This window comes from Thermobia domestica, chromosome 2, assembly GCF_964235325.1.
Source record: "Thermobia domestica chromosome 2, izTheDome1.hap1.1, whole genome shotgun sequence".
NCBI classification, from domain to species: Eukaryota; Metazoa; Arthropoda; class Insecta; order Zygentoma; family Lepismatidae; genus Thermobia; species Thermobia domestica.
In genome coordinates, this window is record NC_137455.1 from 144,212,266 (window position 1) to 144,356,444 (window position 144,179).

The 144,179-nt window shown below is 36.4% G+C and overlaps 1 protein-coding gene across 1 annotated transcript; it reads right to left on the bottom strand.

The window, feature by feature from the left end:
• Positions 1 to 21,223: 21,223 nt before the first annotated feature.
• On the bottom strand, positions 21,224 to 60,263 carry LOC145675930 (HAUS augmin-like complex subunit 1). The gene is made up of 6 exons (XM_081746739.1): positions 60,121 to 60,263; positions 49,345 to 49,519; positions 43,385 to 43,485; positions 39,060 to 39,226; positions 33,838 to 33,961; positions 21,224 to 21,513 (listed from the first exon to the last, which is right to left on the bottom strand). The coding sequence occupies exons 1-6, from the start codon at positions 60,136 to 60,138 to the stop codon at positions 21,289 to 21,291; spliced, it is 810 nt and encodes a 269-aa protein (XP_081602865.1). The 5' UTR covers positions 60,139 to 60,263; the 3' UTR covers positions 21,224 to 21,288.
• Positions 60,264 to 144,179: the final 83,916 nt, after the last annotated feature.

Here is a 144,179-nt window from a genome sequence, read left to right on the forward strand (position 1 = left end):
ATTTAACACCGTTTACAAATTACTAAACTGGAGCACCCTCCATAAACTATTAAGCCCTTTTTTATGCTTCATTCATCATTGGCGGCATGCACAAAACATTTAAATTGCTTTTAAAATTTGAAAATTTTTGTATGAGCTTAAAATACTGACTTTACTGACTTATTTAAACTGACTTGACTTAAGGATCTTAACCGCCTAGATGGCGCATACATTCAGCTGCATGATAAGTAGTCAGCACACCAACTCCTAACCAATGATCATCTGAGAATTTTACTTGGATGTCATAAATTATGCGGGACATAAATTTTCGATGTTCACATTAGATGCATTACTGGAATTAAAGAGACATCAGTTAGAGACTCAAAAATAATGTTACTGGGACTTGGTGCGCAAGTACGTTTGCTTCTTTTCTGCTACAAGTTTCTTATTGAAGAAAGCGTAAGAAAATTTATATTGTTCAATATACAAATATTTATCAACTTAATGGAAATGCCTGAATAAAGTACAACATGTGAGATTAATATGACGTTGGGCCATCTTTTTCTCTTGGAAGAGATCGGATGCGACGTGAAATGGAGTTACAGAAGTTGTGAATGGTAGTAAGTAAATATTATACCATTCCGTTCGCAGTGCATCACTCAGTTACATCCATCATCATCAGAGGATGGACGCGGAAACAGGCCGGATTTACGTCTCCAAAACAGACTATATTCAATTATGTTCATCCCGATTTTCCTCAAACCATGCCGCAACAGCTCCAGCTGTGTGAATGGGCGCGTTATAATCCTGGAATATCGCGTCTTTGCCCGGAAACATCTGAACCATAGGATGCATACGGTCCCTCAAAATAACCTAATTATGATAACCTATTTTATGCGCTTGTGCAGATCTTGTTTCTAGAAACCCGTAGATTGTTCCAGAAACTATGACTGGACCTCAGAAATCGTCTTGGAAATGCTTTCCTTCAAAAATGACTTCATGGTTGAGAAGAGGTGTAAGGTCAGGAGTATACGGGCGATGAGGAATGATTTCAGACCCGCAAGATGGTGCTTCTGTCTGGACATCATCAAGTTGTGAGCTGGCGCGTTGTTTTGAAGGATACAGACACCTTTGATTAACGTTCAACGCCTCTTAGTTCTGATGGGAGCCGTAATTTCTGCAGTAATGAAGCATAGTATGTCCCTGTAATTGTGACAACTTTCGCCAGGAAATCCATAATCACTACTCCATGTTGGTTGCAGAAAACTTTCAGCATGACTCCACCCGCTGAGGATTGGGCAGGAATCTTCTTTGGAGTTGACAAGTAAGTATGCTTCAATTGTCTTAGTCTCTGGATCATACGAGCTCCTTCGTGACTAAGCGGTTAGCGTACCCGTCTTTGGTGTGGGAGACCCGGGTTCGATTCCCGGCGGGAGCTCACGTCATTTGGATTCCACGTTAATCAGTAGGTCCCGTTTCACATAGCCTCGCCGTTGAAAGGGACGTTAAACTCAAAATCACGTCGACTCAACTCTCTGGATCATACTGATGAACCCATGGTTCATACTAAGTTATTAGGCTGTCAAAAAATTGCTGATTTTTGTGGTACAGGGTCAAAAGTTCTGGGAGCAAGCGAATTGTTTCTGCTTTTGGAAAGTTGTCAGTAGCTAAGGAACCCATTAGGTAAACACCTTATGTATGTGCAAATGCTCATGGATTAATTTTCCCAAAGACCCCACACTTATCTTAACATCTTCAGCTAATTGGCGAATGGCTATGGGGCATCGTCCAAGATGGCAGCTTCCATTTGCGGAATCAATGGCACTGTTATAGCCCTGGAAAATGGGGGACCGTTTCTAAGGAAGTGCAACTACATTTAAACTGACGATGCAAGTGTGCTTCGCAACGTCATATGATGAGGCTGCTTCTCCATAAGTCTCTTTTATGTTTCCTTTGATGTGCGTTTTCTCAAGTACAAAAACTTGATCATCGTTCGGGATTCAATTGAATCCATCTTTGCACTTTCTTTCACTTTAGTCTGTAACACAGAAAATGTTAGAAGTTAAAAGATGAAATTTTCCTCAAAACCTATAGAGATATGTATCAATACACGTAAAATTTCAGTATTATACATTAACTAGAACTAGATCATGGGAAATCTTTAATGAACCTTCCTCGTGTGATATCAGCTTTTGCTTTTCCCTGACAAGTTGCTGATATGGTAGATATTTTAAAACTATTTACAGTTTGCATGAACTTGTGTTTTACGATTGTCTTTATAATACAGGATAGAAGTATGGCAACGAATAAGTTACATTATTATCTTTGGAGAAACGGCACTTCAGAGACGCAATAATGAAATCCATCTACAACACGAGACTTTTATTATACTTCCAATAGCAGCAGCTGAGGTTTCGGCAACAACATATAGTTGGTGAAAGCAGTTGCTGGTTTCTAAGCGTTGATTTTCAAATTTTTCTAATATAACTTTAATGCGTTCTCGTACCTTAGAAAAATCACGACCGGTGTGTTCAAGGAGTGTGACTATTCTTTTGGCTAAAAAGTGACGCACAAGAAAAGCGTCGACTCGCACCAGTTTTCTTGTGCGTAAGTTTTTAGCTAAGAGAGTCACAGTTCTTGAACACACCTCATATTCACCTGTTTTGACCCCAGCGGGCTTCATGCTCTTCCTTAAGCTCAAATCTGCCCTCAAGAAGGAGCGTTTTGAGGATGCTGCATCGATTCAAGCCAATGCGCCGGCGGTGCCGAACAGCATGCCATTGGACGATTTTCCTAGGGCGTTCCAGAGCCTATACGACTGCTCCCGCAAATGTGTGTGGCGGGAAAAAGAATTGTATGTAAAAACGTAGTAATATTTTTTTCTGGCATCTTTAAGTATATTACTTCAAGGTAATCCCGTAACGTGAAGGAACTGTGTAGTTTCAACTGAATTTCGAATCTGTTGAACATAGTTTGTCATTTATAAGCAAATTTTGTTGTATTATTTTGTTCACACCATTTTCTGTTCCTGCCATTATGGTGCATCCATCATAACTCTGTCCACTTAATTTGTGTGTGTGTGTCAAGATCACATTTTGGCCAAAAAGGTTACAGCTTTAATTACAAGTGCTTTGTATTAAATACGTAGTGATACAAAACCAAGGAATTCTCGAATTTTGATTTGATTTAGAGTTGAGTCTACATATCTAATTCCTATGGACAGCTACTGTACACTAGAAATGGTGTTACTTTTGCTTTGTTTGACTCACTAACTAAAGCACTTTTTTAATACCTTTTTGCAAATTGAAATAAACTATTTTAAACTTAACCTGAACTGTATTTTGCATTTCCGGATTATCTTTCAAAATGTTCTTACAATACTAAGTCTCCAAGGGTCCTTCGTGATTATATGGTTAACGCCCCTTTAACGTGGGAGACCTGGTTCGATTCTTGGTGGGAGCTCATGTTTCAGATCCCACGTTAAGCTGTAAGTCCACGTCTTACATAGCCTCAGTGTTGAAAGGAACGCTAATTCCAAATCAAACAACAAAGTATCCAGCCTCAACACGAGATTCTAACAGATCACTGAGATTTGTCACCTTGAAGAGGTAGATTCAGTGGCGGCTCGTGGAATTTAAAAGTGGTGGGGCACATCCAAAATACCTACATACTAGGGCGTCATATATATATATATATATATATATATATATATATATATATATATATATATATATAGCATTAATAATGTAATAATTTTCGTACACGCTTTTACTGAAACGTCTATTGTACGTTCTATTCTTATCTTTGAACACTTGGTTTATGGATAGATCTGGTCTTTGTGGGCCTAATTCTTTTGCTAAAAGACGATTTTGATAATCTAGGTTTTTAGTTCGTAAGTATCTTACCTGATTCATCTCACATGAATTATGACACTACACAAAATAAGCACACTACACCGACACTGACACTGACTAGGCCGGAATAAGCGCTAATAAGACCATAGTTAAAAAAAAAAAAAGCCCGCCCACCAGTGTCCGCGCTGTCTATTTCATTGGTAAGGGGGTAGCAGTTTCATTCGGTCGGGTGCAAGCCATCGCGAACACATTTCAATGAAGTTTAAAGGGTTGCCATGTTATGAACAATTGTTAAGATGGGGGGGGGGGATAAAAGAAAAAACTACTGCAACAGTAAACGACTACTAAATTTCTAACAGAAAACAGTGACAATTCTCTTGAATCCTGCCATCGTTGAAGATCAGTAGCGTGATATTCAGGGACGCATTTAACATTTTTGCCGCCTTCGAGCCATTATAAAAATGCCGCCCCGTCAATAACAATAAATTAAATACCAGTATAGAAATTCTGAGACAGTTGCTGATTATGAAACCAAGTTGATGAGATCAGCCAAGTTCAAGAATAATACAACATTGAAACATTCAAATTTCTTGCGTTGGCGGCTCGGTTGATATGTTTGAAAATTGTAGGTAATTCTGGAAGTTTATCAACAATCAAGGGCGCCCATCAGGGGGCAAGGTGAGGCGCTCGCCCCTAGAGGAAATTGTACTTCGGAATATCGAAAACCCAATAGAATTTTTACATTAGTTACAGCAAAATTTGAGCCCATATTTGAAATGTCGCGTATACTTGCCCCCCCCTGGAAACCACAAAATGGGCGCCCTTGTCAACAATGGAAATGTTTTAAAATTACGATAAAAGAATAAGGTGTCAGCAATACCAGTGGGGAAATAATTGATGTATATAAATAACTGGATTGTTAGTTATTTACTTCTTGCCAAGCAGATTCTTCTTCTTCTTTTTTTTTTTTTTTTGATATTTACAAATGCAATAATTCCGTGTCATATCGCCATAACTATGCATAATAAATAAATACCTGAAATTTCCAAAGTTGGTATTTAAAAAAATAGTCTCAGAAAACTCGCCGTCCCAGGCCATGACCCATGTTCGCCCATGTGTAAAAACGCCCCTGATTGATATTTTGTGTAACGAATTATTTGTTTTCAACAATTTGTTTCAACCACTATATGTCCATTACTTCAATTATGTGTGGTTTCTTTATTATTTTTCTGGGAAACATTTTAGACGTAAAGTGTAGTTCCTATTTGAAAATACGATTGCAGATGCCGATTGGTAACTTATGCGCGTAAATTTTAGGTCAATGTATTGTAAATTAACTGCACCATGGTGGCAACCCTTAATATGTTATTCGCTATACCCTGAAAGGCCAAGCATAAACCTTTTCCATCCCCAAATTCTGAAAATGGCTTGACCCTCCTTCCCCCTCCTTCCGTTCCTCTCTGTACAGAGTTGAGTTTCCTTGTCGCGACCATCTTACCGCTGTATGTTCCATAAGACAGAGCACAGCGCCTCATGCGACAGGTCTCAACATTACTGTGCCCATTTTCAATGGACATAGCCATAACATCCCCTGCCACCTCTGATGATAGGGCTACGGTCAAAGCATAGAGATTGCAAGTCCGCAGCCAAAAAACAACCGTCGCTGTGTTGCCAAGTTTCGTCTATCCTACGAGAGCGCATAACCACAGCCTCCTTCACTCGCAAACACGGCTGTGGCGGAACAAATACAAACATTACAAAAGAAAAAAAGCTGTTAATGTATTAGTACTGATTTAATAATTACAGTTCTATTTAGATCATGAATGGCAGGGCACGTGACCGGGTGCCCCTTAAACAGATCCGCCGCTGGGTAGATTATGAGTTACACACAAGATGAAAGATATTATAAGAATTGTTTCTTCCCTGTTACTTTGAGTCCGGAATCCATCTGCTCTGCCATAAACTTCTTGTTTTATTTGTCCATCGTACCTAGAAAGCATTTGGCCTTTTCAACTGACAACACCATCAAATTTCGTGTAGTTCCGTACTGATTCGTTGCAGTATTTATACTTAGTAAAAGGCCTAACCATAAAACCCTGAACACTGGGGTGAACATTAGGTTTCATTAAAGTACATGTGCACACATCAGTCCATTTAAGAATAGAAGAATATAACAACTACAATTTTTAGTCCCTTAATCTCTGATGTTGAAAGGACGAGTGTTTCCTGCAGGTAAGTCACTTTTATAATCAAAGCAAAATATAGCATGCAAATTTTTTTAAGTTTTCATCCACATATTATTTTCGTAGGTAACTTCCAATATCTTTTTCGTAGCTTGCAACGTTACATGCTTTAGAACTTGTGATTAAACACGTTATGCATCAACTACCGTATCCTTTTTCATCTTTATGAGCCTATGTATTTTTAGAAGCTTAAGTTCTCTCCCCATTTTCAAACAGTAAACAGTAGTTACAAACAGCTTTCAACAAGGAATAATTTTGATCGAAAACCTTCTTGTTTCTTCAAGTGCTTCAAAGAAAAAGAAAAAAAAAATAGTAGTAGGCGAAGGACAAGAGGTGCAGAGTCTTCATTTGCTATTGCCAACAATGGTTTCGGCAAATTCTTAAGACATACATTATCCCAACATACCAACTGCGCCAAGGGCTGGTTTCATATTAGACTAATGCTAAGCGTAACACCACAATAATACGTACTTGTTACTTATACAAATTTGCTTCAAAATCACATTAGCAAAATTAAAGAATTTAAGAGATGCTAGGCATAATACTGTACAAACAAAAAATGCATACAGTAACATAGAAAAACCTATAGTTCAAATACATAACACTAGTCTACATATGTTTTGTCGCAGACACAATTAGCATGATTCTATAGTACATATAATTTTCATATGAGGAATCCAGTTTTCCGAACAAAATTTTGCTACCGTGGATAATGGTATAGATATAAGAACGTTATCAATTTTTTTTTTTTTAACTATTGATTTGAAGCATATACTGTTTATTAGGGTTTATAGGTGGCATACAGATATATATTGAGTTCATGTTTCATTTTTGAAGGGAAAGTACAATATTTACAGTACTTGACCTGAACACTCACTCCACTGCTCTACTGTCTGATCTTCACAGACGTCTGAAATGATCGCCAGGATATCTATATATTAATAGCGGTGTCTGTGAACAAAAAACTTCAGATCCAAATTGAAAGTGACTATGTTTGTGACTCTTAATCTTTCAACCACCCGACCGATCTCGATCAAATTTTTGATATAGATGCAGTTCTGGCCTGGGAGTGTTTTTAGCTATTCACTTTGACGGTAGAATTTAGGGGATGGGGAGTTATAAAAAATAAATAAAACTTAACAACTCTTGAACCAAACGACCAATCTCGATCAAATTTTCAACATAGATGACGTTCGTGCCTGGGATAGATTTTACCATTTCACTTGACGAAATAACGTAGAGGATGGGAAGATATACAAAAATCAATAAATATAAAAATAAAAGTGACTGTGTTCGTGAGTTAATAACTATTGAACCACTCGACCGATCTCGATCAAACTTTCAGGATAGATACGGTTCGAACCTGGGATGTTTTCATCATTTTACTTTAACGGCACAATGTAGTGAAGGGGGAACATATATATAAAAATAATAATAATAATTAATGAATAAAAATAAAGGCGACTGTCTTTGTGAATTCATCACGCTTAAACCATCGAACCGATCTTAATCAAATTATCAACATAGATAAGGTTCAGACCTGGGGTGGTTTCTATCATACCCCTTTGACGCGTAGAAATTTGGGCAGGAGGAGAGGAAGGGAGAGAGATATAAAAATAAAACTTAATAACTCTTGAGCCACCCAACCAATCTCGATCAAATTTTCAACATAGATGACGTTCGAGTCTTGATTTAAAAAAAAAAAATATTTTCACTTCGACGGTAGAATCTAGGGGAGGGGGAAGAGGAGATTAATATATAAAAATAAATGGAACTTCACTCTTGAACCACCCAACGATCTCGATCAAATTTTCAATATACATGACATTCAGGCCTGGGATAATTTTTATCATGCCATGCCCCGCAACATGGGGAAGGGAGAGGGATATATACAAATCACCGAAGATGACCAATATCAAAGAGCGCTTTAGTAATAGTAAAAATGGAACATATTACTATTTTTCTTTAATTTAACCCAGCGAAATCGGGGTGCGTCTTAGATTCGAGGTCGTCTTAAATTCGAGTAATTATCGAGAAATTCTTAATTAAAGATATTATTAACATGTTATTAAAACTACTTTGCTAGCCATAAATATTTTAATAAAGAATATATATATATATATATATATATATATATATATATATATATATATATATATATATATATATATATATATATATATATATGTATATATATATATAGCATGCTGAAAACCTAAAGACCAACGTCAATAATTTTCTATAGCTTTCTTTCTTAATAACGGGAAACTTGTTCATTTCATCACGATAAATCGCGTTTGGTACTAAGATGTCTGTTTCTGCCTATATATATTTTTCACACTTTATTGGAGACAAAATTGTTCTTTTTCCAAGAAAAGAGGATGAGAGAAGAAGCTATACAATAGCATAAATTGAAAACAATAGCTATTACTAATAGTACACTAATACTGAATAAATACATCAGAGGAAACAAAAAGTTATTTCGTTATTATATTGTTTCGGTTCTTATTAACATAAAAACTATACACTTTCTATAATATTTTGTAAAACAAAAAAATAATAAAATGGATGGGATTCGATCTGGTGTCAAAACAGTGTAAGAACTAACAGTCCGCCACTTTACCACTTTGACCACAGAGACTACGTTTTGTTGCGTCTTTTTCTTAACAAGTAAATGCTCATGGCTATAGAGCATGTCACTTCCAAACTTAAGAAAACAGTTTTCCTGTTTGGTTCTATATTCCCGTACATCATCTTGGTTACAGAAGCTAATTTATATTTGGCAGACAATTTAAACCAATAAATGCAATATTTTACTTCACTTTCCAGTTCCTTGATTCAGCTCTCCCCCTACCAATCGTGTTATTCCCTCTGCAATCGTGCTCTGCTACTGCAAAATCCCTCAAAAACAGTATTGCCAGCAGGGTGGATTGATTTAAATCAGTCTGATTTAAATCACGATTTTAATCAAGATTTAAATCACTTGATTTTTTAAATAAAAATCGTTGATTTAAATCAAATTCCGAAATGAATTAATTTAAAGTGAAAGTAAGTAAAACCCCGTTTCTCTTCTGTTATTTCGATTATGGAAGATAATAATCATAATACAATAAGACTCAAATGTATGTAAGCACAGTATGAAAACGAGTATCATGTAGAGAACGATCAGGGAAAATCCCGTTTGAACGGATTACGGGTGAACCCTGCTTTCTTCTCTTTGTAACACAGGGTTTTAAAATTTCTATTCCAACGGGGAAATCACCATGGACATTTAAGATGAAAACTCTTTTGTGTCCACGTCTATTTGTTTGTTTCCAGATAATAGGGGCATATTTAGAGGGGTCCGATCCCCTCTCCGAAAAATAATTAGATTTTAAGATTTTGGGCGAAATTTATGTATTAAATACATAGAAGTTCCTCTGGATCGTAATACGACAAATTTTGGATGCGTTAAAGTATCGAATAATACTTTTGATAAAGTGGATACTTGACCCCATTGCAGAACATGCTGCGATCTGCGATGTGATCGCAGAAAATTTGCCGCGCCTGTGCAGGAAAAATTGTCAGAGGAAATAAAATAGCCAACAGAAAAGTATAAAAACATGCCTGCTATGTATAGATGTCTTAAATGCACGGATAACTCGCATTTGAACTATTTTTCACGTCACATAAAGCATATTTTTAACAATCACAAGTGTTTCTTCTGCTGGAACTGATCATCTTGATTTTTTTTATTTTGGAATTCCTACAGAAAATTTTTTACTTAGAAAAGCTCATCGCATAAAGACAAAGAAAGTTCTGCCATCGGCTAATACATGGGATCAGAAAACGATATTCACGAAGAAATTAAATATCGACTAAAAGCAGGGAATTCGTATTATTATTCAGTTCAAAATCTTTTATCGTCGCGAATTCTGTCAAGGAATTTGAAGCTTTAAAATATATAAAACTATAATTGAAGGGTAAGGGGAAAAAACAAGGAATGTCCATGTGTGTGCTTTATTGAGTGCTTTGTCTTATCTGTTGGTGACTCTTGGTACTATTTGACAGTATAGGTCATGCATGCCTAAATGTCGAAATGTCCATGTAAAACGGAGCAAAATATTTGACTGCCCTATTCTTTATTACGCGGTTTACAATATAAAAACGCCGTTTTCTCGAAAATCCAGTTTTGTGACATTCCTCCTTTTTTTCCCTTACCCTTCAATTATGCCTGTTGTGCTGTATGGTTGTGAAACATGGTCGCTTACGCTGAGGGAAGAACGCAGACTGAAAGTATTTGAGAATAAAATCCTGAAACGAATATTCGGAACCAAAAGGAACGGAAATGAGGAATGGCGAAAACTTCATGATGAGGAGCTGCATAATTTATACCGTTCACCAAACATTGTTAGGGTCATCAAATCCTGGAGGCTTAGGTGGGCAGGACATGTTACGAGAATGGAAGAAAGTAGGAACGATTTCAAAGTTTTAACTGGAAGTCCAATCGGAAAACGACCATTAGGAAGATCTAGGCGCAGATGGAAGGATAATATTAAGATGGATCTCGCAGAAATAAGAATACAAAATAGAAACTGGATTCAGTTGACTAAGGATAGATGTCAGGAGAGCTTTTGCGAACATGGCATTGAACCTCCGTGTTCCATAGGTCATAAAGTGAGTTAATTAATTTTAGGCGAAATTTATGTACTTTGTATGTATTTCGTGCCGCTAGCTAGTTCCAATTGTTTAAAAATATGCCCCTGCCAAACATCAGCAACTTTCGTGAAAAGTGTCATGTTGATATACATTGCTGTACTTTTTCCTTAATGCTTAAGAAACATTGTTTGGGATTGAAATAGCTTAACGATTGGGAATTAATTCAAAATTAAAACTCAATACTTTCACTTAAATGGCATAATTAACATTTAATACTAATCTCTAATGTTTTTTCTTCAGTTCGCGACTTCTATTATACGAAGAAAAAGATTTGATTTAAATAAAAAAAAAATCGATTTAAATCAAAATAAAAAAAACGAAAATGATTTTTTTGAAAAAAATCATGATTTTTTCCACCCTGATTGCCAGTATACACAAAACCGAGCATAATTTTGTTTCTTGCTTATATTATTTTTTATCTTTTTTGGAAATATCTTCTTAGATGGATTGCTTTCTATTATCTCCAGTAATTACAAAAAATTGTGGGTTACAATATACGCTTTTTCTTTTTTTTTGCGCATGAGGGTACAGCTATGTACTGTATAATACTGTATGAGTTTTCCCATTTATTACGTTTTCTTTCCGCCTTTGACTAAAGTTGAGTGATTAGTAAGCAGAGGCGTCATATGAGGCTCAATTCGCCCACCCCTGCGTTTGACATTTGCGTATATTTTAATCCAAAGATGATAATATACCAATCAAAAATGTGAAATGACGCTGCTGTTAGTAAATCTGCATGATGGAAAGCATTCATTGTATAAAAATGTTACCGAAAATATTTAAAAATAATAAAATTATAAGCAAAAAACAAAATTAAGCTCGACTGAGTCTATCTTGGCAATCGTACTGTCGAGGGATTTTTGTAATAGTAAAGGAAACTCAAATTTCCACTAAAGGAGCTGGGTAAGGGAGTAAACTGTTGAGTCAGTTGGTCTAAACCTAGTATCTAGATTGTATGCTAAATGTATATTAACATTTATAATCAAGATTTTAGTACGCAAATATAGAAACAAACAGCAAAAATCCTTCTCTTGAGGCTGGTAGCGACGCGCTACGGCTAGAAAAGTTCCATGTACGGTATAAAGTAGAAAATCTTTTCAGCCGAGTCTACGTGGATAAGTAGAGTGAAAGACTACAAACTCACAAAGGATTTTGACGCCGGATCGAATCCCAACTCCTTTCTTTGCATTTATTTTACAGAAGTAGAATACTTTTAAAACTTTCATATTCATAAGAGCTGAATCAACATAATAGGAAAGTAACTTTTGTAAATTTTCTTTTAGTCTACGTATCTACTCAGAAGCAGAGTACTATCAGCAACAGTTCTTGTATACTTGCTCCTCTCACCTTTCTCCTTCGATCACAGCAGACATCCACTTCGAACTTAGGCAAACAGAGAAAGAAAGGCTCAGACACGTTGCAGTCTCACTACCATGAATGAAATAGAAAAGGTTGTTATCAAAACAACCATAACAAATTATCATAGATGAACTTTTCAGCATGTTAAGGAATATGGCTCATACGCAGAGTCGTTTTGAAGTATGATTAGCGTCATACTAAAGACCTGACTACTGCAGGAAACATATGTTAGTCGAATTCTTTAGTATGGCACTAATCACACATTAGAACGACTCTGAATAAGGCCATTTATATTTTTTCTTGTAATTGCATACTAAACAAGGAATGCGATTATACCCGTAAGTTTGGCTACTGAGTGAAGGATGATTTTTTAAAATAAATAAATTCTATCGGTCATATTCAGAGTCGTTCTGACGCAAGACTAGCGCCATACTACAGTTCGACTTACATGTTTCATGCAGTAGTCAGGCCCTTAGTATGACACTAATCACACGCGAAAATGACTGAATACCGCCCTATAAGTTTAGGGGCGTAAAACACTACGAACACTTAAAAAAAATAGCATGAACCAAAACCTACAATTGTAAAGAGACAGGAGAGTACATACTTATATTAAAAGACTACAGCGAAAGGGTATAAGCAATCTTTCCTTTCTTTTCTAGCACCAGAACATATTAACAATATTTCGTTACATTTCTTGAGTTACGAATTATCAACTTATATGTCGGTGTGTATTCTTCCTTTAAACACATTTTTAAAATTTACGCTTATTCACAATATTTCTAACCAAATCGAAACGAAAAATCCCACGTGCCTCTTTGTGGCCAGGCGCATAGTCCTGGATTCGATTTGCGGTAGGAGTTAATGTATGCTGATTCAGCGTTAAGGTTTAGATATCATATCATATAAAAGAGAAGTGTTAAATGAACAAAACCAAATTAGTAGAGCAACCCAAAAGCATAAAAAGCATAATAGCATTTTAGACATATGGTTGGTACCTTGAACATGGTTGTGGTTGTTTAAGGGTCCAGAAGAAACTAATTTTAAAAGCATAATAAAGCATAATTTTAGAAAATAAAGCATAATTTAAAATATCTTGGAAAATTCTGTTTAACTGCAAGTTTAACATACTGTATTAATATTTTAAAGACCAATATTTACAAAGCAAAATCACTGAGAACATAACAATGCAACAATGAAAAGTTAATTTTTATTTCTGTGAATATTTTGGTGTAATCTTTTGATGTGGTGGAAAAAAGGAAAAGAGGAATAAAACTTTCCGCCAACAATGCATAGTGCACAAGAACTCAACACTATGTTGTTATGTGCACCTCTTGAACTTGAGTACTTTCTGTACTTTTTGGTGGCATCTTTTACTATCCCTCTCTGTATATATGCACCTCTAAGGCGCACACAAGTGATAAACACTGACTCGAGTAAAGCATATCTCTTTATACAGTGCAGTAAGTAGAAACTTCATTAAATATGAAATAAACTGGTTGCATAAAATATTAATAAATAGATCAAGATATTTAGAATATTTAATGTATAGTAAATATTATATACATTATACACAATTAATATAAAACAATGATTGAAATTGACAATAAAGCATAATGTGGGTTGCTCTACAAATTAGTCAAATAAACAGAAACAGTGTTTCGAAAATAAATAATCAAAATCTTGTTGGTACGACTGAAATATCCAACTGACATGCGTCACTTTCGAAGGTGGAAATACTGAAAGCTACAATACCACGTTAGTCAGTAGTCTCAAGCTAAAGCTACACATTTTGTCGTCCTAACCAACGATCTGGTTTCATAACAAAAGAAGTCTAGAGTCTGCGATGTGAAGAAGTAGTGAACTACACGTTGCACCGTCCGGTCATCAGAGAATTTCTTTCCTGACAAGTGATCGAAATACCGAAAGCTGTTGTAATCGATGGGAGAGATATCAGGAGAATACAGTGGGTGAAGAAGGATTTCACATTGCAGATCATGGACAGTCTATCCTGTCCTTTGAGGGCGTGCATTGAAATGCATAAAACAAGCGTGCATTGAAGTTAATCTTAGAAAACTATATCTGTCGACCACCATTGATGGTTACTTCCGGACAGGTTAGCAGTGCATTTAATCGAATTAAACATTGTAATGATCTGTAATGAAGTTTCACTTCAAATAAGGAAGACAGTATACTACCACAATTTTAACAGTAACAACATTTTCTGCAGTTGGAATGATGGTTTTGGAACCATTCTGAACCTTAATCTCGATCCAAAAAGTCCTGGCTTTTCACGATTGTCATAGCAAGTCCATTTTTATCAGAAGTGACGATACAGACAGGATATCTTTCCGGTTATTCCGTACACATAGAGAATTTCACACCTTCACACGCGGTAGTTCGTGTTAGCTGGTGTCAACTAATCTGGCAACCACGAATCCTACTTTTTCATCTTACCTGCTGCATAGATCAAATGACTGTCATAGTGTATACCCATCTTGTCTTCAATGGCTCGAATTTTTATTTTCGAAGGGAAGCAAGAGAGTATGCGGAGAGGCTTGAGCGCACTCATTGTGTGTCTCAGTCACAATATTGGGGAGGCCTTTGACTAGCACATAATCGACAACCAACCATCACACTGTTGGTCGGTGGCCGTGGATCAAAGTTTTCAATGTTGTATCACAAGCACAAAATTTTACATACAGACGACGTATGGTGCGTTCATTCATTACTCCTGACCCAAATCAACTTTTGAGGCTTCTTACGGCTAGATATGTAGAATGTTCCAGGTTGAACTCCTACAGGAAAAGTCCCTCGCAATTATGTGGTCTCTATGGTGTACTTTTGCATGGCCCTAATACAGTGTTTCGCAACTAGTGTGCCCCATCAAGGTGAAAGGTGTGACGAGAAGTTTAACCATTGTCGCAACAAGAATATTTTGTTTGGGGTGGGAAGCATAGTACTTCTGAAGATTGCAAGAACTTTTAAGAAGACCATGTTATATAATATTTGTATTACCTTTTGAGCCCCCTTTCCCGTCCTCACTACTCTCTCTTCAAATACTTTAGTTTTCTCTCATTTCTTCTTTACTTTTGTGGTCTTTCACATGGATTTCCTTCAAGATTAGTCTCGTTCATTGATTATTTTCAAAATCACAAGTTTTGTGTGTTTTAACTCGACACTTACGTATTATTATAGATTAATAAAAATTTATTACATCAGAAAGCTGTTATAAATTATACTGTATATTTGCTATGATCTGTTGCTGGTAGATAACTATCTACAAATCAATTCTAATTATGAAAACTCATAATTTTCTCTTAATTACAGACAATTTACTCGTGCAATTCTGCCGAAAGCGAACATATTCGTAAACGGAACTACTATTCCTCACTTTACTCTTATATTTTATAGAAACACAAATTTACGTGCAATACCATATTATAATTTAATATTGTGACGTGTTAAAAAGTAGTCATGGGTTACTATTTATTCATTTTAAAAGTAAATTTAAAATTTTATAATAAGTCACTGTTTTTACTGGTACTTCTGCTAACAAGAAACACAAACACATTTTTTATATACAACACTCTTTTAACAATTAAAAAACAGCGGTATGTAAACATGACTGAGGTGAAGGAATATAACTGTCTTCCCTTAACTCAAAAATAGAGTTGAGTTCAGCTTGTGTTTAACGTCCCTTTCAGCAGCGTGGCTATATAAGACGGGACCTACTGATTAACGTGGAATCCGAACCACTGAGCTCCCACCGGGAATGGAACGCCGGTCTCCCACGACAAAGGCGCGTACGCTATCCGCTTAACCACGAAGGAGCTCAACTCAAAAATAGAAACCTGCAAATAAGCAGAAGAGAAGGTTATCAACAGTATGGGAAGAGAGGGCTCGTAGACGGTTTCGAGGGACAGCAATAACAATCAAATTAAATTTGTACTAAAATTTGTAAAAACTATACCACGTTATCAAACATCTTTAAGATTGGTGGTAAGTACATATTTATATTCGTTACGTTACAACGCACTAAAAAATAAAATCCATTTCTGTTATATAAAGTCAAAATTTAAAACAATTCAATTAAAGATTGCAAGTGTCTGGGTCTACAATCCACACAATATAAAAAGTGAGACAGGAAAATGTCAGAAGGCGCATCGAATATGTGCCACAGGCCTCGAAATTCAGGAAACAATACACAATAGTTCAACTTTTGTTAATGCCTGCTTACAGAGAGATTGTGGAAATAATCCAAGGTTCAGAACCTGCTAGTACAACTTCAAAATGTCCTCTCTCTGCTGGCACAATCAGTCACGAGATAATTTTCAACTATATAGTTGACAAACAGCTTTTTAACGTTGACAGAAATTAGAACGTCAAAGATGGAAAGACTCAGCACCATTGGAACAAGTGAGACTTGCAATGTTAACGATTCCTTCACGAATCACCTGATGTGTGCAGTTAAGCAGGCACAGGGTTTGTACTTATTTGGTGAGCACGGCATCACTGACTTTACCAGGTTTTCCAGGCCATAATTTACAAATTTTCATTATCTATATACGTATAACGTAAAAAAGCAACTATATTTTTCCCGACAAGGAGGTTCCTCATCTACTATGACATATATGTATGTGTGTAGGTAGAGAAAATAGCTCCGTAAGGCAAAAAGAGAAATGAGTTCTAAAAAATAAAAATCAAACTTAAAATCTCCTAACATTTCCAAAATTCTAGATCAGTGGGAACTCTAAGGTATAAGTATCACATTGAAAATCTCTCTTTGTTTTACGTCCCACGTTATGCCAGTTAGGCTAAAGGAGACGGTGATGATGAGAGATGAATGAAATGGTGGAATGAAGAAAGTGAGAGGAAACGGGAGAACCCGGAAAACCCACGAGCACGGTGTTTGTCCACCACAAAGACTACGCGGTGCGAGCTGGGATCGAACCAGAGACCCCAAGCACCGGAGGTGAACGCTCTAAAGTATAACATTGAGGGTATGCGTACTATAGTCGTAGTAATTAAATCCAAACCGGTTTAAACGTAACAGATATGGTGTATTTTCTACAAATTACTAGTAACTACACACGTTAATTTCTGTATAATAATAATAATAATAATAATAATAATAATAATAATAATAATAATAATAATAATAATAATAATAATAATAATAGGTTGTTTACAATACGCATTTAACACACTAACTACCAAAGGGGTCATTTTGACCCCTCACCGTTATTCATCATTCTTTAATTTGAACATTAATTAAAATATGCAAAACATATTGCACCACTTTTCTTCTCTCTAACCAGTATGATTATATCCTAAATACCATATTTCAATTATCTTTGGTTATCTTTAAAAATGGTGATTTACCTAGAACTACCACGGGGGTCATTTTGACACATACTAGTTTATTTCGAAAATGAAAATGTAATCTTCGAGTTTTACGTCCTACGTTTATGCCGACGAGGCTAAACGAGACGGTGATGATGAGAAATGAATGGAATGGTGCAATGATCAAAGTGTGAGGAAACGGGTGAACCTCAAGAAAACCCACGCAGGCGGTGTTTGTCCACCACAAAGTCCACTTCCTATTTATTTTACCCTGAATGAAAAATGCCTTTTTTGATTCTTGTATACACTTTTTATCAAGGTGTATTATTGGTGCCCCCGAAACAATTGTGAACAACCGTTGATTTGCAGTGGTTGTTTAGAAGAACCTGTTTCCCTGTTTGTGAATGATGGAGTCTCCAGGTAGTAAACGACATGCAGCAGCAGAGTTTCTAGGACAGGATATTGAAGAAAGTGCTTCTGGTGATGAGGACAGTAACAGCTGTATTGAAAAGGAACATCCTACAGACCTTGAAAAATAAGGTTTTTCCAGTAGTTATGACAAAGAAGTCAAATATACTCATTCTGATTCTAGTAATAATGATTCAAGTGAAGAATCTGAACAAGGGTGTTCTACTGAAATTACCGGTAGGCCTAGTGAACTCCGGATCAGACTGTGTAGACGAGGGTGGATGTAAACAACAAGACATGCGGAAGATTACAAAAACATAATATTTTTCGTATCAAACTAGAACCCACATCACTCGTTACGCGTAAAATGGATGATGCTTGTGCAAGTGCATTCAGACTGATTGTAACCAATACTCTACTGCGAAATATAAAGAAGTGTACAGAAATTGAAGCCCGTTGGGTTTTCGATGATCCTAAATGGTCAATTTCTCTCGATGAGTTTGATGCAATTATTGTCTTTTTGTATTTCCGTTGAGCAATGAGGATGAAGAGCGTTAAGTGTAAAGTGTCTCTGGTCTGGAAATCTGGAGCTGCAGCTTCTTTCGGAATGTCATACCCAGAAACAGGTTTGAAGAAATAATGATTTATAAGATTTATCTCAAATCTAAGAGGAGCGAAAGACGTAAATCTAGTAGGTTTTGCTTATTTTCTTATATTTGGTATCAGTTGATTGAAAATTCCCGAGTATACTACAATCCTCATACTTATTGCACTATTGGTGAGCGGTTCTTTCCAATGAAATCTCGCAGTCCATTTATTCAGTTCATGGGTAGTAAGCCGGATAAATATGGCGACACATTTTGGATGCTTGTTGAAATGAAGAACAAATATATAGTAAATAGTTTTCCATATCTAGGAAAAAATTAATAGAGACCAACGAACATCCCTCTTACTGAATACGTAGTTTTACATTTTTTGAAACTCGGGATTGCATGTAACTTGAGATAACATTTTTACGTCTCCACATTTTGCAAGGGAACTAAACATTAACGAAACAATTTGCTTGGTACTATACGAAGCAACAGAAAAAAGTTCCAGCTTCCGTATGTTTCCATAATAAAGATTTGTATACCATAGACTACTCAAAACTGTGGACGATATCACACTCACCACATATCAATGCAAGAAAAGCAAAAGAGTACTAATATTGAGCACCTTTCACACTAACGTACATGTAATGAGTGGTCAGGAAAATAAGAAAACAAAGTTTTTTTTTTTTTTTTTTTTACAATCAGCAGAAAATTGGTGCAGACATTGTAGGCCAGATGGATAGTAAATATTCCGTGAAGGCTGTTAGAAGAAAATGACCGGTATAGCTCTGCTCTTTTATAACTTACTTGGTTTGGCCGCCGTAAACTCTCATATCTTATACAAGTGTATTATAAATAGGCATATTAGTAAACAGAAAATTGGAGAAGTTCTGTCTTTTCAAGTTGGCAAAGGAACATTCTCAGAAAGAGAGACAGAAGCGTGTTTCGAAAGATTTGCTGGCAGCATCAACAACTTCTACCGGAAAAGGAAGTGCCAAATCGGGACAAGTAGCGGAATCAGCGGATTGAAATTTATACCTACATGCTTCAATATAATATTAATATCAAAATTATGATTTACTCTTGAAACTTGTACTCGTTTATATGCTTACATCTTATATTTTTAAATATATGCGTAACCTATTGGTATAATAAATGTTTCTGAGTTTATCTTTAAGATTTCAAGTGTACATTAATTCACATATTGTCCAACATTTTCGGCGTGAAAGACCATGCTTTGATTCCTGGTTAAAACTAGAGTGGATTCTAAAGCATATTAATTTTTATATCAAGTCACATCAAGTCTTGGTTGACAAAGGAACGTTAAATTTCAACTTAAAAAACCTCTAAAACACAAGGGGTCAAAATGACCCCTTTGGTAGTTCTTGTATAATTAATTTCCTGGTAGTTCTAGTGTTAAAAATTTTGTCGTATAATACGTTTTTTACGGGAGCAACGTTTTAAGAGATGAATAATTTATACTGTGCCGGGAGTAGAAAAAGACTGTGGAACATCTAGTTAACAAAACCGTGCCGATAGATACATAGAATAAAGGAATTTCTTATTATGTTTTTCAATTCTTATAAATATGAAACTTTTAAAAGTATTCCGCTACTCTAAAACAGGGTGTCTACTAAAATTCCAAAATGAAATTTCGTAACTTTTACGTGACCTTTTCTTTACCGAATCATAAAATTTCCTAACATTTTCAATAGCGAATTCGGGTGCGAATTAGGCCGAATTTTCATCCATGCGATAGAAACGTACTTTGCTAGAGATTTGGTAGCGTCTAAAGCCGACCACAGACATTTTTGGTGGTGAATTTTGACGTTTTATAGAACAAAATTTTCCAATCTGTACTTACATTTGCAGTTAAATAAAAATCGTGACCCAAACGCTAAATTTTGTGACTTTTCGTGACAGTTTTCTGATTTCGTGACTTTTTCGTGACTTTCGTGACCAATAGACACCTTGTAAAATAAATGCAAAAATAAATAAATAAATAAATAAAGTATAAAAAAAGAAAACGGAATGGGATTCGATCCGATGTCGAAAGGTTTAGCGAGTTTGTAGTTATTCACTCTACTCTCTTATCCAGGAAGAATCGGTTGAAAGGGCTTCCTACTTTATGCCATACATTGAGATTTTCTAGCCGTGGCGCGTCGCTTTGAGCCTCAAGAGAAGGTTTTTGTTTTCTGTTTCTTTCCATATTTGCGTATGAAATCTTGACCAGAGAAGCCAATATATATACTTAGCAGACAATCTGGACACTAGGCTTAAACCAATAGATTTAACAGTTTACTCCTTTCCGTTCTTTACCCAGCTCCTTTGGTGGGAATTTGTGAATTTCCCTTTACTACTATTAAAGTCTATGGAAAGCATGATCGTCAGGATAGACTTAATCGAGCTTAATTTTGTTTTTATCTTATAATTTTATTAGTTTTTAATATTTTTTGGGAAACAATTCATACAAGAAATGCTTTCTATCATTTCCACTTAATAATTACCCAATTTAATTAAAGGCCGAAGGAAATATATAAGGCATGCGAAAAATCGTGGAACTACAGTATACGCACAAGATTTAATGAGCATAGATGTATATTTGTGATTCTTAATACTTTGCATCCCAATATATTTGTGATTCTTAATACTTATAACCAAAGTTTCAAGTCAATTTTTGCATCCCAAGTGTACTATCCTTGTTTAGGACTAGGATATCTAATATATTTTCATATTGGAGTAAGAATTATGATAAAGTATAGTTTATTTTTCAGTAAAAACATATATGTACAAGCCATAACAAATGTCTTATCATTGGTGAAATACACTAACATACTCTTCTTGAAGTGCTCTCAGTTCCTCTCTTAGCTCATTTACTTGTTGCTGCGCCAAATCCATATCTGGAGGAAGACCCATGTACTTTTCAAGTCTTTTCTTTAACATAATAACTTCACCATTTGATAAGGCTAATTTCTCATGAAGGTCGACTACCATCTGATGATTAATACGGCTATCTATGTTAGAATCCAAAGAATTCTGTAAGAAAATAAATAATGCTCAGATACAAACGAAGGCCAGCAAACATAAATATGACATAATAAATGACTACTTATTAAAAAGTAATTGGTATATATATATATATATATATATATATATATATATATATATATATATATATATATATATATTGACATAGCTCGGGAAGCTCCCTGTGAAATCAGTACTTCGTGGCCTGCCAAATGTTGCGATCATTGCAGCCACTGCCAGTTCTATGTTATTGCCTAACTCCTTGCGAAATGTGTGAACTAATTAACCTAAATGTTGGAGGCAACTGAATCCAGTTTCTACTTTGTGTTCTTTTAGTCTGCCTTCTTTCAAAACTACCATGCTTTCCACCCATACACCACAACAGTCATAATTATAGTTTTATATATTTTAACCTCAAATTCTTCGACAGAATTAGCAAAGAAAGAAAAAAAAGTTTGGACTGAATAGTGACTCGAATTCCCTGTTTTCAATCGACATGTCATTTCTTCGTGAATATGATTTTAGTCTGTTAATGTTGATTCTAGATATCTGAAACTGTCTACCTTGTCAAAGTATTACTTGGCATTTTAACGTAGCCATAATATGCAGCATTACGATCACGGCATGTTTTCTTTGCATTTACTTCTAAACCCATGTCCTGCATGCATTTAATAAAACCACTGCATTTCTTTGTATTGTCCTCATATCATTTCCTATCAGACTGACATCAAGAGTGTAAGCCATAACCTAGTGAGTGCCATTCAGCTCTAGGCCCTGGTTGCTTTCTTTAATTTTCTTTTTGCGTATTCCAGAACAAAACTGAATAATAATGGTTACAACACATGTACTTGTTTCAGGCCATTTTCGACGTAAAAGCTCATGGACAAGTATTTTCCTACTCGGACTTTACTTTGGGTTTCATTTAAATGTATCTTCATTCATATAACTTTTTGGTAACATATTTGGTAATAATGTTGTACAATGCTTCCCTCCTAATTGAGTCGTAGGTCATTGAAGTACCGGAGCCTTTTCGAGTATCAATTATTCTGTTGGACAGTCAGGCTGAAGTTGAATATAGGACAAGTTTTACATTTGGATTTTATTTTATTTTTCGGTAAGTTTGTGGTTGTTTTAAGTCAGTTCTCGTAATAAAGAATTAGGAAAAGAGAGATTTCATACACAATATCAGGTAAGGAAAGCATATTCGGTTTTAGGTGGGAAGGAGTAACTAAGCTTCACGTTCTTCTGTAAGGAATAGAACAAATTCGAAATAAAGGATTCTAAAGGTGGATAAAGTGGGGAAATACTTGCTGTTAGAGAGTGATAACTAGAGCCAGGATTTCCATGCACAAAAATTTCAAAAATATGCATTAAAAATGTAACATATGGACTAAAATATACGCTCAGAAAATAACATTTCAATTTCTTACAAAAATATCTGACCTTAACCCGTAGATACACTTCTGAAAAAATCACCATTTTTACACTTCCAGGGTCATTTTGACCCACATATATTTAACCAGGAAACAGACTGGAAGCATCTATTTTTTACGTTTGTTTTTTTGTAGTAGTGCTTTGAAGTGTAGTAGTTTTGCGATTGATTAGTGTTTTTGCATGCCACTAATCAGTCGCAATGGTCAGGTTGGTTTAAGGTAGCTCGCACACAATCAGGGGTTTAAAGTTTGAGTTTCAGTCGTACAAAGTGGTTCGAATTGCACGTGAAGCTAGATGTCTTATAAATTATTACATGAAATTGTACAAAGTTAATCGAGTAAATATTGCATGAAATATAATGCAAACAACGTTTAGTTTACCTTTCTGAGAAAAATTACAATGTTTTTATATATTATACTAGTCAGAATTTTATTGCTTTGAATTTAAACATAATTTTTTATGACAATTGTACTGGCTAATGCGGTCCAAATCTCAACTAGAAATATGTACTAAATCTGTTCCTTCTTTCAATACTCTTGTACTATGTTCCTTGTACTTACTTCAAAATGTTCCTTGTACTTTCTTTGATACAACGTTACACATAGTCTTCGCATAAGGAAATGGTATGTGATGAGCAAATATGCTTGTGACAACGATAGCAACATGTTGAAGTTTTTCTGTCCTTAGAATATGGGCAAACGGAACATATATTTCTCTTTGGCTCTCCAACAGTCGTTCGTTGTTGTTTTTGACACATGTTGATTCCACACCTTATCGAAGCATTTGCTACAGTTCTTCCCAAATTCGGAATACAAGCTCGCCTTTCCATAAGAGGTTTCATCATTTCCTCTGCAAGTTCCTTCAGAATGAGTCTGCGACGATCCCTGAGATTCGGTTTGAAATCTTGACATGTAGATGTGTACAAAATGTAAGCATTTACAGTGCCTACATCCAACATGTTGAAAAATAATGCCAATGACCAACGTTTTGTTTGCCTTTTGGCTGTGTACGTTCTAACTAGCTCGTCCAGTAAGTCAACACCACCTTCTGTATCATTATAAAATGTAATTATTTCAGGTTTTCTCTTATTGCTTTTCTGATCAATACTAGCGTCGTGATGCATTGAAGAAAGAAGAACACTTTTATTCTTCTTTGGAACAAAGTTCACCATTGTCACTTCAGCGAGAAACACAAATGTAGACGAATGTTTAGCACGAGACTTGTCAGCAATCATAGTGGGAGGAACTTCCCTTCTGTGTTTACGTATCGTTCCAACTAGTGTAATATTTTTATCCAACAATTGTTTAGCGAGAGGTAAGCTTGTAAAATAATTATCGGTGGTTATATTTCGACCAGGATGCCATTCAAAATAGCACTTAATTCCATGACAATATTTGCGGACAGATTAGTGTTTGTAGCCCCCCGGTGCCTTACCAGTTTACACTATGCCCTTGTACGCATAACCAGATTTCGAGTCACAAATCCAAAATACTTTTATCCCATATTTCTTTGGTTTTTCCGGCATATATTGAATAAAACCGCACCTACCTTTGTAAGGTACTAACTGTTCATCGATGGTAAGAAATGAGCTCGTCACCATAACTTTTGTACAGTTCTGTACAAATATATTCCATACATAACTATTAGGTGCAAGGCGATCAATCTTACTTCTCACAGCCCTTGTACGTTTGTCAGCAAATCGAATCATACGGAGAATGTTCAGGTACGGCTTATACCCATAGTGGCTGTAAAACTGGGATTTGATTGAGAATCTAAAAATAGTTCTCTCACAGGTATGTCCCAACTCTTTTGAACACCAGTAAGTAATAGTACACCTAAGAAAACGGTCAGTTCGATGGTATCTACTACTTTCCAGGCAATGCGCTTTCTTTGTGCAACCCGTTTACCTTCCAAATTAGCACAAAGCGAATTTCTTCCAGAAGGTTAAGGCTAAGAAATAGTGAAGTGCACTTTTCGGTGTAGTCACAGTAACATGGTTATCAGGACCGGGATTGTTTCTTACAACATTATAGGGACGAGTCTTTGAACATTTAGGGGGACACTTGCTCCAAACAGTACCGTCCTTAGAAATATAGGGCCTTATGCAGAGTCATTCTGACGCATGATTAGTTTCATACTAAAGCGTTCAACTAACATATGTTCCCTGCAGTAGTCAGGCCTTTAGTATGACGCTAATCGTATGTCAAAACGACTCTGCATAAGGCGGATAATGTCTATCCGGTTGAGATGTTTTACGGTTTACAAGGCGAGTGGCAAGCGGAATGTCTTCTTCGCTATCACTTCCATTATGATATTCATCACTCGAGTCTGGCGTGAAAGATTCCGAAAGAGACATTGTCATAGTTTCAAGTTCAGATTCGTCATCTTCACTTTCTTCTACAAGCAGCTCATCCAATATTTCTTCTTCTGTCAAAGCACTCATTATGGATTTATGTATGAAATTCGACCAATGAACCACAAGAAACTGTACATCTGAAACAAATATGGAAGCTCAGTGTAACAAACGTTATTATTTTCTTCTTCTTCTTCTTTCTTCTTAGTTTCTTTTGCTTTTATAAACATTTAATTGCTCATTTTCACTTCACTGCAACAATGATAAACAATTTTCATTTATCAATGACATTTTTGTTTCCCATAGTAAGGAGAAAGATTTCAAAAAGTGTAAGGGTCAATCTGACCCACAAAGTGTAAAAAAGGGGTGTTTGTTAAATATCACGTAACAGAGAAACATTTCTACACAAAAATATTATTTCATACCAGCAATTATAAGCACAAATAATGATATGAGAACTCATAAAAGGACAACTGTAGAAAAGGTGTATAAGGCACTGAGAAAATTAATTGAAATACTCGCAGGGTCAATTTGACCCTGGAAGTGTATCTAAGGGTTAATGACCTCTATTGAAATCGTAAGTGAATTTAAATAGGATTGTGAGGAACAAACTCAACGTCTTTTTTTTTTTCAAAAGAAAAAAAAATACATCTGCGTATACAAAGTGATTCAGTTCACTTTAATATAACTTACTTCCTTGTGATATATTCTAAAATATGCTAGTATGCAGCAATAAAATTCGGAAATATGCAGTATCCTGCAAAGTTTACGAAATATGGATGCACATCGACATTCACTCAAAACATGCACTTATATGCGCTATCATATGCGTCTGAAACGAATACTTACAAGTCCGTCGGAATGAAAAAAAAATACTTTCCATACGTTTCTGAATGTTACTATAAACATGCATTTTACTAGAAACATGCATTTTGCATATAAATTTGCTGTCGGCTGTAGTGATAGCGAGAGAATCTGAGGTAACTGAAAGGCGATGTGATGGAGTGGGATTTCTTGAAGTGGATATATTAGGTGATGGAAGGTTTGATAAGTGCGTTAGCCTCGACATGTCCGTTCTCAAGTTTGATGTTCATAGGTCGGAAAGTGACGGTATGGTTATGAAAGAACCAGGTGAATTTGACTGATTCATTGTTTTTAGGAATCAGAGGAATAGTTTCATTACTGGTTGGCCGTGGGTTTATATTATTAAAATGTGTAAGAATTGACCCCAAAAGAAATGGAGAACATGTTAGTCCCATGAATAGGTTGGTGCATGATGGGACATGCAAATGCTCATGGTAATGCCTTAACTTGAAGATAGTGGTTATTTTCAGATATTAAAAGGTTGATTGGTAGAAGAATGTGAGCTGGCTAGATTAAGAGTTGTACGCTAGGCTTTTAGGTTCAAGATGTGTACTTAGGAATTCTTCAAGTGTTCTAAGGCCATAGGCGAGTGGAGTATTAATGTATAATGAAGTGACATCTATGGAGAGTGCGATGAAGGTAAAGGTTCGGTAATGGAGCGAATAACGGATATGAAATCTTTAACGTACGGTGAGAAAACCAGAACGTCGGTAATAATCAAGGAAAACGGATTGATTGATTGAAGGGTTTGGGTGGGCGCGCCGACATCGAGGTCTTTTGCACCCTTCTGTGACAGTAAAAAATGGAAGTACCCCAGAACAAAGGCATAGTATCGCAAAAATAATAAATTAAAAGCGAAGTCTGTAGCACGTAAAAGGTGTCAGGTCATTTACGAATTAAAATGCCATAGCGTTTAAGAAATGTGCAAACTCGATACACAAACACAAGGACTGGTTAGTACACAATGACATGTTAATCCTCTTTGCCGGGGCAGCTCGGCAATAGGTGAACACACGTGGGGCAGCCCAGAATAAGTAATGAATATGACAGTGCAGTAAAGAAGATAAAAGCAAGGAAATGCTATGATAAGCATAAAACCATCATGAAAACACAGAGAAACAGTACATAAAATCAGAAATAAATTAATTAAAAGAAACGTGAGAAATGCACTCACAAATCAGTCAGGACGTACGAAGCTGCAAGTAGGTGAAAACTTTTTGGATAATCTGGACATCGTCTCCAAGCAATGTAGACATATCAGCTGGTAAGCCAAGGCGGGCTCGCTCAGGAGCAAGAAAATGAAATGAAAGTTTTACGTCCCATGGTTATGCCGGTTAGGCTAAAGGAGACGGTGATGAGAGATGAGTAAAATGAAGAAAGTGGGAGGAAACGGGAGAACCCCGAGAAAACCCACGAGCACGAAGTTTGTCCACCACAGCTCAGGAGCAAGAGGAAGACATTCCACAAGAAGGTGGCGGATGGTCAGTAATGCACTAGAATGGGTGTAGGAAGGCGGGTTCTGCCTATGTAACAGGTAGCCATGGGTCAGATGGCTGTGCCCAATATGCAAGCGTGCCAATCGTCGTTCTTCCAGTCTTGAAGGATGAGAACTCGTGGTCCAATCACCAAGTCGCGGCTTGACAGCGTGCAATTTATTCTGAAAGTGCTCATCCCAGTTTGTCTGCCAGCGCTGAAGAAGACAGTCGATTATAGGACGAATATCGGATCTGGGGAGCGGTGACTGATAGTCAAGTCCTATAAGGGCAGCTTCTTTGACAACACGGTCAGCACGCTCGTTCCCTGGAATACCAGCATGGCCAGGCCCCAACAAAATTGGGCGTCGCAACCTGCAAGACGTAAGGAATGGCAGGAGAGTAGAATTTGCTGAACTATAGGGTACACAGTTGACACATCAGTGAGATTACATAAAGCATTGCTGGAGTCAGAGCACAGGAGAACATGTCGAAGATGGCGTCGATGAATATAATGCAGAGTCTCCAAAAGAGAACTAATTCAGCAGTTAAGACAGTGGAAGTAGGATGGAGCTTGAAGCCAGCGCTATGATCATCCGTGACGAAGGCACAGCCAACAGCATCTTCATGCTTCGAACCATCTGTGTAGAAGACAGCGTAGGTGCGATACGCATCCAGAAAAGAGAAGAACTCCTGACAAAATTCTTGATTTTTGGTAACAGACTTCTTAAATTGCATTAGATGAAAGCTGACAACTGGTGGTAGAACAGTCCACGGAAGAATGGGCAGGAAGCCCAATGGACAGATGGCAGGGGCATCCAGTCCAAGAGTAGCCACAAGGTCTATAGTACGAATGCTAAAAGGCCGAGTAGCAGTAGGTCGTGCTTGATATCTGTCATAGCGAGCACCAGCCTCAAGGGCGAAGGCCGAAGTATGGTCAGGTAGGGAACGGATATGAATGTAATAGCGCAGGAGCAGGCAGTCCCGACGGTGTGAAAGAGATGGTTCAGGAGCCTCGACATAGAGACTAGGAATAGGACTGTTCGGAAAGCTCCAAGCGCCAAACGAAGGCCAAGATGATGAACAGAATCCAGATGACGTAGGATGGAAGGTGTAGCAGAACCATATGCAACACAGCCATAATCCGATTGGGAGCGGATGAGGCTACGATATAGAAGCAGCATCACCACACGGTCAGAACCCCACGAAAGATGAGACAACAAACGTAGTAAGTTCATGCAGCGGAGACAGCGGTACTTCAGGTCTCGAACATGAACAGCCCAGGTAAACCTTCTGTTAAATTCCAAGCCCAGAAAACGAACATGATCTACATAGGACAGTCGAGAGCACCCAAGGAACAGCTCAGGATCATAGGCACATTGACGAAGGCGACAAAAATGTACACAGCGTGTTTTGATGAGAGAAAAGTTGAAACCAGTAGTAGAAGACCATCGGCGAAGGCGGTTGAGCGCTAACTGCAACTGTCGAGTAATTGTACGGAAATCACGTGAGTGACAGTAGATAATAAAATCATCCACATACAGCAGTCCATGAACAGAAGGGGAGAGCTGCGACATCACACTGTTCACTGCTACAGCAAACAATGCGACGCTTAACACACCGCCCTGCGGAATGCCATTCTCCTGTGAAACGGAGCAGAAAGAGTAGCTCCAAGCTTGACTCTAAAAGAACGTTGTTGGAGAAAGTTCTGGATGAAAAAAGCCAAGTGATCACGTAAGCACCAGATGGAGTTGCCGTAAAATGCCATAACGCAAAGCCGTGTCGTAGGCCTTTTCAAGGTCAAAGAAGATTGCTATCAGATGTTCTTGATGGCGAAAGGCATCCTGAATAGCACTTTCAAGATGCGTCAGATGATCAGTAGTCGAACGGAAGCGGCGAAAGCCAGACTGAAGATTGGAAATGAGTCCATGGTGTTCAAGAAACCAGATTAAGCGGGTATTGATCATGTTCTCCAAAAGTTTACATAGACAGCTAGTCAAGGCGATCGGGCGGTAGCCTCCACTGGACGTGGCAAGTTTGGCAGGCTTCAAAATAGGAATAATGTATGCTTCACGCCAGGCAGCAGGGAAGGAGTCTTCAAGGCAGATACGATTATACAGGTCAAGATGATGTTGCTTGCCATCGTCAGGAAGATGCCGGGGCATAGCATAACAAATGCCATCAGGGCCAGGTGACGTATCCTTCGTAGAATCCAAAACAGCAGCAAGTTCAGTAGCAGTAAAAGGCAGATTATAAGGTTCAACGGTCCGAGAGCGGAACTGAAGTGGCGTACGTTCGGTGCGTTGTTTCTGAGGGAGAAATTCAGCTGAGTAGTGAGTAGAACTGGAGACATCCGCAAAATGACGTCCTAATTCAGCAGCAATTCTATCCTGATCAGTGACCATTACACCATCGGTGACAAGGGCTGGAACCGCAACGGAGGAAACATGGCCCTGGAGACGACGAATCTACGACCAGGCCGCTATCATGGAACTGCCAGCAGTAAGAGAAGAAACGTAAGTGCGCCCGCTATGACGTTTAGCTTGCTTAATCAGATAGCGAGCTCGAGCACGAAGACGAAATTGAGCCAAATTATCAGCTGTAGGACCACGATGAAAACTACGGAGTGCTCCACGTCGGACCCGAATAGCATCACAAATCTCAGACCACCAGGGAACGGTGCGTTTACATTGGGAACCAGCATAGATAGGAATAGAGTCATGAGCAGCTGCCAAGAGACTCTGCTGAAAGGCCTCACAATGATGATCAACAGTAAAATGGGGTTCCAGTGAACTGAAAAGTTGTAGAGAAAGGACCCCAGTCAGCTTTACGTAGATTATAGGCAGTAAAAGGAGCGGAAGTCCATTGACAATAATAGGAAAGTGGTTACGGCCACAGAGATTGTCATGCACGCGCCAAGTGAGGTGGGCACCAAGGTGAGGACTACAAATGGAGAGGTCCAAATGAGAGTAGGTACCAGTAGCAGTAGTAAAATGTGTAGGACTGCCATCATTTAGGAGCAATAAGTTATTGTTGTCAAGAAAAGTGGCAATCTCTTTATCTCGAGGCTCATTACGAGGAGAGCCCCACAGTGTAGGAGTTAAAGTCATCCCTAAACACAAAAGTGATGGAAGCTGTCGGGCAATCAGATCAAGATCGGCAGCAGTACAGACGGCATAGTGTGTAAGGTAGACACAACAAAAACTAACAGTTTGCTTTAAGAAGATACAAACAGCTATAAGCTGGAAAGCACTGTTCACATGTAAGAGAGCAGAGTGGTAGGCATCAGAGACACCGATTGCCACACCACCTGCTGCACGACCTGCAGTAAGCTGATCATGACGATATAAAGTGTAACCAGAGAGAACTGAGTTGCTAGTAGAGATAAAATGCGTTTCCTGAAGACAGAATATGGTAGGATGAAACAATGTCAATAACTGCTTAATTTCCTAGTAGTGAGTGGAATAGCCATTCAAATTCCATTGAAGAAGAGACATATTCAACAAGCGTCGAGAACAAGAAGCGAGGTACTGCGCTTCCCTTTTTGACGGCCTTCCATAAGGGTAAAATTATCGAGCTCCTCCTCCACCATATCATCCATAAGAGAGTCATCATCACTAGATGGACTGCGTGATGTATGCTCCTGTTTCTTCGCCCCAGGTGGGCTAGAAGACTGGGTGCGTGAAGATTTCTTCGGTGGCTTGGCAGAAGTAGCTGTGGAGGAGATGGAGGCAGCCTTGGAAGCCTGAGCCTGGAGTTGTTTTTTCAGTTCCTTCTTAGTGAGTGATTTGGTAGGAGGCTGGCTGTTGGACTGCTTCATAAACTGGGCTATGGATTGAGTAGGGGCAGTCGAAGTGGAGCCAGAAGCCAGAGCGGCGGCAGGCTGAGAAGCAGGAATGGGCTTAACGATTCATGGAGACGAAGGATCATTCGATGTCGGCGTAGGCTGGAAGCCGAAGATGACCTGTGCTTCTTGCGGGATAGTCCTGACTTCACAAAGGAAGCGGTGGCACAGGACGCCTTGGAAGAGACGGGCACACTGGAAACCGCAAGATCAGTCTGTGTACATGAATCGACAGTCTGAGTACTTTGTGATCTATTTGTCTTCAGAAGGGAAGAGAAACTAGTGCCAAAGGTAATCGTCAGGTGTAGCCTTTGTTTAGCCTCAGCTGCTGATATCTTCTCTAAGACCATCAGTTCACGAATCTTACTCTCAGCCATAAAACGAGGACAGTCACGTGACCAAGCTGGATGGCCACCTTTACAATTAGCGCACTTCGTTGGGGCCGCACATGGGGCCTGGCCATGAGCTGTTAAACTACAATTGCCACATATGGCAGAGGCATTACAGGAAGGGGCGGAATGGTCAAAATGTTGACAATTAAAGCACCGTAAGGGTAATGGTATGTACGGCCGGACTTTCAAATGGTGGTAAGCGACGTTCAAATGCGTCGGAAGGTTAGGTAGAGCAAAAGTGAGGATATAAGAATCCGTAGGCTGTACCATACCATTTTTCTTCGTGGTGACTCGATGTACATCAGTAACGTGGCTATCCTTAAGTTCGGAACATATTTCCGCCTCTGATAACTCTTTCAAATCAAAGCAGGTGATAACTCCCTTGCTGGTGTTTAGTTGACGGTGGGCCTCAACTACCATACTGACAGGGCCTAAATAGTACAAGATAATCCGAGATTGTTTATCTGAAGCTGTTTGCACCAGTAATGTCCCATTTTGTAATTTGCGAATATGTCCAAGAGGAAACGTTCCTGTGGCAATATGATGTAGCTGGCGATGTACCATAAATGGTGACAATTTACTTAACGCTCCAGTTGTGTCATTTGATTTGTCCTTGATAATTAAATATCTTGGTGCAAGACCAAGCTTTTCCTCTATCTGCTGCATAGTGTTAGTATCCTGGTGGGGTGTTTGATGCAGATCCATAGTTTAAGAGAGCCCAAAATCCTCTCGGCTACCCTGTCTTGGTTCGAAGCGGCCAACGAGGCTGGCAGGTCCTACCTGTATGACCCTTGTCAGCAAGCTAAGCTGTGGCACCAAGTCAAAATGAAGGAGGCAGAGCCACTTGATGGTACTTGTGAGAGGATCCACGTCCCACCGTGTAAGGGGAGGAACCAATGGTTCATTGGAGATCTCCGCACCACAGACTCCCAGCATTCACTTTCAGGGCATCACTCCTTCCGGTCCTGCTGGGTGCGCATGCGCTTCACTCCTCCGTCCCATGGCCCCGGGTCCAAGCGTCATCCAATCAAATCCAAGAGCAAAAACAAGTCCATAGCAAGGTTGTCTTCTATGTTGTCTTCTTTAACTACGCTCGATCGCAGGTTTTAAATGCCGGGTGATCGGCTCGGCACAACCCCTAAGCTGGAGGACCAGTGGCTGACTTGCAGTTCCGAAGAACTGGGTGATGGGGGCGCCACATTCTGACATAGGGTCAAGGAAAACGTAGTGCGTTCGGTATGACTATTAATACTGGAAACAATGGACATCTAGGACGCCAGGTTTGCGTTTTGCCTTTGCTTAAAATAACTAAAGTCGAATTAATTTATGCTTGGTCCTAGTACAACAGTATAATTTTCTAAAAGAATGGTTTCATCTATTAACTAACATCTAATAAATGTATTCGTACTACAAACAATTTCAATAGGCATTTTTCTTTTGAAAAATATCTGCAATATTGTACTCCGCAAATATAATGTAACCAAAAATTTAATTATAAATTAGGCATTTGTCCTTATTTCACGAGATTAATAAATAGAAAAGTTCATGGATTAGATGTAAGATCTACAGTACATTATAAAAGTAAAAGACAGTTACATGATTGAACACATACAAATCGAAGGTATTAAATACAAAAACTTAGCAATCAAGTGTCACTGTTTGCCATTCTGAAGGTTTTAATGGAAGAAAGACTAGTCACATCAATGATTTCATGAGGAAAAAATATATAAATATTTAAGAAGATAATAATTGGTGATTGCATTCCTTACCGTCAAAATTACCTTCATTCTTGCAGACAAAAAGGAAGAAAAATTAGGAGAGAAGGTTACAAGTAGTTTAGTCCGTGCTCATGGGGCACATAGAAAAAATATACATATATGTGCCACCACTCTAAAATGAGTTTGGATAGAGTATGGTGACACGAAAAATTAAGTCGAAGATGTGGATATAATGGCCATATATATTATATATTACCTCTAGTTCATAGATTTCCTTTTTAAGGTTTTCTATATCTGATTTTATTGAACTCATCTCGTTCACTTTGATCTTGTTGGCAGCCTCCATCTGTGAAGCTTCTTCTTTGACGATAGTCAATTCTCTGAAAAAGGAAACAACACAAAATATAGGCAAATGCTAAATAATCCTTATAATTTATTGTCTTTTTCTTCCTGTGGTACATGTTTAACTTGTATTTGTGAACTTTTGTGACATTTTTTAACTGTGACATTTGTGACATTTTTTAACTGTATTTGTTACAGTACAAAGTTTAAAATATAGTATTGTCTCCAGAATCTGAACGCCTGAGAACCCGAACAATTTGGAATCTGAACGCCCAGCACGTTCTTCGTGTGTGTGTTCGTGAGTATGTTTTCCCAGCACTCAGACCACCCATACGCTAAGTCGTTTATTTCGTTGTCAAAAGGCGTAGTGAAGACAGGCGCGGCTCTTGAGGGAAGTCACATGTAAAAATTAATCTCTTGTTGCTTCAAACGAAGAAAGAAAAAGGTTACTTAATGTTCTAACTATCATAAAAGTTAAAACATTAGGTAACTTTTCTTCCCTTAGTTCGAAACGATAAAACATTACCTTTTTTTGTTTTTCGAATGTGGCTTCCTTCATGAGCCGTCTCTGAGTGAAGGAATCTCTTGTAATATTCGTAGCTAATTTTTATGCTTATATCTATCTGTTTTACCTTAAATTATATATTATTAGCATTTAAGGTTGGTTTAAAGGGACAAGTTTTGCCGATAGATGTCACTACAGTCTTCCTATCTCTCCCATGTATTTTTTACCTTTTATGAAAATTTACAATTTCTTTTATAAATTTCAACCTAGAGACTTCAAATTTTTAGAGAAGGAACTTCATAACCTATTAAAGGGAACAAACCGTGCCGATTTTTTATTTAGAATTTTCTTCATTGTTGAAACAGCTTCATCGTTAAAGATTTCGATATCCATTTCAACAATCAAGCCATTTCAACAATGAAGAAAATTCTAAATAAAAAATCGGTACGGTTTGTTCCCTTTAATAGGTTCCCTTTATGAAGTTCCTTCTCTAAAAATTTGAAGTCTCTAGGTTGAAATTTATAAAAGAAATTGTAAATTTTCATAAAAGGTAAAAAATACATGGAAGAGATAGGAAGACTGTAGTGACATCTATCGGCAAAACTTGTCCCTTTACACTAACCTTAACTGAAAAAAATAAATTGTGCAAAAATGAGACAGATACCAATCGATAGATTTCATTCACCTGAAGAAAATGATATACATGAGTGTAAAAACTCATGTGCAATTTTCGAGAAAATGAAGGAAAATTGATTTCTTCGTAAACCTAAAAATCAATGCCGAATAAGAACCATGCCAATTATTGAGGTGAAACTGATAATGAAATATACTCTCATCAGGCGCTTTGTTGAGACACTAGCATGATCACAATATATAGTTCGGTTAATGAGATAAAGCCTAAGAGCATAATTACCTCTTAAATTTTGATTTCTGTTTTTAACTAAAATATTGTCGACAGATAAGATATATATATATATATATATATATCAGATAACCTGCTTGTGGATAAATACTGATGGATAGTTTTCGAGAAAATCGAAGAAAATGTTGAGGTGCTATAAAAAGTATGTCGCTCATTTGCTAATAACGATGACCGTTTTAGACTTCCAAACTATGCTATGCAGTGTCGGAAGTTTTATAGTACGGGCTTGTTCGTCTGTTGACAGATATCAGAGCAAAAACGGTAAAAGATATTGAGACAGTTTTTTTGTAATCGATCCAGACTCCTAAGGATAGGTTCCATCTCCTACGTTAACTCTACTACTGTTCAAATTAGTCATTTCCGATTTCAACGTTTATCGCCATAGAACGAAAACAGTAAATTATAGCGAGAAACTGTTTTTTTGCAAACGATTCAGCGTTTCAAGATAACATGTGACTATCCACAGCACTCTATTGAAACTGAAAGTGGTTTAAATTTACTATTATTTGCGGTTTCAATGCTCACTCTGAGAGAGTAGAAACGGTAACTTCTATCAAAATACGGTTTCTGCAATCGATTCGGCGTCCCAAGAATAGGTTCCCTGTGCTCCGTTAACCCTCTATCGAAACCAGAAGTGGTCTAAATTAGCCATTACCCGTTTCAACGTTTATCGTCATGGAATGAAAATGGTAACAGATATCAAGAAGCACTTGTTTATGCAAACGATTCAGCGTCTCCAGACAACATACCATGACTATTCGCAATACTCTATCGAAACCGGAAGTCGTTCAAATTTACGATTGCTTGCTGTTTCAATACTGATTTCCGTAGAGCAAACACAGTAAATGCTATCAAGATGCAGTTTTTTCAATCGATTCACCATCCCAAGAATAGATTTCATCTCCTCCATTGAAGCTCTATTCAATCCGGAAGTGGTTTAAATTGCCATAGAACGAAAATTGTAACTAACAGTGAGAGACGGTTTCTTGCAAACGATTCAGCATCTCAACACAACATATCATGACCATCCCCACAACAAACTACCAAAACCGAAAGTATAGTGATTTCCGTATAGCAAAAACGGTAAAAGATATCAAGAAGTGGATTTTTGCAATTGATTCAGTGTTTTAAGAATAGGTTTCATCTCCTCTATGGAATTAGCCATTTCTGGTTCGCCACATAACAAGTCAGGGTTGGCTGATTTAAACCAGCTGATTTTTTTTCTATATTCGTATTATATTCAAACCTAAATTCCCCATTCATTACTCAAAGAGATTATAATACAAAAGCAACTTTTTTTTATAAGTTTATGAATGTTTCTTTTGTGATTTTTTTAATAGTTCGGTATTACTGTTATGCAGTTGCAATCAAAGGAAAATTCAAAATATTGTTTCGTTTTAATAATGTTTATCGAAATGCCGTACTTTTTTTGGGGGGACGGGATGGTCATACAAACCCCATGAGAGGCATTCATTGAATTTAGGGCATTTGGTATCTGTTTATGTATAAATGGGTCAGAGCCAAAGTGGACTCAAATAATTTGTACCTTTATTCACTTTTCTTACTGATATGCAAATTAAGTCGTCGTATTTCTTTAACTTGGACTAATAAAAGTCGTAGTGTACTAACTTGGACTAAATTAGTTCTTCTATACTCTGCAGTACTTTGGAATTGTCCATATGCAATTCTGTATAATGGTTTCACTTGTGTAATTGTTTATCTTTTTGTCCTTCTGAAATGACTCTTGACAAGTATATTAACAAGTATGTAAAGATCAGTACAACGTATTTTTATCAGAAGTCCTTAGTGAGTGAATCGACAGACGTATTGCATTTGTGGCCAATTAGTCCCGGTTTCGAGATCAAATGGAGAACAATTTCTCTCGGATGTAAGCCGAGAAGCAGTTTGGATTCCGCTTTAAGCTTATGTGACCCCTTCTAGCATAACCCGGTTGTTGCATAATAACACCAAGGTGAAACAAACTTATTTCTGTCCATGTGTGATATAAATACATAGAGCAAATTATTTAAACCAAAAAAACCTTGTTTAAACCCAAAAAAACGTTTTGTTTTTTTTTTCAATAAAAGCCATGGTAACAAGTACAGTAAAGATAGCGACACGCGTTTTTTTTTTTTTTTTTTTTTTTTTTTTTTTTTTAACGATTCAGCATCTCAAGACAACATATCATGAATATCCACAACACTATCAAAACCGAAAGCGGTTCAAATTTATTATTTTCAATCGATTCAGTTTCCCAAGAATAGGTTGTATCTTCTCCCTTAGCCCTTTATTCACGGAAAATGGTTGAAATAAACGATTTTGATTTCATCCTTTATCGCCATAGAAGAAAAGCTGTAAAGGGCTGCGAGTAATGGTTTTTTGATATGAATTCAGCATCCGATGAACATGTTCTATCTTTGATCTTATTGCTCTATTGTAGCCAAGCAATAGTAATAGTAACCAGTACTTATAGATGCACTACTTCAAGTTTGAGGATTGAATCCACATAGTTTGGAAGTTTTAGTTTCTCACTATGAAACGATACTCACTTGTTTACATTATTATTTATGTACTGTGTTTGTAGCAAATTACACTGTTACAGATTGTACCTATTATTTTTCTTCTAACGGTGACTCACATATTTTACGCACACACCGCTTGTAATTTCAACTTTAATATTTTATCTTAAAATGCAGTGTATTTACTGTTAAAATCATTTTAAAATTTCGAGTTCATGAGACTCAGAGTGGGATTAAAAACGAAAAATGATTTTACGTTTGGAACTTGAACAGGGTTCAAGTTAGAATTCAAATGTATCACTGTACTTTCGACCGATACTTTACACTGAACTCTCGATACATTTTTGCAAAACTAAAACAATGAAACACAACCACGCTCAAGAATTCTCACAATCATTCTACTTCCAGATTTCTGTAAATCCTGAATATTATTTATAGTTCCGAGCTTTCGAATCTCCCATGGAATCTTACTCACACGAGGATAACAACAGGAAGAAAGAAAAAAAAAAGAAGAAAAAAGCAAAATATCAGGAAATAAAATGAAACGGACTTACCAAGGAAATATCGATGCCAGGACACACTTTGTCAAGTTCAACGATCATACATCAAATGGTGGTGATGCAACTCGTAATATGGCGGAGTCGATTTGTGCGCTTTTTTGTTCTTTAGTGAAAGGTTGCCAGCTCGTGCTAATATTTTCGTTGTTAATTACAAAATTCGAACAGTATTGGGATAACAATGAAAATACTAGCACGAGCTACCCACCTTTCACTAAACAAACAAACAGAAACGCACAAATCGACTCCGCAATATTGCAACTTGCATCACCACCATTTCATGTGTGATCGTTGAACCTGACAAAGTGTATTCCAGCACCGCTCTTCCTATAATAAGTCCGTTCCATTTTATTTCCTGGTGTTTTTATTCGCTTCTTTCTATTTTTATCCTTCGTGACCAAGACTTCAGGGGAGGATCGACAGCTTGGAAGCACAAATAATATTCAGGATTTACAGACATCTGTAAGTACAATGATAAAATGATTAAATTCTTCTGATCTTACTGAAGACATATAAGGTAATTGATTTGTTTGCAAATGTAATGAAATGAATTAATGAAAAAAAAACTTTTATTAATTATATTCAAGAATATAAGAATAAATAGCTAATATATGTTCTTTTTTGAACAGTTACCTTTCAAGTTCTGTTATCTCGTCATCTATCTTCTTGTTCTTTTTATCAAGAATAGTGTTCTCTCTCTCTAGAGTCCTCATTTTCATGGATACGTCTGAGTCTTCAACAGCTTGCTGTGAAGCATGCAACAAGATACTTGTAGGATCAACACTTTCAAGGCCTGTGTTCTGAAAATACAAAATACATTCGTCAAAACTTAAAAATAAATTAAGCTGTTTAGGTTTTTTATTCATTCTCCGAAGTCATTTAGCAGCTTATTAAAATTGCCATATAAAAAAGAATTAAAAGATGGATTGGCAGGCAGGACTCTGCGATGCAGATAGCTGAAGAAGTTTGCATAGATTTAATAATGTAGTACATGGAATTATTCTACATGTGTGCACATAAGACGTTAACTGAATATAATTACCAGAAATCAAGAGACCTGTCCGAGAGAAAAGAAAAAAATTATCAGAAGAGACTCGATATATTGTAGTTATACAGGGTGTTAACGAGCTATACCGACAAACAGTAAAAAATGATTCCTCAATTGAAAATAAGAAAAAAATATTTATATGGACTTCTGGAGGAAAGTGCATAGTTTCAGAGTTAGGGTCGTCCAAAGGCGTGGTGGAAAAACTACATTGCAACACGCGTTATTTCGAACAAGGGAAACCATGAAGTGGTGGTCTATATCAACGACGCACATACATCATCCAAAAATACATATTTCAGCAATGTAGTTCTCCCCGCTTTTGGACGACCCTAGCTTTGAAACTATGCACTTTTTTCAACGTGTCCATATGAACCACAAGATCCTTTTTTCATTATTATTATTTTGATCTGTCGAATTACCTCTTACAGTCTTTCAGTATAGTTCGTTAACACCCTGTATATAAAATAACACAATGAAGGAAATGTTTGATACGTTGCGTCGGGTTCCTCGTTTGATTTCAGCTCGCAGCAAGTGGGCTTTATGATGGACGAACAGTATGGGCGGTTTCTTTTGGACTTTTCCCATTTCCTCTCACTTTCTTCATTCCTCCATTTTAACGTAAAACTCAAAGACTTCATTTAATTTCATTTCATTCATTATCATCACCACCTTCTCCCTTAACTTGGGTGGACGTGAAACACCGCAATCATGGGACGTTGAAAAAATTCATTTCAAAGTAGAAATTGTACAAGGTTATTACAGGGCTCATAGTGGTGAATAGTTGAAAAGTGACCAAAAGCACACGAAAAAGTGACCAAAATCTCACCATGCCCGTTTTTTCCTTTGTCAATTTCTCCAACACCTCTCTCTTTGTTTGTTATTTTGTTTCATCTTTTCTTCTTTACTTCTTCTTTTTGAGCTTCCTCCTTTCTTAGGTTTTCTAAGTATGCTTTGTAGTTACGGGAAGCAGACTTAGCAGACGTAAGAAGCTTCTGAGTAAGTGGAACCAGTTCTGCCCTATTTCCAAATTTCTTCATCCCAGACATTATATTTAGTTTTCAAAGCCATGAAATATTCAAATTCATCACCTACTCTTAAGAAGAACATACAGGAAGCATAACACAAGACAAACATGATGAACCACACAAACACACACACACACAACGTTGAGAGGAGCGTTAACTATTACGAGAGAAAACTAAAAGACTATTATGATAGAAGAAAGAATAGACACAGAAGGGTTCTCAACCCCACTTTGAGAGCTTAAACATCCACCAACCATTCACTGTGCTTTAGAAAGAATAAAAGATGAAGTGAGAATAAAGCTGACTGTTTCACATGTGGCAGCAAGTACTGAAGCTTTCAGAAGAGTAATGAGTAACAAGTTTCTGCCTTTTTCAATTTTTAAAAAATATTTTTCTCAGAAAACTGCCAATGCAAAACATAAATCACACGAAAAAGTCACTTTACTTCCCAAAAAAGTAATTTTTAGTTAAAACAGTGACTCGCTATGAGCCTTGTTATTATGCAAATAATCTTTCCTATTAGGAATAGTCATAATTCACGTTTAATAACCCAGAAGCGTAGAAGTGATATCAAAGAAAAGATAAATTTGAGAACTTTCGTTTTACAGTATCAAAATTGTTTTTCACATGGAGTTGTTCAATTTGAATCTCCTTTGTCACTCGACAGACATCTAGTCTATAGTCAAATTCCTGCCGTACATGTAGCATATCACGATCGATTGATTCAACGGTTTTTGCGATATGTACTCCCAGATTATCACGATTAATGGTAAAAGTGGCTTTTAAAATTTACATACCCACAGAAAAATCTGCATATCTATGGGCACATCCAGCATGACAGAGTGACAGGTTGCTTGGCAGCCGTCTATTAAGCTTACTTCTTATACTGCTGGATGACAAAATCTGGAATGTCAGTTAATTTAATCTTGTCAATTTAAAATTTGTTATAAACGTTTCATTGTAACCACTTCCACTTATTGATAAGCTGCAGCAGAAGCCATTTTGTAACATATCCAGGTACGAAATACCGAAGATCCTTTTCTCGTCGAATAAATAAAATAAATAAATAAATAAGTAAAAGAGGTTTTACACTTTCTTATGGTTTATAACACAGTCTACATTCACTCTTGACAGAATCTCACACATGCTCATCGGAGTAAGTGGGTTTTCTGTAACATTACGTTTTCTCACAGTCTGTTCATTATTTTGCACACTCACAAAAAGTCGCTTCATTTTATCGGTCGATTTCACAGTCTGCAACAATTGCAATCCATAGAATCGGCTGCGGGATGTTCAATTCTTGGTGATTCCGACAGTGGATTTCTGTGAACTTCGTGTGAAAGTTGCACGGATACCATTCACTGGGTCAACGCTTACTGGTGGATGACTTGCGCTTACAGATGCAATCTCTTTCGTTAAAATCGAAGTACCACGTATCAAATCGTGTGTCCAGTCTGTAGATCTTCAGCAAACGTTATTCAAACATTACGCTGCACACTAGTAACAAACTGATTGACACTCCACGAGTACCCTGAACAGTAAAGATTAACGAACAATTCTTTGCTAAACTGAATTCGGTCCTCAGTCTTTCAAAACACGCTACATGCATTCAGGTTTGGATAGAAGTATATATAGTAAAAACATAAAGGAAATAAGTCACGTGAATAGTAACTATTCTGCCACTTGAATAATTCTACTGTGTAGAAGAAGAAGAAGAAGAAAAAGCCTAAAGGATTATTACAGGATCTATATTACTTTTTTATTTCTTTATACCAACCTCATGAAGAACGGAAACTGTAGTTTATACGTTGTAAGAATCATCATATGGTGTTTTAAATAAGTTTTGTGCATAGTCAGCGGCAGAATCCAGAACCATGTGCATCAAAAACACGCTACTAGCCCTCGATTAATATCTTAATGCGATTCCCTAACTGGAAGGTTGGCAATAAGTAACATTATTATATGTATGTTATGTATTTTGACTCTGATTTCAATCATCATATATATATTTTTTAAATTTCTTTCGTCACAATACTATAAAAAAATGAACCAAATACGGCGACAATTGCTGAATGACAAAATGCTTTCCTCTGATTGGGGTCGTAAGTTCAAATTCATTCCAAACTATGTGATTTTTGTAAAGTTTTTTCGTGTCCAAATGGCTAACGTATATGCTTCCAATACACCAAATTCTGGTTTTTGAACTTGATCTTCAACATAATCAATCAACAAAATTATGTTTAATTATTCAGTGCCTCTTTAGCACAAACGATATGCAGAAATAAACCAGCAATTGTCTTTCGGTCCGTTGCAGAACAGAAGAAAATAGGAACTCAATAATATGTAATTCCTTACCTATGCAAAATATACATTTGTTCTCTGGGAACTACATTTTTGCCGCACTACCGGTCCTGTGATACTCTTAATGTCGTAACCGAATGGAACTTATGAACGGAATGGGACTAATTTTTTATGAACATTATCCATATCATGCAGAAGACAGTGTACTTAATCCTGCTCCAAACCTGATACCGATGACTTCAGATTTGCAAAAATTCCAAAATCCGTTCTTCTATATTATTTATACTAGAATGAAGACTACAATATAGTAACATATTCTGGTATGTATTGATAATTTTTTGTATACTGTCAAATCTCACTGTCTTGTACGTTACAAAAAACACTTTAGCGTGTATTCTACTGAAACCATCATATCAGCATTAAATTGAAAAATAACTAAATAAGGCAGTTGATCAATCTAAGTAGTAATCGAATCCACTCGATATCCTCGACACTTGATTGATAATGACCTTAGCTACTACTTCAGAAATATACTCACTAACAGTTCATAGCTTACATGACTCAGCAAAAAATAGTTTACTTACTAATGCATAATCAACTAAGGCAGCCAAATTGTTTCTTCCTTCTTCTGAGAGGTCGTCTTCGGTAAAACCTATGTTCCCCAAAATTTCTTGCAGTCGGTTTGCTGAAATACGATAACTTATCAACAATGATTGAGAACTTATTCAGTTATTAAATTAAGTCATCATTCTAAATCAGCTTTAACATCTTCTACAGTAAAATCATAGTTCAGAGTCCTTCATTGTCAGTAAAATATCAAAAGTCTGCAGAGCCTAACGTTCATTTTGACTATTTTATAGTTATGTACTATTAAAGAAATAAAAATAAATTTTTAATATAACGTCCCACGATTATGCCTTTTGGGTAAAGGACACAAATGATTAATACAAGTGAACAGCTACTTAAAAATAATGGAATAAGAATATAGGAGGAAAAGGGAGAACCTCGATAAAACCCATGTATAAAATGTTGTCTACCGCAACCTCACATGGTCTTAGCCATGGGCAGGGATCCCTTGCACCAGAGGTAACCGCTCTACCACTGAGCCACATGATACCTTGTTTAAAAAAGAAAAATATAACCGAATTTAAAACGTGCTCTATGGGAATCCAAGGTGTTTGCATCTACTGTCTCTAATTCCAGTAGAACGATAAAGGCGGGGATGAAATCTACAATCGGGACGCTTAATTAATAATAATAAACACTTACTTTATCTCTTGCCGTTTTTGCTGATATCTATCGACAGACGGAAGTTTTCTATAAGACTTCCGACACATATTTATACACATCATAATTTGGAAGTACAACAAGAATTTGATTTCCTCATTGTCCAACTTATTTGAGGAAAGTGCATAGGCCTTCGAAGAAGTATCATTAACATTTATACTTATCTATTATATCTCAGATCGGATCTTATCCTGTGGGTGTCGCACAAGATAAGATTCAATCACGGCAGCCGCACTGTACAAAATTTTTCTGCAGTTTTTACATTTATAACTAGTGTTGTTGGAATTTTCCCCAGCCCAAAAGTACCCAGTAGTTATTTTTTTGGGGGGAGGATAAGAAACTCCTTCAAAAGTATACTTCAAAACGTGAATTGAAATGAGAACCTTAATGTGATTATAATCGCTTTCTTCAATCGCATTTCTCAACACACGCCTAGTTCCAGAATTTGTCTCAAATACATACATATTAAATCTTTTAAGTTTTACGTCCCACGGTTATGCCGGTTAGGCTAAAGGAGACGGTGATAATGAGAGATGAGTGAGATGGTGGAATGAAGAAAGTGGGAGGAAACGGGAGAACCCCGAGAAAACCCACGAGCACGGTGTTTGTCCACCACAAAGTTCACTTGGCGGAGGCTGGGATCGAACCCGGGACCCCAAGCACCAGAGGTGAACGCTCTACCACTGAGCCACCGCGCCCCCATCATACATATTAAGAGATGTCCACAAGAGAATATCATTGAAATAAATATATACAGGGTGTTAATGAACTATACCGACAAACTTTAAGAGGTGATTCCTCACATCAAAATAAGAGAAAAACTTCATATGGACCTATGGCAAAAGTGAATAGTTTCAGAGCTAGGGCTGTCCAAAATCGCGAAAAGCCAAATTTCAAGAGACCCTATTTCGAATTCGAGAGACTGTGGTGAGGTGAGGTGATTTTGAGTTTTACGTCCCGTTCAGCAGCGAGGCTATATGAGACGTGGACCTACTGATTAACGTGGAATCCGAACCACATGAGCTCCCGCCGGGAATCGAACCCGGGTCTCCCACGCCAAAGGCGCGTACGCTAACCGCTTAGCCATGAAGGAGCTCTCGAGAGACTGTGGATGGTGGTCCTTATCAGCGTAAAGGAAGTCACGCAAACGTAATCGAAAAATGCATATTTCATTAATGGTCAATGGGTGTACAGATTATTCCATGCAGGGTGAAATTCTCAGACATGCCATCAACCGAATTTTGAGATATGCCTGACCAGGGTTGGCAAAAACCATGGTTTTTATTGAAAAAAATAAATAAAAATAATAATAATAATAATAAAAAAAGGTTTTTTTTTGGTTTAAATCTTTTTTTTTTTTTTTTTTGTTGTTGTTGTTGTTGTTGTTTAAACCAGGTCTATGTATTTATATCACATATGGACAGAAATAAGTTTGTTTCACCTTGGTGTTATTATGCAACAACCGGGTTATGCTGGAAGGAGTCACACAAGCTTAAAGCGGAGTCCAAACCGTTTTCCGACTTACATCCGAAACAAATTGTCCTCCATTTGAACTCGAAACCGGGACTAATTGGCCACAAATGTAATACGTCTGTCGACTCACTCACGAAGGACTCCTGATACGTTGTACTGATTTTTACATACTTTTAATATAATTGTCTAATTGTCAAGAGTCATTTGAGAAAGACAAAAAGATAAACAGTTGCACAAGTGAAACCATTATACAGAATTACATATGGACAATTTTAAAATACTGCAGAGTACAGAAGAACTAATTAAGTTCAAGTTAGTTTACTACGACTTTTATTAGTCCCAGTTAAAGAAATACAACGACTTAATTTGCATATCAGTAAGAAAAGGTTTATTTTTGGAAAACAAAGGTTTATTTTTGCTGAAACATACTTTAATACTTAAAAACATTCTCTATTCCATAAAGAAAAAGACAGTTGTACAACTATGCAACCTATAGCACCAGCCACCCCTGGTATTAGGGTTATTAATGAAATATTTGTTTATATCAACAACATCGAAAGAATCATATTTAAGGAAATGAAAAAAGAAGAAGAAGAAAGAAAACTACCCTTGTGGATATTATTGTGAGAAGTAATTTGGGCAACAATATAGTGTTATTCATTAAATATAATCAAGATCGCCTGAGTCGTTTGAGAAAGTCATCCAAAAAGTAAACTCGCCTCCAACACTTAACTATTCGTTGTGTATTTATTCACGAGAAATGTTTTAACCCGTATAATAGGGTTATTAATGAAATATGAACAGAATTTGCCTGTGTTGTTTTTAGAAAAACTGCCCGAGAAGAACTCACCCCAAAGAATGAACTATCCTTTGTGGATATTTCCAGGGCAATGAGGTATGCCTACTGTTAGGTTATTAATAAAACATTTATTTACAAAAATAAACAAAATTGCCTGAGTCGATTCTGAGAATATCATCTGAGGAAAATTTACCCCTACAATAAACTGTCCCTTGCGGATCTTTCCTAGAAAAACGACTTTACATCACACTATAGGGTTGTAAATGAAACACCGATTTGAGCAATATGAACAAAATCGTTAGAGTTGTTTTCGAGAAAGTCACAAATTTTGATTTTTACTTTTCAGTAAACTATTTTTTGGAGTTAGGAAGAAAATCCAAAACTTCCCCTAGAGAATTTATAAAACCTTAAGCTTAAAATTTAGTCTCGATGCGGTTAACGGCATGGTCTCTAGGTGGGTGAAAATCTTTATATTGGAACGAACTTTTTTTTTTCACAAGGGTCAAACGTGAAACATGTAAATCGGTTGAAAATCTTTTTTTTTTTTTCTTTCTTCATGATTTCACTTCCTCTCCTGTCGCCGCTCGAAAGTAGAAAAGGAAATTACTAAAGATCTTCCTTTATTTTCTGAACGTTACACTTCAATAATTACACACATCAAAACGAAAAAGAGTTGCATTAAAAACAAGATCGGGGAAAGTCCTAATTTTTTCTTGCGTACCTGTATGTGACGTATAGTACGATTATCTATGCTACAAAAGTCATTTGATCGTAAAAACTATTGTAACAAAGCAAATTGACAATCGGAAATTACAAAAAAAAAAAAAAAAAAAATCCAGTATTTCAATTATTCCAAAAGAAGCAGATTAAAAAAAGAAAGTTCACTTCATGAATACTTTAACCTCTGCCTCCTCACCCTAAAGTACTATTCCAGATCCTGGCGTGTTTTGAAGGAAATTGAAACGATCTTCTGTCCCAAGAATTTGAATCCTTCGTTTAATAGGGGTGTTATTCTATATTATGTATTATTACCCAGCTGATTGTTATTCTTTAAAAAAGATCTTGTTTCTACAAATCGAAATATATGTAAGTGTCAATGGTGCAATGTGTATTCTAAGAAACGTGGATGGATTTCACGAATTTCCTCTGCGCGACAGAGGAATTTCAGTTTCACATGTACAATAGAACATCAATACTTAAATGGTATTTTAAATATCAAGGTAACCAAGAAAGTTCTGTCACTCTTTCACCCACAATCTTCGAACATCGATATGTCACCTAAGACGTACCTGGAAGATCAAAATTTGTCCCTATCAGCACCGACGACCGTCTGCCAACGTTCTCGAAAGCCATGGATTCCATCGCAGTAGAAGTTGGTGGGCCGTGAAGCGAAGAAGGTATCAAATGCATTTTGCACCTCTACTAGGGATTGTTCAAGGAATGAAACAGGTGATAATCGGACGGTGCAAGGTCCGGAGAGTATGGCGAATCCAATAGTGTTTCCCATCCAAGGCATAAAACGGTATCCTGGGTCATCATAGTCATGTGCGGCTTAGCGTCGTCCTGTAATAGGAGGATCCCTTTGCGATTCAGAAGTGGTGGCTCCAGGGTTTTGAGTTTTTTTTTTAACACAGCTCAACTGTTGACAGTACACAGTTGCATTGATGCTCTGACCAGCTGGTAGCAGTTACTGATGCACGATGCCGCGAGCAGTCCACCAAACACACAGGAGGATCTTCTTCTGGTCCAAAGCTGGTTTTCGCTATTTTGGAACCGGTTCATGGGATGCTAATCAATGATGACAGCGCCGTGGAGCTTCGTACAGGACCCACTTCTCATCACATGTCAACACTCTGTCCAGAAATGGCTCAGGTATCTGCTCGCGTTGCCTTCTGGCCCGGAGTCAAATCATGTGGGATCCATCGACCCAACTTGTAGTGCTACCCAAGTTGATAAGGTGCTGCCGAATGGTTTCTCCACTCACATAGAATTGTAGTCCCAGTTCCTCACATGTCTGGCCACTGTTCGCCTCAATTGCTACCTGAAGCTCTCCAGTTTGAACATGTGTTAGTCTTCTGGCACCTGGTGCATCTTTGAGTGTTTCGCCACCATCCTTAAATTTGTTAAATCACCGCTGCACTGTCCGCGTAGTCACGACACCCTCATCAAAGGCCTGGCATATCTTCCGCCCCGCTACAGGGGCGTTGGACGCAGTTTGAACTCATACAGCATACACGCCCTTATGACGTCTGTGAAGGTCCTATACTCACTCTGTCCTTACGTAACTTCACGGTGTAACTGAACTGCCACAACCAGGTAGTGTGTTGGATATACCCACATCAACAACTGACCTTCGTCTTACCTCCATTCGCATTCAACTCATGGTGAGAGGACCAATTGAACACATACCTCCACAAAATGCGACAGAACTTTCTTGGTTACCTTTATAGGAATATAACTTTAAGTAAAAAAATTTAGTAAAACACTATTTACCCAATAAAACCACTGGGCTGTTTTTTATTTTTAACTGGGTTTCTCATAACCTTGGTTACAACACAGGATTATCACATAATCCAGTCGGCACTTTGTGCGGTTAATTTGTTTAAATTAAGAAAAATTAAAGCTTTACTTCAAATTCATGAACAATTTTACGTTAAAATAAAAAATATATTAACCATATCATGTCAATGAATATTTTACAATACCACTATAGACTAGCCACAGCGAACCAGAGTTGTGCGGTGCAGCTTAGAAACCACGGCTTTAAACAATTTTCAAATGACTTAGACCATTTGACACTGACCACTTTCTTTTAATGTAGGTATTTTCTAATATTAGGTCGCTTCTTTCTTCTCATACTGACCTTCTCTTATGGTGTGAAATTTTGATTTAAATCACATCTTGACTCCGTGAGAACAGAATCGAATATTCCAACTTACAATTTAAGAATAACCCTAAAGTACGAAATAGTAAGAACTAATTTACCTTCTGTTTCATATTCCTCGGACATTCGATTCAACAAATCTGTAACTTCTCTGGCAATCTCTTCAGGATTACAATCATCTCCAACACACTCCAGTTTCTCAGACAGACGTTCTATTTCAGGCTGGTAACGCTCTGTAGGGACAGCCATACGATGACGACTTAATCCAGATGTTGACTGTAAAGGTCAAAATAAGAAATAATTACAAATTTCAACACTTTTCTATTTAAAATCAAGAAATAATAAAACAAATTGCGTATCATTCCAAGAATATACAAGGGTTGATAAGAAAGTCATGGCAACACATTCATAGAGTACAAACCTTTTATTGTAGATCGTACAAACGTTTACATGCCTTAAGTGTAATCCTCAGCCATATTTACGTCCTTCTGCTGCAATCCTGGAGTACCCTGTGTACCAATAGCAGTCTCGTTCCATTAATGTTCACGATACAGCACTTATCAATTGAATGCAGAATAGCGTCTATGGTGGAAAAGTCTTATTCTCTAGATGGTTTCTTCAATTGGAAGATGAGATTTAAGTCATACGGGTTCATATCTGAGAAGGTTCAAAGACTAACCATTTCCTCTTTAGAGTAAGTCGCCCACAAAAGCACCATTGTGACAACAGCCATTGTCATGTAGTGGACGTGCTTGAAACTGCCGCCGTATCCTCCATTAAGTAGACGATGATAAAGTCTTAAGAACCGGCAGTAGTGATCGGGATTCACTGTCTGGCCTGGAATAACCGCATGGTGAAGTATAACACGTTCCACATCATACGCTACTATCAGCATCACTCTTCCTGCAGTTTGTTTGGACCGGGGAAACAATAGGTGGAACCATTTATTGGACTGTCTTTTCAATTCTGGCTCATATGATAGTGCCCAGATTTTGTCCATGGCAAATGATTAGATCCAGAAACACGTATGCTTCCACGTTGTAAGTATTAAATGGTCATTTGCAAGAGTATAACATGTCCATTTTCAAAGGCAATTACGCAACCAAGGCCAATGTGGATACCTCGGTACGCGGTACGAAACATCGAACACTGTGTGCATGTCTCCTACCTATGCGGCCTTGCTGTCCAACACACAGCCATCACCAGAAGGGACTCAATTAACTCCACGTACTGAGCATCAAAAACAGGACTTGCTTCACGTTGGTAAATCCTCAACTTTCTCACGTCCTCGTCCGAACGCTGCTACCCAACGGACCATCAACCGATATAGCAAGATTTTATTCCAGAAGATCTGCATGACTTTCCCTGGTATCCGTGCTTCTAACTTCGAAACATTGTTTTAGGAACGTCTAATCTCACAGTAACACTTCATAGCAGCATCTTCGTCTGTATGCACACACTACCGAGCAACACTGAGAGGAGTGAATAGTTCTTCCCTTCCAATAGAACAACTCTCAAATGTTTATATGCAAGGTGGTGACATTGTTGCTACCGCTTGAAACACGTTTAATACATTACCGTACTACATCTCACTCATCCCCTCTCTCCCTAGAAACTACATGAGACGCTTTCAGTTGAATTAAGAATGAATACATGACCTCACGAATACAACGTTATATTTTTATTTTATTTTTTTTTTCTACAAGCGCAAACCAAGTTTGATATTATGTATTCAGTACTTTTTAAAGTATAACTGAAAGCATTTAGTAGATAAACGTGTACCGTTCGCCATCTCTAATCGGCTACCCCTTTAGGGTGGCCTATTCCTATGAATGACATTACTAAGACTGTACACTGACTTTACAAATTTGTAATATGGAAAACTACAATTTGAAAAATTTCCTATAAAACTAATCACAAATCTGAGTTAGAGGTTAGTTGGTTGGTTGGTTTGGAGTTTAGTGTTCCTTTTCATTTTGGCCTTTCAGCAAGGGGGTTATGAAAGACGTACACCTACAGTTTAACGTGGGATCCGAACCACGTGAGGTCTCGTTGGGAATCACGTAGGATCCCCCGCGCCAAAGGCGCGTGTACTCTATTTACATAGCCACGAGGGAGCTCTGCGTATCTTTTCAGCATTGAGACTATGAGACATGGGCCTACAGCTTAACGTGATATTCAAACCATATAAGCTTCCACTGGAAATCGAACTAGGCTCTCTTTAGGCTACATTTGTTTCGTATCTGCACTCAAACAAAGTTAGCTTATGGCAAAGGACTTTTGTTATACCTTGTACAGTATAATATATGTCGAGGTTATGAAGGAAAGGACCTACTTTTATCCTGAGGCCCCCTGAACCATGACCAGAACTTAAATTCAGTGCAGTTGGTGGGTACACATGCCATCATGTATGATGAACATATCACTCTATCTCGCTTCTCAAGCTGAATTAATTCATTGGTTCTGGAAGGTAGGGAAAATTCAGACTTTAGCAACTGACTGAGCAATAATTACATGTCATAATGAAATTTGTGTCGCAGAGTAGATCCAGCATGTTAAGGTACGTTAGTTTAGTTTCGGTTCCATATTTCTGAACCCAGTCTGCAGCACTTAATTCTTATTCATGAGTTAAGGACGTTTATTTTTTTCTTCAGGGCACAACCAAGACTTCGGACTGTGCTTGCTACAGTACCAAACCCACTGTTACTCGCTTACCTCCATCCTACACTTCTCGGTGAGTCAGAAATTCTCGGACCTGGTTTACTTTTGGCGCACCACATTTTGGAAGTTTTACATGTAAAATTCAACACTTTGCACGAAAAGAGATATTTATGAAGAACAAAGGCCTATTCGGTTTTCCATAGGGGCCAGACTTTATCACGCGACCAGGTCAAAAGTCAAGTTCCGTGATAAATCGAGTCTGGAGATTCCAAATCCAAATCCAGATGTGAGATATTCCATGCACGTAACCTCCGTGTGGGGCGCACTGGGTAATTCGCAGAAAATGCATATACTTTGTCGTTATTATCGATTTTACTCAAACAACTTGACTTTTGACAAAGTTCTATCTATATTTATCTTACGTGCTATATATCGTTTTTAAGCTCTTCATTATGTCTTTACAATAAGCTTTCAATTGACCATCTCATTATACATAGTTTTTGAGATATGTGGACGACTTCATTTTTTCATTGATTTTCCATTAACTTTAATATTCATGTTTGTAATTTTTTACTATGTTCCATCTATTTTAGGAAATTTGCTTTTGGAATATCGAATCTACAGTCTCTCTTCTACATTTAAGCCGAATTTCAGTCATTTCCCTCTTTTAGTTTTTGAGATAAGTGAAGAATTATTTGTTTATTCATTGACATTAATGTCAATGTTTCGTGCCTTTCTTTCTTGCTTTTTCTTTTTTGACTGTGTTCCATCCATTCTAGGACAATTTGCTTTTCAAATATAGAGTCTACAGTCTGCTCTACAATTGAGCTGAATTTCAGCCATCTTCCCCAAAGTATGTTCACATCATTGCAACCGGATAGACCCCCTTTTGCAGGCGGTAGAATTAAATACAAAATAATACACCAATACCGTATTCTAGGTTTGAGTTGTTTCATGGGAAATCAACCTAATTTTCAGAAGAAAAAAAAAAACTCGTTCGCCTCGGAATTTGATGAAACCTGGTGTACATGTAGACCCCTATGAGAAATGGTCTTGCACCAAATTTTAGCCTTGTACACCTGTAGTTTCAGAGTACAAGGTGGTAAAAAATGGACAAATTTGATGTTTTTTGTAGAGCCTTGTTAGCTTCAATTGGTCATATCTTCCGTAAATACTGAGCTAGGGAGAAAAATAATATACCATTTTGAAGAGGAAAAGGCAGGCCACAAGATATGTCAGGAACATTTATTTGAAAATCAAATATCATTTTCCGGGAAAATTCTGGATCAGTGATATCTCAGAAAGTGCTCATTTGATTTTCTCGAAATTGGGTGCCAAGGTACTCCATATGTCCGGCATAAATGTCAACTTGGACCAAGAATGGGCCTGGAGCCTGCAATGATTTTCGTGTGACATGTCGAGAGACAGACCTGGAGTGCCATTGTGGCAACTTGCCAATTTGTCAATACTGGTGAAATAAGGTGTAACTGACCTAGCAGTAATGTTTTTCTGGTGCAATCTGTAATTCAGTAATCCTGTGGGGATCTTTGGAACATTCCATTATCAATTGTAATACATTGCATAGTATTTAGTGAGCACTGAAAAGGAAAGCTGCAAAAGCAAACCTTTAAAGACCGTACACAAATCAGATCATGACTCCACGCCAATTGTACAACTGGGCCACGAATGACAGCAAGAATTCTAAAATGGTGTATATGTAGTGCACAGAGGGAGAACATGAAGAGGAAGCCACCTTCCTAAAAGACAGATTAGATGCAGCTCGACAGATTCCTGGAAATTGTAAATTTCACTCTGTGGTTCCTGTGTCTCAAAGAAAGGTCACAATGAGGCAATATTCTTCTAAACCAGACTTTAAGGAAGAGACAGTAATTGCAGCAGATGGCTCACAAGCTGGCATTACCATTGATAGAATGAGAGGCTTTGTAACTTACACCTCTGGTGACTTCTAGTGGCTTGCTTGTGTTCTGCAAGTCGACGAGATACATGAAACAGCAAAGTTGTGTTTTCTGAGATCTCATGGATCAGCACCTTCCTTTGTATATCCAGATTTACCAGCTGTGCTCTCACTGCCTGCTTGTGACATAATCTCTCTCGTTGATCCCATAACTGCAACTGGCCGTATATACATTCTCAGCAACAAAGAGATGGTAGAAGCCAGTCGACTGCTTCAACACAGGCACCACTGAAAACTGGCAACTTTCAGCAGGTCAATAATAGTTAAATATTTTTTACATCTTACTTCACCAGTATTGACAAATTGGCAAGTTGCCACATTGGCACGCCAGGTGTCTCTCCCAGCATGGTCACACGAAAATCATTGTAGACTCCAGGTCCATTCTTGGCCCAAGTTGACATTTGGCACACTTAAGAAGGAAATATAGGGTCACTTTGATACCAATTTTAAGGAAATCAAATGGGCACTTTTTGAGATATCACTGAACCAAAAATTTCCCGGAAAATGATATTTGGTTTTCAAATAAACGTTCCTGACATATGTTGTAGCCCATTTTTTCCTCTTCAAAATGGTATATTATTTTTCTCTCTAGCTCAATATTTACGGGATATATGACCAATTGAAGCTTACAAGATTCTACAAAAAAAACATCAAATTTGTCCATTTTTTTATCACTCTGTACTCTGAAACAACAGGGAGTACACGGCTACAATTTGGTGCATGACCATCTCTCATAGGAGCCTAGATGTATACAAAGTTTCATCGAAATCTGACAGCATAAGGTTTTGGGCTTAGTTGATTTCATATGTAATGACCCAATTACAAGTATAGGGTTACTATAATTTAACTGATACAACTTATCTCTTGTAACAGTTGCTTTCCTCTGTTTTTCTTTCCTGCACGTGGTCATAACAATCAGCCAAGAAGGACTGTTTCTATGGCAACAGCACGTTCAGCCAATTATAGTGGCTCATTTCTCTCGCTCTGCATTAGTAAACATTCCATCCTCTCAGCACGTTGCCAGTTTGAATATAAACAAGTGTACATTGTTTTAGTCGAATGTCGATTTGAGTAGTGGACCTGCTGGTTATTGAGAGCATTCTTTTTAGTTCTCTTTTGTGTCATTTAATTTTATAAAATTAAGATTTACTTGCAGTGAATAATTTCGTGTATACGGCTTTTTTAGTGTTTAGTGCATTATTTATTTCTGATTTTCTCTTATTATTATTATTTTGGTGTGTGTGTATGTCCTCTGAAATGAATGAAGCGGCTGAAAGTGGAAATCCTGTTCGTCGAAGACGAGGACGATGAAGAATTCACTCGCCTGTAAAGAAATATTCAAAAATTGGACAGGGTGTCACCTTACGAGATCAAGTTCGCGAGATGATGTGTTCACTACGCGAATACTTTGAGTAGGAAAGAGAAAATGGTGGCCCTCTCATCGGTGTGAATTAAGTTACAGAAAGGATAGCGTCTGCCCTTAATTAGCAGAAAAACAGTGGCGCAAATTAGGAAAAAAAAAAAAAAAAAGGAAAGAGGAGGAACTTGAGAAGAAGGAAGAACAAGGAAAGGACGAGCCTGGTCCATCGCAGGTATTGCTTGAAACTCCAAGAAAACATCGCTGCTATGAAAAGGTCACAATTCTAGATTCATCCCAGCGGGATGCCCTTCGTCGTCATATATACGCGTATTAAATGCGCAAGGAGCATCCTACATTAAGCAAGCTCTAAGCCACCCTTAAAGAAGTGAACTTGTTCCACGGAAGTAAGTTCTCGCTTAGAAGCTGTCTCATCGAATTTAACAAATTCTCCAAACGCACAGTGCTGAGGGAAAGTGGCATCGTGGCTTGGCGTTGTCGGTACCTCAGAGATATGAAGAAATGTGATTATAATAATGCGGTTTGGTTAAATGAGACATGGGTCAATGTAGGCCACACATTAGAAAAAGGCTGGACCGATCATACTGCGCATAGTACAATGAACGCACCAATAGGGAAGGGGGGAAGAATAATTGTTCCTCATGCTGGCACACCCCGTGGTTTTGTCCCAAACTGCCTCCTCAATTTCAGATCTAAAAAAACTGGTGATTATCACGCGGAAATGAACTCCGATACATTTGCGAAGTGGTTCCAAGAATCTTTTGGAAAATATATCCCCTAAATCCATCATTGTTATGGACAATGCCCATACCATTCCGTTATGCTCGATAAGCCTCCAACAACTCAGTCCAGGAAGTCTGAGGTCTTGGACTGGTTAAAGCGCAATACCAGTGTGCAGTTAGAGCTGACATGAAGAAGGCAGAGCTTCTAGAACTGGTGACCTTATACAAGCCCAAAATTCCTTTGTACAGAATCGACGAATTAGCAAGGGGAAAGGGTCACCAGGTCATAAGACTTCTCCTTCTATCACGCCCACTTCAACCCTATAGAAAATATTTGGGCGCAAGTAAAAGGATATGTAGCAAGGGAAAAAAAAAAAAAAAATACAGTGGCAGAAGTGGAAAGAATTACAAGAGAAGCAATTGGTAGTGTCACTGCGGAAAACAGGATTGATGTTCAACATTCGAAGAAACTCCTAGACGAGCAATGGGATAAAGAGGGAATTCTTGAACACTGTGTGGAGGAAGTGATAATCTCTGTTAATTCCAGCTCCGAAAGTGACAGTGATTCTTCACTGGGAGTATTTCCAATCACACAATAAACGTAAGTACATTTCTCTTTCTTCTTTACTACTATTTGTATTAACTTTTAAAGTTATCGCAACAGAAATGTCACGAGTTCAAAATAAAGACGTATCATTTGTGATGTGTGGTATACAAACGTAAGTTCAGTAATTATAAACAAGGTTCAGTATTGATGTTAGTAATTTAGCTACAACTATAAGGAAATTTCTGTTTTCAGCAGTTAAAGTAAAACTTTCCTATAGAAATAGTGAGAGGGAGGAATCGTTGAATTTACCGTACTTTAATATTGTACCAATGTTATTTACAATAATGTTTGTTTCTCTCACAATGCGTTTTTAAATAAGCAGGACGCAAAATTTCCGGTCGCCACTGGCGACTAAAAATTTAGAGCTCGCGATCAGTGTTCAGTAGGAGTGATTTCTGCCTAAACTCAGAAGGTTGCGCAGTTTCTGTTTGGCGCGAAAATAATTGTCACTGAGTGAGAGAAAACACGGAATGTGAAGTCTTGTCTTAGCAGTGGGCAGAATACAAACTTTTGTTTTGTTCATTGACGTTGAATCGAACACTAAAAAAGATTTACAATGAAAACTTCATTACGAGATTCCCAAATCCAACTGTCATTTTTGTGTAGTTTTATCTCTGAGTACTGTTTCGTGTGAGAGAGGTTTCAACAGTCTCAACGGAGTTAAGACTGCCTACAGTAATTCACTAAAGACTGACATAATGGATGATTTGCTGACAATTTCCATGAATGGCCCTTCACATAAAGACTTTGATCTGAAAACTGCAATCGACAACTGGTACTTCAGTGCAGAGACACAGCGTTATACAAACGTGAAATTTTATGGTAAAATATTTTTAAACATGTATATGAACTGTCAAATTCAAAATTGATTATCCTGATTCTAATTATCTGGTTTTGAAATTTTATGCCCTGATGTAATCTCTTTCTTTGTCAAACCAAAGGCGGGGGGAGAGGGAGGCTCTCATAATTTTTACGTGAGAGATACTGGTGACTATAATTTTCGGATTGGCGAGTGCGTCTGACTGAAATTTTGCGCCCTGAATAAGCATTCTACATTTAGTAAATGTTAATATGGAACAAGAAACAATTCACTCGTTCTACTCGTATACCGAAATGCCCGACCGTTCAATACCCGATGCAAAAGCTGGCAGCATAGTATTGAGCACCACGCGCGCGCCGCGAGCTGTCACAAGAGACAAGTAGTATCAGTTGCACTGTAGTGTAAAATCTTAAGTGTTTAACGACATATACAATCAGGGTTGGCTAGTTTAAACAGCTGTTAAAAAAAAAAAAAAGATTTAAACCAAACAAGAAAAGAACGAAAAATGCTTTAAATCGTGTGAACTTCATGGTGACGTCTCCACATATGAAACCATCTGCATTACGTTTATGTACTTTTCACCTTTTAATCAAGGGGTCCCGTGCTGAATTCTCGGTCGAACCACAGCCCATCTTTCAAGTGTAAACCAAGTAGCAATTTGAGGTGTCCCTTTAAGCGAAAGTCTTCTCCGTGATAACCTTGGTATTTCATAAGGATGTTAAGCCTAAACATACAAAACGAAACCAAATTATATATTTCTACTTGTCTGAATGCCTGTTTTATAAAGAAGCCAAGATTGCTTAAATATATTGATAGAAACTGGCAAAATTTATCAAGTGCCTACGCAGCTTCCAACATCAGCTTGGATTTGACTTTGTTTTAATTTTACTGAATGATATCTACATAACAAATTTGTAATACCTCAGTTTTAGCGTAGTGATTATGATACGTTGACCTTAACATTTTATATACAAATACATCTAAAGTAATAACAGGATTTTCCCAATGGCTAAGGCGGCAGTTTCCCGATTTATATATAATTGTATAATGTTTTTACTTGTATAACTGTTTAACTTTTTGCCCTTCTGAAATGACTCTTGACAATTATATTAACAACTAGGCCTATGTAAAGATCAGTACAAGCTATTTTTATCAGGAGTCCTTTGTGAGTGAGTCGGCAATCGCATTTGTGACCAATTAGTCTCGGTTTCGTGTCGAAATGGACAATTTTTCCTGAATGAAGCCGAGAAGCGGTTTGGATTCCGCTTTAAGCTTATGTGACCCCTTCCAGCATAACCTTGTTGTTGCATAATAACACCAAGGAGAAAAAACCTAATTTCTGTCTATATCTAATATAAATACATAGAGTAAATTATTTAAACCAAAAAAAAAAAAAAAAAAAAACTGGTTTAAACAAAAAAAAACTGTTTTTTTGGTTTTTTCAATAAAAATCAAGGTTTTTACCAACCCTGTATACCATAAATAAGTTCATATGAAATATGACTACGTTAGATACTATTTTCCATCGGCGGTGTATTTCTACACAGTGTATTGTAGCTGTATTTTGTGTTTCCTAGTGGAGCACTGCTAGTATGAAATGAAACCACGACAGGTGCCACTGAAACTCGTATCATAGAAAAAACTTATTTGATTTCACTATCCTCGCATACGCGTAGCTATGTCCGCCGTCGCTGATGCACCTGCTCCGTTCGGACGCATCACCTCGAACTGCTAGGGCCCACCAACTACGCTCTGCTCTGATTCCGTTAGATAGTATTCGTGCTTTTTAATGGCACTGTTTGTGAATTTCGTGATCTGTGTTTTTGCACTGTAGTTTTTATGTCACACATCCGGAAGACAATTAATGAAAGAATTCTTTCTAATGGTGCGCCGAAAATAAGCCAGTACGAAATTTTGTGTATGTATATCTAGTACAGATACGAAATCACATATGGGGTAGATTTCAAAGCGTTAAATGATTATCCTGCAGAGAACTATTTACAGTTAAATTTGTGGGGACTTCTTTCAACTTTATTTGGCCTATGTTTAGCAGAAGGGCTCCAGCACTTTTCTCTAAAAAAAAAAAAAATGTTACAATTGTGGCAATTTCTGTTCACATTTGGCTAGTTTAGGGTAGGGTTGGTTAGTTTAAGATAGGTTAGGCTAGTTTAGGTTAGTTTAGTTTATGTTATGTTAGTGTAGGAGTCCCGCATAATTTTCCAAAAAATGATAGAATTTCGCTTATTTCTAGCTAATATTACGTCAGTTTACGTTAGTTCAGGTTAGCTTACGTTAGTTTGTTAGGTTAGGTTAGATTTGGTTACGTTATGTTACGTCTAAGTACTTGCATCCCTCATTTCTCCTGTAAATTTTGTTTTTTACGCGCTTTTGTACCCCTTGTACTAAACATATCCCCTTTATTTATACCTAATACAAATAGGAAATTGCAGGAGATGCAAATGTGCACATTAAGCGGAGATTCTTGTAGCACACAGTATTCTTATTTTTATAATCGTCCCCTTTAACTTTGTCTGTGCCTAATAGCAGCAGTGATACGTCAACCATTGCACATCTCCTGAGAGTAGCGAAAGACATGTAACTGAACAATTACTTCTACCGGTCTCTTTAAAGTTAACCTGCACACATATTTATGTTTTAAGTAAGGTCTACAAATAATAAGTGTATGTAACATTTGTTGACATTATAATTCTCACCTTACTTTCACTCATCATATTAACTTTTTAATAAATCTAAAGTAACTATAACAAACGCTTTGTCACTATACAACACCGCCAAGTTTTAAATTAAACCATGTCTTGAAGTCTTGACCACCATTGCAACAATGTTACCAGGTCAAATTGCTTTTCTTGCATCACTCATAAATATGATGAATTTATAACAGGAAGTTTCAAAGTGCTTAAAGAGATTTGGGTGTAAATAAAATTCTGTGAAAATTTTTTGGACGAGACGTAATGGTTTCGTTAACGGAACGAAAAATTAACGATAAGAGCCACATTCTGTTTCTGTCTTAACAGAATTTTGCGTACAGCAATGCAACGCGAAATACGCAAGAAAGCTATTATACGTGTAGCTACTATGTCGATTAACACCAACAAAATCTCAAATACATACCATTTTATTATTATTATTAAGTATTCTGCCCTTTCTGCAGGCCCTGGGACTAATAAGATTTTTTCAATTTTAGATTTGGTCCTGGAAATGTTTCTTCCACTGTTTTCGATCTTCAGCTTTCTTTTTCTCCTATTTCTCAAATCATGGATCAGCTGTGTTCTTCTTCTTCATATTCCTCCCTTCCCTCTCATCTTTCCTTCTATGGTGGTGTGGAGGAGACAATTTCTTCTCAAGATGTGTCCAATCCAATTAGTTTTCCTACGAAAGATGCTGAATAAAAGTGTCCTCTTCTCTCCTATCCGTTTTAAAACATCTTTGTTGCTCTGTCTGTCCTTTTTACCCTCTCCATCTTTCTCCAACACTACACTTCGAAGCTCTCTAAATATTTCTTCTCTAACTTCCGTAATGTTCAAGTCTCTGAACCATACAGTCCTATGCTCCATATATATAGCACTTGACCAACTTCTTAAGGCCAATATTGAGTCTACTAGTTAATAGTGATCTTTTCTTGTTGAATGCTTCTGTAGCTATGACAATTCTTAACTTGATCTCTTTGGTGCAGTAAGCGTCTCTCGTCAAAATACTTCCCAGACACTTGAAATTATCAACCTTTTTAAGTTTTCTTTGTTCTACTCTGATCCGTAAGGGTGTGTTTCGACTGGATATTCTCATAACTTTCGACTGTTCGATGTTGATTTTCATTTCATATAGTTTTTCAGTATCAAATTATTTTGTCAATCAACTCCTGTAGTCCTCCTTCAGTTTTAGCTATTATAACCGTATCATCTGCATACCTGATCTTGTTAATGATCTGCCCTCCAATCTTAAAATCTCCACCAAATCTTCACTCGTTGCATTATGTACAGGTTTTGAATGAGTCATCGATCTCTCCAGTTGACTCCGATTCCTTTAAGTTTTTCCAGAAGTTTTCTTCAATTGATCCGGTCGAAAGCTTTTCGCCTGTTGATAAAGCACAAATTTACATAAGGAATTCTTTCTGATACAATTCTCATCAATCCAATAGCATCTCTGGTGCCTTTTCTCTTCCGGAATACAAATTGATCTTCTTCTAACCTCTCATCAATCTTACTTTCCAGCCGCCTGTTCAGTATGCGTGCAAACAATCTTTCCAGTGTGGGAAATCAGGCTAATGGTTTTGAGATCGCTGCACTTCTTTGCTTGCTTTTTCTTGACCAATGCAATCATTGTAACATCAAGAAAATCCTCCACTCACATAGATTTTGTTAATAAGTAAAGTCAGCATTTTCATTGCATTGTCTCCTAATCCCTTGAGCAAATCTACTGGTATGTAGTCGTCTCCAGTGGCCTTTCTGCTTCACATGTCTTTGATTGGTTGTACTACTTCACTTTTCAATATACTGGGTCCGTTTTCATCATCATCCACCTCTTCCTCTGCTTCGATCGCAATATTTGTTGGTCGGTTCTTCTGATCATACAGATCTTTTATGTATTACTCCCAGATTCTAAGGATTCTTTGATGGTCAGTAATTACATTACCTTGTTGATCTTCGATGCCAAATCTTCGTATAACTTTGTTAGCTGTCCCTCGAAATTCTTGTGCTTTCTGGTACATCAGATCATATCTGCCGCGCCTTTAAAGTTCCATTATTTGTTCACATATCTGCTCCATGTACTTCTCTTTGGCTTTCTCCGTTTCGTGGGGGCATATATTTCTAAAATCTAAGGGACAAATTTGGAGTGGCATTTGGTATCTCCCCCAAATTCCCTAACAATGGCTCCCGAGCCGGTACTGTGACTTATAGTTAGCCGTAGTAAACCACTTTATTTATGCGTATACCCACAGTTGCTGACGCGCCTGGTCCCTATGGACGTATCCTCTTGGTAACGCTCGGGACCCACGAGCGTCAATCTCACCGGGGACGTGTCTCCTCCCCTCGACCCCTAGTTTTTCTCGACCCCTTCACCCTCCATTTTTCTATGTACAACAGGTGAACTCATGATCGCAAACTGGTGTTATAGAATAGGCCACTAAAATCTATATGACATTGAAATCTTTGTTATTCATTGACGTGTTTACAGATATAGAAGCTACCTTTGTTCATTAACGCATTCTTTAATGCTGGTTCTGATCCCTAATTAACTAAGTTCTTTTGAGTATGGATAACCACTGAGTATTTCCATGTTTTCGTGTTTAACGTTGAACATTTTACAATCTCTTTGTACTTCCGTCTATTGCTAACTATTGAAAAACTGCAGCCACATATGTGTTACAAAGTTAAATAACATGAACACACCACCCTTCATATTTCTGCAAATAATAGAATTTCATAATTGGTTTTATGAATAGCAAAAAGAATCATGAAAATATTCATTATATTAAAAAAAAAAGTTATAGCGGAACTCAACGTTAAAGGCATATCGGAAGTTGCTACGTGACACGAGCTGATTGCATATTTTCGAAATACACTGAACTCTAGCCAGAAGGCATTGTGAACGGGGTTACGCTTGGCAACAATGTAGGAAAAATGAATGACGTTTATATCGCGATCACGAGTCATGACCTACATATACCACAAAGTAAACGCCAGGTGGTGTCGGTCCTGGTAGCCGAGTGAGTTAGCGCAACATACTAGTAAGGAAAATCGTTGTTGGCATGGGTTCAAGTCCTGCTTTAGGAAAGATTTTTTTACTACTTTAAAAATTTTTTTATAATACTTCTTTCGTTAAAATAAGATTAAAATAATATTGAAAAAGTGATTTAACGATTATTTTTTAAAATTTTCATTAAACTTCTCTCCTTAAAATAAGTTTGCCCTTGTACTTATACAGATCCATAGTAAAAGTAGTAGTAGTAGTAGTTGTAGTAGTAGTAGTAGTAGTAGTAGTAGTAGTAATAATAATAATAATAATAATAATAATAATAATAATAATAGTAGTAGTAGTAGGAACTGGTTAGAATGCAATTGAGCATTTGTTTCCGTGCGATGTTGCCAAACCTAATGCCTTCTGGCTAGGGCTGAGTGTATTTCGAAAATATGCGAGCTGATTGAGGCCTCGTAACTACGCAGTAAGCTGTTTGTCTTGTTATTAAATATTTCTACGTGCTCTTATTAGTGAAACCAAAGTTTTATCGAAAGTTCTGTAGCTTCCCTAGGTATGTCCAGAATATGTATGTAAGCATTTGAGATACCAAAAATTGAATGGTATTGGTGTGAGTGCTATTTTAACTACATCCTGCGGTTTTGTCTGTCAAGTAAAATTTCACCATTGTCAGCATATGCATGTTCTGCATATAGTTTTGTCACCATATGCGTATTCTTTTGCAACACAACGACGATTAGTTGATTGTTTGTTTGGTTTTGAATATCAAAACTATTTAATAAATTTTGATATAGATAAGATATGGCGCTGTAAACACTACTGTAAGTATTGGGGAGCTTTGCTCTAATTTTTTATTCAATTTTTACTATTTACAATTCATTAATTTGGACAATTTTATTATTTGTTACAATCTTCATATACTGTTTTCTATTTTCAATATGTTCATGCGCCGCTTATCCTTCTTTATTACATTAATAGTGTGATAAACAATTATATTTAAACCAGGCAAATTCGGCTATCTTGGCAATTGTCATTTTAGTACATATTCTTATTTCAAACAATTTATAATTAAAACAAATATAGTGACGTAGTCCACTGGGCTCTAAGGCCGGGACTTCTTTTATAAATCTCCCGTAAGGGAGGTAACTGAAACTGAAACTGAAATTTTGATATAATGTTTTTGTAGGTAGAACAAACTGAAGAACAGTCAGGTGCGACAGCTCCAAGGGTGGTCTCATTTGATTGGGATCATGACGAAGCAAAAGAAGGATTTTCAAGTATCTATCAGTCGTCGGAAGAAGGCTTTTCCGAGTCCGTCTCGGAAGATGTCAATAGGATAGAAGAAACTGATAAGAATAAAGAGTCTTCAGTAACAAACATTTCTGGACCAAAAGACATTGCGTCCTTCCCATTTGAGAAACCAAGACAGTCTGTTTTCAAAAACTTTCCATTAACGAAGTATGACAATGATAGCGCCATTTTCACCCAAGATGGTATTCATGATTTCCTTGGTTAGTGTTTTGTTTGTTTGTTTGTTTGTTTTGCGAGTCGGTTCTTTTCAGTAGGGGCTGAAAAATCCGTCTTGTTCGAAAAAGATTATAACAACTGGAAGAAAGCTATGGATAAAAATAGTTGCATGGTAAAATGGGATAGTTTTCGTTTGATGAAAGAAAGAAAGTCGGATCAGTCCACTCTGAGAAAAGTTTCTGATCCAAATAAATAAATAAATAAATAAATAAATAAATAATAATAATAATAATAATAATAATAATAATAATAATAATAATAATAATAATAATAATAATAATAATAATAATCGAAGATAACACGTACTATATTAGCAGAAATCCTACTTTTGACTACGAACCACAACATGTCACAAAGATAACATGATGAAAGTGCGGAAAGTTTTAACAGAGGCAATTTCTTGGCTACTTCAATTCACCGCTAACCATGAACGTATTCTTGCAAAATTCAATGACTTGCGAAGTAATACGAAGTGGAGACTATACGCATCACCCACAAAGAACGAACTGCTGACAATCATGGCGAAAATTGTGTTGCAAGAAATAGCTGAGAAAGTGAACCAGTCTGTGTATTTCGCTATCCTTGCAGATGAATCAAAAGATATCAGTAAAAAAGAACAGTTGTCCATTGTTATTTGATATTACTACAGGATCATAGTGTATGAAAGGTTTTTAGGATGCCACACATGTTCCTCTTTAAAAGCATCAGATCTTGTGAATTACATGAAAAATTCGTTGCCTGAGTGTGGCCCCGACAAAAGCAACTGTATTGCACAAAGTTACGACGGTGTATCAGTGATGAGTGAGCATTTAGGAGGTGTGCAAACTCTCTTACGCCAAGAAATACCTGAAGCTTTGTATGTTCATTGTTACAACCACAGATTAAATGTGGTGATAGTGGACGTGTGCCGAGGAATAGAGGAAGTTGACGCTTTCTTCACTGTTCTTCAGCAATTGTATATCTTTATATCTCGTTCTACTGTCCATCCAGTTTTCATTGAACTACAGGAACGACACGTTCCCAAGGTTCTAGAGTTAAAACGAATCTGCAACACAAGGTGGATTTGTCAGATTTAATCATGTATAGCTATATGGCTGAACTAATTGAAAGACTTGATTTTATTTTCATCTTCTGCCTTCATTTGTTCTCCAATGTTCTTGTCACTCTGAAGATCCTATCAGATTACCTTCAAAAGTCAGACTGTGATCTAGCAACAACTATCACGCTTGTTGAAGCTCTAGTTTCCCATTTCAGTGATTTCAGAAAAAGAAAAACAGTTGAAAATGTTCCAAGAGCATTGCCAGAACGAACTTAAAAAGAATAGAGAGATGAAGCTGGAAGGATAACTGTCATTGTTCCTAGATGTAGAAGTATTTTTTTTCATCCACACCTTCTTTTTCTTGCAAAAATGAACAAAATATCATCACTCTATGACTTACAGTTCTCGAGATACTGTTGCTTAAATATCTAGAAATTCAAAACGTTTGGCCAATATCTGGGGAACGGTGACCAGTTGGCCAATAGACAGTTAATCAGTGTCCACCGGTTACTATTTGGTACCAAAATATTCACCATTCTCTTAGATATTGATCAACATCAATGTCATCTCTCTACAACTTATGGTTCCCGAGCTACGGCTCCTTAAATATCTAGGAATTGGCCATTTTTGCGCAATATCAAGGGAACGGTAAGTTATAGAGAGATAATATTGGTGTTAATCCATCCCTAAGAGTATGGTAAACATTTTGGTAACTAAAATCTCCTGAAATCGGAACTATCTTTTGGCCATCATAGAGAGATGATACCACGGAAACGGTAAGTCATAGAGAGATGATGTTGGTGTCAACCAATCCCTAATAGAATGTTAAACATTTTCGTACCGATATTAACTGATGTCCACTATCCAACTAGCCACTGGCCAAACCAATGGCCTGTTAGACAATGGCCACCAGTTAATATTTGGAACAAAAATATTTACCATCCTCTTAGATATTGATCAACATCAATGTCATCTCTCTACAACTTATGGTTCCCGAGCTACGGATTCTTAAATATCTAGCAATTGGCCATTTTTGCGCAATATCACGGGAACGGTAAGTTATAGAGAGATAATATTGGTGTTAATCCATCCCTAAGAGTATGGTAAACATTTTGGTAACGATAATTAGGGATGCGCACGAGACGAGTCGAGACAGGATTTTTCTGACAAAATTCGAGTCGAGACACGGCTCTTCTAATAGAGAAACATACATTTTTCGAGTTGAGACATCACTTTTACAGCACATTTTCGAGACGAGACAGCAAGAAATCTTGTCTCGTGCGCATCCCTAACGATAATAATTGATGGCCACAATCCAACTGGCCACTGGCAAAACCAATGGCCAGTTAGACAATGGCCACCAGTTAATATTTGGTGCCAAAATATTTACCATTCTCTTAGGTATTGATCAACATCAGTATCATCTCTCTACAACTTATGGTTTCCGAGAAATGGCTCTAAATATTTAGAAATTGGCCATTTTCTGGCCAATACCACGGAAACGGTAAGTCATAGAGAGATGATATTGGTGTTAATCAATACCTGAGAGGATGGTAAACATTTCGGTACCGATATTAATTGGTGACCATTGGCCAAACCAGTGGCCAGTTGGACAGTGGCCACCAATCACTATTTGGTTCCAAACTATTTACCATCCTTTCAGATATTGATCAAACCAATATCACCTCTCTATGACTTACGGTTCCCGAGATATGGCTCCTTAAATCTGTGGAAGTCGGCCATTTTTTGGCCAATATCTCGGGAACGGTAAGAGTGACGCGAAAAATTTAATCACTTTCTCTAATAGTTTTTGATGCTCTATCGAATGCAGGGTTCAAAATTGAAAAAATCGCAAATAACAGACAGACGGACAGACACACAGACAGAGAATTCAGTGACGAACTTTTTAAGTTCGTTGAAATGAGTGTGGAATATTTGAGGAAACTATACAAAAATCAAGAGCATTTGCGGAATATAATAGCATTTGCGTTTCGGCAAGTGTGTCCTGGTGATCGTGCTCGAAAACTCTCCAAGAAGTTTGCAACCTTTATGAGAAGCAGTGAAAAAAGAATAATGACGATTATGAAAACAATGATTTATTTTTACATATTAGACAGAATTATTATTGAACTAAAAGCCAGGCTTACTGATAATGGTTCGATTCTGAAAGGAGTAAGTACTTTGATCCCGGTAGTGACTATTTATTAAAACCTGTAATCCTTTTGTCGTTAGCAGTGCACTATAAATGCGGCATAGAGACTTTGGAAACGGAGGTCAAATTGTTTCTAAAAGTAATCGAAAGGTATGAAAAGAAAAAAAACAAATCAAAGTTTCCACCTTATCGAAACTGCTGTTTATGCTGGAATCCAGTAAGCTTGCCTTCAGTGAAATTCAGAAACTGCATTCCTCCATCAACAGCAGAGTCCTTGTATCTCAAATACGATATACAAAATATGTGACTATTTATTTAATAATAATAATAATAATAATAATAATAATAATAATAATAATAATAATAATAATAATAATTATTATTATTATTATTATTATTATTATTATTATTATTATTATTATTATTATTATTATTATTATTATTATTATTATTATTATTATTATTATTATTATTATTATTATTATTATTTTATATTTCGATTTGCTTCAGTTGAAGATTAAAGAAAGCAATTTCAAAAACGTTTTCGATTTATTCATTGTACTTGTATTATGTTCTAAAAGACACTGGTGATGAAATTATCATGACAAAATTTTCGGTGACGAAATTACCTATATGGTAATATTTTGGTGACAAAATTACCGGTGACGAAATTACCGTGACGAAGTTTCCGGTGACGAAATTACCGCCGCCCCCAGAAACGTGCAGATGTTCATTTCCTACACACAAGCATAAAGCTGTGCAGTCAGAAATAAATTGGATTGGTAGAAGCTAAGAATTAAATAATAATAATAATAATAATAATAATAATAATAATAATAATAATAATAATAATAATAATAATAATAATAATAATAATAATAATAATAATAATTATTATTATTATTATTATTATTATTATTATTATTATTATTATTATTATTATTATTATTATTATTATTATTATTATTATTATTATTATTATTAGCAGTTAGCTAAGGATAGAAGTCAGTGGAGAGCTTTTGTGAACGCGGCACTGAACCTCCGGGTTCCATAGGCCATATAGTTAGTTAGTTAGTTTAATAATAATAATAATAATAATAATAATAATAAAATAATAATAATAATAATAATAATAATAATAATAATAATAATAATAATAATAATAATAATAAAAGCAAAACAAGTCTGCTTGCCTAGCCTCCCCAAATTTTTTCTTGCCTCTCCTCTTGCCCCCTAGTATTACGATAACAGCGCCGCCACTGACATAGTCATGCATACATGTGTAATATGCCCGTAAAACCATCGACTACGCTATGGACATCCTCATTTCCCTGTCACCACTACTGTTTCTCAACGCCAGGATTTCTGCAACTTTTTTCCTTCCCGTATCGTTTGCTCAGAAACGGAGCAGCAAACTGTGGCATCAGAGGCATTCAATTGGAAATTACTGCAATAGATGATGCATTTCATATTATCCCATGTGTAAGTTAACATTTCGCAAGTTCAACTTGGAAATGGGTTTACATAGTATTTCCTTTATGTATGCAAATTAAAACTCAATTAAGTTTGTGTTCCGTATAGAAGGCTCAGTGTCAGTACAGTATTTGTAAAACTTTAAAACCATTAATGAACATACTAAATATATATATATAGTGCTCGTAAACAATAATTCAACTAGAATTTCTTGTTTACTATCATAAAAAATAAGATACTAAACAATTATGATATTCTTTAGTTGAATTAAAAAGACAAGCTTCGGATAAATTAACATCCAACCCTTACGTTTATGGATAAAATCTAACAAAGAATGATTTTATATGACTGATCTGCAATAAAAAGAATGAAAAAAAAATACTGGACATGAGTTTATCTCAACTGCGAGTACAAAGCGCTTCTTAAGTTAGTAATTAGTTGTTAGAGCCGAACAATGCAACACGGCAATGGGTGTGGCTTCCTGATCTTATCCAATTACCTTGCCGCTAGGTCCGGTTAAGCAAATAAGATTTCTAAATAAAAATAAAAGATGAGAAGTATAAAACGATTGCTTTTCTTCAATAATAATTTGATCGGCATTCTTGTAAGAGATAGAGAGAGAGATACGGTTACGGGATGAGTGTTACTAGCGTTAAGAAGTTAAATCTCGGAAGTTTAAGTTTCACAGTAATTTGTTATTATGTTCATTCGAATTCTGAAATGAGCTTCGTCATTTGATGCGGGAGTTCGTCTTTTGTTATTAGTATCAAAGTTGATGAAGTGATAATAAGCTGTAAGAAATGTTTCCATTTCATGTATCCCTTTTTATTATAACATCACTATCGTATTAACATAGACACGTCAGTTTTGAATTCATCTTTACATAATTGAATTCATCTTTACCATTGCACTGCTTCAATTTATCTACGGTAGCCTGCTTTAGGTACCCCCTGTTGTTCTAGTGGTTAGTTTGTGTGTCTTTGGTGCATGAAATTCCGAGTTAGATCCCCGAGGGAAGAGTTTTGAAATTTTAACACATTACGATGATTCAGACTCTTAGTTGATGTCTCATATAGCTTCAGTGCTGAAAGGGGACTTTACTTATAAACAATGACAGTAGTACTTTAACATATTTCATCTCTTCTTCGTAGATAAAACATACTCCTCTGGTTACCGCAACAAACTTTCGTAGCAATTGAATTGAATGAAAAGTAAAACAATTGATTTTACTTTTCTTGACCTTTTGGAAGTGAAGAGAGATTGTTATGGAAAAAAAAAATGAATATTTCTATGAATTTCTGGTTCTGAAAAATAACAAAACTTATGAATTATGATATACTTAAAATCTCCTACTTTCTTCCAGGCCAATAATTTTGTTGAAAGGATTTTAATAAACGAAACCTCCTCAGTTCATTCATCAAATACATTTTGAACTTCTGTGAGAGTTGTAATTGGCTCAAATCACTATAGTTACTTCTGTCTGATATCCGATTATGATGAATCATCTTTAAAAATAGTACTACTCAATAGACGCGCCAATTTTTGTTTATTTTATTCTTTTTCTGTTGAGGGGGACTTTCAAATATGTGTATTTCATTGTCAGATATCGTCTAACAAGACATCAATGAGGGTTTTAATACAAAAATGGGGCCTAAGCAAACTTCTGGGGGCCTGCACATCCTTAGCTCTTCACTGCCCCGAGGATCGGCACCCATGCTACTGAAAAGAGCGTCTATTTAGTTACAATAATAATAATAATAATAATAATAATAATAATAATAATAATAATAATAATAATAATAATAATAATAATAATAATAATAATAATAATAATATTAATAATAATAATAATAATAATAAGAAGAAGAAGAAGAAGAAGAAGAAGAAAGAAAGAAAGAAAGAAAGAAAGAAAGAAAGAAAGAAAAAAGAAAGAAAGAAAGAAAGAAAGAAAGAAAGAAAGAAAGAAAGAAAATCTTGAATCTTACAAAGCATTTAAATTGGTATCTGCCATCCGAAATTTATTCATTTGTTTTTGAATTCATTATCTCCAAATATATTCGAGCTCCTTCTTGCGAATATGGTAGCGTAAACGTTTTTGGTGGAGAGACCGGGTTTGGTTCCGAATGAGAACTCATGTGGTTTGGATCGCACTTTAAGTTGTAGGTTCACATCTCATATAGGTTCGATGTTGAAAAGGAACTTTAAATTCCAAATTTACCAATGTTAATAACATGTATTTCAAATCATGTCCAACAAATGTTGATATTTCATGATATTTAGTATTTGGGTTTTCCATTCAAAATAATTAAACAATAGTTTCAGTGGTTTAATATTTGTCCAGAAACGAAAAAAAAAATTGTGGTTGGAAATTAGAGGTGAAAGGTGTGAAATGAGGTTGTAGTTGTTCTAATAGGATGTCCATATCTCGGAGTCTTCTAAGTTTGCAAAGACATGAACATTCAGCACTTAGACTTTTCATTTAAAATAATTAAAAAGTGTTTCAGCGTTTTTTGATATTTGAACTTGAAAAGAAGAAAAAGGGTTGGGGTGGTTTATTAAGATGCCCATAACGAGGTGCAAAATTTCGTGTGAGAATTCGATTCAGACGAATTCTATATGAAATATACAGAAGGAGGAACGAAAAATATAGCTTACAGTAACATGTGCAGGTATTTGCTACTCTATGTTAACAATTGATAACATTAAATGTTCATTTATTGTAAAATTAGCTGAAATGTCCGTTTTTCCCACGGAAGTATAGATTTATGGAAAAGATTATAATCCTTTCCCCCTTAGGATATACATTTCAATGAAACTGTAATGACAAAAAATCATAAGATACTTTACTATTGGTATAAATTTTGAACACTCTACCCTCTCCCCCCAAGAATAAGCCTCTCAATCAAAGTGACGTGATAAAAACAAAGCTTGAAGTGCGTAGCATGTTTCGAAAGTAGTTTCAAACGTGTCAGTCGTTTTCCCATGACCCCGAAAACTATGGATTCTACACTAATCTCGGTCATTTTGGGCGTTTTATCTTCATCTTTTATCACCCTCATGCGAATGGGGACTGAACTTGGACTTAAACGGTATTGAGAATGTATCTTGATTCATCTAAAACTATTGATTCGACACTAATATCGGTTGTAAAATTATATGACATGATTATAGACCATAATAATAAAATCGGTTATGCCTTCCCGCCCAAACCCTAGGTGCGTCTCTCCTTGTTCCAACGTTGGTTGAAATTCATCCAGGCGTTCTAGAGTAATGCTGGAGCATAGATACGTAGTCTACATGCATACATATATACATCCATTTATATATATTCACAAAAGTGTATAAAAAAGTAAGGTGAATTTTCGATTTACTGAAAAACGTGCAAAGATAAATATATGAAACTGTATCATGTTTGACACATGGTATTACATTAACATTTGACACAGGAACACATGGATTCTACGGTGATAGCAAATCGTCCATGCCCTTTGCAAAGAAATGTTGCTCCAGGTTCCCTAACCAGTTAACCGTAGCCTGCTGTGCCTCTTCCAGTGTATTGAAATTCCGCACGGAGGTGTTTCTTTGGGACTCGTCCAAACAAATTGTAGTCGGAAGTGGCTAAATCAGAGCTATACGAAGAATTCTCAAGAATTTCCCAGTTGAAACTCTTAATGTTTGTACAGATTCATGGGGCTGCACCTCTCTCGTAAATTTTATTGTGTATCTATATAATATATATATATATATATATATATATATATATATATATATATAGAGAGAGAGAGAGAGAGAGAGAGAGAGAGATCCCTTCGGCGTTGCCCTGTCACAAAATGTGATGAACTGAGTAAAATAAATAATAGGAAGCAATGTCTAGGTTTTGTTCCTGTTAATTCCCAGCTCAGATGCCGGTTCTTAAATAAACATGGAGTTAAATGTCATCGGGACTGTTACCAATCAGCTTAATGGTCCTAAAAACTATGAATTCTACACTAAGATATATATATATATACACAGTGGAGTCTCGTTAATTCGAACTTGGATAATTCGAAATATTGGATAATTCGAACAGAAGTCCATTCCCCTTGAAAACTGTATTGAAAACAATAGTAAAAAATCGTGGATAAATCGAACTTTTGAACCTATGTTTTGGATAATTCGAAGTAAATACAGTTGAAATTTTTTAATGTTGGACAAATACAAACAGAGAAATACAGTTTTAACGTGTTTTCAGTTATCCAGATGCAGTCATAGGGAAGAGTAATACAAAAGATAAATAGAAAATCTACGTAATGATAAAGATGAAGGTGAGTTGGGGAAGAAGTAAAGATAGAGAATGTGTGCCAATCTCATCTTGTTTCAAAATTGGTTGAAAATTTAAGATGAATTATTGATAAAGTCAACCAAATGTTATTATTATTGTATTCCACGCAATACATGAAATTCAAGATTTATTGAACGTACAAAAACAATCAAATTTAAGCAAATGAGGTTTACGACTTCTTAAAACTGAGAACAGAATATCGGAATTGTTACTGGTATTTAATTGTTTGGGCTATACAATGTATGCTGTAGTGTTGTACGTAAATATATTTTCCATTGTACACGTAGTTTGAATTATGTGGAGTAAATGTCGTTTGTTAGTTTGCGGTATTAGTTTGCGGCAGCAAATACTAGCTGCTTTAAAGGTAAAGTCTACACCATATGAATCATATGAACATGCTTTTGATGCGCAGTAATTTCGTTTGTTTGTTGTTATATATGTGAAAATGAATGTTGTTGGATAATTTGAATTTTGGATAATTCGAAGTTTTTTCGTGTCCCCTTGGACTTCGAATTAAAAAGAGTCCACTGTATATATATATATATGCAGTGGCGGCGTAAGGCAAACTGGGGCCCGGAGCCAGTGAAGTAGGCAGGGCCCCTTTCCAAACAATCGTGATTTATAAACTTCTATTTTTGACATTCATTTACATAATTATTCTTTGTTTGCTATTCCCACTTTCCAGTTGGTGTGTGTGTTTAGATGATTATAATCTGGGATCTATCTATTAAAATGCTACATTAATAATTTAGAGCGACCGAGCTCTAACCTATATCCTCAGCTTTCATACCTTTGATTTACGGTTATTTGTGATTTCATGTTTATAACAAAGACAAATATTTTTAAAAGAGTGTACTTTAAATAAATTACTTAAAGAAATATTTTTCACAAAGTTTATCGTTTTAAATTATTGTTCATAGGCCTTTGCCTTTAATAAGCCTTCTCCGAAATAAATGCAAAAGAATTGTGCTGCCATCTATGGAGCTCTTTTAAAATACATTTATATGTATGTGTCCTATCCTTGCGACAATGAGATCTCGGAAACTACAGGCTCTAGAAAGATGACGTTTTCACTGATCGATTGCAAATGTCATGAAGATTGTCCAGTTCTAATTGAATATTTTTAAAAAAAAGGCCACTATTGCTTTATTTTTATTTTTTTCGCTCTTAAATGCCGACTTTTTGCTCATAATTGCCGACTTTTGCTCATAATTGCCGACTTTTACTTTACTTTTTTCGCACTCACTCACACTTCCACATCTTTACTTGATTTTTCCCCATGTATAAATGGGTTAGTAAGGGGGACCATGTCCCCCTGTCGGACCGCCTTTTACTGCCATTCGTTTGATCATTCCTCCCACGTGCACATGTCTGACCCGCGCGTGTTTTGCGGGTAAGCGGACTTACAGGAGATGGAAGAACCTCGCAGCAAGTGTGGGCGAGATCTTTAAAGGGAACCTACTTTACACAGGGGCGACCTCGTCCGTCAATTCCCTACCCCAGTCCGTACTGCCTCCGTGACACCAGATACCACAGTAGTCTTACTATCACCGACAAGTACACGTGGCATACACCTCCATATAATGTGTCTGTTCCCAGAAATAGTACATTTGTCTCATTATAAGCAGGGGCTCCTCTGTATGACGGCAACTAAGCCATCCATCACCGACATGGTTTAGCTTCTCGCTCCCGTTAAACTTAAGCGTGGACGGACTTGTTTACATGACGATAACTGCGCCCTCCATCACCGCCACAATTTACCATATGCTTTCTTTTGTTGAATTTCATTAGTTTACAGTTATGTGATGATTTCGTTTTAAATTTAGTTGTTTTCGCTCACAGTTGTGTACTTTCCAGATGAGGTGTATATATATATATATATATATATATATATATATATATATATATATATATATATATATATATATATATATCTTCTCTTGAGAGTGCAACAAGTGTCTTATGTGGAATGTTCGATATGCTCATAATTGCCGACTTTTTTTCGTTTGCTCATAATTGCCGACTTTACCTTTTCCCACTCGCTCACACTTGGCGATCTTTACTTCTTTTCACATACATAAAAGTGTTAGCAAGGGGAACATGGTTCTTATGATAGGCAGGGGTTTCTCTATATTACGGCAACTACGCCATCCATCACCGACATGGCTTACCTTCTCGCTTCCGTTAAACTTAAGCGTGGACGGACTTGTTTACATGACGGTAACTGCGCCCTCCATCACCGCCACAATTTACCGTATGCTTTCTTTTGTTGAACTTCATTAGCTTACACTTATGTGGTGATTTCGTTTTAAATTTGGTTGTTTTAGCTCACAGTTGTGAGCTTTCTATCGACTCAAATTTCCAGACGATGTGTGTATCTTCTCTTGAGAGTACAACAAAGGTCTTATCACAACGTTTTCTTTTTAATTTTTACCACATATTTTTAAGTATGATAATGGTTTATTTATTTTGAAATTCACAGCTCTGTATTTCAATTTGGAATTTTTACCTACCTCTTCATTCATTTGCTGTGTTCTTCCCTTAGAAGTATTTAATTTTTATTAAATTATTTATTTATTTAATCTCGTTGAGAAACATTCGTGTTCACAGAAAGAAATTCTTCTTTCACTACCGTGATGGCACACGCCAACACCGCGTTTTATCGGATTTCTGCCGTTCCTTCCCATATACTTTGCTGTTGCTATAGTGTGCACGAAGTCCCATGAAATTTTAACCTATCTGCTACGATTATGCACCGGACCGGAGAGATGCAATAAACCTATCTTTTCTTTTGGGGGGGGGGGAGCGTTTGGGTTTGTGAGAAAAAACATGGATGAGTTTTTATGTATATCCCATGTCACTCCGGTTAAATATGTTATTTTTTTATGTCTATACATAGTGGTTTGCCATTGTTTGGGTTGAAGTTTCACTCTTGTAGTTAGAACAGTTTTGTTAAAAACGTGATTTGCAATAACAGCAATTTCAAACGTGAGCGAAAAATAAAAATATTGGAATTTGCTTTATTTCTGTATCAGCCACCTCGTAGCTAAGCCGTTAATATATGCGTTTCTGGCGTTAGGAATCCGAGTTTTATTCCGGCAAACAGCCTGGGTGGTTCGCCTCCCGTATTAAGCCAAATTTCAACTTTCTTGGACATACTTATTATTATGATTATTATTGTTATCTATCTATTAAAATGCTACAATAGCAATTAAAAGCGTTTTTTTTTTGCTAGCCGGAGCTAGCTACCCGCTCGAGGGTTACGCCCTCTATGGGAAGGTTTGTGGTGGCATAATAGGGGGATATAGAAGTAGTTGTAGCTGGTCTATGGGATAGTATCATACTTACTTAGGAGGGATAAACAAAAAAATTAAGGAAAGACGGTAGGATAATTATAGAGAGGGAGTTTTTATTTATTATTTATTTCTAATATTGTCAGGTTGAACATTGTGATCTTATGATCACAATCATGAGATGGAGATGAAAAAGGCGAAATGTAATGTTGTGAAGTGCAAAAGACAATACGTCACTGGCTTATGTTAGTTAACAGATGTTGGTTAATCTTCTCGCTTGGGGGCTGCTCCAAGCATTGATGAAAGACAAGAGGAAGCCCAGATTTGTGACAGAGGTATTACAGTGCGAATGATGGACAGATGAAGGGCTGGACATCGTCGGTCTTCAATTCTTCTGCTAAGGGGAGATAGTTGTGGTTTGGGGGTAGAGTGTAATGGTAGAACGTGAAGAGAAGAGATAGCGGTGTATGTATGATAGGAGCTGAAATCGAAAAGTCTACGTGGGCGTTCATGGTGTCTATAAGGAGCGGATGTCGTTCATGCAGATGTTTATCGATATATTTGAAACGGAGAGATTCGAAATGAAAAAGAATATGTGGAAAAGGCGTTCTTTCGTACAATTCGTATGTCGGACTGGGCAGTTTTATCCGGTATGCAATGCGAAGGGCATGGCATTCCAAAATCTTCAATTTGTTGTAGAAGGAAGGAGGCGCAGTGATCCAAGCCAGGTTAGCATATGTCAGGACTGTACGCAAAAATACCTTATAAGTATTTAGCACAGTTGTAGAACTGAGACCCCAAGTAGTACCTGTGAGACGTTTTAATAAGTTGAGACGGTTTGAAGCTTTGGCAATGACGTCCTGTAAATGTGGTTTCCAGGTAAGATGTGCGTCTAAGGTGAGGCCGAGGTATTTGACAGATTTACTGAGTTGAAGACGGGTATCATCGACTGTGAGATGAAGTAGGTTGGGGTTTCGGTGAACCTTCGTGCGCTTTTTGGGGGGCAAGGAAACTATAGTTTGGGTCTCCAGAACGTTTAGTTTGACGCGCCACTTTTCACATCAGTTAACGAAGGAATCTATTGCGGACTGCATTGAAATGTTAAGTTGATGAACAGTTTTGCCGAGTGCTAGAAAGGCGGTGTCATCTGCATATTGGAAAACAGGAACGTTAGGAGTCAATGCTGGTAAGTCGGCTACATATAGAAGATAAAGCAGAGGAGAGAGTGAAGATCCTTGGGGTACGCCAGAGTAAAGGAATATAGGATGAGAGAATGTGTTATTAATAGAAACGTATGCAAGGCGGCAGTGCAAAAAGTTATAGATAAATCGGATATAGGTGATAGGAAGATGAAAGTTCAAAAGTTTGTACATAAGTCCGGCGTGCTATACTTTATCAAATGCTTTCTCTAAATCAAATAAGGTAAGACAAGATGGTCGTGATATGTATTATAATGGTTGGTGATGTGATTGAGGAGACGTAATAACTGATCATTAATGCTGTAGTTTGGACGAAATCCGGCTTGTGAACGTGGTAAAAGATTATAATGAGTAAGATGGACGTGTAGACGTTGAACTAAGATTTTTTCGAGAATTTTACTGAATACAGGTGTCAGTTGGATAGGGCGATATGAAGGGACACTGTCGGCTGGCTTATTAGGTTTAAGGAACATCAGGATCTTAGACGTCTTCCAGTGGGATGGTATAAATCCAGAACGGAGGATGAAAGTATAGATGAGTGAGAGAAGGTACAGAACTATGTATGGACTCTCTTTGATGTGGCGATAAGAGATGGAGCCTATGCCTGGAGCTGTGTTACGTTTCCTTCGTATGGCTGAAGTGATATCGTCAGGTGTTATAGTCACTGTTAGTGGTCTGTGAATATTCAGCGGGTGGTTAGCGTCTGGCTGAAGATGAGCGGATGAAAAATCAAAGCGATCTACCGGATGATTATTTTAAAAGCGCCCGAGCTCCAACGTATAACTATAGCTTTCAAATCTTTCATTTGTGATTTCACGTTTAACAGAGACAAACATTTTAAGTACGAGTACTTTAAATAAATCAGTTAACTTGATCTTTTACATAAAGTTTATGATATAAACTTGTTTTTCAAAGCCTTTGTATTTTAATAAGCCTTCTCTAAAATCAAGGCACATGAATTGTGCTTCCATCTTCCGAGTTCTTTTAAACTATATGTTGTGAAAATTTATGTTTCTGGCCAATCTCTTCGACAATGAGATCTCGGAAACTACAGGCTCTAGAAAGATGACGTTTTCATTGATCGATTGGAAATTTTGCGTAGATTGTCCAGTTCTAATTGAATATTTTACAAACATGGCCGTTATTTCTTTATTACATTTTTTAGGGTACGCATGGAAGCGTTGAAATTAAAAAAAAAAAAACTAAAGCACCATATCCTACGCGTAATACATTCCAACACCACGCTGTTGTATATAGGGGTTGCATATGTCTCGGGCGTTTATTTCATGGCCAAATAATAATGAAAAAAGAACGATAACCATTTCTCCAGTTTAACCAGTAAAATAAATCTGTAATACATTTGCTTATTACATACTGCATGGAAAAAGAAAGAAAACACTGGTCATACATGAATTAGAAACTCCAACCGGAAGTAGGCTTAAATCTTGCAAACGGTGCGAAATATTGAGGTCCTCTTTATGATAGGCCTTGCCATTTATTTTAAATCAAGACTTTTTTCACTTGTGTCTGTAAAGGGACATGTACAGATGTGAGGAATGAGAATGATATTTATGCTCATATGCGAATGATGCGCTGTGTAGAGAGCGCAGGTTCAGCTAGTATATTAAACAAAAAGGGTTGACATTCAGCATCCCTGTCTATTTTTTAAATGCTTAGAACCGCCTTCAGGCTGGTATCTACAAATAAAACTGGACCACGATTATCATTGCATATTTTTTCTTTTTTCTTCATTTTTAAACAAAGGACACGATAGAGAAAGGATTAGGGATACAAGTGTAACGGAAACGACAACCCACAACAGAAATAACAATCTTAAGGGGGCAGACTACTAAATATTTTTCAAAAGCTAAAAATGTTTCTTTTGCCAGTTTTTCGTAAGTGAAAAGTGATAATGAAATGTAACTTAGCACACTAATAGATAATGTTATTCTACACCCGAAAATACGAATCGGAAGAATTTTCAGTATTGCCATCCATAGAAATTACAATGTGACCAGAATTTGAATTACCCAAAAATCTAGGTTATGACAGCGACTAGAAAATAAACTCAAAGAGTACAAAATAAATAATAAAGAGTACAAAATAAATAATTTTTAATAAACAGTAGAATTAAAATACAAATATTATTTAAAAAGTAATTAACAAGGAACACAGACAACATGATAAGTCATCAATTGCTGTTGAGTTCATCTTTCTAGTCACTGCCATAACCTAGATCTTTGGGTAATTCAAATTCTGGTCACACTGTAATTTCTATGCATGGCAACACTGAAAACTCTTCCGATTCGTATTTTCGGGTGTAGAATAACATTATCTATTACTGTGCTAAGTTACATTTCATTATCACTTTTCACTTACGAAAAACTGGCAAAAGTAACATTTTTAGCTTTTGAAAAATATTTAGCCTTAAGAACAAACAAAACGTTGTTACCTCAAGAATCCGGAATTTGTCCTACACGTATACTATCGTAGTATCAACGCGTACTGTAATTAGATGGAATAGAGGAAGTAATGCTCCTAATAATACAGTTAGAGACAAATTTACGTACAAAACGTAACAATGAGCTGATATTGCAAAAGTTGAAAATGATAATATAACCGATGCGATTTTTAAATGTAAGCTCTGTTTTCTAGAATATTTTTGTTCGGTTCTCGCCTTTGGTGTTTCTCCTGCGCAATTTCTCATATGGTTAAGTTTATTCATAGTTTCTCACCTGTCTGAATTTACGTTAGATTACAATTAGCCCCATTTAGTATTAACATTCGGTTTCTCTCCAGTGATAATGTACGATCTATTTAGTCCCGCTGCTTTTGCCGAAATATCAATGAATAGTTAAGCACTAGAATATTTCTCTCCTGCTTGTCTTTTTTACTATTGTTTCCAGATTTCGCACTTGTTTTATGATTATATTATTTGGTCTAGGAATTAATTCGTGCGGTTGGTACGCACACATTGAAGCTGTAGTACAAACACAAAATACATAAATACCTTAAGAAAAATATTGTCCATCGCTAGCCACCACTTTCGTCCATCTGTCAGGCAATGTACGGATTCCGTGGCGAAAGAAGTCCTCATCCTTGGAAGCGATCCAGTCAGAGACCCATGTTTCGATATCTTCTGAAGAAGTAAACCGCTGTCCAATCAAATCGTTGTTCATGCAATCGAACAAGTAGTAGTCCGAAGGAGCAACGTCTGGTGAATACGGCGGGTGGGGTAAAACTTCCCATCCGACATTTTCTAAATAGGTTTTGACCGGTTTTGCGACATGTGGGCGAGCGTTATCATGTTGAACAATAAGTTTATCATGTCTGTTCTCCCATTCTGGTCGTGTTCTGGCCAGAGCTTGCTTCAAACGCATTAATTGTCGTCGATAACGTTCTCCATTCATAGTTTCACCCGGTTGCAGCAGCTCATAGTACACCACACCTTTCATATCCCACCATATGCACAGCATAACCTTTGCACAGTGAATATCTCGTTTTGGTTGTGATGGACCTGGTTCACCTGGTTTCACCCAGGCCTTTTTTCGTTTAGGGTTCTCGTAATGGATCCACTTCTCATCACCCGTAATAATTCGATGCAGAAACCCCTTTCTGCTCTGTCGTTGAAGCAGCAATTCGCAAATTGTTTTTCGTCTTTCAACGTCTCTGTCTTTCAATTCATGTGGAACCCAATGTGACATCTTTTGAATCATTCCCATGGCTTTCAAGCGTTTGGAGACTGTTGTTTGATCAACGCCTAATGCTGCTGCAAGTTGTTCCTGCGTTTGGCACGAATCCTGCTCGAGCAATGCTGTCAATTCTTCGTCTTGAAATTTTTTTGGCTGTCCAGCTCGCTCTTGGTCTGCCAAGCCGAAGTCACCACTTCTAAACCGTGCAAACCACTTCTGACACGTTCGCTCAGCTAGAGCATGGTCACCATACACTTCCACCAAAATACGATGACTTTCAGTCGCACTTTTCTGCATGTTAAAGTAATGCAGCAGGACACCCCGCAAAAACACTTTATCAGGCACAAATTGCGCCATGTTCACTTAACTACAAACTGGTGTTGTTGACGCTTTAATCCACTGCCCTATACTACGAACGATACGCGATGACAGGGGTTTGCAACACATGTGTGGATACACGGAACTGTGGGACGCTCCGTTCGTTGCGGCATCCCTTGTCCACCCGCACGAATTAATTCCTAGACCAAATATTTTATATTTAATAATTCAGTCATGTTTATATTCTGTCGCATATGACTATTTCCATTACCATTTACTAACATACTTAGTATTAGAATATATTATAACAAAAAATCCTGAATATATGGAATAATTGGGGATATTATAGATTAAATATGTGAGCACAGAATTCTACTACGGGTTATACCATCCTACTTTTCATTACCACCTATCACCAGTCAATTGACAAATCTTGACAGTTTTTTATTACTCTTCTGGTACTTTAGGGGGCGCGGTGGCTCAGTGGTAGAGCGTTCACCTCCGATGCTTGGGTCCCTGGTTCGATCCCAGCTCGCGCCGTGTGAACTTTGTAGTGGACAAACACCGTGCTCGTGGGTTTTCTCGGGGATCTCCTGTTTCCTCCCACTTTCTTCATTCCACCTTTTCATTCATTTCTCATCATCACCGTCCCATTTAGCCTAATCAGCATAAGCGTGGGACGTAAAACAAAGATTTCATTTTCTTTTGGTACTTTTGTATTTTTATTGCCTTTACTTGAAACATGAAACTACTTTCGACAGTAGTTCCACTACCATATTAGCCTATGTTCCACCAACATTCAGAATGATACCTTCCTTGCTTTGGTAGCAGCGAAAGTCTCAACTATATTATCAGAATCCAGTGGATGCTATTTCATTTCCAATAAAAAGAATGGCCAGATTCGTGAATCTTTCCTGACTCATTGTGGAACGCAAGTATGATTTTATCAATTTCATTTTGGTGAAAAACCTTTCACATGATGCGACAGATACGGGCAGTGTTATCAAAATCTGAAGAGCGGTTGCCAAACTTTAGTAAATTTCAAGCCCCATTGAAGATTCATATTTCAGGATACCTTGTGGTGAAAAGTCAAGTTGCTCTTTAGCTTTCTGAGCACACCTTAGTGAACGGATTAAATCCTTACAATCCTGAAATAATTCTAAGCCATCCAGGTCATTCGAGTAGAACAAAGCCAGATCAGAGCAACATGCTTTTAGCCTTTCCTCGCTCTCATCATCTAGCTGCTGCACCGTAGAACACAGGAATTCAAATCTGTCATTCAGGTCATGCATCTGAGTAAAATGATCATACATTTGTTGTCTCATCTCACTAGAATTTCATTGATAGAGCGCTTCACTTCGGCCTGTGCAGTCAGGTTTCATTCTTTGCTTCTCCAAACATGCATCTCCTTCTACTGTGTGTACGCACAGTTATGTTTCATGCCCTGCAACTTCTTTCAGCTGTGGATATGATTTCCTTGTCCAGCTCAAGTCTCCAGATATTAATGGTGTTAACCAGGCTCTGTAACTGAATAAGAGTTTGATTGAAACTCATATACTGAGATTGAAGGCATTTTTGGATCCGATCAATATATGAGAGATTTGAAGACCAGAAATATAGTAAAGCGATGAAGTTAAATAACTGGATGCTTGCAAGAAGACCAGCATCTCCTGTAGTATCAAGCGTTTCAATCGAAGTGTCACGCAGATCTTTCAACGGATCAATTACTTCATCTAATTGACTAGAAAATGCCTTTAAAGCTTCTGTTTTTGATCTCTATCTAGTGTCATTTTTACGTTTCAGACCAATCTTTACGTGATTTTGCAGCACATTCCATCGGTGAGTAGATATAGAGAAAAATACCAACAAACGTTCCATTGCTTCCAACAAAGTCACCGCCAGAACGGTTCAATGAATTATTGTTACAAGAAACGAAAATTGCAAAAGGACTTATATTCCGTATGAAAGTTTGAACTCCAGAATATTGCCCGGCCATTGTAGCCTGATTATCACAAGACTGGCCTCTGGAATCTTAATACCAAGTCTATCACATTGAAGTTTCTTCAGTATTTCAGCAGAAATACTCTCAGCAGTCTTTCCTTCGACAGAGATGAAATCAATAAATGCTTTCCGAACTTGAACAGAATCACGTTGTATGTCAACAAATCGAATGATTTGTGACGAGTGTTCCATATGAGAACAATCAGGAGTTGAATTAAATATAATGCTGAAGTATTTTGAGTATTTACACACTTGTTTTCTTATTGAACATTTTCTTCACTCTAAATTTGTGGGCTGAAATGTAAATTCATACGCGAAAAATCAAGAGCAGAAATGGGGAAACCAGCTAAGCAAAAGGGTTTCGCTTGCTGAAAATTCGACTTGTAAAGGACAAAAGAATAAAGACAGAAGGAAAACAAGTGAATCAGCGACTATAGCGTCTGTACCAAAGAGCTTTCAATTAGGAACAGAATGCTAGTATCCTAATAAAGCATTATATACGTTGATCCCTTCTTTCTACCCTTCTCTTAAACTGATGTATGAATAAATAAATAAATAAATAAATAAACAGTGATAGTTTAGGAAGCAGACTAGCAGACGGGACCCCATTACTTGCATCATAAGACCTTAGAATGTAAATAACACAATATACTTTGACTTTCATTATATTTTAATCTACACTCAGCTTTGCCTTTAAATTTCTCTGAGGTTATTGAATAGAGTGAAACTTTTATTTTATTCATATTTTAATCCACATACATTTTTCCCTTTAAATTTCTTTGGGGCCCCAAGAGAGTAAAACTTTTACTTTATTTATTTTTCACCTACATTCTTTTTTTTTTTTAATTTTCTTGGGGGCCCCAAGGAAGTGAAACGTCTGTTTTATTTTTTCGCCTCCATTCAGCCTTTTCCTTTAAAATTCTTTGGGGGGCCCCAAGAGTATGAAACATTTACTTTATTTTTCACTTATATATATTCAGAGCTTTTTCCTTTAAATTTCTTTGGGAGCCTCCAAGATAATGAAACTTTTATTTTATTTAATTTTAATCTACATTCAGTTTTTTCTTTAAATTTCTTTCGGGTCCCCAAGAGAGTGAGGCCCGAAGCTTATAGCTTGTATAGCTTATACGGAAATCTGGCACTGATTAGCTTTATTAGACAAATATTTCTGTTGTTTCATCTGTCATTTGGTGTAATATTGATTGACAATTAATTGCGTTTCCTTTTAGGGAAGGTCGGGATTATAAACCTTGACAGCCCTTGTACGGCTCATGCTAACAAGATTCCTTAGTAATTATTTTTTACCTACCGTCGGGGGCCCCCACAAAGTGGGGCCCGGGGCGAGGGCACCGCTCGCCCCGTCCTTACGCCGCCACTGTATATATGTATGTATGTATAACCATTTCTTGTTTTCATAGAGGCTGAAATTGGACTTAAAGGACATCAGGACTGTCACTATTTATCTCAACGACCCAGAAACTATGAATTCATCACTAATATTGATCGTTTTCGAATTTTTTTACGTGTCACCCTTCCACCCCCATGGTTTAGAGATACTGCGAGTGTCGTACCTTTTCTGGGAGCTGAACTTAGACTTAAAGAGGATCGAAGTTGTCACAATTTATCTCAGCTATCCCAGAAACTGTGGATTCGATGTTTTCGATTATTTTTACATGGCACCCTCTTCTTATCCCCACAATATGTTTTTTTCATATTTTAATTCATATTTGTATGTCAACTTGTTTTTAAAAATAATTATAGACACAGAGTTTCGTCTCCTTAACATGAGGAGATCGTGAAATACTTTATTTTTGGCATAAATCTTAAACAACGTCTTCCCTTTGAACCTTCTCCTCCCTTTCTTAGGGTAATCATCAAAAAATTCTAAATGGCTTACAGTCTCTTCGATACATTTACTTAGAAGTATGCCAAGCTAATGATGTAGATTTGTACAACGGAAACAAACATACAGATATGCATTTTTATATACTATAAGAATACAGCATACGAGATCTAATGTTCCACAACTCATTCTCGTGCAAAATGTCTTAATCAGGGATTCTCAAGCTATGATCCTCTGGATATGCCCTTCTGGTGCTCTTAAGTTGAACATGAGTGCAGAATTAATATATAAATAAACTTTAAGTAAAGTGCATATCACTCCATAGAATCTCAAACAGACTTTGGAAATTGCATACGCAAATGCATTCGTCTTTGACTTGTCTCGTAGAACTGACATTTTTATCAAATTTACTCTCCTACCTACTCTACGAATATTCTTGATAGCCTTCAATTATATAAATAAAATTAAAAGCAACATTTATTTTCTTCTAAGTGTAATACCAGTATAAACTAAGTGAATTTTAAATAATATGTTTTAATAAAATATAAATATGCTGGTATTAAGATATGCTAAAAATATTAAAGAAAAAGATGACTTTCAAGAGGACAAGAGTAGGGTTCAGCATTCTAATAAAAACGATACCGCCTTTAAGGAAATTTAAGAAATGCTGGTATGGGCAATGTGTTTCACCCTCAAAACATTTTAATTTATTCGTTTTTCAATACGTGATGTCATTTTCCACTTTTACTGTGATTTGAGATGCAGACCTTCAAAACTAGACCACTGCTTGTATAGTTATTATATCAAAGAGTTCTTAAAATCGTATTGTTCTTTATTGTAATACTATTGAACTCCCTGACGTCACATCCCATGTCTGAATATGATTGACAATATATGTACGTTCAGCTGGGTGACACTTTAGTTTCCAGAACCTTATTTCTTGTTATCTAGGCTGGAGCTTGTCTCTCCTTACTTCTGGCAGCTCCCCCAATGACTCATGATGCTGATCAATATCGAAAATTTGTGTTCCTATCAGAATCGAATCTAGAATCTCGTTCAACAGTCACGTGCGCTTTCTTCAACACAAGATTACATTCTTTTGTATTACATTTGTCACTTTTTTGCGTTGGACAAACACTGTGTGCGGGGTTTTTCCCGTTTCCTCCCACTTTCTTCGCTCCATCATTTCATTAATTATCAGCATCAGCGTCTCCCTTAACCTCGGTGCATAATCTTAAGACAGTACACTCAGGGGCGTCATTTAGGGGGCAGAAGGAGGCAATTGTTCCCGTAAGAGTTTGAGGAATACATATACCTTAATCGATTGTCTACTAATATACTAGTACAAAGTAGTACTCTTGCCCCCCTCAAGCGAAGTCTCAAATGACGTTCCTGCCGCACACTTCAAGTTTAATTTCATATAATTTAATGGAATGAGTAGCCGTTCTTTGGATGGCTCTAAAGGTGCATTCTTAGTGCCTGTTCTTTCGACAGCATTTCTTCTTTCTTCAGTTAGCTTGTCAAAAGTTTTATTTATTTTTAGAAGAAAAATGGTAAAGATATGATCAATATATCCCATAGCTGTCTTCGGTCAATCACTTTTAATGACGCCAATGCATAGGGATGTTCCAGCAAACGAGAGGAGAATGAAATTATGAATACAAATCGTTACAAGAAGTTCATTCGTAAATGAGAATTAACGCTGTTATGTCCACAAAAAAGCTCCAGCCAGGCGCCAGACCAAGGATGGTGCTATAAAAGGACCTCACGCACGAAAATACTCCATAATAGAAGCTATTTCCAGATTCAATTGTTTTTTAATTGAGGTTAAGACGAAAGTGACCCTGTTTCTGAGTTGCTATATTTGGCTGCTAGGGGAGGGAGCATTCCTTTCCGTTGAAAGCGAGATGGAAACTGGCGTTGACCTTCGGGTCTTCGAGTGGTCACAAGTTGAAAGTTCCATATATAGGAGAGATATCAGGTATCGAGGCCACTGACACTCCTGTCTTCATCGTACGTACATTCAGCGTGGCGTAGATAAAACTCATTCTCGTATCCTTTTGAATGTCATTGAGTGAAATAGTGGCATTGAACCTTTTAGAAATAAAGAAACAACACTGTTTATGACGTCCGAGCGTTGAGAGATTTTCACTGTTATGTTCAAAAATGGTTGTGTGGCAATAATAATAATAATAATAATAATAATAATATCTTAAAGAAGTTGTTTTCTAACTTTAGCGTAGGCCTATTTATGAACTAAATTGTAGATTATAAATTTTTACGTGTTATAAGTAGCGAGTTAATTTTTTTCAGTAAAAATTAAGTAAACAAATAGCGTATTCACCTCTCTCTCTCCACTTAGTCTTTAATACTGAATGTAAATGAAGAACACAAAGACACACAGGCACACAGATACATAAATATATTTAAGCCCCCATCTCCGCTAATGATATGCAATTCCCGAAACATCTTTTTACTGTCTAGGCTGAAAGGAGAACATTTATACAAAATTTCAAGGTTTACGCCTTATAGTTTCGGAGATCTGGAGAATGGGAAAAAATAACTATTTAAGAGCCTACCTTACTAAAAATAATAAAAAATTACCATTTTTCTTTTGCTTGTTTATTCATAAGTGAAAGGAGATATTAAAATGCAACTTACCACAATCGTAGATAACGTTGTTCTGCAACAGAAAATATGAATATGAAGAATGTTCAGTGTTGCCATCCATAGAAATTACAGTTAGGGTAGCCAGATGTCCTGCTTTTGGCCGGACAGTCCGGCTTTTGGAGATCCTGTCCCGTGTCCGTCTTAGCAGTCGAGCCGGATGCCCATTTGTCCTGCTTTTCAGTTGTTTCATTATAAATGTTTAACTTTCCATTAGAAAAAAAATATTGTAATGACTCGATGCCTCCAGTCTGACATTTCAGAATTTGTAAATTATTTCCGTACATTTTTGTAAGTTGTAAAGTAAGAAAAGTTTAGCTTTCCAAAATTTGGTAGGAAAACCTTTTTGTATTCCCCATTAATTTTGCGATGTTTTCATTTTAAAAAAAGGAATCCAATATTGACTGCTAGACTTTTATGAAGGTTCGCATGACACGTCTGCAGCGATTGCAACAAACATTATAGGCAGAGTAACTAACTGATTCTGACTTAAATCTTGAGAATGTGTCTGCGTACATGGCTGATAATGCTAGCGTAAACTACGGAATCCGAAACAGTGTCTACCTAAAACAAAAGAAATAAATTCAAATTGTTACTTCACGTTTTGTATAATGCTGTTCGTTTTGCAACTTCAAAACTCAACGTTGACATGGAAACGGTTGTTCTGAAAGTGTATGCTTATTTAAGTGTTCATGCTCTAAGAGTTTACAAATTACTAGAAAAGGTTTACAAATTCACAAAGTCCGGCTTTCTAAATCAATGTGTTCGGCTTTTTAATTATTGCCTTCTGCCCACCCTACAGTGTGTGTGGGTTTTCTCAGGGTTCTTACGTTTCCTCCCACTTTATTCATTCCACCTTTGCACTCTTTTCTCATCACTGTCTCCTTGAGCCTAGCCGACATAACTGTGCGACTTAAAACTGAAAGATACATACAATTTTCTATTGAGAAATATGCAAAGCCCACTTCGCGCGAGCTGGAATCTAACTGGAGATCCCAAGCATCAGAGGTGAATGCTTTCCCACTGAGCCATATTGCAAAATGTCAACTGTAACACGTCTTTCTCATCTCAACTATAGGTTGGTGGTAATATGGAAAATTTAAAACTTTTCTCTTCCTTGGAAGAGCTATTTTATATTTTGATAGGGTCTCTTCTTCGTAAATGTTAATTTACGAAGCTGTCATATAGCCCTTCTGCTATTTCTAAAACGTTTCTAATATCCCGCAGCAGGCTTTCTATAGAGTTAATAGACTTCAGAGAATGTATTCACCCAGAAGCATGAAATAAAGTTATGATTATAATTTCACATCATATTTGATTCTTATTATAGTCCTAGGCGATTCCTATAAGAATGCAAAATGCTTTGTAGTAGATAAAGACCGTGTGCATGAGTTTTCTCGCGATTCTGTTTTCTCACACTTTTTTCAATACACAATTTTTCATTCATTCTCATTATCACCATATTCTTCACCTTACACGACATAGTTGTGGGACGTAAAACTGAAATATTTCATTTATTTTTCTCAAATACATAAAATCCAGTTCTTTAGTCGCGTAGCATAACAAAAAACAGAACATCATGTAACAGGAGGTAATATAAAGAACTTCAATTATATATTATATATCAATTATATCAATAAGAAAATGCAATTACATCAATTGACTAACCTATTATGATATTAAAGATGTTTTGTGTTCATTTGTTTAGAGCTTAATGTTCTCTTTCAGCAGCGACCTTTCTCGTCCCTAAGGCGAGAACACTTACCACTTGATTCAGCGGATTACAAACAGAGGTGCCTGCCAACAAGAGCGCCAATCCCCCCCCCAAGCTCTTGTGCCTCCCCTAGTGTATTTATGAATATACAATATTTGGCATAATTTGAATGCAATTTGTCTTAACATTCTCATATATATACCTTCTGCGTCTGAGTGGGCCCCCCAAATTTACAGAGAAATCGGCGCCCTTGCCTGGCAACCCTTCCTTTTTTCCAGGTGTGTGTGAATCTTCACGATAATGAGATCTGATAAGATTGGAATGCAAATACTATGGCAAAATCGTGGCAAACAACACCAAAATCGAGTCGTGGCAAACAACACTCCACCCTGAGACGAGAGAGCAAAAAAATATACTCACACCGATGTAGGTGCGCACCCAGAAACTTTTGTTGAGAAAGCTCCAAGCTTTGGGAAAGTGTGTGTGTGTGGGGGGGGGGGATACTACAAGCCACTACGTCGATGTAGCATTGAACGGGTATTATTTTGCACCAGAAAAGACGTTAAGTATATGTAAAATAATTTCACTTATATTTTCAGAGAAATAAATTGATTGAACTAGATCGTTTTTAGAAGAGAAAGAATACAGATGAAATGTAAGACCAAATTTTTTCATGCTACATCAATCATTTCCCTGTAAAACAAATATAGTTTTATTGAGAAAGTGTATTAATGTATGTTGTTAGGAAGATAGTCTGGACCCGGTGGACATAGCGTTACGTTTTCTATGTCATGGTGGACCTAATGTTGCATGTAGTGTGGGCAGAAAATACATGTGTGCATCCCTTAACATATACAGGATTAACAAATATTTTTCGCAGGAGAGTTATGGTGAATCAGTTGTACAGAGCTTTCTTCTCATCAGAAAAATCTGTAGTTCGATTCCAAGTAATGTGAGCTTTTAGTATAGACATCTTTGAATCCGTGGATTTTCTCGGAAATTTTCCTGTCCCTTCACCTCATTAATCTCATACTATTCATTCTTTCGCATTTCTCATCCATCATCTTTAGCTTACAGGAGATAAATTGGCATTAACGGTTTCATTTTCTTTCAAAGATTTTAAATAATATTTAAACTTATAGAACAAAAATTTGTGCACGCTGGTAACTTAGTGGAAAAATACAAATTAACAACATCCGTCAACTACACTGGACATTGTTCTTTTCATCTAGGTTCGTATATAATACAGTTCGTAATATATGACTAGAGCAGCGTTTCCCAACCTTTTTCAACTTATGACACACCATGTGTGTTACTCGGATTCTCGCGGCACACTTATAGATATTATTATTTGTAAATATAAAACACAGTGGTATTTTTTTCTGTGATTATTGATCTCCTTCTCACAGAGAAGAAAGATCTATCACTGGGTTTTCCCCGTAGTAAATCATTATGCTTATTTTTCATTCTAATTTAAAAATAGAAAACAATTGCAATAAAATATTGGACTCAGGTTTTCACAAATACGCTTTCTTTTTAATAACTGTATACAACCTTTTACTAAGAAAGAAAATCATTAAATAACGAACGAACAAACAAATCTCTCTTACTTTTAAAACACAAATGTAGGTAATTTGACGAAAGCATTGAATAATATTTTAAATTTTCAAGTTACGAAATAGTCTGCAACAATAAAGGAACAATAATGGTCATAACAATGATAACAAATAATTTTTTCAATTTTTAGAAATGTACACAACAGTAACCCGGTATGAAACATAAAATTGTAGATTCATAGTAGAGGTTCTAGTAATGTGAAATACAAATATACAATTTTTCCCTACGTTCTGCAATTTGATTGCTATAAAATTAATAATTTTGTTTCGATTCCTCGCGGCACACCAGCGGCCCATTCACGGCACACCGGTTGGGAAACGCTGGACTAGAGGTTTGTGAAGAAAAAAAATAACTAATTATTATTCCTGCTGCTGTGCTCAAAGACTTAGACATTATAATGGAACTAAATAAATTCTTATTATAAAACATTGACGCCTGAGTCTGTCAGTCAAGCTCCTAATTAGTTCACAGTCAGGCTAATAGTTGTCACTTGCTGCACTGCTTCCTAGATGGTGCCCAAATATGTGGCACCAGGCAATATCATACAGGCAATTTGCCGAAGCTTTGGGGCAACAACTAGAAAATAAAAATAAATAATGAAATGGTACTTTCGTAACACCAAAGGGAAAGAACATATCGTCTAAATATAACTTTTATTCATTGGTCCTCAATCCATCTGAAATTCATACTCTAATTCCAACGCATAACAACTTCATTTTGTTGTCAGTAATAAAGTATATTTTCAAAGCAATATCGTAGTCAGGGTAGCAACTAGCGGGGAGCAAGTGTTACACATGCCCCAGGCGCGGAGCTCCGAATTTCGTGTTTGCCCCATGTGACACAAACGCTAGTTGCAGGCCTGATCGTCGTAATATGCGTTTAGAAAGATAAAGTAGTTGCAAGAACGTCGTAATGTGCGTGTTCACGAGACATAGAATTTCTAGTCTCAATTCGAGACGAGAAATTTATCGGACCTCGTACACAACATTTTTCACTCAATGTTAGGTCTCAAATACGGTTTTACTGTTATATGATTCATAGTAAAAAGAAATATAAATTGATAAAGTGACCTATGACAAACACAATGAAAAGTATTTATCAACGTTTTAAGATACATTACACACTATACGACTTGCGTACTTCAATAAATATGGTTTAAATGTTATTTTATCATACCCTTCGTGGACCTGTTTTCGATTTTGATAACTTCTAGATGAAATTAAGAAGATAATAATGACACAAATTTTGTACACAACTTTCTAAATGAGACGAGAAAAATTTCCCGAGAATCAAGACAATACGAGAAAGAGTTCTTCGAGAATCGAGACGAGAAAAAAATACCTTATTTCTCGTCTCGTCTTGTCTCATAGACAACATTATTCAAAGGACTAAATATATATATAAAATACTTCAGTTTCATAAAGAACTTGCAATTCCATGATTATTCTTTCTGTTAGCTGAAGATGGTGTTGAGTTATAATTGATAATTAATTCAATGCGCTACTGAGACGTTGAATTTTCTTATTTACTTTAATCGACGCTAGATAACATAAAGGAATATAATTGCTCAGAATTTTTTAAACCATCAACCTATCTTACTCTAGTCACTGTTATCTAAGTGGTAGGTAGGCCTAAACTAAAAATTTCCCTTCATATCGCTATAGTCTTGTATACCTGTCTATAGTATTGTATACCTGTCTATAGTATTGTATACCTGTCTATAGTATTGTATACCTGTAGATCAGCCGAGATTATGGAATTCCTTTCATCTAAAGTCGAGATGATTTTCGCCTAAGGTTGAGATGGAGAAGATTCCAACTTCTTATGCTTCGATTTTAACTCAAAATTTGCAGCGGATCTAGCCCGGGCCGGGTGGGAAGGGGGTGCTAGGCCTTTCAGTTTTTTAAGTGACAAAAATAATTGAAGCTATTATTTATATAATTTGGAAAGTTTATTAAACTCATGACACACCTATTAGGCCTATGCTTTGCGTTCTGTTTGGCATCCCCAGTTTTTACATTCTAGATCCGCCACTGCTCAAAATCTGGAATGGTCTTCCATTCAGAGGCTGGAGATTTAATAAAATTAATCGTTTGTAGAGTAAAATCAGGAAGCAAGTGCATGTTGATGAACAATACGATAGCTTTTGGAGTGTCTCTTGGTCACTTTCATATGTAAAGCAGTAAAATATTGAAAATACGTGAGCTACGAAGACTCTATAGCTCCGGGGACTGTACTTCGAGAAGCGCTGCTAAATGTATAAAAATATATGTTCATAAAAATTGACCAGGAAACGAAAGGGCTTATAGGAAAAGTTTTGTTAATGACAGATATGTGTATCCATTGTGTAAGCTTTTAGTTATTATGTGTAAACACAATGCAAGTTTGGATTGTGCTACACCAATTGGGACTAGATTATTCTCGGGTAGGCGTATAGTTGCATAATAGCCTATTTTGAACACATCCAATCCAGGGGCGGATTCAGGACCGACTTCTGGGGGGGGGGGCGGTGGGTTGTCATACTGCTACTTTTAAGGGCTCCAAACTTTGGGATGAGTTTTATTTATATATATAAAATAAGAAAGTTTCCTCTTCTGGGGGGGCGATCGCCCCCCCTGGATCCGCCCCTAATCGAAATATACATCTTGAATAATGTTCTTAATGCGTATGTTTACTGTTTAGGATTTATTTTGTTTTCTATCGGTTGAACATGTAGGAAGAATTATTAGAAATCACAATTTGACAGAACACACACACACACAAATCAACTATGGCGACTTCTTTATACTAGTAACGTAAAATGACTAATATTTCAGTACAATTTGTATAAATAACTATGTAATATTGAATAAATTCTTGCACTACACTTTAGAGGAGACGAGTGAAATCTTTGCTCTAACTTTCATTACTGATCATAGATGGCAGTTGCGTAGCCAATGCTGCAGCAGTTGGGGAGGCCTAAAAGCAGTTGTAGAACCGACATCTTGTGTTACAGCTTGGCCCAAAGAAGTGTTTACTCAAGATAATATACAGAAAGAGAACCTGTAATAATCATAATTGCTCAAAGCTTTGATTTGGCAAACTGGACTTTCATTTTTCTTATGTATCTTTAATACAATTAAACAAGGTTACAAAATGAAGTTGAAATAAAATTTCTAGATTAACATCCTACTTTTATGCCCATTAGGATAAAGAAAACGACTGATTAATGAAAGTGAGTGATCATGAAATAATTCATAGAATGAGAATTTGGAAGAAACCAAGGTTACCTTGAGCAAGCTCATGGATATGAAGTTGTCCTTTACAAACTCGTATGGCCTGGAATCAAACCAGGGACTTCTAGCACGAAAGGTTAGCGTCTAATACCGAGCTACTGTGTTCCCACGTGCTCAATCGTGCATGTGATTTAATATCAAATTTATGCATTTAAAGAAACGTGAGGAAAAGATTTGGCCTACTTATAATATGATATATTTACTTAGAATCAATAATAACGAAATATTGTAAGACTGAAGTGGAAACCCTGTTTTTTCAAACGTAAAATCAAAAAGTCTGAATAACAATTTTTATGTATAAAAGATGGTTCGTGTAGATATCGTAATTAAATTTTATGTAAATGTATGCTTCTTATAATAGCACTCATAGTCTTAATGCAATATTGAACATATATAGTGTAACCCTCGCCCCTCCCCCCCCCAAAAAAAAAATCAAGAAATTATTGAAATATGTTTAGAAACATATTCCAGTATTTTTCTCAGTCACAATACTGAGACGATTTCAGCAATGTCCATTGCCAGTTTTCAAAAATGAAAATGAAATCATTGAGTTTAACGTCCCAGGATTATGCCTGTTAGGCTAAAAGAGACGATGATTAAAGCAAGTTAACGATGATGGAAGAATTCGTGAAATAAGAAAGTAGGAGGAAATGGGAGAACCGCGAGGAAAGTCACGAGCACGATGTTTTCCACTTTAAACTTACTTGGCCGGGAATTGAACTAGGAACCCCACGCACCAGAGGTAAGCACTCTCTACCGCTGAACCACCGAGCTGCCAAGTTTCAGTTTGAATTCATACGGTATTTGATCATGATCATTTGATTACAAACATGTTTTATAAAACCATCATGTTAGAGTAGGAAAGATATTAGACTTCTTATAATTACTGTCTTCTTAGTGAACATGACGTCGGTTTTTCTTATACGTGAAAGGCATTTTTTTTTTTAAATAAAGAATAGTGGCGTAGGCCGGGAGGGTTTATCCGGCTCAAGTCTTACATTCCCCGTTGGTATAGTTATGTCGAAAATATTCTCTGCTTACATGCAGTATGATCCATTTGTGATCCCCGATTTTAAGACTACTTCACAAAAAAAAAAAAAAAAAAAACTATTGTAAAGTCATGTCATGTTAAAAAAGCTTACTTGGAATAAGCTCTATCTTTCACTCTACTTAATATTTCAGCAAATTAGTTATATTCTGCATACTCCATCTTTTTGAGCTCTTTCTCTTTAGCGTATGCTCTATCTCCATCCTAACGATCTGAGAATGTGGATAGAAAGTATTAAAAAGAAAGTCGATGCGTAAGTTTCCTTCTTTTTAAGAATTAACACTGAGCTTCTGTTGAGCCGAATTGTTAACGCAAGCCTCTTCGCACGCGTGGTCCCTGGTCCTATTCCCGGTGGAAGCACTAAAATTTTCCGGTGCTGATCCATCATTATGAGGTGACTCAGGATCTACTTGAATTGAAAGTATCGAACTCTAATCCAAATAACCAGAAAGAATGGCGTCTGGGATTCGATGCGTTGAGAGCATCATTCGGTTGAACGAACTCCATCTGGCCGGCCATAGTCCTTCATGGGCGGGCATTAATGAAAGGAAGTTTTTTTACGTTCTTCTGTCTGTTCGTTAATTTCAATAAAGTGTAATTAAAGAAAGCTGAGAATGTGTCGTCTTTACCATTGGTCTCTCCTGTAATTCGCCTCATAGCTGTGTATACTAAAATAAAACGCCAAACTTTGTGTCACAAAAGCACATGAAGTAATCTGGCCAGTCGGGTCTAGGAAAATTCGGTGTAGGAAAATTCGGTGTAAGAAAACTCGGTGTACAGAAAAATCGGTGTACGGAAAACTCGGTGTGGAGAAATTTAAGTGTAAGGTAGATTTGGTGTAATACATATTGAATATTACCACTTACGAAACTTCATATTGTGATTGTGAAAATGAAAACCATAAAATGTAACGAATAAAATGTTATTACTTATTTCAAGAAAAGCAAATTTATTTTTTTGCCTTGAGTCAAATACCTCTTGCATGTCTTTTGCGGGGTATTACTATAAATTACTTTTCATCACACAAGGAAGCTGACACTTTTTGTCACAAATAAAACAATTTCAACTATAAGTTCAGAGAATAGTTATAGAAACAATTAAAAACACCTTTCATATAGTACATTATAAAACATATACAGGATATTTTTTTTTTTTTTCAAAACTTACGGATTTCATTTGAGTCTAGAATTTCTAACTGAAGTCCGATTTTCATGCGGTTTGTGGCAAATGATCAAGGAAGGATGGGAGATTTATGGAAGTATGTTTACTGGTTTAAATTCATTTGCGGTAATATCGGCCACACCTCTAGAAAAACAGAAAATATTCGCCAGTGTACCTTACAATTGGAATTAGGTGAGGTGCGGTGTGGAGATTTGAGTTTCTTCGTTAGATGGCATCATCGCGAAGGTCAATAAGAAACAGGAAACTGGGTCATTGTATTGAGAATTATGCTGTGCTACCGTATTAATATGATAAGGACACAGTTACAATAATGTACTTTTTGGAGCAACGTGATTTTTTCGTTAAAAAAGTTTTTAGAGAACGGAATCTGTTGTTGCTACGCAATGGGCATTTACACGCAACTTTGCCTCATCTTCTGCCCCAGACAGGAACATAATATGGTCGTTAGTGAATAAATTGCAACAAACAGGATCGCTTCTGAGTGAGACAAGGAAGCATCGGACCCCGCTGGTGGATGTTGTGGAAGATGTCAATTACCGACTCTTTAAGTCGCCCAAGAAATCTCTCTGTCGTTTGTAGCGAGAAATCGGCTATAGCTATTCATGTTATTTATGTGTGTTACCACTAACACTTAATTTGTATTCTCACTAACACTTAATTTGTATTCTTCAATTCGCTTCAAATATCCAATATCTCATTCGAACTGTAAGGTACACTGGCGAATATTTGCTGTTTTTCTTGCGGCCTGCTTGATATTACCCCGGATGAATTTAAACCAGTAAATACAGTATCATAAATCTCCCATCGTTCCTTGATCATTTGCAACAAACCGCATGAAAATCGGACTTCAGTTAGAAATTCTAGAGCCAAATGAAATCCGTGAGTTTTAAAAGAATCACTCTGTATATACATATGTAAGATGCAAAAACATATTAATCAAAAAAGTCTTAGTGGAACGGGCAATATAAAGCAGGATGGTTTTATCAGATATAATAGTTGTACAAATAGTTGACTTCTCCTCCAAGGCGTAAATACTTAAGTTGAGGCATTTATTTTTACACCTTTGAGTAACATAAATAAACTGTCATTTTTGAAGACTTTAGATTTAAATATTTATTTATAACATAGACATAAAATTATTAGAACATTTTTGAAAAATCTGCAATTTTCAACTTTACTTGTCCAGTAACCTACATTTATTTTTGGAAGTAGAAAATTGTAGGAGACACTCTCTAAAACAGCATAAAAACTTAAGTTTTAAATTAAATGTCGATTGGTAGCGATGGTCGCTTCGCTAAATCACACGAATGGACATCGAAAAACAAATTTCTCGTCATGCAAGGGCCATGAAATGTTAAAATCCGTCGGAATCTAGAATTCAAATTATTTCAGGAACACATTTTTTTTAATTCCTTATAGTAGACAATAAAATTAAGTTCTACACATAGTTTGAAATTAAAACTAATACGCTCGAGCCTTTATCTTCAAACTTAAGTTTCTAATGTATTCTACGGTCTACTACAACAAATCTTTCTTTACACCTAGCATTCCCCACACAGAATTTTCCGTACACCAAATTTACCGTGCACCGAATTTCCTTACACCAGTTTTCCTACACCGAATTTTCCTGCTCCCCTGGCCAGCCATATAGGGCACAGTTCAGCCGATGGTTCTTGGTCATTGTGTGTGTTCCAACGCCATATTTCTGACCTCCCCAGGTCAATATGTATCAGGCTACATAATATATATGCATGTCTGTGTGTGCGATTTTTTGACATTGGAATCACTGTACTCCACGCCCATTACACCATTCATGAAGAATGATAATTTGAAAGAACACTTGAAATATTCATAAGACTTCAAAAGAATTTTAAAAAAATATATACTTTTCAGTTTATTTTCTGAGTGCTTGCTTTATGAATGTTACGGAAACATTTACATGGATACTCCGAGATGATCCTCGGAGCGCACCAAACATGGGGAAAAAGCTAAATACTACATACGCAACGCTGTGCCTATGATGTTTAATACACATCAAAAATTACGATGATTCACTCGTCGAGAGCAAATGCGTCACACCACGTCAGCAACTCGTTGTTAGCCTTCAGAGAGTCCAGTTCGTCGAGGTCCCCTTCTTTCGTAACTCCCCGCGGTTTAATCACTCAATACTAAGATAGTAAAAAGAAACACCAGGTTAATTTATCTCTGAGTCGACATTTCACGCTTACTCATGAAGCATTAGCAGATTCGGATTATAGTACAAATGTCCTACAAAATATTCTTTTCTAAATAATGGGTTCTTGTTCAGTTCTCATCTAATAACACTTTATGTGAAAGATTGATAATGCCTATATAAAGAAATAAGTTAAACAAATTATCAGGTATCTTTATTACTATCATTATGGAAAGCATGAAGAATAAGCTTTATGTAGATGTTTACCAGCAAAAATGAACATTTTTTAAAGTACTTTTTCTCCTCACAAAACATCTTCGGAATAAATGAGGCAATTTGAGTCCACTTTGGTAAATTGTGTCCCCACTCAAATCGCAGCCAATCAAGAAGACGAAGAAGAAAACGGGATCGAGCATAGACTTCTTCTGGGAAATGTACAACATAATTTAACTAAACAGTAGCGGCTTTTGAGGGAAGTCACATCGGCAAAAATTACAATTTTCTGGCTTGCAAACTAAGGGAAGAAACTTATCTAATTCCTGCTTCTTGTATATAAGAACTGGCACATTAAATAAATGTTCTTCCCCTATATATATATACGACTAGCAGAATACCCGTTCTTTGCATGGGGAGAATATGTTTCATTTTGAACATAAAGTGCTAATGCGGGCTAAATGGATTTAAACGGCATCGGAAGTATCACTGTTCATCTCAGAGACCCCGAAAACTATGGATTCAACAGTAACATCGATCATTTTCGATCAGTTTTATGTATCTCCCCCTCCCCCAAATTGCGAGGCTGAATTTGGATTTAAACGGCATCGAAAATGTCACTGTTTATCTCAGTAACCCCAAAAACTATAAATTCGAAGCTAATATCGGTCATTTTCAATCATTTATATATTTTCCTCTCTCCTCCCCTAAGTTGCACCGTAAAAGTGAAATGATAAAAACCATTCTAGGCCTGAACCTCGTCTATGTTGAAAATTTGATCGAGATCAGTCGGATGGTTCAAGTTATTAAATCACGAACATAGTGACTTTAGTAAATTATTAAGAAAGATTAGCGGCATGAAGAAAGTGGAAGGAAAATCCCAATAAAATACTAAGACACGACGTTGTCACTACAAATCCAAATGGACCTGGGATCAAACTATGCACTCTCCTCTCCAGAGTTGAGCACATTAGCATCATTCCTCCTACGATTTATATAATTTGTGGCTGAATATAATAAAAGTAAAAAAAAAAATAGTTTATCATTAAAATAAAGAATTAAACAAAGAATTTAGTTGCATTTAGTTTTAGGGAAAATGAAGGTATGAGTTCTTCAAAGCTCATCCTCTACGTTTTGGCAATAGTTTTTACCTATCTGGTGTAAAGTACAGCACCTACATAAATCTTGCTGGCCATAATTATATTGTCTTGAATTCTTTTTTAGAGAAACGTTCCCTACTCTTTATTATTATAAACCAGAACAAATTTTACATTCCTTTCTAACTGATTCCTTCCTGTAGATAATTAATGCTTGTGGTTAGAAGAGAATCTAATCGTCCCTCTTGACCATTATAATGGCGACGAGATCCCGCTGTGAAGCCAAGCTCATACATTTATTCCAAGAAGCAGAGCAATATATTGAATACACTTAACGCGTTTAACAGTCACCGCAAAATTAACCTTAACAGTTATTTTTCACTAATACAGTATTGCAATAATAATAATAATAATAATAATAATAATAATAATAATAATAATAATAATAATAATAATAATAATAATAATAATAATAATAATGTGACGATGATGATGATGATGATGATGATGGGACAAGTGTAGCTACAAATTCGAAAGTTCTCTCTTGTGGATTCCTTTGGGAAATTTGGGAAGATTCCGACATTAAGAAAATAATTATCGGTTAACTAATTTCAACTTTACTTACAATAGTGTAGTTCATGAGATAAACTTACATATTTAACGAATATTATAACTTTTTTGTATAAATTCATATTACATAGAGCCAGAGATAATAATTTAAGAATTATGTTTCATTGGATAAAAAGATAAATCGCTTTATAATTCATTGCATTTAGTAGTTTCAATTCTGAGTTCATTATTTTTTGTTTCCTTCAAAGTATTCATGCTATGAAAAATGGGGCTCTTTTCCAGAATAGACCCATCACTACAATTCACAATATTTTAGATAGCAGAACGTGCTTAAGTCACCTGATTCGCCAGCTGAGTTAGTCGATGTGTCTACTCTAGAGGACAACCTCCTTTGATACTTTGAATATATGTAGGTCAAAAAAGACTAGATTGATCCCATCATACTGAAGATTAAAAATGGATAGTTTAACATTTATAGCAAGGATATAAGAAATTGTGATAACTACAAACGAACGATAATTTGAGAAGTGATAAAGTGGGAAATAAAAAGAAATATTCTGAGAAAACTCACGCTATACCTGTCAGTCAGTCTCAAGGAACACATCTCCTTTGACTGGACGCAGGGCTCTGGCTTTGCTCTGCTCTGTCACTGAGTCAACACCCTCCCACGTTGACCATTTTCTTGCTACACCATCCAAATAAATCGAATCATGAGACTTCGTTTATCATTTCTTATTTCTGAGGAGTAAAAATGAACATAACATAATTGTGTACAAAATTGAAACTATAGTTATACTTTTTTTTATGCATAGGAAAATGTTGAACTTAGATAGTTTTGTCCTAAAGTAATACAAGACAAAGAGATTTTTGAATCCAGTGACACGATGGTTTGCGTAAAATAATGTTCATGATACATTACAGTGCAGTAACTGACCGGACGTAGACTATGTAGAGTTAGCGTACTCATTCGTTAATCGGAAAAACCTAGTAGTAGGAAACCTTAACTGGATTTCCCAAGGTTCTTGTTCAACTTAACCAGGTGAATGATGGATGATACCTTTAAATAAATGCTCTTCTATTGCCATTAGTGTGATTGTTAATGAATCCAGTGTAAATTGTAGCGTAGAAATAGATACGTCTGGAAATGCGTTAAATAAATAATATCACGACAATAATTCATAATGTTATTTCTTTTTAAAGCTCAAGTGATTCAGATATATGCAGAGAAAACTAAATACATGGAAGTGCGTCGGGACCGTAATACGGCAAATTGTGGAGGCATTAAAATATTAAATAATGCTTTTGATGAAGTGGATACTTTCAAATATTTCAATATTAACAGAGGAAAATCATATTCACGAAGAAATTAAATGTCAAATAAAAGCAGGGAATTCGTGTTACTATTCGGTTCAAAATCTCTTGTCGTCGCGAATTCTGTCGAGGAATTTGAAGCTTAAAATATATAAAACGATAATCATGCCTGTTGTTCTGTATGGTTGCGAAACATGGTCGCTTACTCTGAGGGAAGAACATAGACTGAAAGCATTTGAGAACAGGATCCTGAGAAGAATATTCGGACCCAAGACGAACAAGAATGGGGAATGGCGGAAGCTTCATAACGAGGAACTACATAGTTTATACGGTTTACCCAACATTGTTAGGGTCGTCAAGTCTAGGAGGCTTAGGTGGGCAGGTCATGTAGCTAGAATGGAAGAAAGTAGAAACGCTTTCAAAGTCTTGACTGGTAGACCCATAGCAAAACGACCATTAGGAAGACCTAGGCGCAGATGGGAGGATAATATTAAGATGGATCTCGCAGAGATAGGAATATAAAGTACAAACTGGATGCAATTAGCTAAGGATAGAAGTCAGTGGAGAGCTTTTGTGAACGCTGCACTGAACCTCCGGGTTCCATAGGCCATCGAGTTAGTTAGTTAGTTAGTTTAGTGATTCAGATATACTATTTTTTTTTTCATTTACATCAACGTATCAAATTCAGTTTGATGTACTTTGTATTTCTCACATATTCATCGTCCATATAGTACAGTACACTTCGTTAGCTTATTACTACCAGGTAGGAATATAACTGATTAGTGTTAATTGATAGAAGAAGCGAGCTGCTCACAGCTGTGTATATAATAAAGCTCTGCATGTACAGTACACCTGAAATAAGAGTATACATCTGATTTTTGTGTGTGTGTTTTTATTCTCCATATTATATATTTGCATGCTTTTTGAAGCAAGATTTTAACACCTTGGTAAATGGTGTTGCTCTCTCTCTTTCTTTGAATTGGCGGGAAAAAATCTTCTAGTTGCAAGTGAAGATGGGGGAGGAGTCAAGAGATGCATTTCCCCCCGCAGCGCGGCGTTGTGGACGGAACCCAATTGTGTGCAGGTATGGTTGGAAGAGACTGCTTAGCTGAAATTACCTGTCGGAGCGGTGGGGGCGGTTGTCAGACATTCCAATCCCTCTTTGTTGTGAGTCGTCTGATACCTTGGAGCGGTCTGTTCTGTTCTGTTCAAGACCTGCCCAGCGTGCAAGAAAGGGGTGGTAGGAGGAGAAGAACAAGCAGGAGCAGTTAGTGTTGGAGCCAAGCGTTGAAATCTCCAAGCTATGAACATATACCTCGTCTGGTCGTCTACTTACCTCTCATAATTCAACCACTGCTTGCACTTGCAATTGCATCAAAATAAAAGCATACCATTATTAATACCAAGTGTGAAAGCGTACAATTTTCTTGCATCTATCTGTTTAGTTAAAAGATACGAAAAAGCTATTGCCCAACAGTTTTCATGTGATCTCTATGGAAACAATGTAAGATACTGTATACATGTCTTGTATTTTATTATACCTGATCATTGTTTTTAACCCCACTCATTAGAGCAGAAAAAAAATAAACTTATGAGCTTTATGATAAGCTCAGGTTATCTCAAGAAATCTTTACACTTTTACAATGACACCACATTTTTCCACAGTAGTTTATTTTGGATATTAGCGTATAATTAGGAAGAATAATCGCAATTTAAGTGTTCAAAGTTTAAAACTTACGTGTCAACTATACACTGCCTTTCATTTAAAAAAAAAAAAAAAAAAAAAAGTATTTCAGCTCTAAAATTTAAAAAGCGACTTAAGAATGTTTGGAAATGTTGGGGAGTGTAAATATATACTCTTTCTGCATACAGGAACTTTTATGTCTTAGTGAAGAGCTCTGAATGCATCATTTGACTGTCATATGCAGTCACTAAGCACCTTTTCTCACGATGCAATCCATCTCAAGCGATTAACATTCTTCTTTGGTATCAATCAGTATTCTCCTTTTTTGTATAAGTATCCTGATCTCCAGCGCTATTGCTGGATGTTCCGATTGCTTGGTGATTCTTTCGTTGAACTCCAAAACTCCATCATAGAAAACGCCTCCGTAGCCAAGTTGTTTTTCTGCTACGGAGGAGCATACCATATCATCATATGATAATAAAGTCATAGTTTTTCAAGAGATTCTATTTGTTACATTAAAAAAGGAGTGTGAGCCGTGTAAGTGACATTTAAGTTATATATTCAGATATTCTATTTTGTTTAGAAAATATCTGAAACTATGGAAATGCAATTTTACTTACACAAAACGTATCTGAAATTATTCTGATCTAGAAAGATGCAAATGTGCATCATATGATACGTATTTGACTAACATTATGATTCCATGCTTGTATAACAGAAATTCTCTCAATCATTTCTATTTAATCGTGGCGCTAACCTTCTATATTGTAAAGAATGTATCGATCTACTGAGTATTCGGCACATTCTGCTAAAATGTCCAGAATACTTATGGACTTCAAAGAATGTTTAGGACTGCCTAAAGATCTTAATCAGAATTTGAGAAATAATGCTGTCTTCAGTAACCATATTCTTACCTTTGTTCGTAAGATTGGAATGATTAACATGCTCGGAAGAATGTTTTCTTTTTAGATTTCTTCTTGTAATAAAATTCTGCTGTTGCTATTTTTGAGTCATTGTTAAATATTTTAGATTTTGTTGTTTATTCATTTATGTTTTTCACCAATTCTGTCTTATTTTTTTAATTTTTTTTATTTTTGGGGGTTTATTCTCTTAAATTGAAGATCTTATATTTGATTTATTTTTTAAAGTTTTACTTTGAAGTTTGAATATATAGGTTGTGTCAGTCATTGACTTTAAGATGTGACGGGGCAAATACCTTCGCTTCTGACCTCCCCATTAAAATTTAACAAATTAGTCAATCAATCAATGGCTCCAGAATGAAGTAAATATAACATTGAATTATATTGATTTTTAGTAGCTTATCTCTAGTACATATATTACAGAAACATGACTGCTATGTATTACAGATCTAGAAGAGATAGTGAGAAAGAGCCAAGATAATGAAGATGGCATTTCGGTATAAGGTAGAATGATTAGATTTATATGGTTAGGAGATGGTATGGGGCTACTTGTGGAATCTGAAAAGAAAATCAATAATATGTTGAAAGACTTGAGGAAGGGCTGTGAAGAATATGGGATAAAAATAAATGTTAGGAAAACAAACGTCACAGTGATTGGAACGAAGTAGTCAGTATCAATTATAGAAGTAAGGGGGACATTACGTAAAAGTGATAAAAAATGACTGGAAGCTTTTGAAATGTGTGTGTGGAGAAGAATGGAGAGGATTAGTTGGGTCAAGAGGAAAACGAATGAGAGGATGTTACAAATGGTGGGAGAGAAAATAATAATTTTAGTTATTATTAAATAGAAACTCCCGGTATTCTTAAATAGAGAGAAACTGGTTGAGACATTGGCTAACAAGAAACTGTATCATAAGGGACGTGCTAGAGGGCATGGTGGGAGGAAAGAGAGGAAGAAAGGGAAGGAAGCTACAATTGATGGCTGTATCGAAACAGAAAAAAATATACTACAACGTGAAGAAGTTAGCTGAAGATCGTGGACGTGGAAGCTTCTCAGTTGCGGCAAGTGACCTGCCAATAGTGGCAGAATACCTATGAATATGACGACCTTGTATACTATGTTATCTTCCAAGTATCGTCTATACATACAATCTATATTATTACATAGAATTAAAAACTAATACAGTCGTCAACTCCGATACCATGACTACGATATCTAGAAATGTAAAATTTGACAAGAAAACTCCATTCGTCGCGAAAGCAGGGGATAAGAAAGTATTTTCGAAAGTTCGCCTCTTAGGGGATAACGCTTTTTCTTTTCTTTCTTTTTTTTTTATTTATTCAAGGATATGCTACCTCACGAATTCTTGAAGTTAGGGAGATGAAAATCGACATATAAACTAGTCGTTAAAAATAACTAAAAATGTACCGGGCACGATGGTTCAAGTAGTAGCGCGCTTACCTCTAGTACGTGGGGTTCCTTGTTCGATCTCTGGCCAAGTAAGTTTGTGGTGAATAACATCGTGTTCGTATGGTATTCCTGTTTCCTTCCACTTTACCATTCCACCAGTTTTTCCATCATCATTTAATTTGCCATAATCATCGTCGCTCTTAGCCTAAAGTGCATATATGTGGAACATTAAACTGAAATATTTTATTTCATTTCATTTTCATAGTTGAAAATGTGTCTTCAGCATTTAAGAAAATTACACTTTTAAGGGAGAAAGTTACGAGGGGATTTTTATTATGTTTAAATTTTCGTTTCTTTACTCAGAAGTGTTCAATATGGGGATTCTCTTTGGTTACAAGTGTGAAATTTGGTACATAAAGTCTCCATTAAAAATGACTTAACGCATGTGACGGCAATTTCGCTTCTAATGGAAGAAAAAGGGGATCATAATATTGAAGTTTCCTGACATATTCATTAAACATTGTTCTTCCTGTTGCGGTGGATGTCATGTCATTTCTCTTTTTCAGTCCAAACGTTCCGCAATGCAAAATACTTTTTTTAATCAGTAATGTGAATGATAACTACGCTCTTGCACAATAACTATGTCCTATATAACGATGTAGACAGTATTTTTACACTAAATGAAAACCCAGTATTCCAGCATGCACATAGGAGAATGACACCTGGAATTTAAGGTGATTCTTCGTTTGATTTGATGCTACTTCTGTCCTGTATATATATATTACTGACAATTGAATAAATTATGATTTATTTACTTCCTATTTCGACGACCTGGCAGTGACATAACTAGGAGGGGTCAAACGGGGGTTGTGACCAGGGCGCCGGATTGGGAGGGCGCATAATTGGGCAAATTTTTTTGGGGGGCGTTTTGGTTTGGTTGGTCAGGAGGCGCTAAAGCGAGTTCTTGCCCCGGGCGATAACTAGCGTAGTTGCGTTGATGCGACCTGGAAAGTTTTGCATGAGTTTTATTACAATGCACTCCGAAATTTAACTTCGGTGATTGTTAAATGCTATATTTGTGTTTGTAAATAATTATTATTATTAACAGTAGTGGTATTTAGCTTCGAGACAAATTCTCTGTTTTTCAAGACTTCCTGAATTATGGAGAGCAGAAGGGAAAATATCTGTCTCTACTTCTATATTTAGAATTCTCTTTGCATGATTGTAAACCAATTATCAAAACGTACTAACCGTAGTGAACCACTTTTTGGGTAACAAGTAGCTTCAAGGATAATATGTCTGACTTCCTTTTTTTAAAAAAAAAAAAAAATCTTTGCTTTTTTATTTGGTAAAGACAAACAAAATTACTACCATCGTGATCCAATGTAAAACTCTAATAATATTACGTCTGGCGCCGCGTGACAGAAAATTGCTAATTTTGTTTTACTTTTTCTCTATCTCAAAAAGAATTTTCTCGTTTTTATTGCCTTTACAAGCAAAATATGTATTGCACTGCAAAAGTGTTATAAACACTTTTTTAAAAGAAAAAAAAAATGAAACAGTTCCAAAAGACAGCTACTAGGAAAGAAACGTACTTTTTTTTATTATTTACTTCATTGGTAAAAACATGTCATTATGGACGAGAAAATAGCTTCCGACGTAGTCTAGACATTGGCTTAGAAAAAAAAGAAAGAAGTTGAAGAACAAGTGTTAATAAGATGAAGATGAAGAAGATGTTATGTCAAATACTGAACTGTATCTTAACCGTTATGTCAGCCGTCGGAGAGGTCGGACATTCTTTGCAGACGCAGAGGAAGCTTTTGAAGAATTCAGGTCAAATAGCTGACGAGAGCAGGTGAAATTTATGTTCAAAGTTCCATCAGCAGAACTACGCACTTATAATGAACATTCATGTTATGTAATAATAATAACAATAATAATTGACCCCCATCTTACTAACAAAAGCTCAATAGTCTCACATGCAAATATTAGAGTTGTAGCAAATACAGGAGTATAACCATTTGAAGACCTACTATCAACCCTAGTATCATAAGAAGATACCTTCAAGTTGAAGAGAGAACTTACAAAGGAAAGGTGAATGTTTATTATTTATGACTATAGCAATATAAGAAAAAAATAACTGAACAGTTTTTTTTTTTTGGTTCTCCTCTCCCGCACCGACAAGCACTGCTTCTTTTCTTTACGAAGATACATTGCTATTGTGTTTTTATAATTTCTGACTGTTTAGACATCTTAAGTCTATGGGTTAAAGAGCCCTCAAATCTTACAGTGTAATCAAAGGATTCTATCCTATGCCAGTTCGATCCAGTCTGGAGTGCTATTACAGCCACTACCCTCAAATGTTCTTTTGACTTGCTACCTTCCTTTCTCAACTTACGTAAAGGCCTTTTTCTTGTTAGTAACTTTCCGTACCATATCCCATTGTCCCCGTGTGGTTTTCGCTTGAGAGTAACGCGCTTTGCTAATTTTAGATTTAATTATTCACAATGTAATTAATACTACCCGGATTTATCTGCAATAAAAATCTAAAATATGCACTAAAATTTTGAAAATATACTCTATAAATTATATGATGCACGTAAGAAGCGTATTCATTTCAGATTCATTTTTTTTTCTAATGTTATTTTGTACAGAACAAATTTCCACAGTACACAATAGGATGGTTCGAAAAAAAGTCATTTTTTCTATTTCCGGAATGCTATAGTTCGCAAAAGTTGCCGTTGGTATAGACAAGAAAAAACTTAAAAAGAAAAACTTTTATTTACACATCTTCCGGTTCCGCACTGAAATTGAAATTTTAAAAATCCGGTAAAAACAATAAATTTTCAATATTTTTCTAAAATGACTGAATAATATTGGATGAAGACTCTATATAGCCTAAAGTTTTCTTCAAGTATGTAAAAACAACTTCAAAATAAACAAACTATATTTATATAGTATCTTCTGGTCACGCATCGCTGTCAAAAATTTTCAAAATTAGCGAATTTTGCAAAATTTGAGAGTTTAACGAGGACACGACTCACCACGAGGGGATGGCTGCACTTGGAGTTCCACTACCCAACCAGCCATGCAATGATTATTGTGTATTATTTACAATTGTATTTACAAATTTATTTCATATAATTCGTCCCCTGCAAATTTCCATTTCCGCTTTATTTTTGTCCATTACTAATGATTTTAATCTCTGCTTTATGCGGGGGCAGCGGTAGCACAGTGGAAGAGCGTTAACCTCTTGTGCATGGGGTTCTTGGTTCGATTCCAGCTCCACTAAGTGAGTTTTGCGGTGGAAAAGCACCATATGTGTGAGTCCTCGGGTTCTCCCATTTCCTCCCACTTTTTCACTCCACCATTTCATTCATTTCTCGTCATCACCGTCTCCTTTAGCCTTGCTGGCACATGCGGCAGACGTAAAAATTAAAGATTTCATTTTTTCATTTTTTTTCTGATTTTTGAGAAAATGTAGGCATGGATGATCTTGACAATAATGTATCTCTGGTGATGCCGTGTTTAGCACTGTGTCCACACACTCTACCGGAAACTTCCGTCACAAGCTTAACGCATCTTTCGGCAGCATGACTATGTGTATGACATGGGAACTTCTTGAAATTCATAACTGGCTTAGTGTCTGCTTATAAACTGTGTTATTTCGTCATTAGTCAATGAATTTAATAAAGGAGAAGAAGTAAAATTACAAGTATCCCATTGTATTATTTCGGTATAATCTTTAGTTCCAAAGTCCAGGTTTCGTGGCATAAAATGTGTAATAGGATCACTTTCAGAAGCTGCTTTCCTTACCTTCAAAAGTCGTCTGTACCTAAGCTCTCGAATGTGGTTTCTTCATCAATGAGCATCACCAAAAGCAAAGTTTCGGGATGGGCAAAGTAAGCATTCCGTTCTATAACGGGGTCTGCAACTTATTTCAGCTCTTGTGGCAAAATTCCGCGTTTTCTGAATGGTCTCGTAAACATATTGTGGACTTTCGGTCATATTGTTGCTCAACTTAATGGTGAACCACATAGGTGTATATGATTTTAATATAAAGGTGACAATTTGCCTCATTATCTGAAGGACTTTCCACACTAATGTATAGCTGCAGAACTCTATTAGCTGTAGTGAGCCATCTTGAATGTGACAAAGAGCCAGAGTCAGGAACTGGAAAGTCTTCAGAGCAGTGCCCTCACTGGATGACTTTTGATATGTCCAGTAAATACAGTTGTCTTTGCATTGTATCTACCTGTCTACTTCAAGAATCACACAATTGATAGATTCAAATGCAATAACTTGTATTGTGTGTGGAAACAACGCTAGAGACGGCTTCATCAGAGCTACACTAGTGTCAAGATCATCCATGCCTACATTTTCGCATGTCAGAAAAAATGAAATCTTTAAGTAAGTTTTACGTTCCACGGTTGTGCTGGCTAGGCTAAAGTAGACGGTGATAATGAGAAATGAATGAAATGGTGGAATGAAGAAAGTGGAAGGAAACGGAAGAGTTCCGAGAAAACCCATGCGCACGGTGTTTATCCACCACAAAGCTCACTTGGCGCGAGCTGGGATCGAAGCAAGGATCCCATGCATCACAAGTGAACGCTCTATCACTGAGCCCCCACTGTTAAAATTATTAGTAATGTACACAAATAAAGGGGAAAATGGAAATTTGTAGGGACGAATTATGTAAAATTATAGACTTGTAAATACGTACAATAGTAAATAATACACCCTAATCATTGGCACCCACCCCCACCCCCTTGTGGTGAGTAGCGTCCTTATCTTACTTGTTTTAAGAAAATAAAAAAGAACATGTTAAACTCTCACATTTTGCTAAATTCGCTAATTTTGCAAATTTTTGACAGCGATGCGGACCAGAAGATAAATATATAAAATAAACCATATAAAATAAACATATATAAAATAAATATAGTTTATTAATTTTAATGTTGTTTTTACATACTTCAAGAAACTTCTAGCCCATACAGTGTCGTTGTCCTATATTCTTTAGTTGTTTTAGAAAAATATTGAAAATTTATTGTTTTTACCAGATTTATTTAAATTTCCACTGCGATGCGGGACCGGAAGATATGTAAATTAAAAAAATATTTTTCAGTTTTTTCTTGTCAATACCAACGGCAACTTTTGCGCACTATAGCGTTTCGGAAATAGAAAAATGATTTTCTTCGTACCACCCTAGTACACAACTAGGAGATTTTCAAGATTTTTCTGATGTCAAACTTTGTCTATGTCTGTTAAAATAAATTTAGGAAACATATTTTCGAAGTGGATGTCCAATACACACGAAACTACCGATCCAGAATGCTAAGTATATTAAAATGATTCGTAACTTTAAATATACACAAAAGTATGCGAACAGCCGTAGAATATGGACTAAACTTTCGAAATATACATTTACGTATGCATATGCATCTTTGAAAAGCCAGAACCAAGTGATTAGTACGTATTGTGGAGTTCCGCGTTATGTATATACAATTTGCTTCATTCCTCCGAATGTTTTTTTATTATATACTTATTTATTTTTGCTTGAAATATTTTCTACAGGAATTTGTTTGCGAAAATCGTCAGCCTGTTTTGAAATCCCTATTCCATACACACTCAAAATCATCCCCGAAAGTAAACTACCTCTTGTGAATATTTTAATAACAGTTTTACGCCCCACGCTTATGCCGGTTAGGCTAAAGGAGATGGTGATTATGAGAAATGAATGAAAAGGTGGAATGAATAAAGTGGAAGGAAACGGGAGAACCCTGAGAAAACCCGCGAGCACGGTGCTTGTCCACCCAAAGTCCACACGGCACGAGCTGGGATCGAACCATGGACCCCAAGCACCGGAGGTGAACACTCTACCACTGAGCCACCGAGCTTAAAAATTTGGGAAGGGTACATTGATCCACCCCTTCAATTTTGGAAATTGTCCAATTTAAGCTTTCGGTGTCATAGTACGGGACATCAATATATATCACTATAAATTTGGGTCCATCTCGTTCCCTTTCATTGGTTCAAAATTGCCAAATTTTAGTACAACCACGTGTTCGGTTATTGACTCAATTTATCCTCTTTGATGAGGTCATATAGGGTCATAAGTTATAGGTGTTTCCTTGGGAAGGGTATCCCCTTTCAATTTGGGAATCTCCAAACAACAACAACAACAAAAAATTAGTATCAAATATTAGTATGGTCACGTGATCGATGATTTGGTTTTTGATGTGCGAGTGTTTGATACGACGACGGGTTCCCGGTCAATGTTCTCTACTACATATGTCAGGTGGAAATTTTGAACAAGATTCACGGCATCTAAAAATGTTTTCAACTTTCATACTTAAAAAAAAATTCAAACCAAAATTTTCAAAACAAAAAATTGAATGGAAAACTTTCAAAATTTTTCAAACTAAAAAAAATTTCATAAAATTTTCAAAACAAAAATCTTAAGCAAGACTTTGAAACGAAAAATTTTTCAAACTAAATATTTCAAACAAAAAATTTTCAAACAAAATTTTTCAAAGTAAAATTTTTGAAAACAAAATTTTCAAACTTAAAAATTTCACGTTTCACGGTTAACCGTCAAACTTTATCCGGTTCTTAACTATTCGATTAACAAGTAAACGGTTTTGATCATATTTATCAGTGAGTGCAAAATGTTGAACATACCAAATGTTTAAATTCGACAATTTTCAAAATTTATAGGGTGGGCCAAGTTACTCCCCAAGCAGCACACCGACGTCGAAAAGACGTGGTTTTTTTGGTGTAAAACACCGTAAAATACACCGAACATGACGTGATTTATACGTCTTTTCCCACGTGGAATTGTCCGGGAATATGACGTGATTTTTATGACGTCTTTTACACGTCATAGAATATGACGTGATTTATATGACGTCTTTTATACGTCATAGAATATGACGTGATTTCTATGACGTCTTTTACACGTCTGGGGGGTTCTCGAAATGAGGCAGCGAGAAGCAAAGGGGTGTAAGTGACGTTTGCAATAAAGTATGGATGACTCAAAAATGGATTCTGCACAGCTAAATATACAAACTGAATGGTGAAGCACGTCGCAGTCCAATAGAATGTCTACCCGTGAATGCTCTACGCCGAACTTCATTATGCAGTTTGTATATTTTGCTGTGCAGAATCCATTTTAGACACATACATACTCTATTGAAAATGTCACTTACAACCCCTTTGCTTCTCGCTGTCTCAAATGTGATGAAGGTCTGACAGGATTGTTCAGTTCCAAATGTCAAAACCATTAGAAATTGATGTGCATCTGCAGTTTTGACATTAGGAATCTCAATCCATGTACTACCTCGTTTATTCGCCACACTTTTCAGGCTATTTCTCACCCCCTATTCAACCGATTTGCACCAAAGTTAACGTTTAGGCTACTAGGGCTACCTAGTTTTGCCCTGTAAATTTGAAACAGATCGGTTGAATAGTAGTTGAAACAAATAACCCTTAAACTGTGACGGATAATGGAGATCCTACTATACATGGATTGAGATTTCTAATGTCAACACTGGATACACATTAATTTATGATGATTTGGACATATGGAACTGAATAATAATAATAATAATATCTACTCTAAAACACACAGCTTACAACACATTTCTAAAAACATGATCAGTAAGAAAAAATCATACTTTTTCTTTCTTCTTAACTCCGCTTTTTTTTTTTTTTTTTTTTTTTTGACAGTGCTGAACTGGTCTCTAACCGCAACACTTTTCTTGGGTAAAAAAAAGTCGACGAATAAAAACTGGACAACGATTATTATAAGTAAAAACAATAATGAAAATAAATTTATCCTTGTGACTGCTGCTTGATTTTTCACCATCATTATACATACAATTGTGTTGTAATGTGCATAATAATTTACAAGATTCTATATCAGATAAGTAAGACCACTGGGTTATTGTAACAAATAACTGATCAGGATAGACCCTAGGAACCCTAAGATCTTGCCACAGCGAAATGCATCACCACCCTCTCTCGAAAGCACACATTGGGGAACGTCAAAATATTGTGGTCTATTTGATTGGTCTGTACCAAGATTTTGGAGATTTCGCTTCTCCGAAGGTTCGTATTATCTATGGATTGGGGATTTCCATATCCAATTGACCACCTCTAGTCTTGTTGATTTCTATTCTTTTTAGTATTTGGATAGTAGCCTATTGAAGAGTATATATTCGCCTCTTAATGTGTGGTATATTTACCTAATATTAAGAAGCGAATATACAATAGCTGTCAAGGAATAATTATATACGTAGTGCTACAGGAAAGAAACGGCAGCGCTTGCTCCACGAAAGGATAAATTTAAAGGCATACATTAAAAAGAAAACCAAGACGCGTTGGAAAAATTAAAAAAAAAAACTCGAATGTAACTCACCGTTGTCAAAAAAAAAAAAAAAAACTACATGACTTTTAATGAGAAAAGACGAAACATGGCAGAAACAAAGAATGAAATCGAAAAATAAAGAATCATTGTACTTACAGTACTAAGAAGAATCCACTCATTTCGGCACTGGAATTTATTCATGTGCATTTACTGGTACCTTTTTCTTAATGAAATTACCGTACAACACGTGCTTCCATAAATTTTATAGCTATCCATTATTGCGCTAGTATGCACAAACATACACACAAACACAAACACCCACATCCACACACCCACACTCACAAACACACAAGCACAATGGGTTTTATTGACAGTGCAAAATTTAGGACTAAACATTTATAACTCCAATTTAAGACATCTTTACTTTGGAGGTGAAAAGTCGAAAAAGAAAGTACATCTTAAAATTAATTAATCTCTGAGGGATGAAAGCGAAAAAACACAACCATTAATTTGAATTCTATATTTATTAGTTATATGTACAATGTGCATATTTTTTCGTATAAAATATAATTCATACTATTTGTAATGCAGAAAGAAACACTAATTGTCCATATTATTTGTAATACAAACAAGAAATATGTAGACATTGCATATCTGTTGGTTATAATCTAAAACTTACAGAGATCTTTTAATAATATAAAATAAAAAGAATTAAATTTTCCTATTGATTTCGTATGAAGGAAACCACATTTCATAGTTATTAAAAGTACAGAAATGCAGCATCATATCAAAAAACCCTCACGTGCTTAAGTAGGTTAAAAAGGGGGACTGCGATAAGTATCCCACTTCGTCTATTATTTCAGTAGCAGTTTCTTCCATCTTTTAGTTTTCGAAAGAGATGCCTTTACACTGATTTCCAACAAAGCGAGGAGCAGCAGGTCAATATGTTTCGAGAATGCCAAATACTTTTCATCCTCAAACAACAAGGCAGATGGAAGTGAATATCTTTCTAATAACGTTTTGAAGATTTGTCACAATTGTTCATTTGAAGATCTTATTGATGCTTTATTTTTACTTACGACTATGTCTTTAAGACTAGTTTGCACAACGGGAATTTCGCCCTTTTTCTGCGGTAGTTGAATTTCATCTCCAGCTCTTTGGAAACCAAGCATTGGAGAAAGGTCACTTTTCCTCCCAATGATGACAGATAGGAACACTGAAACAGAAAAATAAAAATCATGAACAATCATAGTGCAATTTTTCAGGTAGAGAGAAAAAGGAAAAAAAAAAAAAATTACAATACCTCATGTGTAACTACAATCAATACGCAATAAAACGATTGGTTACTGTACTCGCTTGCATGAAGTCACTTATTCTCAATAATCCACTTTTAACGACCTTCCATACAGCGAAATTAAACTACCATTAATTAAAGTTATTCTGTAATACCTTAACTTTTGATTTTATTGCAGCTGTTAACTCTGATTGTTCAGGAGGATCAAAGAAGTTGGAAGGATATAAGACTTTATATATACACGTACATGAGAAATAATTCTGAAACGCTCATAGAAGGCTACATTACGTATGTGCTCATAATATAAAATGCCACTCCAAGACCAACTTTAGGATGTGAGCTAAAAGTGACGATCAAGTATATCGATACGATATCATAACTGATGCAAAAAAAAAAAAATCTTTGAGTTTTATGTCCCACGATTATGTCGTCTAGGCTAAAGGAGACGGTGATGATGAAGAATGAATGAAATGGTGGGTTGAAGAAAGTGGGAGGAAACGGGAGAACCTCGAGGAAACCCACGCACACGGTGTTTGTCCACCACAAAGTTCACTTGGCGGGGACTAGGATCATAACCAGCAGACCAGCATGGTATGAAAGAAAGAACTTTCTAATAATAAGATAATATAGCTACTCATTTATCAAACACAACTAGACAACGATAGAAATTATTATCTTTCATTACTGCTATGTAACCTACAAAAAGAAGTTAAAATTCAGCATTTACATATCGTGACAGAACTACGCTATCGGATGCAGCAATCTGACAAGCTGCATACAGTTGGAACTAAGCAGTAGAGGTATTCTTCTACTGTCATAAGAAATTTCATCCTGATTGGATACGATTTAGTAAGTTGAATTTATGATGCAAGTCGAAACATGTATTAGCATTTCAAAATATGGCAAAAAATAAAGTGAAAATTACAAACAAAATGGTGTATAACTTTTATATTTCGAAAGATCCCAAACTGAGAGCATAACGCTGGCTCCCTCACTTGTTACTGGAGTATTTTAAAAAGTAAGACTTCTAGGACCAGAATTCTATCACAATCAGTAGGGTGAAAATAGTCACATTATTTGTTTCGAACAGTGTTAGAAGTTGTGGTAATAATAATAATAATAATAATAATAATAATAATAATAATAATAATAATAATAAAATATACTTCTCTTTGGTGAAAATTATATATTTTACCCCTCTGTTGAGAAATATATTTTCGGGAGGAGTACTTTTACCCATTCAAAAAAAAAAAAAGCGCGAACACAATAACATGTGATATATTCCATATTAGAGCTTTCCTTATATATAAGTACTTAAGTCAAATAAAATAATTGCTGAAGTAATAAAAATCATTAAAAAAGAAAATCTTTAAAAATCTAAAATAATAAATAAATAAATAGTGTGTGTCTGAAGAAGACAAGGGTAGTTGCTGAAACAGTTACATTTAAATAAAAGTGGGGCAGTGGTGGCTCGGTGATAAGAGCGTTCACCTCTTGTGTCTGGAGCCCCTGGTTCGATCCGAGCTCACGCCAAGCGGCTCTGTGTTGGACAAACACGGTGTGCGTGGGTTTTCTTGGAGTTCTCCAATTTTTTCCCACATTCTTCATTCCACCATTTAATTCATTTCTCATCATCACCGTCTCCCTTAGCCTCAGTGCCTGATCGTGGAACGTTAAATCGAATACTTCATTTACATAAAAGTATTGCCTTGTTCAGCAATTATTTTATTTTAGTTAAGTACTAATAAAATATTACTATTTTCTTTTCTTCTTGCTCGGCATTTTCTTACATGTGTATTATAAAATAACATGTCTAAAACTCACCTGTCACACCTTTGGTGTGTAGGTCATCCTCCACAGTGATTATTTCTAGAGCAGCTCGACGAGCAGAAAGGGGTGAGAGTCACGGCTTCAAGTTCAGTTTAGAAAGATTCCGTGCTAGGTGGTCTGCTGATCAATTCATCATTTGTAGGAGCATTGGCCACAGACTCTGGAAAGTGGGAGTACATGCAAATCTTATCTTTGCAAATAACATGTATTTTTCAGCTAGGCCTATTACAACGACTAAATACATTTTACATGAAATGTAGCAGTTTAATTTCATGTAAACAGTAAAGTGAGCTTTTTATCATATTTTGTATTAAAAAAAAAAAAAAAAAAAAACCTAAGAGCATATAGAAAGGAAAATGAGTTGGCAAGAAAATATCAGCCATAAATTTCACATGCTTTCTGTTCTGGATATTTTCAGCGTAAAGAACGGTGTGAGGAAGAAATATTTTACAAGAATACCATGCTACAAGAAAAACAATTACATCCCATTCATTCTGAATATACGTTTTCATAATTATCTTTAAAAGTTAAATTTAAATAAATTACAGGTCGTAATGAACAGAAAAGATTACCCAAACTGTTCTAATGAAACAATTTCTTGTTTTGGACATGCATTACCAATACTGGTACAATTTCGTTCGAAATTAAATTTATATATCAACCCAGAGTCCGAAATCGTGCTAATCTCAGTGCGGGAATGGTTACTTCTTAAATGGAAAGATACGTAAAATAAATATTCACAAACTTGTGGACAGATAGATTTTATGGATTATTGTCTGCCCGTTGTTAACAAAGCAGGGATCGAATTTGAGAACGCAAAATATCGCATCTTGAAAACAAAGAACACTAATGACTACCTGCGTTTACGAAGGTGGACATTTTCTGAGCAAAGACACCAAGGCAAGTAATTTCTTGCTATGTACTGCTTCATTTAAATTCTGCAATGTAAAAAAAAATCTTAAATTTATAATACAAGCTTGATAAAATCAAGAGCTCCAACTCTGGGATGGGTTTTATTAAAAAAATATATCCTACTCTGGGAGGGGCAGTCGTCACCTCTGGATCCGCCCCTGCTGTGTACACAGCTTCCTTCTGGCGGCAGCAGATATGTAAGCCCCGAAACAATGAGGTATGTTTCTTTTTACTGATGGGGCTGCAATACCCCAGTGATAGGGCGTTCACTTCTAGTGCGTGGGGTCACTGGTTCGATCCCAGCTCGTGCCAAGTGGGCTTTGTGGTGGACAAACACCATGTGCCTGGGTTTTCACGACATTCTCTCGTTTTCGCCCACTTTCTTCATACCACCATTTTTTACTTTTCATTATCACCATCTTCCTTAGCCTCGGTGCCTTATCCTGGGGCGTGAAACTAAATATTTAATTTCATTTCTTTTTAATGATGAGGATGTGGTGTTCTACTTGAAAGCAGGTTTTTGACACAAAGAGACTTCCCTTGTTATTGCACGCATAAATATTAGGGGGATATTCCCTATGTCAATAGCTCGCTAAAATACATCTGATTGGGACCACCACCAGCCCCCAACCACGGACCATTAATAAGACATTTGGTTTCCTTTGAATCGTTTTACGATTAGCAGTGGAACTTATAATAATGTAGTCATGTAGAAGATACTTAACTGAGTTGGAATATATTTTCTTGAAATTTAGTGGCAACATTGATGAGTATCCATCATCACATGCTGGCACAGGAGCCTAGAATGCGATGGAGCTCTCTACTCAATTAATGAACAAAATATTTGAACACTGTCAAAAACCCGTTACATTATTATGATTCCCACACCCAATTCTGTGGCACAGCTACGGTAGCCAAGTGTCTTGTGAGGGTACGTAGGTGCGACAGGACGGTGGTCGCAGTTTGAGAGTGCTCTCAACTGGGGTAATATCCTCCCACTGATTATGCACATATACAATGAGAGCACTACTTTAACAAACGAGTCTATCAACTATACATCGATTTTGTGGATTTTTTCAGTAGATTTAAGGCACTAGTGTTACAAAAGGCTAAACAAAACATAACTGAGTGAGCCAAGGGGTTAGAACTTCCATCGGTCAGAACTTTGAAGTCATACACGATTTATACCAGCTGGCCACTAAAATGCAGGAATGCTATATGACCGAGTCAGTAGGAGCACAGCAAGAGGGCCCGAGCAGCAGCGACGGGACGCGTTCGTAGGGAGCAGGCGCGTCAGCGACGGGAAGTACACGTATAAACGAGGATCGTGGAAGAGCACACTTACATATACGATACTTTCACTGATCACTTATGCTGTACACTGACAGTGATTGTTTTTTTTTTCACACCTATTCCTTCACGAAAAATGTTTCTTTTCGTGAAGGAATAGGTGTCGAAAAACCTACAAATTCAATTAAACCCTGGCTCAGTGTACAGCATTAGTGATGGTGAAAGTATTGTAAGCGTAAGTGTGCTCTTCCACTATCCTTGTTTACGTGTACTTCCCGTCGCTGACGTGCCTGCTCCCTACGGACGCACCCCCTCGTTGCCGCTCGGGCCCTCTTGTTGTGCTCGTGGCCGGACTCGAATAGCATGCATTTGTGCTTTTTAGTGGGCACCTAGCAAAAGTTCGTTCGTGTTTTATGCGCTGTGCTTAATATGCCATACGTCTACTCTGTATTTATACTAACCCCCGTGAAGTAAATCTGCAACTAGTAATGGAGCTCCTCACTTAGTGCATGAAAGCTCTAACCTAACCTGAAAATGTAATGTGTCAAAATTTGGTAGAACCGTCTGTTCCAGTAATGCCTCCAAAAGCATACACTTACTGTCATCTCGGCGTATGAGGCCCGGGTTCGATTCCCGGCGGGAGCTGATGTTCGGATTCACGTTAATCAGTAGGCCCACGTCTTATATAGTCTTGCTGCTAAACAGGACGTTAAACTCAAAATCAACTCAACTTACTGTCATCTCGTTCTTTGCTTGTATCCAGCCGTCTTTCGCCTTGGCAAATAGTTCCACAATGCGTGCAGCTTTATTATACGGATCAATTGTATAAGTAGTAGTAGTAGGAACAGGTTAGAAGACCCGCGGAGGTTGGTTGCTCCTGTTCTTGACATGAAATGGGCAAATTAAAGACTTGTCCAATTTTTTTCGTACATTTTACACTCCGTATAGTAAAACTGCACCCCAGAATGACATACTTTCCCATGCATACTCACTCCCATATACGGTTTATTAAGTTTAAACACAAATATTATCATTTTACTACCTTCACTATTGATATTTTATATAGTATTCTACCTAAAAATATTTAATTTGGTAGAGGTGTCTGCTAAAGTTAACCAATGGAGGTATCCTCGTTCTTTCTACGGTATTTTAATACACTGTAATAAGAAACAATAGGCAACGCTGTATGAGAGGAGCTAATACTCAATCTGCTTAATTTTACACAGAATATACCTAGATAGGAATAGGATAGGAATTATACTTACTTGTCTTAAAGCTGACTTCTTCACTTAAACACAGAAAACCATCATAACACCACAAAGTTCCATGGCAATTCTGAAATGGCTCACGATTCCCAGCATGCACTGCTCAAACTGCAGTTACAATACAGGGAACGTCCGCGCTTGCAGCACTTAAAAAAGACGTCCATTTTTGGTGATGTTCGACACGTGATTCTTTGTACCATTCTGGCACGTGATAAACACGTACAATTTAGGTCATTTTTCACACGTCATTTTTGTTACCATTTTGGTACGTGATAAAGACGTTCCAAATTTTCAAAAGACGTCATTTTGAATTCGAACCCCAAAAAAAGACGTGTTAATGACGTGACTGTGCTACCTGGGTCCCCCCAAATTTTAAAAAGGGTGCACCAATATACCTGTCTTATGATAGGGAATGGACCTCTATACATGACCATATAACCATATAAGATAATAAGAACTCATTAAAGGAAATAAATTAGGTCAAAAACCGAACACGTGGTCGTATTAAATTTCGGCAACTTTTTACCCATGAGACGAAACGAGATGAACCACCCAAATTTATAGTGAAACATATTACGCTCCCGTACTATGATACCAAATGCTTAAATTAGGCAATTTCCAAAATTTAAGAGACGGGCCAATGTACCTCTCCCAAAATTTTAAGGAGTGCACCAATATACTTATGTTTAATAAAAGAGAATGAACTTCTGTACACACCCATATAACCATATAAAATAATAGGACCTCATCCGAGGGGATGAATTGGGCCAAAAACCAAACACGTGGTACAACGTATTGCTTACGTTTATATTTTGGCAATTTTTTACCCATGAAAGGGAACGAGATGGACCACACAAATTTGTAGTAATATATACTAAGATCCTATACTATTATACTAAATGCTTAAATTGGGCATTTTCCAAAATTGAATGGGTGGGCCAAGGTACCCGTCCCAAATTTTTAAAGGAGTGCATCAATATACCCATGTCTTATGATAGGGAATGAACCCCTGTACACGCTCATATAACCATATAAGGTAGTTAGACCTCATGAAAGGGGAAAAATTGGGTCAAAAAACTCCGAAATTTGAATTTTTGTCTATTTTTACCCATGAAAGGAAACGAGGTGGACCCCCAATACTGATAGAGGTACATACCCTGGTCCTGGGCTACCATACCCAATTTTTAAATTTGGCAATTTCCAAAATTTAAGGGGGTTGATCCTATGTATCCATGCTAAAATTTAGGGGTGGGCCAAGGTATCCATGCCAAAATGTAGAGCGGGTGGTCCTAAGTACCCCTATTTGATTGACTCCTGGCATTGGGGCCTCTCAGTGAGGATTATCAAAAACGGGATAGCGTGACGCCATTACTACTACTATTATATCAAATGTTTAAATTATTCAATTTCCAAAATTTAAGGGGTGGGCCATGGTACCCCTACCAAATTTTTAAAGGGTGCACCAATGTACCCATGTCTTATGAAAGGGAATGGACCCTTGTATACGCCCATATAACTATATAAGGTAATAAGACCTCATCAAGGGGATAAATCAGGTCAAAAACCTCGGAAATTTAAAATTTTGTCAATTTTTTACCCATAAAAGGGAACGAGATGGACCCCCAATACTGATAGATGTACATACCATGGTCCTAGGCTACCATACACAATTTTTAAATTTGACAATTTTCCAAATTTAAGGGATGGTCCTATGTAACCCTGCTAAAATTTAGGGGGTGGGCCAAGATACCCCTGCCCAAATGTAGAGGGGGTGGTTCTACATACCCCTAGGTCCTTGACCCCGGGCCTTGGGGCCCCTTATTGAGGATAATCAAAAACGCAATGGGGTGACGCCATTACTACAGCAGCAAATATGCATACATCAAGACGAACGAATGGACAGGCGAACATTCCACAAGCAATTTTTGAGCATGAAGGGGCCATGAAACTTGAATCCGTTAAAATCTCGAATTTGATTTTTCTTCGAGCGCCATACCTTTTTCTCTCCTATCATCCCTCGAAAGTAAAAAAAGGAAACCTGACTAATGTATAATTTACGTCTTAAAAAAATCTACAAGATGCCAAAAACTTCAAGTTAACAATGGAAATGAAAGAGAAAAACGAATGTCAAACATCTGGCCCTAATGCTTATATTTTGTTATTATCTGGAGAAATTCAAAAAATAATTGATTTTTTAAAACATCGAGATGCATTTTTTTAAATCGATATAATTTTTTTCCACAAAACTTGCAGGTTACAACATCTATTTCTGTTGATTTCTTTAAAAGTAAAAATAATCTATGAACTGTACACAAGGCAAGATATTTTCTCTGTCTGTTTCGTACATAACTATCGTGTTATAATTTTGAAGAAACATTTAAAAAATATGATAAATTCCGCCAACTGAACGAATATCACTTGAAGTAGGTGCACTTTCAGTCACCTCGAGCTATTTCTAGCGCTAACCTCCCTAACCTGCGTCATCAGAAATTAGTATTTAAAGTCTATTCTCAGAAGTCTGATAGCAGCAAACGAACAAAAACGATTATTTTGTGAAAATAACAATATTCAGTGTTAAGTATGGTTTCACGCTCAAACTCACTTATATTTCAAGTTACCGTAAACTCAACTCACGCTCACATTTTTCAAAACGAAGGTGCTCATAATAAAACTCACAAAAAATAAGCGCGCTCAGTTACAACCACTGAAACACTCCCATATATATATATATATATATATATATATATATATATATATATATATATATATATATATAACGATAAGTACTCACAACATTTCATATAATAAATTAAAACAGATTCCTAGCACAAAAAAAAAGTTTCTATTTTGATTTTGTACTTTGGTAAAAATTTACCTGCATGTCAGCAACATAACGAAAACGTTTCTTGTTTGTTAAGAATTTCTATCTGGTAAATCTTGTAGATTCCCTCGAGAATAATAAGTCAATCATGTAGTTACTTATATTACCAAGGAAGAACTGACTTACATTGTATCACTTTCTTTACCTTCAAAGAATAACATGGAAAGAGAACCTAATCAAACTGCTTCCACAATTGAAATGTTACTTTTATGACCAAATAATCCAAACTTTTTTTTTTTTAAGGACGGGACCATTTTCATTATATATTTTTTCTCCTTCCTCTTTACCTGTTAGTACGTATGCAATATCTTTTGCACCAGCAGCAGCAAAGAGAGAAAGGCATATAACTCCCATGTGAAAAGTAACACCATTGTTGACCACCATTCATACAACTTCAACGCTCGTGCGCGTCAAGTTTTTCCTCGGAAAAATGGCGCCGTAAATTTTTGCCGCCAGTAAGTTGAGAGAAAACAGAGAGAGAGAGAGAACGAGAGGTGTGAACCACTGAAGAACCAAGAATGCAATTCCCCTTCTTCTTTTTTTCACAGGTAAATTTGTTGTTGAAAGTAGTTCCTTCCTTCCCATCAATTGGAAAGGAACATAAAAATCAGAATCTAAGCAAAAGAAAACCAGTTCTTCCGTTTAGTTCAGAATAATCCAAACGCAGGTCAACGTGGAGGAACCCACCTGCATTTTCTTTTGGGAAATGTTTTTAACAAAATGGATGATGATGAGGGAAAGAACTTGAGTTATCCAGGTATATAGTCTTCTTCTATTTTTAGACTTCGAAGAAAAACCCACGTGCCTTTGTACCTGTAATAAGAATAACAGTATTGGAACCGTGCTTTTGTAGAAAGCTATCTGGATTTTTCAAACCGCTTGATTCATTTATATTACGGTATTTGTTTTCCTGTGTTCTATTTTCTTCTTCCGTGCATTCTGAAATGCAGTTTTGCAAGTCTTTTAATGAAAAGGAAGCGAATCGAATTTTTTCTATGTAATGTCCCGCTTCTCAAAAGAAAAACGGTTTCCATGCTTGTTTAGTTCTTGAAAATAATAACAATGTGATTCCAAATTAAATATAAAATTTTACAACTATTAGTTCAAATATGTCCTCCGCGTATGGGTTTTCTGAACATTTGCTTGAATTATAATGAACTTATCCGACAACGCAGCATTAACATATGTAATGGATCTTTGCTTTCAGATCACCCAAATTGACAGGTCATATCACTTTTAAGCATTACATTATAGTCAATATGATGAAGCAATTAACGTTCCCCGCAATCCTTTCGAAACCCTGTTAATACATAATGCTACTATTTTTCCGTAAGTACAACAAAATATAATATATGTTTAGGTTCTTTTACACTTAATACCTTTCTCATACGGTAGTTTCTCCTTGTATTCCCTTCTAAACAATCATTGCAGAGTAAACTCAACAAAACCGTATTGCATGTTGTTGTTTCCTGAACAAATTACACGTTCATACGGCATATATTTCCTGAGAACATACATTAACATAACTATACATAACTATACATGTTATAACTATACACTATAACATCGTCTTGCCAAATACTATACAGTATATATATATATATATATATATATATATATATATATATATATATATATATATATATATATATAAGAGCATAGAGTGGGTTCATCTAAATAAATTTATCAAACTGTTATGGTGCTGAAGACAATTAAAATCACGGAAATATTCTTTTGAAACATTTTGCACTTATTGATAAAAGAAAAACATCAGCACTAATAGCTAATATTTAGTGTGTCAAAAATATTAGGAAAGCATAATTTATTCAATTCAGATTCTTTTCTTCGTATTGTTATAAATACTAACAGAATATTAAACAAACTGGTGATTAGTACTTACGAAAACTTTTTCTTTAGTGTTGCTTCTATAAAAGGTAACCAAGAAAGTTCTGTCACCTTTTTTGGAGGTCTGTGTTCAATTGGCCCTCACATCCTGAGTTGAATGCGAATGGAGATAAGGCGAAGGTCAGTTGTTGGTGTGGGTATATCCAACATACTACCTGGTTGTGGCAGTTCAGTTGCACCGCGAATGTGCGTAAGTACAGAGTGAACATGACACCTTCACAGAGCGATATAACGGCGTAGGAGTTCAAACTTTGGTCAAATGCCGCTGCAGCGGCGCCGAAGATATGTCAGACCTTTGGTCAGGGTGTCGTGACTACGCGGACGGTGCAGCGGTGGTTAACAAGTTCATCACAAGAATGGCGATGAAACACTCGAAGACGCATCACGTGCCGGAAGACCAACACATGTGCAAAATGAAGATCTTCAGGCAGCAATTCAGGCGAATAGTGGCCAAACATGTGAGGAACTGGGACTACAATTCAGTGTGAGTGGAGAAACCATTCGTAAAGTCCGTCTCACACGGATCTGAACTAAGGCCTCAACCCAGGTTACAACTTAACAGTGTTACTTAACTCAAACTTCAATGCAATTTAATTTATCCTTAGGTGATGTAGGGGTCTCAGACGATCCTTAAAACTAGGTAGGTTTTACCAGCAGAGTCTCTCGTGGTTGCTGTATTAAACAGACGAAAAACGTGTTACGCACAGGGCAATCAACTGTCGTAATTGTAAATATTATTGTTTTTCTATTTCGCAATATGAGTTCATCCAAAGAGGATGAAATAGCCATAGCAGCGATATCTGCTCTGTTGCTGACACAAAATCCGCCCTCCTCTCCCTCCAAAAAACGAGAGAGAGAGAGAGAAAGAGTAAAGAGGAGCTGGTGGACCAGGGAGTGAATTCTTCGCCGCAATAATGCACAGGAAAGCACCTTATTTTCAATGATGAATAATGAACTACTTACAGAAGATCCCCGTTCCTACAAAAAAAAAAAAAAAAAAAATCTACGGAATGGATTATTCAGAATTCCATACGCTATTGAAATTAGTAACTCCGAAAATTCAGCAGCGAGATACGAACATGGGGGAGTTTGTGTCAACTGAAAAATGGTCTGTAGATCCTTGGATCCACCAGATTGTAGAACTGAAAATCAAATGATTTGTCCAAATATGTAAATGAGGGCAGTTATCAGCCGTGGAAAGCTAAAATAAAGAAGAAAGAGCAATTTTCTAGTATAGGTACTGAGTGCATCCGCTCAGCTCAGTACCCACAAAAATGCCCACATAGCCTATAAAGTAAACTTATACCGCGCCAGGAATCCATCTCATGCACTAAACCCGGAATTTTTGTATTGTGCCAGCATTGTAGAACTGTTCCCTAAAATTTCACGAAAGGTACATAACGCTGATGACAATTAACTCTCATTGTTTCTGTTTTTGGAACTGGTTTACTTTTGGCGCATCACATCTGAATTTTATGTTTACAAGTGTAGGATTACTATCTAAAATTATTACAAGTGCTTTACGACGGATAAAATAAGTGAGTTGATATGAAAGATGCCTAGGCTGTATAGAAACTACTTTCCACCAGCGGTGAATTTCTGCACATTTTACATAAGTTGTATTTTGTTTACAAGTTGAACGCTACTAGTATGAAACCATGACAAATGCTATTGAAACTCGTATCATTGACAAAACCCACTCGTTTTCACTACCCTCGCTTATGCGAATACCCACCTTCGCTGACGCGCCTGTTCCCTTCAGACGCATCCAATCGCTAACGATCGGGCCCTACAGCTTCGCTCTGCTATGACTCTGTTAGATAGCACTCGTGCTTTTTAGTGGCGACCTAGCGCAGGTTGTTTTGTGTTTTTTTGGGTTGTAGTTTTTATGCATGCATCCAGATGCTGTATTTATACGCAAATCGTAAAAGAATTATAATTTTTCAACAACTGCTTATGATATCCCCTTGAATTTTAACTATGCCATGTGGACATTTTCATGTCACCCAGCATAAATCATTTAGAAAACAATAAAAAGGTAATTAGTGAAATAATTCTAATTTTTGAACAATTATTTCGAGTGGTACGCCAAAAGTAAACCTGCACACTTTTTTTAACATGTTACATTTTTTGGTATACACATTGCACAATATACTTAAATCACCTGTTTTATTCTTTTAAAAGATGTAATTACATTTGTTCACACCTGTAGTGTTCGGGCGGATACCTTCACTGCATACCTTCTCTAAGGTCTTTATTCTTGCATTTTTAAAATAATATAAATCGTGCATGTTATACAAAAAATAATATTTTTCGTATGACTCTATTAATAATACTATTAATGCTTCTCTTGTACAGGCAGCATTGTTTTGAAATTACAGCGACAAAAGAAAGTTGAATGTCGTCAGGCGCTACTCTTTTCTGATTGGTAGCTGTATGCAAGTTCAGAAGAAAATAGAAACTGCTTCTATTTCTTCCAAGTCAAGATCCAATTAAGGACAGCAGAAAATTTCAACCTTAACTAGGGGCAGGTTACTTCTCACACGATCGTTAAGTAAGGTCGTGAATTTTAGATCGTGAATCACAGCCTTACTTCAGTCCCGTCTGAGACAGGCTTAAGCACCTCGATCAACTTGGAAAGCACTACAAGTTGGGTCGATGGGTCACACATGATTTGACTCCGGGCCAGAAGGCAACGCGAGCAGACACCTGTGTTTCTTTACTGTCTGATCTAAGGAAGGAGCCATTTCCGGACAGGATGTTGACATGTGACGAAAAGTGGGTTCTGTATGAAGCTCCACGGCGCCATCATCATTGGTTAGCATCCCATGCACCGGTTCCAAAACAGCCGAAACCAGTACTGGACCAGAAGAAGGTCCTCCTGTGTGTTTGGTGGACTGCTCGCGGTATCGTGCATCTTGAACAGCTACCAGCTGGTCAAAGCATCAATGCAACTGTGTACCGACAACAGTTGAGCCGTATTCAAGAAAATCTCAAAATTCTGAAGCCAGCACCTCTGAATCACAAAGTTGTCCTCCTGTTACAGGACAACGCTAAGCCCCACGTGGCTAGATGACTCTGGACACAATTCTGCGCCTTGAATGAGAAACACTATTGCATCTGCCATACTCCCCGCACATTGCAACCGTCCTATTATCACCTATTCCATTCCTTGGACAATCACCTTAGAGGACGTTAGTTCAAATCTCTAGTAGACGTGCAAAATGCACTTGATACCTTCTTCGCTTCACGACCTACCAAGTTCTACAGCGATTGAATCCATGGCCTTCCAGAACGTTGGCAGAAGGTCATCAATTCTGATGGGGAGAATTTTTGATCTCCCAGGTACGTCTTAGGTGATATATCGATATTCGAAGTTCGTGGGTGAAAAAGCAACAGAACTTTCTTGGTTACCTTTATATAAATCCGATTAGAAATTCTATATCCTGTGAATAGTGGAGTTAATTCTATTTACATTGGCAAATACCCTTCTAATGTTTTGACATATTAATACTATGGATACAATACACAATTTTAAACAGATTTAACAGATAATGTGGAATGGTTCAACTATAGTTAGTCTTCCCACCCCATCCCCCTGCCACTTTTTTTCCTAATCTAGAGGTCTATGCCTCAGTTATAATTAATTGAGTCTCACTCAAGCAAACATTTTATATTATTATAAGAATGAATATAAAAGATACTTCGAATTACTTTAAATATAAATGGGAGGAAAAGTACCTACACATACATTCAAATTTTAATACAGGATGTGGTCAAAAGTGTTAACATTAAATAAATGTTCCTTTTGTTTCTCTTTTGCAGATTAAACCATAACCATAACGTGCCGATATTCCATTGAGGAACGAAGGAAAATAGATGTCTGGATGGAAGTTTTTCAGTCCCAAGCATCATGCAAGAAAAATTCACGGCCTGGACCGGACGAGATACACGTTCGCGCCTGACAATTGATAGGATTTTCGAGAAGTTTGTAAGAACGGGATGCGTTTAAGACAATTGCAAGGGAGACAGTGGTAGAAAGAGATCTGCACGAAAATATCCTCTTCCAGGGAACGATGGTAGCCAGCCCAATCAAGTGATTGCGCACTTTCTCTAGAGATTAACTTTTCTCAAAGGTCAGTTGTTAGAATTTTATACCGGATTTGGGAATGAAGCCACACAATTTGCAGATTGTGCTTCATCTCACAAACGTTGACAAGCAAGCACATGCGAATATTGCACAAATTATCTTGGAAATGGTGCGGTGCACATGAGCCAGACATTCTGTTAATTTTTTCTGACGAAGCAACATTCCACATCAGCGGTCTTGTAAACAAACACAACTTTGTCATCTAGGCGACCAAGCAACCACAGGAAGTTTGAAGGACATCCGGGATTCCCTCAAGGTGAACTTTTGGTGTGTATTGAGCAAATTTGAAGTGATTGGACCCTTCTTTTTGAAGAAGAGACCGTTAGGGAAGAGAATTACCATGCAATGCTCAGCAGTTCATGGAGAAGAACGCGCCACTTGTCATTCTCCAGCGAGAGTGCTTTCAGCAAGACGGTGTCTCTGCCCATTACAGTCAGGTGGTTCGAGATTGCCTGAATGGCATGTTCGGTAAACGTTAGATTTATAGAGATGGTCCTCTCTCATGGCCAGCACGTTCCCCCAACCAGACGCCATTTGATTTTTGATTGTGGGCCACGGTCAATGATCGTGTGTATGCCAGCAAACCTAGCAACTTGGACGACTTGAAGCACCTCATCACTCAGATCATCGCTGCTATCTCTGCCCAAATGGCCCAGAGGGCTATACAATCAACAATGGATAGACTCCATAAGTGCATTGAGCCGGATGGGTGCCAAATTGAAACCCCGTAACCAAATCTTTGATTTGTAATTTCACGTGAGTAAAACCCCATTAAATGTTAACATATTCTTGCCTCACCTGTATTATTAGTCAGAAACCAATCCTAATTTCAAGTTCAGAGAGCGAAGACCACAACAGATAATTTTTACAATGTCTAAAATTTCATATTTGATTGTATCACTACATGCACATGTACAGATGATTATTAAGATTAAAAGAAAAACAGTTGGGTTGGAAACATGTCTGATATCTGAGTTGGTAGCGGTCAGACGGCGAACGCAGAGCCGGTCTGTTGGTGATGATGAGTTTAGGGTTAACTAAGTACTAAGTTGGCAGCAGGCCAACAGTAGAACAGCAGTGTGCAGCAAACTGAGCAGACGGTGGTAGTGTAAAATGAGGGGCCTCTCTGATTTCCGAAGAAAGGAAGTTGTTGGCGGTCGGTTATGTGATGCGAACGTGATGACAGTGGCAAGTGTGTTGGATGTGCTGCGAGTGATACTGTCCAATGTGCTGACGGCCTACTAAACTTACGGAAAAAACACATGGGTGAAGAAGAACAACAGTTGAAGGGAAACCCTTCAGTAATAGGTCCCGCCTATCATTAAAGCGGATTGTTATTCAGAACCGTAGTGCGACAGCAATGCAAGTGACAGAAAAACTAAAGCAGAACCTTGCACAGCCTGTGTCGAAAGTCACAGTCCATGCGAGTATGCGAACATGATATGGAACATGACAGGGTCGGGTTACACGGGCGAAACCGCTGATTGAGAACCATCACTCTATAGCACGTCACCAATGGGGCTGCGAACATGCAACATGGACCGGTAATGAGTGGAAATATGTGGTATGACAGATGAACCACAATTTTTCTTATTTCAAACTAAGGGCCGTGTTTTTATGTGACGGATATCCAAAGAATCATAGGATCAACAGTATCTCCTCTCAAGCACGAAACATGAGGGCGTCTTTGTAATGCTGAGGGTAGCAATATCCTGGTTTTCAGTGGACCCTTTGCTGACGCTTACTGGTCTCATCACTGTCCAGGATTGTAAGCCATGTAGGGCATCATGGGCATCTTACAGTCCAGATGCTGTTTCCGCGCAAGGGCACATATTCTAGGATGATAAATGCCCATTAAACCAGTTGGTCTTGTTGTGTCATCGTTTGAGCAACATCAGGAGGAAATTGAGTAGCTCCCCTGGTCCGCCAAATCTCTGAACCCTATCACACTTGAACATCAGTGGTTCGTTTTAGAGAAACAAATTCGGTGCATATTTCCTCCCTATCCTCTCCATGAAACTAAGTGATGCACTAACGCGTTATGGTGTAATATTCCACTTGATACAATTTGTGACTTTGTTCAATGACATATTAATCTGGTAACTTGCATATTTTCAGATGTTTGTATTACTTTGAAAACTATCGGTACATCAGATTGTGATGGTGTGCAGTTGTAGTAAGTCCTCACTTGATCACTAATGTTTCCGACTAAGCAGCCTTTATATTTTGTTATTTAAAGGTATAATCCTTGTATACCTTTAGTAAAACTGAGATAAAGTTTGCTAACAGTTAAGTCAGGACAGCTGGAAACCGAATTCAAACCGGGGCATTCTGATTGTGCCTTTCCTTAGCCCTTTCCACTGATGTAATAATGTATTTACATGATTACTCTCAGTGACTATGTTATTCTCTTTCGATGGATTCACGATGTGATATTCTACTTGGAAATAGTTATTTATTCTACATAATTATATTGTCTCGTTTAGTGAAAGATAAATTGAAATTCTGGATTTTTCTGTAAGGAGAAGCGAGCAGCAGATGATCATGCAGTATGAATAAGCAAACAAAAGTAATTCTTCTTCAGTTTTTATAAATGATCATCATGGTAGGTCCTAAATTAATAGTAAGTACGTTTAGATTTAGACATTTTAAGACTCTTCTTGAGTATTCAAAAAATTATTTTAATTTTATATTAATCCGCAACTTGTAACTACATTTTCGTATATGATTATTGCTGAGGGAGAAAACAACCTTTTCTAAACTTTACTAGTATTGAGAACTTGATTATATTCAATAAAATAAATGATGCCCTAAAAACATGTAAACCAACTTGTGTTTGAGCTTAACAGATATAAATAAATAAATAAAATAAAATAAAATATCATGCACAAACTTTCGCAAGTTGCAGGAAATAAATTTACCAAGTACCAATTAAGTACAAACTAAGTTTAATTGAATTGGGCTCTGGCTAAATGTTCAAACTTCCAACTATCTCGTAGAACAGTGGATATTAGGATTATCTCATGAATGACTATTATTGTGTAGTATTATTTGAATAAACACTGTAAACTTGTCTATAGAAACATTTGAATTACTCAGTTCTTTTGGGAAAAAGAACCCAGTTCTGACGAATATAAGTTTTGGACCTGGTAACAGCGTTGATGTAGCACACAAGTAATACTAGTATCTAAAGCCAAAATGGTATTTGTAAAAGCTATACATGCATACAATTTCTACTTTACATTTGTTGAAACTCGTAAACTGGATTCGTTTGAGCAAGATCTACGTATACGTATCTACAATGTGAAACATGACAACACAATTTTTTAAATCTTTGAGAAGAGCCCTGTAGTGCAGCTATTTGGAATCTTCTACGTTTGTAGCTATTTCCGGCTGGAAAAGCCAACCAGACAAGCCGTTTGCAGTCAAACCAGTTTCTGTGAATTCTTGTTCAGCGTTAAAAGATGAAAGTTGATGGTGGAGGATTTTTATACTTTAAGTGGAGAAGAAGAGTCAAAGCAAAGGCTTTTTGCCAAAGGTGGTAATTTGAAGGAAATTTTTATTGGCGTGTAGATAATTTCACCAATCCAAACAAAAGCCTTTGAATTAGGAAGAAAGAAAAAGAAGAAAAACGTGTCTTTACCGAAGTGAGTGCATGTTATGTTGCATGTCTTCTGGGGGAATTGCCCCTAACCTTCTATCTATATCAATATTGGTGAATGTCGTTAAACCCAGAGGGGTTCTCCTGAAATGCAAGTACGTGCAAACATATATATTATTTCAATCTTTCAAGAGAGGAAAAAGTTTTACAGCCGATAAAAGACATCAAGTCTGTGAGTAAAACTGGAATGCGAGCTTTCTTACGTTACTCTTCTAGATCTTGCCCTTTTGCAACGGTTGTGTCAACTTTATTCCAGCGCCAATGCAGATATTGTATTTCATAATACATTACACATAATAACAAATGATAGTAGATATCAACACAATTTATGTAACATAATATGAATATCTATACCATTACCCACATACAATAATGTAGTTAAGCAAATTTTTAGGATATTACTATAGGCTAGATAAAAACAATCTGTTAAAAATATTTTATTTAAAAGAAGAATGTAAGTTTTAAACTTTCGAAGTAGCCATGACAACCATTCATGAACTCGTTTTACAAAATTTATCTGTTCTACTAGTGCTTTTACAAGTCGTAAAAACATGAAACATAAACACTAGACTAATATTCCTTCCCATGGTCTATCGCTATCCTTTGATGCGCGCAGTTCCGGTGGAAGAGAATTAAAGTCATTAGAATCGTTCAGACTCAACCTTAAACTGTAGGTTCACATCTCACATAGCATCATTACTGAAAAACGACGCTAACTTCAATGAACTAAAACAATAATAGAAGCCATTCGAAAATGTAGGTGTTATTATTGTTAGTTTGTTACAATTTTATGATGAAATCAATTGCAAAAACATGACTTTTATCAGCTCTAAACTAGTAACACATTTCTAAGTCAAGTACATTTTAAAAATTAGGCCCCAGAAATATTTTTACTCAATCATAGCATATATAAAAATTCATGTGTGAATTTAGTTTAAATCTAAATAAAAGCAAATAATACGATCTTACTCCTGTATCTTAAGCCTCCCACCCTGGAAGTTATACGGCCCAACGAAGGCAGAAGTATAAGAAGTTGCCTATATGTCAGTCATTTAAGATCAACCTAACCACAGATATGTTTCAGGTATAACGAGTCCAATCGTTTCTAAATTATTTACAGGGGGCTCAGTGGTAGAGCGCCTACCTCTGGTGCGATCCCCGGGCCAAGTAAGTTTGTGATGTACAACATTGTGCCTTTGGTTTTTCTCGGAGTATTCGTGTTTCCTCTCACATTCTCATTCCATCAATTCTTCCTACGTAATTCTTTTGCCTTAATCATCTGTTTCCCTTAATATAACAGGCATAATCATGGGACGCTATACTAAAAGACTTCATTTCATTTTTTTTTAATTAATCAGAGTGAATGAATGATCTATTAAGTTTGCATCAAAATTGGTCTAGTAGTTACAGTTATAACTGCAAACATTGTCACATGTTTATATACAACACAGAGTGTCAATGTTGAATAAAGAACCAATCCTTTTTGTTGACTGACTGGTGTTTAATATTCCTTTTCAGACGGTGCTACAAAGTGCAATCTGAATCAGATTTTATTTTATTCGTGGTTTAGCACTCGTCGAAGATCGAACGCAGGACCAGGCTCACAGAGAGTATGGAGTGTAGCCACTGGACCATGAAAGGGCATTATCACTTTTTTTTGAAGTTAGTCGGTTAGGTTTAACTGTTCTAAAAAGAATAAAAATAGTGCAAACAGAAAATTATTATTCGCTCTGATCTTGCATCTCGTATGTGTGTATGTGTAATTACCTCTTCTTTACATTTATTTCCTTTGAGTACTTTTTTTTTCTTATCTTCGTGTGTCACTGTTAATTTTCTATTCAGGGTTTACTGTCTTGAATATTCGAATGTGTTGCCATAATGAATATTTTATATGTTTCGGAAATACAATATCCCTAAAAGGTAGAATGTTGAAGAGACCCTATCATTCCTTGATGTTACCAAGATTACTAGCTTAACTCTTGGATTCACTCAGCCTTCACCTTAACTAGTAAGTGGTGCCCCATCTGAGCATGAGTCGTATAAATGGATAAGGAAGCAGACCTTGAGCCCAAATAAGCTAATGAGCGCAAGCACGAGTGAGTGCGACTCTCATTGAGGACAGCGAGCCCGAACTCAATCAAATGCAAATCTGAAATTGCATGACCCTTTTTAAGATCAATTAGCGCGAGCCCCTTGAGGATAATGAACCTGAAAACGATTACAAAATAGCTGCTCTGAGATGTTACGGCCGACAAGATGGACCACTCATTACTGCAGTTCAACTGGGTGGCTTTGTAACCAGATGTCGCTACATCCTAACTAACTAATTTATATATAACATCATTTTTCGCTTCGTCACTTATACTTGCAAAAAAAGAGATATGTTTTCAGTTATCTGAAGTTATCACTTATTCAAAATTTCATCAATAACTTTGTTAAGATTAAAGATCCCTAAAAACTGACTTCATATTCGTATTTCTGATAACATTTTCACATAAAATTACGTGCCACTCGTATAACTTTTTAGTTAAAAAAAAACGACTTCAATCCAATATAGTGGATACTAAGTTGGCCGTCGCCATGGTCACCCACAGAATCAAGATCCTCTACTCATACAGTATTACTATATTATCAAATTATGCCATTCTCTGAACTACACGTATATATATATATATATATATATATATATATATATATATATACTGGTACCAATACCGAGAATTGAACCAAGAACTTACAACGCACAGTAGTCACTATATTATTAATTCTAAAATGAAACGTATCTCCTAATAGATATTCGTTTCTTTTTAGCGTGTGATCGGTAGAGTTGAGTGAAATGAATCACGTCCCACGATTACACCCCAAAAGTAGACGGGTTATTAATAAAAATGAATGATTAAGGAGGTATTTGTGGAATGAGAATGTGGAAAGCAACGAAAGGACCCTGAGAAAACCCACTATCGAACCAGTGACCCTTTGCACCAGAAGTGAGCGATCTATTATTACTGAGCAACTGTGCTTTCAACCAACCTGAACAATTGTTACAACTAAAATTAATAATAAACATATTTGGTTTACATGAAACGTGTGTGTTTGTGAAGTAGATAATATAATTAAAAATTATAATAAAGGACGAAAGAACTAAAAAAAAGATTCCTTCAATTAGGTGCATTTGAATAATAATAATAATAATAATAATAATAATAATAATAATAATAATAATAATAATAATAATAATAATAATAATAATAATAATAATAATTATTATTATTATTATTATTATTATTATTATTATTATTATTATTATTATTATTATTATTATTATTATTATGTATGCATATTTGCATTCAGTTAAAAGGTCTTCATGGCATAAAAGTCAAGTTAACAAGTGTGGGCTGATAACTCGACAATAGAAGTGTTTTTATAATTTTCTTATTCTGTTCACTACAAGGCCAAGCTGACTCATACAAACTACAACTACTCAGTCAGCTATAGCTCTGATACACAGTGACCGACCGTTTTTCTTTTCCCTTCCTTCGGTTGTTGCAATTCTCAGAAGGTCGAACACGGCGCCAAAGCTTGAAGTCGTGGATTGCTTCTTGTAGTCTTTCAACAATTATTATTGACGAAGTTGCTAATCATGCGGTGCAATTTGTAGATGTCGATGGGGGCGTGTACCTGCAAAACGATTTGTCTCTGATCTTTCCTAGTCAATGCAATCCTATCCAGGGCGTCTATAATAGCAACTTCCTTATTGCTAGAATAGTTTTTTTTTTTTTCAATTTTAGTAGGTTTCTCTCATAATTATTGGAGACAAAGAAGCAATGGGTTGTTAATCGGGTTGTCTGTCTTCAGTCCTTTATATTTACCAAAAGGCATATTTTCCTCATTCTGGTTTCAGTCTACAAGACAATGCTACTCATAAGCACACATTCCAGATGAATGAGTGACAACAAGGCTGCTAAAAATACTCTCTAAACACGGGTGAAATTGTAAGAAATACATAGTTAATATTTGTATCAGCATTAGAATATAAACCTTGTATAACGAAGTTATCTATCATATTACCAGAGTATTTTTTTTTTTTGTTGTTGTTGTGAAAGACATTACATTTAAATATATAGTTGCATATGAAATACGCCTATACAAATACATAGCTGCATGTATTATTCACCTAGTGGCGTACCCAGAGATTTTTTTTATTAAGAGGGATTCAAGCACCCAATGTCATTTCCTTTTAGGACAAGCGTGAATGTTGTATATATATATATATATATATATATATATATATATATATATATATATATATATATATATATATATATATATATATATATATATATATATTTAGATGCACGTGCACCCTATCTACACCGCTGCACCGTTGTAAATATACACTATCTAAAATGAGAAGTTTGTAGTGAAAATATCAATATTTGCATAAGGATTCTGTACGATACAAGTATCTATCATATTCCAAGTGTCCATGATTCATTAAAGAAGTCCCTGATCTAGAGCAACAAGCTAATTATATACTGAAAAATATACCAATACAAAGCGGCTGTGGCTCAGTTGGTAAAGCGTTGTCTTTGCAGTCGGAAAGTCATGGGTTTGATTCCCGAGACCAAACACTGAGCATTTCCAGGGCAATTCCTCATTCACGCTACAGATACTCTAATTCATATTCACACTAGTTATTGGAGCACTCCTCATCAGAAAATTCTTGATCCGTCCCTGCGTACGGCATTGAATTCACTTATTACATATTCGTTGTAGTAATGGAAAACTAAGAATGTTGAAGGCTCTATCTTAACAACATATGTTGCATATTATTATGTAGTTATCTGTTGTTCTTCGCTTCCCCATTTCAGATTAAGAAATCAATTTTTAAAATAAAATTTAATGACTATTGAAAAAAAATTTAAAGATCTCTGCCTATTTTAAGGTAATTTCAATGTTAAAACCAATATTAAAGAATATGAATGTCATTTTATGAGTCAAAAAATGAAATGACGTCTTAATTTAACATCTCAGGTTATTTAACATTTAACACTCTCCCCTTTAGGCTAAAGGAGACGAATTATTAATAAAAATGCATGATTATGAAAGAATTGGAGAGTGAAAATGTGTAAGAAGATGGGAGAACTCTGAGAAAACCCATGGATTCTGTCGTGCATCACAATCTCACCTAACTTAGACATCAAACTAAGGATCCGCGAAAATATTGCACATTTATATGAGCTCAAGAATGGGATAGAACATTTTTGCTATCATTTAAGAACATTGCATATATATTGTCAATATTTAGGATTATAAAATCTCTATGCAGTATATGAAAGAAGGCTAATAAGATTTCCATATCTCAAAATCTTTTAAGGTTAGATATATAAATTTTAGTACTTGAACTTTACATTTAAAATAAAACACGTATAAGCATTGTATATATATTACGGTACCTTGAAGGGAAGAGAAAAGGTGTGAAGGAAAAGGGATGGAAATAAAATATACATAAAATATCCGTATCTCGGAATGTCCAAAATTAAGGGACATGCAATTTGGTATTTAGGCTTTTCATTTAAAATAGTTAAACATGTGGTTCAGCGTTTTTTGATATTTGACCTAGAAAGGAATAAGGTGTCTATGTCTCAGAATCTCTTAAAGTTAGGAAAATAAAACTTAGTAGGTCTATTTGGATTTTTCATTTAAAATAATTAAAGATGCGTTTAAGCGGTTTTTTGATACTAGGATTAGAAGAGAAGAAAAGAGATGGAATAGTTCACTAAGAATCCCATACGAAGCTTCGACTTCAAGTTAAGACTCAGAGTTATTCTACATAAAAGATAGGAGGAGGAAAGGACACTACTACCCATAGTAACATGTTGGGGTATTTGCTAATTATATATAAAATATAAAAAACTGAATATTTGTTACAGCTACATTTTTCTTTAAATTCATAAATAGTATAAATAAAATTGTTTACAGGAGAATATTATGTATGCCGCAGTGGTTTAGTGCACGTTTGATCCTAGCTCTCGCCAAGTTCCTTTTGTGGTGGACAAACATGGCGTGAGAATTCTCTCGAGATTCTTCTGTTTCCTGCTCCTTTCTTCGTTCCACCAATTCATACATTAACATCATAAAAATTTCACGCTTTTCGAAATTGTTATTATAACACATCAATCGAATATGTACCAGTAATATATATTGCAAAGTTTCGTCCCAGTATATTTATAGTTGCTTTGTATTGTACGTAACATAATGTGAGGATTATGGTTAACAAATTACTTAACTGTTTATTATATCTCTCCGCACAGAAAGGTATTTTCAATGTCTAATTTTGAAGGGGATACTGCAGAAGATTTGGAGTTTTTGATGAAATGAGTAAATTATTGCAATAATATTGATAGTGAATACAGTACTAGTAAATATTAAGACACTATTAAATTTATGTGAATGAATCATGAATACTTTAAAAGAATGGTGAATCATAATTATTTTGTTTTATGTTCCTGGTTAGACAACCGCGGAAGTATAAGATATTATGTTCCAAATCAGAGATATTGTTTATCTTTGATTTTGGAAGTCCCCAACGGGAAATCCTTTTTGGAAGGTCGAATACTTTATATTATCATCTTGATCATCATGCAAACTTTCAAACTGTGGTGGGCGTTGAATACCCCTTTACCTTTGCTATCATGGCCACTTCATGAATCTTTCTGTTGGGCTTGGGCTGTTACGCCAGTATAAAGGATAATGTGGTATGTGTATTGTATTGCTGCAGTTTTTCCGAATGGAGTGGAATGGATATACAAGTACGAAAGATATAGTGGCGACTTTCTCTTGGCTGGCCAAGGTCGGTCGGCATTCCTCAACCCCAAGCAACAAAGCGTGGGCGAAAAGACTGGCTTTCTTGTTTCATCAATTATAAGAAAATAATTACAAATACGTAGCAATAATGCATTCCCACTTACCATAGAAGCTAACTACTTGCATTACTATACATTCACAGTACGACTACAATAAAAGTAATTTTTCAGGTTACGTATATTCACAAATAATAATAAATATTGTAATATGCATTATGAATTATAAATTTATCTTTTATAGAGATAGAAAGTAAAAATATTCTCACAAATGATTTATCCTTAATAGATTCAGCTATGATGCATTTAGTACTTCTACTTATATACTCTCTTTCCTATCTCACAATTTTATTCGAACATTCAGGGGCGTCATTTGGGGTTTCAAGGGATGTATTACCCCACCCTGAGTCTAGGATATAAGGTAATACAGGTTGGACCATTTATCATGATACACTCTTACAACTTTTAAACTAATAGACAAACAATTTATACGACACAAATATAAGCAGGAGGACATTATGTGACATACTTTGCAATATAACCAGGTTAACAGTGTTGCCACCCCAACATAAAATTATACTTTTTCAAATAGCACTACGTCAAGTTAATACATTTCAAATATACATGCTAAATTAAAACGAAATATTACATTCGTTATTTCAGTGGTGGAAACCAAATATTCTGCTGTATCACAAACATCCGAATTTTGATGGCTTCTATAGCAGTTACAACATAAGTGAGACAAATGATGCACTGCAATAAAAAATACTTTAGTGTATAATACTATGATCATGTTATGACGGATTTTGATTGAATAGGAACAACAAAAATACAAGAGATTGAAAATGTGACCTTTTTCAAAAGCCTTTATTTAGAAAAAGTGTTCACATAAGTACCTCATTCAATTGCATAGATAGCTTTCAATAGATATGAAGATTATAATGCCGTTTACAGCAGTTTGATAACTTAAACTATACTGGAGATATGGTAAATATTGGTAAAGTTTGCAACACTGCTTAAAATTATGTAATTCCGAGAACTTGTTGTAATTACACCTACGAAGTAAACAAAAAATGTTTTTAAATATTCCACAAACATGTTTTTTTAAGCATTATATCAAACTTTACAATGTTTAATATCTTCCGAATGATTTGAAATGTCAAATTGCTGTAAACAGCATCATGTTTTTTTTTTTTTTCAATTGAAAACCATCTATATAATTGAATGTGCTAGTTATCTAAACACTTTTTCGAAAGTTCTTCGAAAATAGTCAAATTTTCAATTTTTAATAACTTTGTTCCCGCTTGTTCGAAATACGTCATATGATGACCGTAGTATTCATATTCAACACAAAGGTACTTTCGATGTGCTTTACCCCGCCTGTGTCATTCGCGTAATTATTGTTGTAGAACTCTAAAAAAAATTGGTAGTCTTCCGATGTTTGTGATATTGTAGCGTCGTTAGCTTGCAACACTAAGTAATAAGTATGTAATTGTAAGTTTTTGTTTTACATGTAGATTTGAAATATGTAATAACCTAAATTAGTGCCAAAAATACAACTTTATGTTGGGTTGGCAATATTGTTAACTTTGTAGTATCAGAATATTCCAGATGATGTTTCCCTGCTGATATTTGCATGGTATAAGAATTCACCTTTCTTGTTCATTACTTTAAAATTTATCTATCAAGATAAATGGTTCACGTTATACAGAGTAAACCTGAAAGATATGCACAAACTCCGGAAGGTGATTTGTGACATCAAAAGAAGACAAAAAGTCCTCTTGCATGTTGTGGAATTCCGCGTCGTGTACGAGTGACAGGGGTACGTACCAATTTGGAATTGACACTCGAATCCTGACAATTGGAACGAAACAGAATGATATGCACAAACTGCGGGAAGTTATTCGTGACATCGAAATTAGTCAAATATGGCTATGAACATCAGCAAAATGGTACATTAAACATTGCGCAGACAGAGATGCACATCCGCAGTACTTCTCCAGAAAAGCACGGTATTTTGGCACTTGAACTTTGTTCCAAGGAATGTTTGCTGCTATCATAGCTTGGCACAAGTCTTTGAAAAACTCACTCACTGAAGTATCTTGATGCATTTTTGTTAAGAGTACTTTTTTTTCAGTTCGCAAATTTTTATTTCTTGCATGGAGTTCACTTCGTACATCTTGTTCTATCTGAGATTTCATTGAACATCCAATTTTTTTTATCACACACTTGGCACAACACCACTTTACCGTCCGTAGTAAACGCATCATCGATAGTTACCCAAGACCGCAATTTCGCGGATAAAGTTGAGGCAACCGGAGAAATTTCTAACTTCGACGGTCAATACAGAACACGTGCGTTTTGCAACTACAATATTAAAATAGAGTACTGTCCTCCTGTTATTCAGTTGAACAAGCGAAGTTCTTTGAAAGCTTAGGTTACCTGCTATGATATTGCCATTGTCGCCAGCTTCTTGGAACGAACTCTTGCAGTAAATTCCTGGAATCACACTAGCATACAGTTTCAACTTGAATTGCATGATTTGCTTTCATCTTTTTTCCCGTCCGACCTCCGATAACACAGTAAATGCTTACCCGCTTACAAGAAGATGGAGACCTTGTCTCGATTTCTGTTTTCAGATGAAGCTACATTTCATGTGTCGGGAAAAGTGAACAGGCACAACTGTCGAGTTTGGGGGGTGGAAAATCCACGTGAATTCGAGGAGCACAAGCGGGGTAGTCCGAAAGTCAATGTGTGGTGTGCTGTTTCAATGGACCACATTATCGGCCCTATTTTCTTCGAGGAAGAGACTGTAAATGGTAACAACTATCTGAACATGCAGCAGACATTCCTTTTGCCAGAACTTACTAGGTTAGGCATCCTTAATGAGGTCCACATG

Bases quoted from the DNA above. Each gene is read 5' to 3' on its own strand.
- LOC145675930 (XM_081746739.1), bottom strand. The intron at 43,486-49,344 runs GTAAATTAGTTC...ATCGTATTTCAG, and splicing joins CGAGGAATATGAAACAGAAG to CAAACCGACTGCAAGAAATT. The intron at 39,227-43,384 runs GTAAGTAAACTA...TTGTATTTTCAG, and splicing joins CCTTAGTTGATTATGCATTA to AACACAGGCCTTGAAAGTGT.